The sequence below is a fragment of the Leptodactylus fuscus genome, chromosome 6 (genome assembly GCF_031893055.1).
Source record: "Leptodactylus fuscus isolate aLepFus1 chromosome 6, aLepFus1.hap2, whole genome shotgun sequence".
NCBI lineage: Eukaryota > Metazoa > Chordata > Amphibia > Anura > Leptodactylidae > Leptodactylus > Leptodactylus fuscus.
In genome coordinates, this window is record NC_134270.1 from 79,991,082 (window position 1) to 80,135,260 (window position 144,179).

At 42.8% G+C, this 144,179-nt stretch overlaps 1 protein-coding gene across 1 annotated transcript; it reads right to left on the reverse strand.

The window, feature by feature from the left end:
* Positions 1–17,088: 17,088 nt before the first annotated feature.
* On the reverse strand, positions 17,089–77,401 carry BCL3 (BCL3 transcription coactivator). Its single transcript, XM_075278599.1, has 8 exons — positions 76,605–77,401; positions 50,114–50,288; positions 42,103–42,211; positions 35,327–35,522; positions 34,196–34,284; positions 33,296–33,373; positions 30,296–30,463; positions 17,089–17,326 (listed from the first exon to the last, which is right to left on the reverse strand). The coding sequence occupies exons 1-8, from the start codon at positions 76,999–77,001 to the stop codon at positions 17,186–17,188; spliced, it is 1,353 nt and encodes a 450-aa protein (XP_075134700.1). The 5' UTR covers positions 77,002–77,401; the 3' UTR covers positions 17,089–17,185.
* Between the last annotated feature and the right edge of the window lie 66,778 nt (positions 77,402–144,179).

The window sequence follows — 144,179 nt, forward strand, 5'->3', positions numbered from 1 at the left end:
TTTAAGGGTACCCCATACAAAGGCACATCAGGCAGAACCCATGTAAGTATTATGGCCTGATTAGTCAATTCTCTATCAATAACTTGTTACAAGAACTAATCACCTAGAGTTGCTGAGAATGTGACAAAGAGACATTAAAATTTCCTTATTCAAGGATTATGTTGCCTCCATAGATCAAACAGTGACAATTCCTCCATCAACTCCAGAAAATATAGTAAGCAGGCTATCCCTGTTGGCAATCTCACACTCCAAGTGGTTCCAATATGGAGGACATACTTTTAAAAATTCACCCAAGTCTAACAGGGTGGTCTCTGACAACTATGCTGTTACACAGTGGTGGAACATATACCGCCACCAACAAAATCTAGAGAAATTGGTGTAATAAAAGGATACATATTTGTTCAAGCTTAATAGTGTCACCGTATTGTAAATTTAAAAAAAAAGAAGAACATAACACATATGCAGTCTCACATTGCACCACAAGGTGTCACACCCGGAAAACGAAATTCAGCATGAAAAAAGAGTAAAGTACATTCACATGTAGGAATTTGGTGTGGATTTGGGGGAATCAGTAGCAGATTCCACCCCGAATCTACCTCACTGTTTTCAATGGGAATCAGAGATCGCAACAGGAGACTGAAAAATCGTCCTGCTCAATCTTTCTGTGGTTTCCATGGATGATACTGCTGGTGATTCCTTGGCTCAAGGTTCCCTGCTGATTAAGCTCATTCATTCCCTGCATTGCTATTCCATTGTGGGCAATACTGCAGCTGAATATGGAGGGGGTAAATGAAAAGGCATTTCTCTTCATTTTCCACTATGTGAACATACCCTAAGGGTACATGCACATGATCAGGATTTACGTGTGAAAAATCCACACCACAATCCGCATGCATGTATGTGGAAAAGCCAACCGGCATGCTGCAGACTCTGACATGCTGCAGATGTTTTTTTCTGAACAGAAAAAACTCTACATCATGTGCATGAGAAATAGAATTTCTCATTGACTTTAATGCTTATGAATCCATATACATGTACCCTAACACTAGGGGTCCATTCACACGGAGTAAACGCGCGCTCATTTTGGCAAAATACACATGTAAATAATACATGTTTAAAAATAAGACTCTCATTGACTTCAATGACATTTTTGATACACGTGTAAAAAAAAAACACGTCAAAATACATGTCAAAATACACATGTAAAATGTCATTGAAGTCAATGGGAGTCTTATTTTTACACATGTATTTTGCCAAAATGAGCGCGCGTTTACTCCGTGTGAACTACCCCTTTCTGCTGCATTTTTTTTTTCTGCTGCCTTTTTAGCTATGAATTGGTATATGGGTCCTTAGCTTCATGTGGTAAAAAACTCAGCGGAAAAAAATGCAGCATTTCACAGTCCTTGCAAAGTGAATCCTGTCTATGGAAAAATATGCGCAGCGGAGATACTGCAATTTTCAAAACTGTGTCAATTTAGAAAATTTCAGCATGTCAGTTATACCTACGGAAATGTCAGGGGTGTCCCTATAGGTATAATAGAAGAGGAAAGTCTGCAAAGGAAACTTCTGCGGACTTTGTGTGAAAAGCGCCACGGATAAATCTGTGATGTGTTGCCACCGGTTTTTGCTGCGTCCTGCTGCATGGGGTCTTAGCCTCAAAGGGGTTGTTTATGGAATTGCAGTGCACCCCTTTCGTTCTAGGCATTGACATTGGCACCAATAGTGGAACCTTCAGAAATCAAACATCGATAGCCTATCTAGTGATACCTACAATACAGTATATATAGATTATGCATGGTTAAATACAACATAGAAAATTCCAGGTTTCAGTTGTTATTTGAAAAGGTCACATTCCCCCTTCTAAAACAGTGCATGCTTTAAGTAAGACACTTTTATGAACTTGAGCCTCTTCCACTGATGTTGTAAAAGGTCACCATTGTGGCGCACTGCTTAGGTAACCTGAAGAACTGGTTCAGTTGCAAGTCATACAATGGCTTTACATATTTATGTTTCAGAGGGCACAATTACCGACAATAAAAAATGTTATATTGAATCATCTGAATGTACTGCCTAATGTAAGACTAAATGGCAAAAATATGTTCCATTTGGCTACTAGGAGCACTGAAGAAATACACTAGACATATATTTCAGAAGATCAGTGTATTCACAAAGATAATACTTTTTCCATCAGGGTGGTGACTGAGTGCTGTGTATAGTGACGTAACTAAAGTCTTTCGGGCCCAGGTGTAAACTTTTGTCCAGGGACCACTCCCTAGAGTGAATTCTTGATAGTGGTGGTTACGGATGCTGCAGCGATAACTCTGATACTTGAAAGGGATAAAGCTTTAGTACCCAGAACAGCAATTATCAAGAATATGATGAGTGGGCAGCGAAGCATCCGGCATGTAAACAATACTGGGACAGTATTATGTGCTCCACAGCAGACCCCACACAGAATTATGCTTTTCACAGAGGCCCCCCACACAGAATTATGCGCTTCACAGTGGCCCACATGGCATTATGTACTCCACAGACACCTCCACACAGTATTATGTGCTCCACAGCGGCCACCACACAGTATTATGTACTCCGCAATGGTCCCCACAGAGTATTATATGCCCACAGTGGCCCCCACAGAGTATTATGAGCTCCAAAGAGCCTCTCCCTCCTAGAGCCAGTGTTATTATTATACTTTGGGGTCTCCTCAGCCTCAGAATATAATAAGTAGAGGCCCAGGGGAAGTGATTAAAAATAACAAACACTTATACTTACCTTACCTCATCTTTCCTGGGTATCCTTATTCCTCTTCTTCTGCAACAGAGGTCATACGCTCCAGACATCACTGCTTTGATTTGGCCTCAGCGGTCATGTGGGGTGTGATGACGTCATTATGCTGGCGCGTCCCATGTGACTGCACGGGCCCCAGCAGTGAGGTCTGGGGTGCGTGACCTCAGAGACTGGCCAAAAGAGCCCTGGAGTAGATGTGAGCTCAGGACAGGTGAGTATAAATATATATTTTTTTATTTTAGTCACTTACCCTGGGCTGACATTAACTGGAAAGGGTGTGCATTTTTTATTTACTCCTAGTATCCAAATAACATAATATTTTTGTGGCATTTTGTTCACTAGGATAACAATTGTAATAAGCTTTCTCTTTTTAATGAAAAGAAGAGGAATAGGTAGCTTCATGTCTGACACTTAAATTCCATAAAGAACCTCTGTAGAATGCAATATTTTCTTAAAGGGTTTTTTTTTTTTTAAGCTGGGGCTCTTTTTTGATGCTGCTCAGATCAGTTGGGACCATGGACTCTAATCACCTGTTCTAGGCAACCTCTGGCTCTACAGCCTAGGAATGAAGCAGGGAACAGAATTCACTAAGCATATATGTTCCATAATGAGTAGTGCCAATTTCACAAATGAAAACATAACGCAGTTTAGACAGCATACAATATACACAAACCTATTGTTTGGTCGATAGTGCAGGGAATGAATAGGGCTGGCTGGAAATGTGACATTACTAATGATTGTCTTTTACAGTAAGTATCCTATTGTAGCAAGTTTAATTAGATTCTATATTACAACAGCACAATGCAGCAGAATATGGCTCATAGTACAGAGTTGCAAGGACCCTAATGCCTACATCCAAGCTTTACGTTCACTATTTATCAGTGCCTTCCATACCCAAAAGAAGGAAATGTAGAACTTCTAAAGAAATTTCTAATCATGAAATTTCCTTGTGAGGAATGGGCTAGTAAAGAGATTGCATTACCTGTAATTCATCAGAAGAGGGAGCTCTGCCATAGTCGTTATAAGAAAAATGTAATAGACCATAATGTTAAATGGGAAGAATATGCAAATCTGTCTCCCATGATGTTAATATAGGGAGTCATGCAGCCATGCAGCCCACTAAGGGGAATTCCCTTTAACATCATGCCCGACCTTCCCAGAGGCCTTTGCTGCAATGATGTGGAATTTTATCAAGTCAGTCTCTCAGCTGAGGACAGCTGTTTCAATCTGATTGGATCTCTTCAGCCCGACACAGAGAAGACTAACTTGGCAGAGGTGAGATGCTTCAGACCAGGTTAAGGGGATATTGTCACTCCTTAGGGAGAGACAAGCATATAGGTGTGTGGAGACTTATTAAGCCATTTGCGCTCCACTGATGTTAATATAGGGAGACAATATTAACATCAAGGGAGACAGATTTGTATATTCTTCCCATGATCCCTCACAGTGGAGCGTAATAATGCACAGTGGAGCATATAGGTGTGTCTCCACACACCTATATGGTGGTCTCTCCCTAAGGAGTGACAATATTCCCTTAATCTGTTCTGAAGCCTCTCACCTCTGCCAAGTTAGTCTTCTCTGCACCGGGCTGAAGAGATCCAATCAGATCGAAACAGCTGTCCTCAGATGGGGGTTGTGCTCACTGCCCAACACTTTGCAGGACGCTTGGCATTTGCCACAGAACACCAGGATTGGCAACTTACCCACTGGCACCCTGTGCTCTTCACAGATGAAAGCAGGTTCACACTGAGCACATGTGACAGACGTGACAGAGTCTGTAGACGCCGTGGAGAGCGATCTGCTGCCTGCAACATCCTTCAGCATGACCAGTTTGGCAGTGGGTCAGTAATGGTGTGGAGTAGCATTTCTTTGGAGGGCCACACAGCCCTCCAGGTGCTCGCCAGAGGTAGCCTGACTGCCATTAGGTACCGAGATGAGATCCTCAGACCTCTTGTGAGACCATATGCTGGTGCGGTTGGCCCTGGGTTCCTTCTAATGAAGGACAATGCCAGACCTCATGTGGCTGGAGTATGTCAGCAGTTCCTGCAAGATGAAGGCATTGAAGCTATGGACTGGCCTGCTCATTCCCCAGACCTAAATCTGATTGAGCACATCTGGGACATCATGTCTCGCTCCATCCACCAACGTCACGTTGCACCACAGACCGTCCAGGAGTTGGCAGATGCTTTAGTCCAGGTCTGGGAGGAGATACCTCAGGAGACCATCCACAACCTCATCAGGAGCATGCCCAGGTGTTGTAGGGAGGTCATATATGCACATGGAGGCCACACACACACACACACACTACTGAGCCTCATTATGACATGTTTTAAGGACATTACATCAAAGTTGGATCAGCCTGTAGTGTGTTTTTCCACTTTAATTTTTTTTTTTTTTTTTGGGGGGGGACTCCAAATCCAGGCCTCCATTTGTTAATAAATTTGATTTCCATTGATGATTTTTGTGTGATTTTGTTGCCATCACATTCAACTTTGCACCTGAACAAAGTATTCAATGAGAATATTTAATTCATTCAGATCTAGGAGGAGTTATTTCAGTGTTCCCTTTATTTTTTTGAGCAGTTTATATCTGTGCCTCAGGAACTAGCAGACTTTCATTAAAGGATAAACTGGATAAACTTATTTGATCTCCTTTCTGTCTTCTGTCTGCAAAAAAATGAAGTTGTTCAGCATATATTCAAGCAGGGATTCTGTGGAGGAGGCTGTGGTGCACAATGGGGGCATGATTATTATGTGGGGGGTACTTACAGGGAATGGGAATGATGGGAAGTAGCTTGTGTGCAAATACATTTTATGTAAAAATCTTCACAACAGTCTGGGCCTATATCAGCATTAGGCTCTGCTGTAGCTCTCGACTACTCAGTGTTGCGGAATCATGGGGATCATCTGGGGAGTCCCCACTTTACAGGGGTTTCAGAAAATTTCACAATAACATCTCCTTAATGAGTCTGATTCACTCTTCTATATCATGATGAAGACATACTGCAGCTTACACTAGGTTCACAAAGATGTTTGGGTTTAATCCAATTGGCTTAAAAAAGTGGTTACCCACAGAAACCCGTATACCTCATAGACTAAAATGGGGTAGCTGGGCTTCCCCCAAAAAATTATTTTTCAAGTGGATTCAAGGATGGGATCTCCGAATGGAGTGTGAGCGCTGGTGTGAATCCAATCTTACAATGCACACATTACCCAAGGAGCCTCAAAAAGGTTTAGACAGTATGGAATATACTACACGAATAAAAGTTCATCAAGGGGCGTGGCCTGGCGATGCACGAGTAGAGACGTGCTTCACATCGGCTCCCGCCCGAGACTTACCCTGTGCCGCATATACACCGGACCGGCCTGCCGCGGACTTCTTCCATGGGGAGATCCAAGCGGGGCCCAGGGCGCTCCTCCTCCACGCCGCCTCCCTTAGCTCCGGGAGCGGTGCTTCACCGGCTTTTCGGCCCGTCTGCTGCTGCCGGCGGGTCTGCCAAGATGGCGCCCGCCACGTGTGCGGAGCCCCGGAACCTGCCATCCGGCTCTGCTTCAGCCCTGACACCTCCACAGGAGATTGCCAGCAGCTCTTCTCCGTCCTCCTTGGCGTCCAGCCCCCCGCCTCCAGCGCTAGAAGCCTCACTCCTCTGCACTCCTCCGGTTGCCTCCTCTTCCCCAGGTACGGTGCATGGACATATCTCTCCCTCCCCCCAGGGCCCTGTGCTGGCCTCTGATCTGGACTGGCCCTCTCTTCCTGCCTCCCCTATGCAGGCCCAACCACAGGCTACCCTGAGCTCCCCTGCTGTACCGGCCTCTCAATCTGAGCCCTCTGTGACCCAACCTGCACAGACTCCTCAGGCCTCCCTGCCCCCGTGGCATGCTGCTGGTCCTTCTATCCCACCTGTGAGCTTTGCAGGGACTTCTGTTGGCTTTCCTGATGGTTCATTCTCGGGTCCCTCCACAATCCGCCATCCTGCTGTATCTACGACTGCTGTACCTGGGGCCCCCTTAGGTGATGCCTTGAGTGAGTTACGTCCCCTCAGTGCTACTATCAGCTCCATCCCGACCAAAGCGGACATGGAATCTTATGTTACTAGACTGGAGCGGTCCTACAAGGCTGAGCTGGCTGCTGTTTCTTCCTCTGTTAAACGCCTGGAGCATAGAGTGGCTGCGGTTGAGGCTTCTTCATCTACTACTTCGGCCCTTGTGGACTCCCATGATGTGGTTCTACAGACACACTCCCACCAACTGCAGCGACTCTCTGACGCCTTGGATGATCTGGAGAACCGAAACAGGCGCAACAATATCCGAGTGCGGGGACTTCTGGAGTCGGTTGAACCTCGACACTTGGAAGGTACCCTCTGCTCCATTTTCAATTCCCTGCTGGGTGCCTTCCAGGATTCCCCTCTAGAATTGGATCGCGCACATAGGGCACTGGGCCCCTGCACTCCCTCCCAGGACAATCCGAGAGACGTCATCTGCCGAGTGCACCGTTATCAGCTTAAAGAGCAAATCCTTCGCAAAGCTAGAGACTCTGCTCCAGTCCTCTTCCAGGGTCAGCTGATACAGCTCCTACCTGACCTTTCCCGTATTACCCTGGCCAAGCGCAAAGCCCTGAAGCCCCTCCTAGATGTCCTAGTGCGCAACATCGCCTACTCTTGGGGCTTCCCTTTCCGTCTACAGGTCCGGAGAGATGGTCAACTTCTCACCCTTCATCATCCTGATGAGATCTCATTATTCATGTTGGCCCTTCACCTCCCTCCAGTGGACATTCCTAGCTGGCCTGCTCCTGGCGGAGCCCCTGCTCCTTATCTACGCCCGGTTCCCCCGAGGAGGGCACGGCCCCGCCAGCGCCCCCCGGACAGGGCTCCTGATGATGGCCCCACTGGGCAAGCTGCCCTACCGCCCTGAGATGGATTTATCCCCCTTGTTGGGTTGCTATTGCTATTGTTGTACTCTGTTTGATTGATTTGAATTTTTCCTTCCTTTTTTGCTGATTCTCCTCCCACTGAGTTCTAGGCCTGGCCGGTCTACTGTATGTTCTTTTGCCTGTTATCCTCTTCTTTACTGTGACGCGGGGTCTTCGGGGGGAGCCGGTCTGCTCTTGCTTGGCTTCTCCCCTCCCGGGGTCCTCGCGTTAGTTGTTAACGTGATTCTTGGTGCGTTGGTCACCTCTCCCCACTTTTTCTAGGGAGGACTTCTCCTCCCCCCACTTCGTGGTTTCTGTTGTGTTTTGTGTGTCGTCTTCCCTGTCCCTTGTCTTTGTTCTTTTCCTCCTCCCCCCTTGTCTTTCCCTCTTGTGTTGAGCCTTCTTTCTGTTTCTGGTCCCCTTTGTGAGTTCGCCTCGCTCCATCCTTCCTCCAGGGTTGTGGCACTATGGCCTCGGTTACATTATGCTCTCTGAATGCCAGGGGCCTCAATACCCCTCAGAAGCGGCACCAGGTGTTATATCAATCTCACAAATCTCATTCCCACATATTAATTTTGCAGGAAACTCAGTTCCGGAAAGACCATATTCCAGCTATTCCACAGCGCCAACCCCTCGGCGAAGTCGAAGGGTGTCTCTATTGCTCTTCACCGCTCTCTTCAACATGAGGTACTGGGCTCGGTTCTTGATCCAGAGGGCAGGTATGTTTTTCTGAAATTACGTATTGGCAGCTCTGTTGTCACTATTGCGGGGTGTTATCTTCCCAATCAGCGGCAGATGGCTTACTGTCGGTCCCTATTGAGTAAATTGGCAGACTTCAGCGAGGGGGTGGTGGTCCTAGGGGGCGACTTCAATTTTGTACTTGACCCCTCTGTTGACTCCTCCCCCCCATGCTTGCCCAACGCAGACTTAAAGCCCAGTTACACTCTCTCCGCCTTGTAGATGTCTGGAGGGTCCTCCACCCCCAGGGGCGTGATTACACGTACCACTCCCCTGCCCACGGCTCATACGGCCGTCTTGATTTTTTCTTAGTCAGTCACCATACACTATCCTGGTCCCCCATGGCCCGTATAGGGTCCATGCTTTGGTCGGACCATGCTCCTGTCTTTGTGTCCTTCTTGATCCCCGGACTTATCGCCCGTCCTTTCACCTGGCGCCTTAACGAATCCCTCCTCAAAGATGCTTCCTGCCGGACTGACATCTTCACAACCATTCAGGAGTTCGAGCTCGCCCATGCCCACGACCCTACTTCCCTTCCGACGAAATGGGAGGCCCTCAAATGTGTTCTTCGGGGAATCTTTATCAAACGCGGCTCCCGACTTAAGAAGGAGCGCTCAATCTGGATTTCCGACCGCTTGGCGAAGATACACGCCCTTGAACTCGTGCATAAGCGTACCCCCACGACCTCCTTATCCACTGAGCTTCTCAATGCCTGAGAGGAGTTGCGTTCTTACCTGGATGAAAGGTATATGGCGAATCGCGATAGACAGCGGAAGCATTTTTACGAATTCGCAAATAAATGTGGCCGACCACTCGCTAAAAAATTGCATCCCAGGGTGGCTAAGACGTATATTCCTTTCCTGAGAGATAGCTCGCCCCTTACACAACCCCACTGACATTGCGGAGTCTTTTTGCGCATATTACCAATCTCTCTACAACCTTGCGGACCCTAGCGACTCGGCTGGTCCTGATTCGACCCTCCTTAAAATTCGGGACTACATATGTAACACGGCCCTCCCCTCGATATCGAGCTCGGATAGGGAAGCGTTGGACTCCCCCTTTACTGAAGAGGAGCTGTCCCTAGCGATCCAGACGGCCCCATCAGGCAAATCCCCTGGTCCGGATGGTTTCACTCCCTGCTTTTATAAGATGTGTAAGGATCAGGTTTCTCCACTCCTACTCAGAGTCTTCAACAGTCTGGCTGCAGATACTCCTTTCACACATCAATCCCTCTCTGCCCTAGTTACGGTTCTCCCCAAACCGGGGAGGGACCCTACCTGTTGTTCTAATTTTCGCCCGATCTCCCTCCTTAATGTAGACATCAAGCTTTTTGCTAAAATGCTAGCTAATCGCCTTTCCCCTCTTATGCCCCGCATCATCCACACTGACTAGGTGGGCTTCATACCCGGGCGGGAAGCGCGCGATAATATAGGTAAAACCCTCCTAGTTTTGAACGCGGCTCGTACGCGCTGCCTCCCACTCTGCCTTCTCTCTGTCGACGCCGAAAAAGCGTTCGACCGGGTCCACTGGGGTTTCTTGAGGGTGTCCCTGGAACAGGTCGGTGTCGGGCAGGTATTCCTTCACAGGGTACTTTCGCTATATGGGGATTCCTCTGCCAGGGTACGTGCGAACGGTATCATCTCGGAGCCTTTTCTGGTCCGCAACGGCACTCGTCAGGGCTGCCCCCTCTCTCCCCTCCTCTACGCTCTTGTGATGGAGCATTTGGCCGTAGCTATACGCACTCGTTAAGACATTGCGGGCTTTTCGGTAGATGGTACCCAGGTTAAGGCTGCTCTGTACGCAGATGATCTATTGCTCTATGTTGCCCAACCCAACCGCTCTTTCCCTGCTATCCTTGATGAATTCCGTCGCTTCGGGGAGGTCTCCAACTTCAAAGTTAACCTTACCAAGAGTGAAGCCCTTAATGTCTCTCTCCCGCCTTCCGAAGTCGCCGGTCTGGCCGCCCAATTTCCTTTTCGTTGGCAATCCCGCTCCATTAAATACCTGGGGATCCGGGTCGCCTAGGGATCCGGGATCCCTAAGGATTTGGTAGATCTCAACTATTTTCCCCTCTTGGAGAGGACCACCTCCGATTTGAGCTCCTACGGCACCCTTGGTCTATCCTGGTTCGGCCGTATAAATGTTCTGAAAATGGATGTCGTTCCCCGTTTCCTCTACCTCTTTCAAGCTCTCCCGATCTCGGTTCCTGGGCGTTTTTTCTCCACGCTTAGATCCCTTTTCGGTCGTTTTGTCTGGGGTCCTTCCCGTAGTCGGATTCACTTTAGGACCCTCACTCGGCGCAAAACTGCCGGGGGCGCTGGCTTGCCGGATCCTCTTCTTTACTACCGCGCAGCGGTCCTCCTCCGCTTGATTGATTGGCGCTATAGGTCCCACGATAAACAATGGGTGTTCCTAGAGGCGAAGCTGACGTCTTCCCACCTTCCTTCTCTCCCCTGGTTACCCTCGCACTTCCGCCCTGCCTCGATCCGCTCTTCCCAGTTGGCCTCCCACTTCCTTTCAGTGTGGGACTCCTTGTGCAAATCTGCTGCTCTGGCTAGGGTACCCGGTCCCCTGACCCCGCTGTTTCGAAACCCTATGTTTCCACCGGGCGTAGCTGCCCGCCGCTTTTTGGTTTGGTCTGTGACTGCTGACACTAAAGTGGGCGATATCCCTGATTCTTCCCCCTCCCTACCCCCTTTTGCCCACTTCCAATCTTCCTGTCCAGACGTTGCGCTCTCCTGGTTGGAGTATCATCAATTATCCGCCTTTTGGCACAAATATTCTGTACAATCCTTTCTTTCCCCTCCCCTCACGGACGTAGAGACTTTGCTGAGGGGCGCTGAGTCCCCCCCACATGCCCTCTCCCTTTTGTACGATATTTTACTGAAAGCTGCCACCCCGGGCCCCCCCCTTCGTTGGATCTTGGGAGTCCGATCTGGGGTTTGGTCTATCTGCTGCTGATTGGGACCGTTGTTTCCTCCTTTCACACAAGCTGCCTTTACCTTGTAGTGCCCAGGAAAAGAACTTCAAATTGCTGACCCGATGGTATCGCTGCCCTACCCTCCTCCATAGCATTTATCCGTCGGTCTCTGACCGCTGTTGGCGCTGTGGTTCCGTGGAGGGTTCTCTCCTTCATGTATGGTGGGAATGTGAGGAGATCAAGCCGTTTTGGTCGGCTGTGTTCTCGCTTTATGAAAAGGTTACTGGCCGCTCCCTGACTCCTTCCCCGCAATTGGCCCTTCTCTCCCTTATCCCCGGCAAGCTCTCCAAGGTTAAGGGTGATCTTCTGCGTCACTTTCTCACGGCTGCCAGGACGGTCATTCCCCGCCATTGGCGCAGCCCTGTCCCTCCCTCCCTCCTGGAATGGCTGCAGGAGTTTCTCCTTATCCGCAGAATGGAGTTTCTTGTGGAGGAGGATATGCCCGATACTTCCAAATTTAATGCCCTCTGGCAGCCGTGGGTGGTGTTCCAGGAGTCCTCAGATTTCACCTCCCTTTTTGCCTGATTTCCTTTTCTCCTTTGTTGTTTGCCCTGCTCCGGGTTGTGCTCTCTGGTTGACTTTCCTCCCTCTCCCTCTGATTCTGTTACACCCTCTGTTCGTTCCACCCCCCTTCTGTGTCCTGTACATTCGCCCTGTCCTGTCCTCCCCCCTCTTGGTTTGAAGCCTTTTTTATTTTTCGGCCCTTGATTTTTCTGTTGGGGTTTTTCCCCAGTTCTGTGCCTTGTCCCTCGACCCTGCGTGGTCGCATTGTTTGTTCCTGAGACGTGTTTTCCCCTCCCTGTTGTTTTGTTATATTGGATGTTTGTTTTCTTTAACTGCAAAAACCTTAATAAAATCTGATTACACCTAAAAGTTCATCAAATGAACGTTATACAATGTTTCATGAACTTTATACATCTTTCTGTTATACTTTATATATGATTTTTTCATGGTTTCCAAGATCTCGGTCTGCTCTTACTCAATATGAAATGTTATGGTTAACTCCTAGCTGATAATAAGGTTTCTTAGTTATGTGATGGATAAATAGGTAGCATGTGTGGAACATAGTCCTAAAAAAATAAGAATAAAGAAGATTAAAAAGAGAAAACCTTTAAACAAGTTCCAGGTCTATATTGTCTGAAGAGGAACTGTAGTAAGTAGTGAAGAAGTCTGTATTTGCATAGTTACACCCTTTAGATATTTACCAAAGTAGACAACTCCCCTGATTAATACAGTATGCAATTCGATCATGCATGTTACTGCAAAAAAGCTGGATACTAGCAAATAGAACTATCTTACCATAAAAAGTTATATTTCTTCCCTTTATTACATTCCTGGACTGAGTAAGTACTATGTGTTAATATGACTGATCAATAATAATAAAATATTAAAGCTTCTCTACAAACAGAAAACTTTATAACACAAAGAAAAAAAATACCGTTTAGAACAGTGGTTCTCAACCTTTCTAATGCCGTGACCCCGCAATACAGTTCCTCATGTTGCGGTGACCCCATTCAGTTTGGAACATGCGTCCATAACGGCATGCGTTCCAGCTGAATAGCGCTGCTGCAGACAGTAGCGCGGCTTCTCAGTGGCTAAAGCCATCGGAAATATGTATTTTCTGATGGCTTTAGGCATACCTCCCAACTTTTGAGGATTAGAAAGAGGGGCAAAATATGCAGCGCGCCACGGCAAATTTAGCTCCTCCCACTTTTATGTTGATTCTGCCCATTCTCATTAATTTTTCATGTGCTCCCACACAGTATAATCCTCCTACAGTCACGCGGACATTATATGTCCCTTCGCCATCTCTCCCCCATTTTCATATAACCCCTTCATCTGCTCCCAGTTTCATGTCCCTCCATCTCTGCCCCCAGTTTCATGTCCCCCATCTCTTCCCCAGTTTCATGTCCCCCCATCTCTGCCCCCAGTGTTATGTTGTACCCCCCTTCATCTGCCCACAGTTTCATGTCCCCCCATCTCTGCCCCAGTGTCATGTTGTACTCCCCCTTCATCTGCCCACAGTTTCATGTCCCCCATCTCTTCCCCCAGTTTTATGTCCCCATCTGTTCCCCAGTTTCATGTTCCCCCACCTCTGCCCAGAGCTTCATGTCCCTCCATCTCTGCCCCCAGTGTCATGCCGTCCCCTCTTCATCTGCCCAGAGTTTCATGTCCCTCCATCTCTGTCCCCAGTGTCATGCCGTCCCCCCCTTCATCTGCCCCTTCATTATGTTCCACCTTAATGTTTAAAATGGAAAAAAACCTCTTATACTCTCCTTCCAATGCTCCCCCGCCACCCGCTCACTCATATAGTTGTAGCCGCGATGTGACATCATCACATCGCGGCTACACATACAGAAGCCACAGCACAGCGTTAAAGCAGGAGCTGGCTGTGACAGCTCCTGCTTTAATTGCTTGTGTGTTCAACTCATCGGCGTCCTCCGGGCGCTGATAAGTTGAAACCGGGACATACCTCCCACCGACCGGGACGGTTGGGAGGTATGCTTTAGGCGACCCCTGTGTTTTGGTCGTTCGACCCCCGCCGGGGTCGCAACCCACAGGTTGAGAACCGCTGGTTTAGAATGTTCTACCACTACATAGGGACCACTGCTGCCCTTGCTGTTTCTGCTCTTCATCTGTCTGGATGTGGTGACATGTCACCTGTTGTCACCTGACTGCAGCATTCAATTAGTTGGCCCAGTGGTGAAATGCCTTTCATGCAAATGTGAGTGTCCAGTCCGACAAAGATAGAAGTGGTGTATCACCAATCAAATGGGAAGCAATTGGTGATGAGCATTATCCTGTAGAAACATGCCAGTTGTAAGCCTTGCCATGAGAAGCAATACATGTAACTGCAGGACATCCTGCACGTATCGCTGAGCTGTTAGTGTCCCTCGTATCACTACTAGAGGTGACCTACTGTTGTATGTGATGGCTCCCTAGATCATCACACCAGCAGTTGGGGCAGTGTATTGCTCCACAGCAAAGGCAGGACTGAACTGCTCAACACCCAACCATACCTCATCTTTTATCCAGGCTAGAGGTGACCCAACAGGATGCAAGAGCGTTCTTTTAATTGTACAGTTTTTCCCAATAAACTTACCATATATATTTGAATATAAGCTGACCCGAATATAAGCCGAGGCCCCTAATTTTACCACAAAAAACTGGGAAAACTTATTGACTCGAGTATAAGCCTGGGGGGGGGGGAATGCAGCAGCTACTGGAAAATTTCAAAAATTAAAATGGTTGTAGTTTTTGGGTGCAGTAGATGCTGGGTGCCGGTAAAGGGGAGGGGGTGTTTTGGTTGTCTGTCTGCCCCTTCCCTGAGCTTGAGGATTGGGTTTTTTCTTCCCCCACTTGGAATTCAGTCTGGTTGACTATAGGGTATCTGCAGTGCTCCTATTAACCCCTTCCAAATGGAACAGGAGCACTGCAGATACCCTATATTCAGTAGACCGGGCACTTTCAGACACAGGGATACCTAATGTGTATATGTTTCACAGTCATGTTCTACTTTTGTATGTATTCTAGGGAAAGGAGGGATTTAGAACTTTTATTTTTTTAAATCTTTTTTTTTTTTGCTGACTCGAGTATAAGCCGAGGGGGGCTTTTTCAGCACAAAAACTGGGCTGAAAAATTTGGCTTATACTCGAGTATATACGGTAATATAGCTGTCAACATCTGCCATATGTCTGGCGTCAAACTCTCTCAACAACTCCATTTCTTGGTCTTAATGCCTTGCATCTCATTACTTCTGTCTACTCTGTCACTGTTTCTTGCATCTCAACAGTGCTCTCATATATTTTCCCTTAGTCAGAGGTGTAACTTGAAGCTCCTGGACCCTGATGCAAAATGCCTAATAGTATACCCACCTATTATGTAATCTGTAATACTGGTCTCTTGTGTTGTAGAGAGGCCTTGCTCTTAGTCCTGGTTCACATCTGCATTTGGTATTCCGTTCTGGGAATCCACTTGGGGACCCCCGAATGGAATACCGAACGCATTAAAAAGCGGTTAGCAAAGAAAGCACATAGAACCTATACACTATAATGAGGTCCGTGTGTTTTCCGTTCTGTGTCCGCACGAATCATGCAGAGAGAAAAGTGCTGCTTGAAGTACCCTTCTCTCTGCATGATTCGTGCGGACACCATGCGGAAAACGCAAGGACCTAATTATAGACTATTGGGGTCCTTCTGGTCTCATTGCACGCTGCTTTTTAATACATTCGTTATTCCATTTGGGGGAATAAAGTGACTCAATTTTTAGGGAGAAATTAGCATGTACAAACATGTACCCAGCTTTTTTATTATAGTCTATGGGTTTTCCCAGGTAACTGATTTTTAAGTGAACTAAGTGGCTAATTGAGCTATATTACGCTTGCATTGAATCAGAATGATGTAATCTCCGTGTGACATACTGGTTGTATATAAAAACATTTATAAAATACTGCTTTGTTTAATAAAAAAATATTTATTGTAAAAAAATATTAAATAACTTACAGGAACACACAGCCAACACCATAACCCATACCACATTTCACTCACCGTGCAACATAATACATAAACATAAATGGAGAGTAAGGCAGGAAATATGTCACATACATTTCCTTATAGATTGTACGTCATGGTAATTGCTGTGAAACGGAGAAGGGTTATGAACTGTACATATCAATGGGGTTGTCTCAGACACTCAGTGCATATCACTAGAGTATGCCATCAATATCCATGCTAGGAATGCACTGTGCTACTTTGTGTTGCTTCCACTTAGGTGTTTCCAGGAGCTGCATAGTTGGATGTTATAGTTCATTTCCATGATATGACAATCCCTTTAACTTGAAGTTCACTTGAAATTTTAGTCCCAAGCTGTAGAGCTGAACTATGTAATGCTCTGGTTATAAAAGGTCCATAATAATAATAATATAGATATATAAATCGTAACCACTAAGTTGAGCACTTGCATTGGTCATGCCCTCGAAGTATCTAGTTCACATTTTTTTCTGTTTGTTTTCCTAGAAAGTATATTTTATAAGAAGTTGGCAGGATTTTATGCTTTGTAGTAATTTACCAATAACAGAAACAGGGTACAGAATTGCTTTGCGACCAGACAAGTAGGTAGAGATGGGTACCAACACATGCCACCTCCATGATTCAGTATCTTTACACAATGCTTTGAAGAATCATTACTTTAACATCACACTTATTACTTGCTTGCCTTAACTTCTGACTTCTGCCCTGACTCCTCTCCTCAATGTGTGTGGTCAAAAAAGGTTGCAGGAGGAAAGGAGGCCTACCTAAAAAGTATACATTATGAAAAGATGTTATTGTTTGACCCTCTTCTAGTGGTAAACTTACTAAGGAAGCAGGATATCCCACGTCTATACAGATGTCAACTGGGAGGAGATGGGCACCAAATTATACCACTTCATATAGCCAATATCCAAGCATAGTGTTTGGATGAGAGACGATTTTCACTCCAGATCTCCTACCACTTGCTTCTTCTGGCCGGCGGACCATGTGATACTTGCAATGTTCCTGGATATGTGAGATGGCGGATAATCCAAGTTGTAGACCTACGACTGGAGGTCGTTTTGGCCTGGTTTTCCAAGTTCAGGAATAGAAGGGTAAGTGGTTTGACTGTTTAGAACTTGGAGCCTGTATTTGAATTGCATGCTGTATAGTGATTCCAGGTCAAATCCTTAAGGGACAGTGATTCAGATTTCTCTGAATGGAAGATGTTTTGAGGTAGGGAGTATAATGGATCCAACTCCCTTTACGGAGGAGGGCTTACAGACATATTACTGGATTGTACTCCTTGTGATGTTGGACTACAAGATTGTCCTTTAATTGGTCCCCTTAGTCTTTCATTTTGACTTCGTGGAGAAGAGGATTTGCCCCGCAGGATATCTACAATCTGAAACAAGACAACGATTAAGAATGATGAGTTAAGAAACAACATATACCATCAATTGACAAACAAATTTAAAGAGATTTTTCAGGCTAAAATGATTGATGACCTATCCTAAGGTGAACTACTGCTTCTTTTCTTGCTGTGGGTATGAAAATAACATGCCCGTACCTTGTGTTGAATAACACAGAGCCCCACCAAGAGTTCTACGCCAGGAGATTTGACAGCTCTTCTTAGAGTCTATGAAGTGAACCTTTATTTCAGGAGCCTTGTGGAGGTTTCAGGAGAGGTGGCAAGTATAGCGCTATGGGAACTAAGTAACGCTAGGTTCGCACCTGTATTCGGGTTTCCGTTTGAGGGTACTATAATGGGGTCCGCCAGGTTTCCGCCCAAAAAAGGCAGAAACATGCGAAGAGAAAAGTCCTGCTTGCACGGAAACCCGAAAGGATACCGGGCACAGGTGTGAACCTAGCCTTAAACAATTTAATAAAGTACACCACATAATAATCCTGCTCTGTGATTCCTAGAAAATTACCAGGACTTTATCAATATAGAATATGTCTTATGGAATTATACTTTTTTTCCATCAAAATAATACAAACCATGTACTGCACTCTTAGAGAACTCACTTCATATAAATCTTAACAGGGAAATTCCAATGCGAGGTTCCTCTCATAATTTATTTTTGCATATTCCTTTGATGTTAAGAAAAATGAAACTACTACTATCAGCCCACAATTATTCTTCACAAATGCCAAGCAAAAGCTGCAATTTCAACAAAGTTTACAATGGAATGAAACTAAATGTTGTGACAAATTGCATATAGGTTATACCATGCAGTTATCAATTTGGTATATTTATGTTTTTTGTTCCGTTCCTTGTCATCGCAGGATTTTGCTTTAGAGTGTCAGCAAGCCTGTGTAAAGTCTGAAGGTCCTGCGTATTAAAGCTAAAATTTAAAGATCGGCCTTGCCTTCAAACTTTCCAACAATTTCAAAGAGTAAATGTTGCTTAGGTTTGTTACCCTATTGTTGTGAGTGGTTTGAAGTTTATATCAGTGTCTCATCTATTTTAAAGTGACAGGTGGTGGCAGCTATTTGTGTGGATATAGGGTTTGCAGGTTCTTCATTCCTGTGTAGCCTAATGCGATGGGTGAGTGTGGAAGTGATTGTGGACGTAGAGTTCCCTTTTAAGGCTGCATCCATGGTCAAAGAGCCAGATGTATGGATACCCAAAAGAATTGGTCAGCATCAATTGAGATATATTTGTTATTAGACCAATTTGTGCTGCAATATCTCAGGTTTGATGTGGCTTCATTGCTTTTTATCACAATCACATTTGTAGCCACTCTATTTCCCTACACCTCTCATCCATCTATACAAAATAATTGTTCTTCGTGTTATCTCAATTCAAAGGTAGCACAAAAAAATGTAAAGGTAATAGAATTTTTTTTTTATGTATCCAACTACCACCACCATGGAATTTTCGTAATAAATTACTGGAAGTTATTCTATTAAACATGAGAGAAGAACTTTTGAGGCCATAATTCTAACTTAAAGTAATCTCCATGTCTAGTGTAGAAGCAGTAAATTAAACGTGGTTGCCTCCCTATGAACACTATTCTTTAAGTTCACAGAAAAATAAAGTATTTCCTGCTGCTCACATGACTCAGAAACAAACGTGTATTTCAGTAAAATCTGGAAGTAAAAGTACCTGAAATATTCAGAGTATTTATTAAGAAATCAGGAAACTTCACTTTTTATCTGCAGCTTTTGGTATACCAATTCTCTGTATTCTGCATGGCTTCTGTAAATGTATTACTTTCATGCAGATTTTCTGACTGTACAAACTCCTTTAGGTCTAGATGATATGGAATCTTTATGAGGAGGCCACCAATTGGAGTATGGAGTCATTTAAACCTGATAATATCTAGGAACAGAGTCGGATTAAGAGTACTATGGGCCCTGGCTTTTCAGAAAGCATGACACCATCCCCCACCAAAGATCCCTGTGACAGAATAATGTCCCATAGTGATCCCTCCATACAGAATAATGTCCCAGAGAAGCTTCTACACAAAGAAAATTAAAGAAATCACATACATAGGTATGACCAAACCAGTTGTGTCACGATGACAGGTGACTCACATGACCACTAAGATCTCAGCGGTCTCTGACATCATTCAGGAAACAGAAAAGGTTTGAAGACAATGGGGACCTATGCCAGAGCCCAGAGAAAGTGAATAAGTGTTTGTTATGTTTAGTTACCTCCCCTGGTCTCATACAGATAATACTCTGGGGTTTGAAGAGACTCCAGAGTATAATAATAGCAGATTCAGTTTAGATCAAAATCACTGGGCGAACCTTGCAAATCATAATCTCAGGATATTTGCCCAACAAATATTCACCTCTAGCAGACTCCTATGCCTCATAACACAAAAACAACTATATCATGGGATGCCAATTATCATGGGATAATGTAACATCAGACAAGGTTTGATTATAATAGGGGCAAAGGGGCAACTACTTGCCATTGGACCCCTTTTGCTGTCTTGGGCCCCAAGTAACAACACATATTGCCCTTATTATAATCCACCCTTATTATAAAAAGGCAAATTATCTGTGGTGATGGCTTGGCTGCCTCTTTTGAGCCACCTATTGAGTGTGTGATGTGTGCCCTTACTTTGTTGGATTCCTTCCCTTACATCCACCATAGCTGTGACAGCACTGTAGGTCAGTTAGTTATCTCTCTACTATTGGTAATCTTCCCTTCACAAACAATGTAGTTGCTGTGCAACACCTTAGGCTTGTGTTTAGCTTCCAGTTTCCCCAGGGAAGATCCCTGTAACCTTCTGAGTACACTGGCAGACTTTTCCAAGCATCATAGAACTTTAAACAGAAATGAACTCTTGGTGGCAAATTTATTAAATTGTCGAAGGATATTGCAATATATTGAGAAATGATATTCTATTGTCCAAGGAAATAACGGAGAATGACAAATAGAATTGAGTCAGTCATTTCCTGTTTCCATATAAAATAAAATATATATAGAATTAAGAAAATGTCCCTTCGTTGTATATTAAATTGATTATAAGGCACAAAAAAGAAAAGGATCTTAAAATTTGTAGAATTTTAATAGAATTTCATTTTGATTAGCTCACACTTTCTGAATTTCAAATGTTCTTCCTATCATGGGTGGATTTGTTTCATAACTAGGTTGTGAAATGGCTACAAGCATAATATATTAATTTGACCTCTTTACCCATTGAAGGCTCAGCCAAGTTTGGTTGGGACTGATTTCTAACGTTATTGTTATCATTTGGAATCTAAATTGTTACTTTAAAATTTTGGTGCCTATATGTTGCTTAGATGGTTGAATGGCTGGAATATTAGATCACAGCCATCCTAGTGTAGTGATGGTGCAGAAGTTATCATTCTTTGTTAACGGGTTAAAGAAAAACTCAATTGTCCCCATAGAATGTAGGTATCTGCATTTACCATTCTTGCCCATGACAGCAAAGATATGAATGGATTCTTCCTTTATATTACTTATCTCAACGTAAACATTAGGTGTAACATGTTCACAGTCATGCATAACCAAGCTCCGATCAGAAAATAGCTTGAAAATATAAGGAATTTGTTTGAAGCAAAGGTCAGAGATACCAAACATTTGCGCGAGAACTCTTAGCCTTATACACCTTATATTGGTAACAGCCACTGAGTACACTACCAAATCCAATTGCAATTTTTTTATGTCGACTCAGCAGAACACATGTAGCAGCAGAGGAGAATATAGGAAAACACAGGATGCCTCCCTTACAACGCCGTTTTAATAGATGTTACCCTAATTGAAAGGGGTCAAGTGACTGGGATATGAGCCGAGCCTCTATTTAAAAATGACTAACATTCATGAATTGAGCATCTAACAAGCAGAGGGTGATCCTCCGATCGAGGAGTATTTTCCTTTGCTGACAGTTATGCATTTCATCCGGGGACTCTCTTGTAATGACTACTGTTGTGGTGTGAGTGGGTGGGGACTGTTTGTTGACTTCTTCTGAAAGTCAGGCATAGGGTGAAAATAAGGTGTTTCTCGCCTTTTGTCAAAACTTCACTAAAAATGAAACTAGCTATATTACATATTATACTGGGTTTATATTGCAGGGCGCTATCATGCTTTACAGTGCAATTCAGGTGTCAATGAACTGGGTTGAAGACTATGTACAAGTTCAAACACATGGTCAAAGAAGATGTCTATCAGACCATTAGATGATAGAATACCTAACTTACCACACTGTATGTGAGAAGGTAAGAACCAATCCATTAGAGGAGAAAACACCCAACACAAGAGCTGAGAAGCAGCATCATCTGTTTCAAAGACACTTTTTTTGTGTGTTCTGATAGGCACGGAGTTGTGGAGATCTTCATGTAGTACATACAATCTTTTGTGCTCCATAAAACAAAACCTTACCCTGTTTTAGAAAATGATGGCGATTTCAGCCCATAGAATAACTCCATTAATTTAATATTTTAACATTTCAAGCTGTTTAAGCTTAAGAATAGTGTTTAGCAAACCTGTCGAAGTTTGGGTTCGACAAGCTTGACCGAACTTTGCCCAAAAGTTCAGATAGGATACCCCAATTGACCTAAACCCCTTTGAAATTAATGGGGACCTGAACATGGTGACCCAAAAATGGGTGTCAAGTAAGGAAAGTAGGGTAGAAGGCTGCAAAATAGGGATAATAACAGGGCAAGTGTCCTGCAAAAAATGGGGTAGGGAAAGAAATAAAATAATTTTGAAACAAGTGGTAGGAGGAGGAGGTGAATGTGCCACTGTAAGTGGAAGAGGCGGATGAAGAGGAAGAGGTAGCCAATAGAGATGAGCGAACAGCGTTCGATTGAATAGCTATTTGGTTGAATATCAGGCTGTTTGAGATATTTGATTCCAATCGAATACCACGCGGCAAACGCAATAAAAATCTGTTTCCTCTCCCACCTTCTCTTGGGCCTTTTTCATACCAATAACTGTGCAGGGGAGGTGGGATAGGAAGTAAAAAAACATAGGCATCGAAAAAAATCAGAAAAAGTAATCAGGTGACCTCCACTGTATACGAGTAGTGGATTTCAGATTCGGTTCATATAAAACTGTGAACTAGACAGGGATAGATGTATTGGCAGGGGTAGCTAGGAATGTAGGCTTTATTTAGGTAGGAATCTTACTCAAACAGCTCTTTGGGGCTATATATACACCTTCCTTGCCAGCTTGAGATACATGCAAGAGTACGGTCAATGCATTCCTATGGGAAAAAGTCAGCGCCCGCATAACACAAGCTGCCAGTGATTCCCGATTAGCATATGGTGTGCTGCCACAATGTGTTTGCATTGAACTTACTTTCGCATTTAGCTCGGGCTGGCAAGGTCATCACTTTCAAACTTCATCTGCAAGCACATCATGCTAGTCAGGATCCCTGGCAGCTTGCGTTATGTGGGATCTGACTTTTACTCATAGGAATGCATTGACCAGCGTTGATTGGCCAAAAGCTATACAGTGTACAGCATTGGCCAATCAATGCTAATTCTGCCGGAGGCTCGTCTGTGAGGAGGCGGAGTCTAAGATCGGTCCACAGCAGTCTCCATTGTGGTCCAATCTCAGGTGTAGCAGGGTTGAGCGCACAGCTCTGCTACATCTCATGCATGCAGAAGACGGAAACCTGATAACTGAGTTCAGGCGCTGGTGTTACTGTTCTCGGAGATGGTATAGATACACAAGCAGTTACTGTGCTAGAAGACAGCATGAGTACACATACATTTACTGTGCTAGGAGATGGTATGGGTACACATACACAGTTTACTGTCAATGCCCTGAAATGGGCAATTATTATTTCTAGGTTAACTGCCACTGTTCCTATTTAGCTGCACTGCCCTGATAAGGACAATTATTATATTTAGCTAAGGCACTAACTGTCCCTGTCTACAGCTGCAGCATCTCCCTACCTAGCCTAACTAGCTGGGATGGTGATGGGACCTGTGACCCCGACCCTTATACAGAGGGGTCACGTGTCCCGCCTGACCAATCACAGCCATGACCATACTGGGCGTGTCTATGGGCTTAAAGCTGGTTGATTGGCTGCTCAGCAGTCAACGAGCTACAGGGATGAGCCGAACCCGAATTTCAGCGTAGAGGTTCAAATTAGGGTTCGTGTGCCCACAATTTTTAGCATGCACCCGAACTGTGCGGTTCAGGTTCGCTCATTACTACTTAAGCGGAATGTCCCCCATAAACAAGCATGTAAAATACTGTCCAGCTCACCAACTAGATATCTATGTGTAAACTGTCCTGGGATGCACTGCAGTCTAACTGAAGAAGCAGCAATCTGACATCCACTGGTAGTATAGCAGGGAGCACTACTCAGGGTAAACACTGTCATTGCTTTAGACACGTAGATCTCTGTAGCATATTGCTCCAGTAAAGTATTTCTGTAGTAGCATATTAGATGCATGCAAATGTATATGTATCTACTCAATGTGTGGCACTGGTATTAATGTGGTGGTCAAATGGTCAAGAAGACTGTGTTGCCACCAATGTTTCATTAACCCTTTCATGTCATATTACATACTTAGTCTAATTTCTGGTCTTAGGCAGATTTGGGTGAAGTGGATGGTATAAACCACAGTACATATGGCCTCACCCTGAATCCTATGCAGTGGTCAATACTCTATAACTAGGAATACTTTTGCAGGCTTGGTTAGTTCAGGTCTGGCTGTGTTACATCTGATAACCTTTGTTAAAATGCAGACGATACCTAAGCAAGTAACTGCAACCTCTGATGTTGGCCTGTAAATAACTACACTCACTGGCCACTTTATTAGGTACACCTGTCCAACTGCTCGTTAACACTTAATTTCTAATCAGCCAATCACATGGCGGCAACTCAGTGCATTTAGGCATGCAGACATGGTCAAGACAATCTCCTGCAGTTCAACCCGAGCATCAGTATGGGGAAGAAAGGTGATTTGAGTGCCTTTGAACGTGGCATGGTTGTTGGTGCCAGAAGGGCTGGTCTGAGTATTTCAGAAACTGCTGATCTACTGGGATTTTCACGCACAACCATCTCTAGGGCTTACAGAGAATGGTCCGAAAAAGAAAAAACATCCAGTGAGTGGCAGTTCTGTGGGCGGAAATGCGTTGTTGATGCCAGAGGTCAGAGGAGAATGGCCAGACTGGTTCGAGCTGATAGAAAGGCAACAGTGACTCAAATAGCCACCCGTTACAACCAAGGTAGCCAGAAGAGCATCTCTGAACGCACAGTACGTCGAACTTTGAGGCAGATGGGCTACAGCAGCAGAAGACCACACCGGGTGCCACTCCTTTCAGCTAAGAACAGGAAACTGAGGCTACAATTTGCACAAGCTCATCGAAATTGGACAATTGAAGATTGGAAAAACGTTGCCTGGTCTGATGAGTCTCGATTTCTGCTGCGACATTCGGATGGTAGGGTCAGAATTTGGCGTCAACAACATGAAAGCATGGATCCATCCTGCCTTGTATCAACGGTTCAGGCTGGTGGTGGTGGTGTCATGGTGTGGGGAATATTTTCTTGGCACTCTTTGGGCCCCTTGGTACCAATTGAGCATCGTTGCAACGCCAAAGCCTACCTGAGTATTGTTGCTGACCATGTCCATCCCTTTATGACCACAATGTACCCAACATCTGATGGCTACTTTCAGCAGGATAATGCGCCATGTCATAAAGCTGGAATCATCTCAGACTGGTTTCTTGAACATGACAATGAGTTCACTGTACTCCAATGGCCTCCACAGTCACCAGATCTCAATCCAATAGAGCATCTTTGGGATGTGGTGGAACGGGAGATTCGCATCATGGATGTGCAGCCGACAAATCTGCGGCAACTGTGTGATGCCATCATGTCAATATGGACCAAAATCTCTGAGGAATGCTTCCAGCACCTTGTTGAATCTATGCCACGAAGAATTGAGGCAGTTCTGAAGGCAAAAGGGGGTCCAACCCGTTACTAGCATGGTGTACCTAATAAAGTGGCCGGTGAGTGTATAGTGCACTTTGCTAAACAATGAACTTTGCCAGAGGCACCATTTTTAAGTTTTATGGGAAGGGGCTATGCAGAAGCCTTTTTCAGTTATTTGTAACACATGTACATCCATATTTGCCATCCAGAAGAAATACTATTCTAGTGAAACTTTGTGCAAACGTGCTACAGTTTTTGTTACATTGCTGAATTGCAGTTTCCTGCAGAAAGTGACTGTGAATTATTTAGCTTACAAAATTTACCACTACTTCATAATCCATCCCAATGCCAAGGACATGTAGTAAGCAGGGACATATTCTAGAGGGAACAGTTAATAACTGCATAGATATGTCAGTTTCTCCAGAGCAAGAATTACTCTATATAGCAGTTCTTTGTTTAGCGGACAGTGAGAATAGTCAGATTAGTCCATTAGAGTACCAGCGGATTCTCCAGCTGGCCCAGACATTGACTCAGAGACAGTGGCGTAACTACTGGGTTAGCAGGGGTAGCGGCTGCCACAGAGCCCGGGACAATAGGGGCCCGGCGACAGCTGCAACCTCTGCGTTTTTTTTCCCTGTTACCGGCTGGAGTTACTCCAGCCTGTAACAGGCCCTATTTACTTACTGATCCTGGCAGGGGCCGGGATCAGTAAGTGACACCGCGGGCCCCACAAACATCATTATTATACCCCCCCCCCCCCCCATCCCAAGTATAATGATTGGAGGTCTAGGACAGGTAGGAGAACCAGAAAACCATGTTACTTACCCTTCCACGCTCCGAGCTGGTTCGAGCCTACTTCTGGACGCTCCCTGACGTCACATGACCCGGAACGCAGGTCCTGGTCATGTGACGTCCCGGGTCAGGCAACACCCCAGATATCATTGAAGAAGGCCGACACTGCCGAAGACTGCAGCGGAGCCGGAGATAGGTAAGTAACATTGTTTTTTATGTTTGTATTCCCTCTCGGTCTCCGATTATTATACTCTGGGGTCTGAAAAGGGACACCAGGGGCCCCCCGACCAACTGTTTGGTGAGAGCACAGAGATAATATAATATAGACTCTCATCACATTTGACTTCTTTGGGACAAGACTGTATTTACATTGCATGGCTATCAAGAAACAAACGGCAAGCAATGCAAACCGTGAAGGGATTGCACAAGCACCATAGACCCTTCTGACAGCTGATCAGTGGGGTCATCTCAACATTGGTCTATAACTGATTAAACAGTATCATAATTTGTGGGAGAGTGTACAGTACTAGAATGAGACATGTATTAGTATATTTATACATACAACAATATATCCTGTAAGGGGTTATCGAGTTTACTGGGGCTAGTTACACACAAAATCTGCATATTTTAGAGTCTTGGATAAAGCTAGACTGTAAGGAGTATTACTACATTGCATGAAAATAAAAAAACAAAAACAGACACAAATTTAATGTAGTTTTTGCTCCCAGTTGGATTTCAATCCAGCCCTTCAGTGCTGTTAAGTGTATGGCCAGCCATTCAGCTGCTTGAAGAGTCTTGTGTTGTAGTTTCTAAGGATGACATCCTACAGAAGTGCATTGTATATAGATGGGGATTTTTTAACTTTTTTTTTTTTACTACACTCATGTTTTATTTAATACAAGCTGAAAATTTTGTTCCTCTTAGAACTTTCAGATTTCAATAAATAAGTCTATTGTAAGAGCCAACAAGAGTCCATTTACTGTTTTCATGAATCATTGGAGAACTGAAGAGGGACTACCCTGAATGTGTGTTAGTTATGGCACTTGCATTACAGTAAATAACACTAACATTGTTATGAATGCCATTGTTCAGTTTTCCTACAGTGTCACAGTCTCTGTGATCTGCTGAAATGATAAACCATGGTCTTTTTCAGTTCAAGGATTCTATCCATTTCAGTTTTGAATCAAGTGTCACTAACATCGAAGAACAGGAGGCATCACACAATTATCCTCCAATACTTAATCCAAGTTTTGAGAATTCACATAGCTAAAAAAGTTTGCTTTGACTTTGTCTTTTATGCCCCACCACTCACCTTCCTCAGATTGGAGCTAGGTGCTTGAAAATGTTATTTGCAGATCTTACCAACACCTGATACAACGCGATATGCATAACCTTATGGCTTGTCCTTTTTGGTTTTGCAATTTCAATGTTGATGAGTGTAGCATAGTTCGAATATTAAGGGCAAAAACGAGAAACCATGAGAGGTGCCACTACTATCAGTTGCACATTAGCGGCATAGGGGAAAAAATAGGAGCAGTGGTCAATGTAATAACGTGCCTACCCGGGTCTTGCTCTACTCCCCTAAAAAATAGTCCACAAACAAAGATAAGTAGAGAAAGAAGTGGAGGGTACTCACCCTTGAGGCGCAAATTTCTTAAAACTTCTCAATTTATTTAATCTTCAGAAAAAAATAAACATAATAAGTTGAGAGGCATGCTCGATTTAAGAAAGTTTTAAGAAATTTACGCCTCAATGGTGAGTGCTCCCCAATTCTTTCTCTACTTATCTTTGATAGTTAGAAAATTACATTGGGATAAGTTAGCACAAAATGATGTTGCTTTTGAGAAGAGCTGCATAACTTGTGATACACGGGTTATGGGTTTTAGATTTTGCTAAGGATAAGTTGATCCAGGGTTTTATAGTAATTGCTAGATTGGAGTCAAAAAGGAATTTTTTTTTGCCCTGAAATGTGGCAACTGACATAGGCCTTGTGGGGTGTTTTTTTTTTTTTTTTTGCCTTCCTCTGTATAGGTTGTACTTGATGGACCTGTGTCTTTATTCAACCTAATCTACTATGTACACATCCTATGTACATATCCTCACTTGTCCGTCAAAGTGGACAGGTAAGGGGGAGCACATCTGTATGCGTGCAGTACATCGAAATGGGACACTAAAAAAATACAACTTGTTTCCAAACTCAAGCTACTACGCAAAAAAAAAAAAAGTTATCGTTCAAATGAAAACTAGAAATATAATCTAATATACATCTCTGGTATTATGTGTAAATGTAATGGTGCTAAAATAGTGCTATATAGTACAACAACCTATAAAAAAAAAATAAAAAAAAAGACTGGGGAAGTGCTGTTTTTTTTTTTTCTACCCCCTTCCCCTAAAGAAAATGAATAAAAGTTAAACATCATACAGCAACATCATGAAAACATACAGTCCTATGAAAAAGTTTGGGCACCCCTATTAATCTTAATCATTTTTAGTTCTAAATATTTTGGTATTTGCAACAGCCATTTCAGTTTGATATATCTAATAACTGATGGACACAGTAATATTTCAGGATTGAAATGAGGTTTATTGTACTAACAGAAAATGCGCAATATGCATTAAACCAAAATTTGACCGGTGCAAAAGTATGGGCACCTCAACAGAAAAGTGACATTAATATTTAGTAGATCCTCCTTTTGCAAAGATAACAGCCTCTAGTCGCTTCCTGTAGCTTTTAATCAGTTCCTGGATCCTGGATAAAGGTATTTTGGACAAACAATTCAAGTTCAGTTAAGTTAGATGGTCGCCGAGCATGGACAGCCCGCTTCAAATCATCCCACAGATGTTCAATGATATTCAGGTCTGGGGACTGGGATGGCCATTCCAGAACATTGTAATTGTTCCTCTGCATGAATGCCTGAGTCGATTTGGAGCGGTGTTTTGGATCATTGTCTTGCTGAAATATCCATCCCCGGCGTAACTTCAACTTCGTCACTGATTCTTGAACATTATTCTCAAGAATCTGCTGATACTGAGTGGAATCCATGCGACCCTCAACTTTAACAAGATTCCCGATGCCGGCATTGGCCACACAGCCCCAAAGCATGATGGAACCTCCACCAAATTTTACAGTGGGTAGCATGTGTTTTTCTTGGAATGCTGTTTCTTTTTGGACGCCATGCATAACACCTTTTTTTATAACCAAACAACTCAATTTTTGTTTCCAAAATGAAGCTGCCTTGTCAAAATGTGCTTTTTCATACCTCAGGCAACTCTATTTGTGGCGTACGTGCAGAAACGGCTTCTTTCTCATCACTCTCCCATACAGCTTCTATTTGTGCAAAGTGCGCTGTATAGTTGACCGATGCACAGTGACACCATCTGCAGCAAGATGATGCTGCAGCTCTTTGGAGGTGGTCTGTGGATTGTCCTTGACTGTTCTCACCATTCTTCTTCTCTGCCTTTCTGATATTTTTCTTGGCCTGCCACTTCTGGGCTTAACAAGAACTGTCCCTGTGGTCTTCCATTTCCTTACTATTTTCCTCACAGTGGAAACTGACAGGTTAAATCTCTGAGACAACGTTTTGTATCCTTCCCCTGAACAACTATGTTGAACAATCTTTGTTTTCAGATCATTTGAGAGTTGTTTTGAGTAGCCCATGATGCCGCTCTTCAGAGGAGATTCAAATAGTAGAACAACTTGCAATTGGCCACCTTAAATACCTTTTCTCATGATTGGATACACCTGGCTATGAAGTTCAAAGCTCACTGAGGTTACAAAACCAATTTTGTGCTTCAGTAAGTCAGTAAAAAGTAGTTAGGAGTATTCAAATCAATAAAATGATAAGGGTGCCCATACTTTTGCACCGGTCAAATTTTGGTTTAATGCATATTGCACATTTTCTGTTAGTACAATAAACCTCATTTCAATCCTGAAATATTACTGTGTCCATCAGTTATTAGATATATCAAACTGAAATGGCTGTTGCAAACACCAAAATATTTAGAACTAAAAATGATTAAGATTAATAGGGGTGCCCAAACTTTTTCATAGGACTGTATTAGAAACACTGGGCACAAGATAGTTATTGTGTCCTTACTGTTTCTGATGCTAATGTCGACCTCTGAGAATTGCAATCTTGTAACAGCTAGGGAGTCAAAGGTTGCAGACCACTTCAGAATATATGTATATATGTATCATGGCTCACCTTTCTGTCTTTTGCTACTGTCATGGCAGTGTCATTGTGACAGTTCTTTATGGTACCATCAGCTCCACTTTTCAGTAGTAAACGCGTAATCTCATGAAGACCTCGTCCACTCGCCACATGCAATGCTGTGTTCCCTGCATAAGTTGATCCATTGATTTCTGCTCCTCTCTGTAGATAACACGTAAATAAGTGTTAATAAGTAAATCCTCTAATCAAGTCTTTATTTATATAGTAAAGCATTTAACTATTCAATTATCACAAAAAATGTGAGTTTCTCCTGCAGGTTCATAACACAGATCTATAGACATACCATCTGCCTCCATAATACTTCATGCGTAGATCATTATATATAAAATGGAAGGTACCATATGTTGTAGGCCTACAACAGGCTATGGGTGCCATATTATAGATCCATACAACAAGGATATGACAGCGAGGGGTTTTACAGTCTTGAGTAAATAAAGGACAATCAGTCCAGAACGAACAGTTATCCAACTTTCAAATACACTTTTCATTTCAAATTCAAATCTCTGCTTGCTGTCAGTGAATGGAAGATGTCACTGCCTACCTTCAAATGCTGAGAACCCTCTTTGCACTCATCCTGTTCAAATAACTGTTGGGCTTTTTGAGTTGTATCTACCCTAAATGGGTTTTCCCATATCCACATGTAATAGGAGTCTGTCAGGAGGAAACTTTCCAAAGATGCCTTTCTTCTGCATTGCATCTCCATTTTCATCAAAAGCAGTGTTTTATTTTTTGCAAATTACCTGGAAGGGGATTTTGGGATGCTTAATCTCCTGCTGGGGCTTTACTCTCTGCTTTAGATAACTACCTCTAACTGGCACCCTGCTCTGTCCCTATTGCTTTAGTGACAGTTTCTACTTTGTTACACTTTGTCTGTAGTAAGAAGCGGGTACTCAGAGTGGAGACCAAAACCCTTACAGGAGAAGGAACACTCCTAAAGCCCCTTTTGAGCTTCAAACTGGAGCTGAAATACAGAATAAGAGAGGCATCTTTGGAAAGTGTAGCTGCAACTCTAGAAGTTACTGTCATTAGTTTGATACGGTCAAATGCCCTGTAGGGCTACTAAAGAGGCCATAACCACTTATTTCTATGTACAGGTACACCCAGATGATGTCAGAAGTGATGCTCCATTTGTGCTAGGTGAACTCTTTAATTTGTGAAGGGGTGACTGCAGGGGCTTGTAATGGGTTGCAGCAGTCATAGTAGTTGCAAACAGCCCAGGGACCTGAAAACTGAAGACTGGATTTGTTGCTGCTGGGATTAGAGGCCTGCTTTGTTTTTTTTTGTTTCTTTTTTGCTTTTTAATGTTTGCAGGCACACTACACAACACACAATATAAAATGAAAGAAAAATAAGTAAATACAAATTAGACAAATCATGTTAAATATTTTCAAATATAAATAATTCAAAGATCTACAAAATTTTTTGAAGCTTAGATTTTCTCATTTTACACATCTAAGACTAGGTTCACATTTTCGCTATTTAGTCCATGTGCTGATTCATTTTAATAAAATGACGGCTGGAGATGGTGTACATTTTGTCTGTATTCATCATCATTAACTTCAATGTTGAAAACAAGACTGAAGATTTTGTTGTTTGTTTAATTTTTAAATGGAAGAGAAAATTATTCGAACAGGACTTTATCTGGCATCCAACACAATAAGTGGAAGAAAGCACGTCTCTTGTGTTTAAACATTAAAGTCAATGGTGATGGTTGCAGGAAAAATGGGCACAGTCTGTATTCATCATTTTATTACTTTTTCAGTCCAGTCTGATCCTCAACTAAATATGGGAAATGTCAACCCTATTGAAAACAGTATTCTGTCTTGATAAGTTGCCAAAGGACACCATGAATGCACAAACCTTCTATGGTCTGACATTTGTCAGAAATCCAACCATGATTACCTCGTTGTTAGTAAATTATCAGGCAGGGGCACTAAATGCATGAGAAGATAACTCATAGGAAATTATGGATGCATTTTGTAGGGTTTAAGATGCCATGCATGCTCTACCAATTATTCTGGAAAAAGAAGATGCAAAAAGTTCTCTTTGAGAGATAAGGTTAAACTCATTCTAGCACCACCTTTTGGAAGGAACAAAACCTGGAGCCACTGATTGGGATTAAAGTCAAACTAGAACATCTATTCCAAAAATAAGTAAGACAACTGCTTCAGGATTAGTGCCCCTCATTAGTGTAAAGCAAGGCACTGGTATGGTGAGAAGTCCTAATCAGAAGGGGACTATGTTTTCTTAGATAGCCTGCATTTGTTTGTTTTCCCCATCAAGGAGACCTTATTTTCATATTCTTTGGAAAATCTTTAAAGGGCTCCTAGCAATAGAATCCTTTTTTTTCTAACTAACATGTAGGAATAGCCTTAAGAAATGGTATTCTCCTACCTTTAGATGTCTTTTGCGTGCCGCCGTTTGGTAGATATTCCGTTTTCCATCTTTATGCAAATGAGTTCTCTCGTAGTACTGGGGGCAGGCCCCAGTGCTCAAACAGCACTGGGGGTGTCCCCAGTGCTGCGAGAGAACTCTCCAGCACCTCTTCCATCTTCTTCAGGAACCGGACTCTACGCGTTGTCTTACGGCCTGGCTTTCAGTCTTCTACACATGCGCAATCGGCTCTGCCAGTGGACCTCAGGCAGAGCCGACAGCAAGAAGACGGAGGCAGCACTGGAGAGTTCTCTCGCATCATTGGGGACGCCCCCAGTGCTGTTTGAGTGCTGGGGCCCATCCCATCCCCAGTCCTGCGAGAGGACTCATTTGCATAAATTCGGAAAGCAGAATATCTACTGAATGGCGGCGCGGAGAAGACCTCTAAAGGTAGGAGAAGACTAGCCTTTCTTAAGGCTATTTCTTCATGTTAGTTAGAAAAAAAGGGATTCTAATGATAGGATCCCTTTAAAACTCGTTCATCGCACATTCATTGATACATAGTTATGGACCATGTAGAATACCATATATAACATTCACCTGAAGCAAAAGTGACACCAGCTCCTCAAAACCACTTTCCACAGCCTGGATCAAGGGGCTTTTTCCGCTCTTTAAATCCTGTAGAAAAGACTGAAATTAACCAAGATAGCAAAGCTAAATTAACCATGATAACACAGCTTTCTAGAATTAAACAACAAAGTTGTCAGATATTTTGCATACAAGCATCCTATATAGTACAAAGTACCATATGTGGTTTCTATGAAGCTAGTGTATGAACCTTCTACTGGTTGCAATAATCATAGACATGCCAACTATAAATACAAATGGTACTTATCTACCATCATCATCTATGTGTACTGAGGGTTGCAAAAGGGTTGTCCAGGAAAACGTCTAAATGAGCTAGGGGCAGTAAATTTTTTTAATTTTTTTTTAAATGCATACTCACCTGTCCCCATTGCTCTGGTGCCCTCCTGTGTGTCCCGGTTCTTCTGCTCCAGTGGCCAATCAGCGGCCTCAGCAGGCCTCAGGAAGAGGACCCGTGGTGTCGCAGGTGGTGACATTGCAGGTCCTTTGCTGATTGGTCCTTTGCTGATTGGCTCACATGACCTCTGAGGCCAATCAGTGGCTTCAGCAGAACTCCAGAAAATGCTGCTGGAGCAGAAGAATTGGGATGCGCGGGAGGACACTGGAACAATGGGACAGGTGAGTATGCTTCTTTTTTTTTCCACTGCCATCAGCTGACTTAAACATTAAAAGGGTTGTCTATTTATGTTGAACAACCCCTTTAAGTCAGAAAAACAACAAACAGAAATAGGAGCAGGTATCAAGCATGAAGCTCCTAGTAGTGTTGATTATAATATAGATTTAAATCTGTGTATTCAATGCGGATAATAAATAAAAGAATAAATTCAAAAAGGAAGATATTAAAGGGTTTTATACCATGGCATTCATGTCAGCTCCATGCTCCAGTAAACATGCAGTGATATCCCTACGTCCTGACCTGATGGCCACATGCAGTGCGGTCATACCTGAAGGAACAAAGAAAACGGGTACAATGAGTGACATGGAGCCAGTTATTTTACAATACAAATGTAGTGATACATGGAGCACCCATCCAGGTGAAACTGCACAACACCATACAGGTTGTGATGTAATTACAATTATTTTGTTAACTATGGAGATGTAGAGAAAATCCAGAAAGTACAAACTAATGAATTGGCAGCTGTATAGCCTGAGTATGAGAATGCACTTCCACTTGGTTTACCAGTGTACATGACCTTGCCAACTGCAACAGTGGATTAGGTGACAAAGTGATATAAAAGGTGTCAAATTTAGTGGAAGGAAGTGGATGCTTGAGAATGTGTGTGATTTGTTGTCATATACTGTAAATAGAAGGGGGTTTCCTTTATCACTAAAATGAAATAAAACGTAAATTGCTGTTACCTGGCACAGTGAGCTGGGGCAGAGTACTGAAAATGCATTAATAAAACAGAAGAATCTACAAGGATGTTAGAAGTCATTATAAATGTAATTCTTTATCATGTTTTTGCTATAGAGTTCTGAACATGATCAGGGCTGTGTAGAGTTGTAATACAGCACATAACGGTAAGTTCACAGGATGGAATTTTTGCGGTGAAATCTGTTGCTAAAAGTCCTCCTCCCATTAATTTCAAGGGATAATTTCTACAGTAAAATTTGTAGAGGGAATCCAGCTGCAAAGTCCACTATGTGAACGTGCCCTAAGTCATGCACAAGCCAGAGCCATGCGGCAGCACATAAAACCAGAGAATACATAAACCATCACTCAACTGATGAACTGGATACAGCAAAACCTTTGCAAGAAGAAATTCAGAGCTTTGTGTTTTCTACAACTAATACTCTAGCGCAGCAACCAAACATTTCTGGTAATTTTTTCCATAATAATTTGAACTCTAGGAGGCAGTGTGAGAGCCATTGGTGTCGAGGGAACATGTGTGTATTAATTATACTTGTAAATTGTATATTCACATGACAAAAGAATATTAAATTCACCAACTGGATATCATAGTCACTTATTACATAGTTTCACACCTTGATAATTAGTGGCTTCCAGATCTCTGATTCCAGCCCTCATCAAAGCCTCCAGACTCCTAACACTTCCATATTCACATGCCAAGTGAACGCATGTTTGTCCATTTCGGTCGGGAATTATAGGGGAGGCCCTATGTTGCAGAAGAAGAGCCACAAATTCTGGTTGATCGGTGATTACTGCAAGGTGAAGTGGCGTCTGGAAGAAAACAAAGGTGTAAATAAAAAGAGTCAATAAAGAAGGACAAAAGAGAAGACTGGACACAATAAATTACTCACTCTGTAAATAAGTTACTCTGCAAACTGATATCTTCCCATTACCCTTCCAGATTCCCATGCATTCTCTCATAGTGAATTGGTCATTGAAAACTTGCAATAATCCAGAGGGTGAGGTCTCATTATATGTAGTGGACTATCAGAAGTTTATCAGTTGGTCAGAAGGTTAAAACTGTTTTGCCGTTCAATTTAACTAGGTCCATGGACTGCTTCTTTGTCACTGTTTTGAGGTAGAACGCATAAAAAGATGTATCAGCTACCTTGTCCCTGGGAGATGTGAATGTAAAAAAGGAGCATACAACCCTATTTGTTGTAAGCCTATGAGGTAAGTTTTGAGCAAATCATATGCCACTAGGATCTTTATCTTCTGGAATGTTTTGCAAATGCTCCATTTAACCTTACTAATACTTGTGCAATAACAATAACAACCAATACTGGGGGGGGGGGAATGAAGGGGGCATGTTAGTTTGGGGGACATGACACTGTGGGGGCAATCTGGAGTGAGGACATGATATGGGGGTGGTCTGGGCATGACACTGTAGGGGCTACCTGGGGGTGGGGAGACATGAAGCTGTGAAGGCAACCGGGGGTGAGGACATGATACTGTGGGAGCACCTGAGGGGGGCAGGTCAGCGTAGGGGGTCATGAACTGTGAGGGCAAACAGGGGTGAGGACATGATACTGTGAGAGCACCTGAGGGAGGCATGTCAGTGTGGGGGGAGGGGTGGCATGATACTGTGGAAGCAACCTGGGGTGAGGACATGATACTGTGGGAGCAACCTAGGGTGAGGACATGATACTGTGGGAGCACCTGAGGGGGGAATGTCAGAATGTCAGTGTGGGAGGACATGCTACTGTGGGGGCATCCTGGGTTGAGAACATGACATGGTAACTGGGGTGTGTGTGACACTATGGGGGCAGCCAGAGGGTGGGAGGACATGAATCTGTGGGGGGCAACCTGTAGGGGGACATTATAAGGGGAATATTCTATGGGGCCACTAGGGTGCCATTACACTGTGTGAGAGGAAGTTATACTATATTGGGGCCTTTGAGGGAGCATTATAATTTGTGCAGGTCAGGTATATCTAGGTGGTGGTGATGGGGGTCCCACATATGAAATCTTTGCACAGTGTCTGCCATTTAATAATACATTGAACGGTTGACTAGAACAACCATCTGAAGCCTACTATTTCTTCATATGCGGTCATGTCACAGTTTACACAGTTATCTTTTTGTGTATTATTCCTGTACTGTGATATCACTTTTTAAGTTTTGAACTTCCTACTTAAGGTGGTCATGATTAGAGATGAGCGAACAGTGTTCTATCGAACACATGTTCGATCGGATATCAGGGTGTTCGCCATGTTCGAATCGAATCGAACACCACGTGGTAAAGTGCGCCAAAATTCGATTCCCCTCCCACCTTCCCTGGCGCCTTTTTTGCACCAATAACAGCGCAGGGGAGGTGGGACAGGAACTACGACACCGGGGGCATTGAAAAAAATTGGAAAAAGTCATTGGCTGCCGAAATCAGGTGACCTCCTTTTTAGACGAATAGTGGATTTCAAATCCGGGTCATATGAGAATGTGAACTTTGTGACTATGAGACAGGGATAGCTGTACAGGCAGGGATAGCTAGGGATAACCTTTATTTAGGGGGGAATGTTATTAAAAATAACTTTTTGGGGCTCTATCGGGTGTGTAATTGTGATTTTTGTGAGATAAACTTTTTCCCATAGGGATGCATTGGCCAGCGCTGATTGGCCGAATTCCGTACTCTGGCCAATCAGTGCTGGCCAATGCATTCTATTAGCTTGATGAAGCAGAGTGTGCACAAGGGTTCAAGCGCACCCTCGGCTCTGATGTAGCAGAGCCGAGGCTGCACAAGGGTTCAAGCGCACCCTCGGCTCTGATGTAGGAGAGCCGAGGGTGCACTTGAACCCTTGTGCACCCTCAGCTCTGCTACATCAGAGCCGAGGGTGCGCTTGAACCCTTGTGCACACTCTGCTTCATCAAGCTAATAGAATGCATTGGCCAGCGCTGATTGGCCAATGTATTCTATTAGCCTGATGAAGTAGAGCTGAATGTGTGTGCTAAGCACACACATTCAGCTCTACTTCATCGGGCTAATAGAATGCATTGGCCAGCGCTGATTGGCCAGAGTACGGAACTCGACCAATCAGCGCTGGCTCTGCTGGAGGAGGCGGAGTCTAAGATCGCTCCACACCAGTCTCCATTCAGGTCCGACCTTAGACTCCGCCTCCTCCGGCAGAGCCAGCGCTGATTGGCCGAAGGCTGGCCAATGCATTCCTATGCGAATGCAGACTTAGCAGTGCTGAGTCAGTTTTGCTCAACTACACATCTGATGCACACTCGGCACTGCTACATCAGATGTAGCAATCTGATGTAGCAGAGCCGAGGGTGCACTAGAACCCCTGTGCAAACTCAGTTCACGCTAATAGAATGCATTGGCCAGCGCTGATTGGCCAATGCATTCTATTAGCCCGATGAAGTAGAGCTGAATGTGTGTGATAAGCACACACATTCAGCACTGCTTCATCACGCCAATACAATGCATTAGCCAGTGCTGATTGGCCAGAGTACGGAATTCGGCCAATCAGCGCTGGCTCTGCTGGAGGAGGCGGAGTCTAAGGTCGGACCTGAATGGAGACTGGTGTGGAGCGATCTTAGACTCCGCCTCCTCCAGCAGAGCCAGCGCTGATTGGTCGAGTTCCGTACTCTGGCCAATCAGCGCTGGCCAATGCATTCTATTAGCCCAATGAAGTAGAGCTGAATGTGTGTGCTTAGCACACACATTCAGCTCTACTTCATCAGGCTAATAGAATACATTGGCCAATCAGCGCTGGCCAATGCATTCTATTAGCTTGATGAAGCAGAGTGTGCACAAGGGTTCAAGCGCACCCTCGGCTCTGATGTAGCAGAGCTGAGGGTGCACAAGGGTTCAAGTGCACCCTCGGCTCTCCTACATCAGAGCCGAGGGTGCGCTTGAACCCTTGTGCAGCCTCAGCTCTGCTACATCAGAGCCGAGGGTGCGCTTGAACCCTTGTGCACACTCTGCTTCATCAAGCTAATAGAATGCATTGGCCAGCGCTGATTGGCCAGAGTACGGAATTCGGCCAATCAGCGCTGGCTCTGCTGGAGGAGGCGGAGTCTAAGATCGCTCCACACCAGTCTCCATTCAGGTCCGACCTTAGACTCCGCCTCCTCCAGCAGAGCCAGCGCTGATTGGCCGAATTCCGTACTCTGGCCAATCAGCACTGGCTAATGCATTGTATTGGCGTGATGAAGCAGTGCTGAATGTGTGTGCTTAGCACACACATTCAGCTCTACTTCATCGGGCTAATAGAATGCATTGGCCAATCAGCGCTGGCCAATGCATTCTATTAGCGTGAACTGAGTTTGCACAGGGGTTCTAGTGCACCCTCGGCTCTGCTACATCAGATTGCTACATCTGATGTAGCAGTGCCGAGTGTGCATCAGATGTGTAGTTGAGCAAAACTGACTCAGCACTGCTAAGTCTGCATTCGCATAGGAATGCATTGGCCAGCCTTCGGCCAATCAGCGCTGGCTCTGCCGGAGGAGGCGGAGTCTAAGGTCGGACCTGAATGGAGACTGGTGTGGAGCTATCTTAGACTCCGCCTCCTCCAGCAGAGCCAGCGCTGATTGGTCGAGTTCCGTACTCTGGCCAATCAGCACTGGCCAATGCATTTCTATGGGGAAAAGTTAGCTTGCGAAAATCGCAAACTGACAGGGATTTCCATGAAATAAAGTGACTTTTATGCCCCCAGACATGCTTCCCCTGCTGTCCCAGTGTCATTCCAGGGTGTTGGTATCATTTCCTGGGGTGTCATAGTGGACTTGGTGACCCTCCAGACACGAATTTGGGTTTCCCCCTTAACGAGTTTATGTTCCCCATAGACTATAATGGGGTTCGAAACCCATTCGAACACTCGAACAGTGAGCGGCTGTTCGAATCGAATTTCGAACCTCGAACATTTTAGTGTTCGCTCATCTCTAGTCATGATATAATGGGACCCAATTTTAAGATTTGCTATAGTACCTCAATGTTACTTTTTATGCCCCTGGTTTATTTTATGATTGTTTTAAAAGAATGCATTCAGCATACCTGCAGTCCCATGTATAGCTATGTATGCAGGAGGACAAATTCAGCACTACTATATCTGTTTCTGCAAACGAGTTACACTTTACTGACTTTGTTTTATCACTCTTATGGTTTTTGTTGCGTTCTGTCGTGTCTGTTATGTGGTATCACTTGTTCTCACTCGTACTACTGCAGAAGGAGGAAATGTAGATAAACAGCAAAGGGGGATCCCCGGGGTCATGTGATTTCCAGCAATAGCGACAAATACTGAACTAATTATAAAGTGCACGTCTGCCGATTGTGATGCCTCATAGCAGAAACAACAATGATGGATTTTATTGTGCAGAATTAGACAGAACAGGGGTCAATTATGTTGTATAAAAGTTATTCATCAACATATGTTGTACTACTTTATATTCTTGTTTAGACGGGATGTTTATATGTGTTTTTATAGTGCCATCTTATTATATGGCGACTTTCTTTTTGTTTCAGTGGGTGACCTGCAGGTACTGCGGTACTGTAAGGGCTCAATCACACGGCAGGAGATTTTTCTGTTGTGTGTTTTTTTGGCGCGGCTAGCCCTGATGGGATGCCGATGCAGTACATTGGCATTCCATTGTGGCATCCCGCTCCTGATTAGGCCCAAAAATGAATGGACCTGAACAGGAGCGTGTTGCGAGCCGCAGACGCCATGGCTGAGTCAGCCATGGAATCTGCAGCAAGATAGGTCATGTAGTTTCTTTTTTCTGCTACTGAAGTCAATGGGAGCCATTTATGCAGGCGGATTTTGAGGTGGATTCCGCATCAAAATCCGCTTGCTAGAAACTCTGTGTGAACATACCCCAACAGTGATATCCAGGTCCTTGTTCCAAGGGGTCCTGATGTTTCATAAGAGAATAAACAGCAGTATAAAGAATCAACATTTACAGCTAAACATCTAGTTTTTCCCATTAGGTGTTGAAAAATATAGCCTGTAATGAAATGCCCCAAACTTCACAAACTTCTAACCTGCACCTCTGCATTGTCTTTATATTATAAAATCCTTTTACAATCATTGTCTAATATTTACAAGAAGAAATGAGTCTGTTTAAGACAGCCGCTTTAAAAGTGAGGTCTGTTTTAAGTTCAGAAAGGCCCCTTTATTTTTAAGTCACAGTCTCAGCTGATTGATCCCAATTGGAGCTATGATGTCTTTTTAATTTTCCCTGTGGAGATCTTTAGAAGCTCTGGATGTGCTGTAATAACATAACAGCTTACAGTTAGATATTTCTGTCAATAGGTCATTGATCCATTGGCAGGTTTGTCATCAGAAAACGTGTTCCCCTAACATTAGCATAATTGGCCTATAACACATTGGGTTTTGCCTTGCTCTGGATCAACAATGCAGAACATTAGAATGAGCTGGCTGGTCCTATGTTTGTTTTAACATTATAAACTATGTAACTGTGCTACAATCAATAAATTATTCTAGACATAATTTCATAGTTATTAATTAGCCACATGTACATAATAAAGTCTGACCTTTTATACCGACAATAATGGAAGATATGCAGCTGACAATGCAACTGCCTACAATTCAGTAACAACAAAAGTGGCTGGGGGTTTCCTGCTGTTACATTCATCTTTGGCCAGTGAGATCAACCAGACTTGATAAATCATTTTATTGAGTCAAAAAGAAAAAAAATAGGTTATGGAATCTTCCTCCAAACATCATCTTCATACAGCAAGCGTTATCGGCTAGCATAAAAATGGTTTAGGGCCTGTGCACATGATGTAACGTAGTACTAATTCTGACACCTAAACTCGTGTCAGAGTCAGCGCTTCAAAACAGAATCCCATTGACTTCAATGGGTTCCATCTTACGCGCGCTACACATTGAAATCAATGGGAGACTTTTTAACCCATTGATATCAATATGTTACGCACGTTAAACGGAACCCACTGAAGTCAATGGGATTCTATTTTGAAGCACTGACTCTGACATGAGTTTACGTGTCAGAATCAGCACCGCGTTACATCGTGTGCACGGACCCTTAGATTTAATAAAATCCTTTTTCAAATACCCTATCATAAAGGGTGTACACGTTCCCAGGGCATCTATTTACCAGAGTAGAGAGCATGCCATAGGGAAACCACTGGCATTTCCATAGGTATAATTGACATGGTGCGAATTCCAAAAATGTGAAGGTTTTGGAAATCACAGAATTTCTGCAAGATGGGTTTGGCACATTGCAGTGACTATAAAATACTATGGTTTTTGCCATGGAGTTTACGCCACATAGGCCGCAACATTTAAGTGAAAATTTCTCTTAAAATGCAATTGAGGAAATCTATCAAGCACTCACTCACATACCCAATAAAGAATGTTCCTCTCCCTTACCTGTCTAAGGTTGTTGGGTACATCTATATCTCTTCTACCATAGTTTAATAGAGAGATCACTCGCTGGGCTATTGATAGATTTCCGTGAGCAACAGCAATGTGCAATGCCCTGAGGATGAAATATAAAGAAAAAACATGAATAAATGAGGATCAGGCAAAAACAGAACTGAACAATCACCATTATTGAAAAACTGGAAAAAAAAAATATTCTGCATTGCTTTTCCAGTAGGGCACAGTGGCTAAGGCAACCATATGATTGAAGATATGCTTTGAGATTATCAAATAAACAGATATGGAATAGGTAAAGAAAAGGTAAAGTCCAGTACACAAATATAATCCTACTAATAAAAGTTTTTGTGTTTGGATGTTTGTTCCACTATCACAGCCAAATGGCTGAAGGGATTGGGCTCAAATTTTGCATACACCAACATAATTGTCACGAAGGAAAGATAGGCTACTTTGCAAACCTCCCACACCGCCGACAAGCCCACCGAGACCGGCAAAACCGAGCCCCTGCTCCGCGGCAGGAACCGAGATTACGTCATCCTGCCTCTGCCAGCGGAGCTCCCATTGGTGCGTGCCAGGCGAAGGGAGGGCCTGTGGAGCAGCAGTGCATTCAGATAAGCCCGCGCCAGTCGAAGGACGGGGCCATGTCAGTTTTGCAAGCCGACCAACATGGCAGATGCTCGGTACATCGGCACGCAGCAGCCAAGTCACCTGGCTCTGTGGGGCCCACCGACACCATCAGCGGGAGCAAGTGTTAGGCACAGCGCACGCAGCCACGTGGAAACGCAGCAAAAATCTGCAGGGTCGACAGTAGCAGTAAGTACCCCGGCATTCTCGACAGTCCTGGGACGGCGGCCCACAGCCGTGACCACAGGCCAGGGTGTACAGGGGCCAGGGCAGCACCATGGGACTCGCCTGTATCGGCCAGGTAAACACTGCACCAGACTGTAGGCTGCAGCGTCGGGCGAACGTGCGCAGGGGCCCTGGCCAGCGAGGAGTGACACTACAATTTAGCAGTGGGGGACCAACAAACAAGCCATTACAGGGCCAAGGGTGCCCATGAGAGGTTGGTGCGCGGCTCACACTTAAGGGGCTGCCAGGAGGGTGGCCAGCCACGCAGCACAAGGAAAACCAGGACAGTAGGCTGTCCAAAGGATTACTGGGGCATGCATGTATGGTGACGCGCGGGAGGGGGCCCCACAGTATGGTTAAGGGGGCCGCGGGATGGGGTTTCGCAGGAGGGAGGGAGAGTGCTCCGGGGCCCACGGTAGATGCAGGGAGAATTGGGGCAAAAACGTATGCAGGGTCAAGGGAGATCCGCCTTTGTGCATGGTGGATATTCGCCCCCACCAATACAGCAGATGTGCGCGGTTCACCGCCACCGACAACCCGCAGACGAAGTCTTGGGCTAGTAAGAAAGAATATAACTAATTGCTCCATTTGTAGAAAAAAAATAATCAAATATCAGTCTTGGGTGTCCACTCAGCAAAGATCCAACTATTAATAGCAAAGTTTTTCTAGTGTGGACAAATGTTGGAACTCCATATACTTTGGACTGTAGCAGAAAATGTATTTCAGCACTCATAGTCCACATTTGTTTCTACTACATCTGTAGATTGAAACTATATAAATCAATGGGTTAAATTGCAAAACCAGACAAATCCTGTTTTCAAGACTGGGTTTATTCTTGGAAGAAATATTGGACTTTTCTCAGGTAGCTGCTTTAATAACAAAAACATCGACGATTTAAAGAAAAACAAATGAGATACAATCGCCCCTTAGAAACAGACAAATAAATACATAGGATAGACTCTCAATATTAGACCTGGGACCCCTGCAGGTCACCTGTACCAAGACAGTGAAGCTCTGGGTAAAGTTTACATACTCACTACAGATTGTATGGCAAGTGTAGGTACTGCAGCGCTGATCCATAGACATTGCTGCAGTGCCTACAAGTGCCGCAACTGGTAACTATTTTTTTATATAGAAATCTATATTAAAGAATCACATACGGACCCTAAACCACTGGCTGGGACAAATTGATATACAGTCCTATGAAAAAGTTTGGGCACCCCTATTAATCTTAATCATTTTTAGTTCTAAATATTTTGGTATTTGCAACAGCCATTTCAGTTTGATATATCTAATAACTGATGGACACAGTAATATTTCAGGATTGAAATGAGGTTTATTGTACTAAACAGAAAATGCGCAATATGCATTAAACCAAAATTTGACCGGTGCAAAAGTATGGGCACCTCAACAGAAAAGTGACATTAATATTTAGTAGATCCTCCTTTTGCAAAGATAACAGCCTCTAGTCGCTTCCTGTAGCTTTTAATCAGTTCCTGGATCCTGGATAAAGGTATTTTGGACAAACAATTCAAGTTCAGTTAAGTTAGATGGTCGCCGAGCATGGACAGCCCGCTTCAAATCATCCCACAGATGTTCAATGATATTCAGGTCTGGGGACTGGGATGGCCATTCCAGAACATTGTAATTGTTCCTCTGCATGAATGCCTGAGGATTTGGAGCGGTGTTTTGGATCATTGTCTTGCTGAAATATCCATCCCTGGCGTAACTTCAACTTCGTCACTGATTCTTGAACATTATTCTCAAGAATCTGCTGATACTGAGTGGAATCCATGCGACCCTCAACTTTAACAAGATTCCCGATGCCGGCATTGGCCACACAGCCCCAAAGCATGATGGAACCTCCACCAAATTTTACAGTGGGTAGCATGTGTTTTTCTTGGAATGCTGTTTCTTTTTGGACGCCATGCATAACGCCTTTTTTTATAACCAAACAACTCAATTTTTGTTTCCAAAATGAAGCTGCCTTGTCCAGATGTGCTTTTTCATACCTCAGGCAACTCTATTTGTGGCGTACGTGCAGAAACGGCTTCTTTCTCATCACTCTCCCATACAGCTTCTATTTGTGCAAAGTGCGCTGTATAGTTGACCGATGCACAGTGACACCATCTGCAGCAAGATGATGCTGCAGCTCTTTGGAGGTGGTCTGTGGATTGTCCTTGACTGTTCTCACCATTCTTCTTCTCTGCCTTTCTGATATTTTTCTTGGCCTGCCACTTCTGGGCTTAACAAGAACTGTCCCTGTGGTCTTCCATTTCCTTACTATGTTCCTCACAGTGGAAACTGACAGGTTAAATCTCTGAGACAACGTTTTGTATCCTTCCCCTGAACAACTATGTTGAACAATCTTTGTTTTCAGATCATTTGAGAGTTGTTTTGAGTAGCCCATGATGCCACTCTTCAGAGGAGATTCAAATAGTAGAACAACTTGCAATTGGCCACCTTAAATACCTTTTCTCATGATTGGATACACCTGGCTATGAAGTTCAAAGCTCACTGAGGTTACAAAACCAATTTTGTGCTTCAGTAAGTCAGTAAAAAGTAGTTAGGAGTATTCAAATCAATAAAATGATAAGGGTGCCCATACTTTTGCACTGGTCAAATTTTGGTTTAATGCATATTGCGCATTTTCTGTTAGTACAATAAACCTCATTTCAATCCTGAAATATTACTGTGTCCATCAGTTATTAGATATATCAAACTGAAATGGCTGTTGCAAACACCAAAATATTTAGAACTAAAAATGATTAAGATTAATAGGGGTGCCCAAACTTTTTCATAGGACTGTATACAATATATTGTTAAGAACATGTTTTAGGGTCCATACAGTGTCTGCTGGAATACTGCAACTTGTCTTAGATTTCACAACTCCATTTTCTATGATCTGCTTGAACAGACAGTTCTAATGCTGAAGTTTCCCCTACTAATAAAAATTTTACAAATCTCCGGTGAACGAACTATTACAGGAGATCATTGCAAAGATTTGGTTGGACTTTCCCTTTATATTTATGTAAATCCTCTTATTGCTATAATTCCACCAATATAATGAATTCAGAACATTCCAAATATGACCATCTATTGTATATAAAAAGCCTATGAGGTCTCATGTAGCGTATATAGAACTATAATAAACTGCTGCCCATGCAAGTTTATAATTCTGTCACAGTAAAATATAGAAACCACAGAGCACTAGGAAGGGGGCACGCACAGGATGGGGGTAGACAAAGGGGGAAGGGAACAAAAATAGATGTGTGTCAGTTTTAGGAAGTGAAGGGATTTCACAGAAAAGGTTCTTACTATAAAGTGAAACTTAAGACTTAGGGAGGAGAAATTGAGCAATGACGTCAATAGAAGACATGCTGTAAACACAGTTAAAAGAAGAGTAAGCGAAGTACAAGTAGTTTTAATGCAACGTTATAAGTAGAAAATGGTAGCAAAACCACAGCTCACCTCCGTTCTCATATTGTTTGCTGCTGCTGCTCCAATGGTGTTGTATTTTCATGCATTGTAATGACAGGTCACCAATGCAGCCAGTTATAGGCCTTGGCAGTGACATAATATACACACATAGCGTGTCACTACTGAGGCCAGTCAGTGATGTGCTATGTTATTGTTGAGGTCTGTGATTTGCTGCATTGGTGTCCTGCCTAGGAGGACAATAGCACCACCAGAGAGGCAGCACATGGACAGAAGGGTAACAATTATTGAGTCCAACACATTGATGCATTTTAGATGAGACAGCCCCTCTACCCCTTATGATTTTCTTTTTCCAGTCCAATATTTGCAGGCCATCAGGTGCCTTAAGGGTGGTTTACACAGCTCAAGAGATGGGATGACCAGTGATGATTCGCAAAGCCAATGGTTTAGCTAACAATACTGATTCCAAAACCAGATAGAGGCAGTCAACCCAATTGTATTTGCAAATTTGATACTTCCCTTATGCCATGGGTTGACAAGCTCACTGACACACTACAAAGAACAAGATATATAACAGCAACCTTAGACATAACCACATAGTGGCAAAAACTGACTTTACATCTTATTGTCATTGTGTTGTTTGGCAGACATCAAGCAGCAGCAAGATATCAAAAGTAGTGGGCAGTAGGACATTTAAACAGTTCTGGCGCCTACTAGAAGAAGTATATGGAGCTATTACAACACCAGCAGCAGTGTGGAAAAAGTGGTTTGCAAGGGAGCAGGCAGTGGAAGAAACCCTGGGCCATTTTGCTATTAGAGTAACTGATAGCAACATTGCAGAAGAAAAATGGGCACAAGTAGCAAGATCCTGGCAGTCTATACAGTTACAAGGTGCCATTGTTATGCTTTACCTTTCTTGCTAAATTTATATGAAAAACCCACCATTTTTTGTATAAATCAATTGGTTTTGCATTCTTCTAAAAGCCATATTTTTTCCATCAATAGAGCTAGCTGAGAGCTTTGCTCCAGGACTAGCTGTACTTTTTATTAGTACTATTCTAGGATACATCAGACTTTTTAATAAATTTTATTATATTTTTGGAGACTAAGAAACAAAAAAAATTGTGGTGTTTTTCACTGCGCAGGAAAAATAATGCTTTATGGTTTGTTACAGACAAGAAAATATAAAAAATGTTTTGGAGTTTGTCAGAGAAAGCGAGGCTTTTATTTTAATATTTTTAAACATTTTATTCATTTATTTTACACATATTTTAACATTAATAGGTGGCTATGTAAACTTCTCATTGCTGATTTAATAATGCAGTGCAGTTAGAGATGAGTGAATATACTCAATCGAATACCTGCGCCACATAGCTCCCGGCGGAAAGGGAAGGTGGGAGGGGCAGTACAAATTTGAAGCCCCGGAAGTGTTCTTGCAACGGGAGCTATGCGGCGCAGGTATTCGATCGAGTATATTCGCTCATCTCTAATTGCAGTGTATTATTCCTGTTAGCCAGCTTACTAGGCTCTTTATCAGTACTGAAAGTATTCATAGATACTCGGTTGCACATTGTCTCCCGCTATAAATTTACAAAATAGTTTCAAAAGTGGCCAATTAGTGTATTAAAATAAAGGTTTTAATGTTAAATATACGGTATGATCACTATATTTAGTCATTATTGTACAGTTATATATTATTGGTCTACTTACACCACCATTGCTTCTCATATAAACTGTTTTAAAAAGAGGAATCCTTAACCAACAAGTGGAAAGCATTGTAACAAGCTGAGGAGGTAACACAGGGAAGTATTGGAGGGTTAAGGAAGTCTGTGGTCTCAAACGGTGGGGGTGAGGGGGATTTGTGGCTTTTTGAACAACTACATTAGGCGGTTTCTATGCTTTTTACCATTTGTAATCTTACAGTAATAAGGTGAATGGCTGGTTATTACAAGTCATTGGTCAAGATAAAGTAGATTTTTCTCTGTATAGATACAAAAAAAAATGACATTTTATCTTCATTAGAAGGCACTATTTGCTGTATCTAAACTTTACAAGAAAGCATATTGGAGTTAAAGTAGCCAAAATGTTGGCCCTTTAACTTTAAATCATTGTTAGAAAATTGATCCTCTAAAAATATTTTGCTTCTAGAATAGGCATAACATTTTCTCATTTGTAAATTGACTTTAGGTGTTAATTTGGAGGACGCAAATGAGTTAAACACAATGGTGAAGCAGGAGCCATCCTCAGACAGCTCCTGATTTACCGCTCTGTGTGAAGGCCCTTTTATGCGTGCTATGGCCTCAGGAGCTGTAGTCGCAATGTGATGACATCATTCAAATCATGTCAGCAGCTCCCTGAACAGTCCGGGACAAGAGACCTCAGAGCGGGAGGGAAGTGAGAGGAGGTGAGTATTAGTGTTTTATTATGTTAAACTGGAGGCAGGTAGAGGGGGACATTAAAGTTGGAGCAGATGAAGGGGGGGGGGGACATTAAAATGGAGACAGATGAAGGGGGCCATTAAACTGAGGGCAGATGAAGAGGGACATTAAATTGGGGGCAGATGGAGGGGGTATTAAACTGGGAGGAGATGAAGATGAACATTAAACTGGGGGCGCAGATTAAATTGGGAGGGTGACATTAAACTGGGGCAGTTGGATGGGGACATTAAAAGGGGCTCTATCATTGGGAAGTCATTTTTCAATAAGCACATCCTTCCATAGCCTTTAGAAAGGCTATTTCACACCTAGCTTTAGTATGTAAATTGCCTCAGTAGTGTTTGAATAAGTCCGTTTTTATTCACATGCTAATGAGCTCCGTGCATCTGAAGTGTCTGTGATCACTGTCTGCTCTATATGTATGCACAGCAGAGACAAGTCATCAGAACAGCAGCCTCTGCTATATGTACACATAGAACAGGCAGTGCACATAGACACTGCTGGAGTGCACTGAAAAGCTCATTACCATATGAATAAAAACGACTTATTCAAACACTACTGAGGCAATTTACATACTAAGGGTAGGTGTAAAATAGCCTTTTTAAAGACTATGCAAGGATGTGCTTATATAAAAATGACTTTTCCCAGTGTTAAAGCCCCTTTAAACTGTGAGCAACTGGAGAACATTAAACCGTGGACATAGCTGGAGGGGGACATGTTTGCCTGTAGATGCCCCCAGTTTAATGTCCCCATCCAATTACCCCCACCGTATAATGTCCCCCTCCATCGGCACCAGTTTAATATCTCCCTCTAGTTTCTTAATACTGTGTGGCAATTGGAGGTGAACTTTATGATGTGAGGGCATATAATGGCATATAGAAAAATGGCTGAGAATTGGAGGAGTCAACATAGAAATGGGTGGAGCTAAATTTGCATTGCACGCCGCACATTCTGTCCCTCTTTTTATCTTTTGAAAGTTAGGTATGTGTCTACTCCTGTGCCTGTGTAAACAGTGATGGGGAAACACCACCAGAATTCAACAGACCATTTGTGAGATTATTGCACAGACATCCTGTTCTGCTTAGAGTGCTGTTTTTCTACTGCGGCAACCACAGGGCAAGCACAATATTAATATTACTGTAACAATACTCAACTACTTAGAATTCACTGAGCTACATGAATTACAGTAGAGAAGTGTGTGGTGCCCATAAGAAAGAAGTGGTTTACAGTGCAGATAAGAAGCAGAGAGCAAGCTGGAATACTACAAATCCTCTCCTTACGTGTCTCCATCTTCATCTGGTTCAGTAGCAGCAATGAGGTCAGCCTGGAGGTCTATGTCTGTAGAAACAAGAGGTGCGCGATATGGTGTCACGCGTTCCAGGAGGGATAATTCCGAAACTGCAAGGCCAGGAGTTGTATACAAGGGCAATGTAGGAGGGAGGCATGCAGTATATCCTGACAAAAAAAAGCAGAGGAGTACATCAACGAAACAAAATGATGGCTAACAGCTCTATCTACTGCTATTGCTTTTACAAAAGAATACACGTTTTCAGAAGGATGGAATCCAATTTAGTTATCTATTTATCTTACTTATATGGCGCCATTATATTCTGCAGCGCTTTACAGACATTGTCAGTCACTCTCTCATACAGTGCTCACAATCTGTGTTCCCTATATTCTTTAGAGTGTGGGAAACCGGCGTACTCGTAGGAAACCCACGCAAATACGGCGAGAACATACAAACTACTTGCAGATGTTGTCCCTGGCAGCCAATTCAGTCATACACAAATTTCTCCACAAAGACCCCACAAGAAGACATTTTGACAGTATTAGCATTAGTTATTAATTACGGATTGATTAGGTTTATGAAGCATTAAGGGTAATCCAAAGGGCACATTAGCCTTGGTTATTTAATCTTACTAGTATGGGACTTGAAGATGGTGATTTGAGTATTTTACACTATTTAGATGTGGTGACATTCTTTCCCCAGTGTGCTTTGCATTAATCTAACAAAATATACAAAAAGAGAAAAACATGGCCCGCACATCCCAATCTTATACATTGATCTAGTAGTGCTTCTCAGCAAATTCTACAATACTGAACATGAGGTTCTTAGTATACATATTGATCAAGGTGTATAAGCCCACTAGCCACTTCACGGCGACCTCTTTATAGTGGGTCCCTACTCTACTGGGTGTGGTGCCGCACAGCGACCACCACAACCGTAACACGGCGCCCACAGGGCGAGCGACCCAGCGGTCCGGCAACACCCCTGCCACCAGACCAAGCCCCCAGGGCTCCGGGCCGCGCCGCCCCATGGGCACCGCACCACAGAAGCAGCAGACACCATGCAACACCACACCATGTGAACAGGTTGTGGCGGTCGCTGTGCGGCACCACACCCAGTAGAGTAGGGACCCACTATAAAGAGGTCGCCGTGAAATGGCTAGTGGGCTTATACACCTTGATCAATATGTATACTAAGAACCTCATGTTCAGTATTGTAGAATTTGCTGAGAAGCACTACTAGATCAATGTATAAGATTGGGATGTGCGGGCCATGTTTTTCTCTTTTTGTATATTAATCTAACAAAACCACAAGTAAATGTCAATGGAAGCGCTGTAAGATAAATCCGACTCCAGATCATCAAGAAAACATCTTCAAAAATTCCTGATACACTGACCATAACTATATAACCTTGGCAATGCAAAGGTAATCTGGAAAATATTGCCTGATCAAAAAGTAGTCTAGGCCAGGCCCTTACACTAGAATACCTCCAACAGGTCATATTTAAGGATTGTACAGGTACTGTAATATAATTATAGCCAGCACAAGAGGCATTACTACAGTTGTATATCCAAAAATCATGGCATTTTGATGATACTAAAGGACTGAAGATACACGTGGTGTTATCGACTTAGCAGATACACAAACAGTAGCAGCCTCCCATCAAACACTACTACCATAATTTCTCCAAATTTAATGATCATCTTATACGCCGGGCATACAGTATACACCGGCTGTTTTGGCGGGGGAGGGGGAGCACGATCGAAACATCGCCATGCTCCTGCCACCTCTGGCTTCCTATTACAGTGGATGCCGGGTATGTAAAAATAATGGCAGCGGCTCTGCTGCACAGAGTATGCACAGTACATGTGGCCGTAATCCAAAGTGGCCGAGTGTACTGCGCATGTGTTGGATTTCAAAAAAGGCGGACTTCAGAGCGGAAGAGGAAAAGTCACTTTATTCAAAATCTACATGCTCAATCTTGAAAATAAAGGTACTGCTGGAAAAGCCTTTATAATTGCTGCAGTACAGTAGGATTATTTAATAAAATGTATTTTGCGATGATAGATTCCCTAGGCAAGGCATGGCAGGATGATTCTTTGGCCATAGCAACTGCACCCTGTAGTGCATTCAGTGCAGAGGGTTGAGATGTAGAACAGCAGCTGAAAAGTCTTAAATAAGCAATTAAAGGGAGCAGCCTCTATTGGGCTATATCACTGAGATTCTGTCTTCCTAATTACATCAGGGAAGACAGGCTTGCACATTTCAGTGATCGCCCTCTATTGGTTTGTAACACTGAGGTACCTGACTTCCTAATTACATCATGGAAGACAGATTTGCATATTCTTCCCATAAGCCATAGTCATGAATAATAAGTAAAAAGTCATGAATATGTACGGAACTTGAATTTTTTTCCTATTACCTTCAAACAACTGAGTTTATGGACAGTATGTACACTAACATTTTTTATAACATTTAGGGGATTTTCCAGTGTATCCCCTTTGAAGTATTATTAACCATGTTAAGTCATTGAATGTTTACTGGCATTTCTTAAAGCCAGAGCTGGTTTTCCCCGTTGTTCCTGCATATAATATTTGCCTAATACAAGTACAGTATAACTGATAGCGTGAGATGAACTGTTGAGGTCTACATTGTTTTATTTCCCCATGTTCTTCATTTACAGTACCGGAATAATGATTTTCTAGAAAAGTTGATGACACATAGTTAATACCATTATTTTGGAGGTAGTTAGTAATGGGTACAATTTTATGGTATCTAAACATATAGAGTTAGTGTAAACAACAAAATCACAATCCAAGGCTGGTCAATTAATAAAAGTCCAATAGTTGTGGTTAAGATCAATACCATTGATATATGGCCAAGCTCAAAATCTGTAAGTGCTTTGTCTTATCATGTCCAAGTAAGACTTCTATCTTTAAAGCCCTAGCCCTACAGTCACCTGATGATACCTGTCAGGACCGTAAATGGTAACTAAGTGGCCCCTGTTTTGTACTGACTTATTGAATTTGTTGGTGTTGTTCATCTGAAGCTGTAATGCACAGATTTACCTCTACATTTACTGTGTACCCTTTTTCACTTTTTTACTATTGAGGAAGATGGCCATCCTACCACCCAATGATGTAAATAGGCAGCAGCCAATAACTATACAGGAGAACATGAATTCCATATTTCATTTGGGCTTACTAGTGTAGTGAATAAATTAACAGATTGACAAGTTTAGGAGACATTTTAGAAGCTCAAAGGGTATATAACTCTGAAGACATCTGGATATGCATAACATATATCCAAAGCATGAATGGGCTGCATGATCACATTTTAGTATGGAACTTACACAGTTACTGCAATCCTGTAATCTGCATTATCCTCATGCACCTAGGCAAAGTATTGCATGTAAGACTTGAAACATGAAATCACAGATAATTCTGGTTATGATAGTCCAAGGCTCTTTTCAGACTGCATTGGCATTCTCCACCCAGTGTTTCAGTAAACCATAAGCACTCCATGTTTAAAAAAAAAACACCACACACACTATACTGCACATTGTATTTTATATTACTGATTATAAAGCCTCTATTGTTAAAATGGATGCCTATGGTCCTATCTAAAGGTAGCGTACCTCCTCTCTGTAGATTTGGAAAACAACAACTTCAATTATTGTTATAAAAATTATGCAGTCGGTGCATTGGGGTCGGGCCTTCAGCTCCATGGAGCACTGATCTTGCCATTCAGACCCCTACCATGCACAGCTGCACCCTACACAGTAGGAGTTGGTTCACCCCATCATCCATCATACTTTAGCAGCAAGAGCAGACCTATCAGGACTTAAATCCTGCCCCACTGCACCAACTGCTTCATTTCCATAAGTCTTAAACCTTGTTTTTCCCCTAATCTACATAAGTAACAAGCATAACATAAGTACTTGCTGGTCACTGAAAGGTACATTGTAATGCAGTGGCAGCAGGAGAATATGTTTGTGTATTTGCAGGTAAAGCATACATTAATGTGCAATGCAGGAGCGGTCTGAAAAGACTTTTATGTTTTAGGAGTTAAACGCTTAAAGGGACTCGATCGCTGAGGTCAGTGAAATTTAGATAAAAAGGTTATTCTACTATTACTACCACCTTCTCTTTTTAGATTCTCCCTGTTCCGTAGAAATCTGGTTAATTAGTTTATGCAAATGACACTACAGAGCACCTTGGATGTTCCCCAGGGCCTCTGAGCACCCCTCTGCGTCATACCTTTCATTCCGCCCCCTCCATTGCTTGTGCGCCATCTGTCCTCCTCCCCGCATACTGTGCCCTCTTTTCTCCAATTTCGCTCTGGCAGTTCAAATCTCGGGCACACTGAGCAGTATGCTATTCTTCAGTGAACTACACCGCAGTAGCGCATGTCTGATGGCCATTTTGGTGTAGTTCGCAGGAGAACTAAGCATACTGCTCAGTATGCCCAAAATTTGAACTGCCAGAGCGAGACTGGAGAAAAGAAGAAAGTGGTGAGGTCAAAGGAAAATGCCAGTTGCAATAGTTTGAAGTTTTTATGTTAGAAATCTATTGTAGGTAAATAATAAATCTGCTGCAACGTTTATAGGTCCTCCCAAGTGTCCCCTGATATAAAATCTATGAGAAAACAAGGACGGAGCTGACGGTGAATATCAACATGCCTTATTCATTTGTCCCAGGGAGAAACCAGACCCTTCTGCTATTGGTTGTTTCTCTTTTGAGCATGTGTGCTTATAGGAAAGTTAGGGAGCATAGCTGCCAGCAAAGCAGATTTGGGTTAGAAGGGGTAATGTCTCTCATTAGGGACTCGTACAGGGACTTATAACACCACGCATTCCCTGCTAAGAATTCTAGGTAAGGAATATGCAAATAAGACCTCATTGGTGGAAAATAGGAATATGCTCTTAGTGCAAACCTTTTGGAAGGTAGCTCTATACAGATTAATGTATGGCTTTAACCAATTATGGCTTAAGTTTATTTGAAAACCAGGTAATAATTTATAGGGATCTACCGTGCCAAAGATGGTGCTAGGAGCAAATTTCTTCATCAATGACGTCAATGCATATTCCATACTGAGAATTCTTAGCCAGGTACACATGGTGGTATAAGTCCCTGTATGAGTCCCTAAGGAGAGACATTACCCCTCCTAACCCACATCTAGACCTCTCATACAGCCAGTACCCTATTCTGCACTAATAACAGGCAACGACCTCTAAACAGCTGTCTGAAGATGAGACTTTCTTCCTTTTGAAAGAGTCATTGTATCTTGGTAATTATTTTCATATTATGCCTTTCTTTGGAAACCATGCATTAATCTATAAGGAGCTACCTTCCAAAAGGTGGAGCTAGGACACTAAACAATTCCAGTATGAAAGCACCATTTATAGCACTGAATAGTATGAAGGCTATACTAGTATGCACTGCACCTAAATAATATACAGTACATATTATTTGTAACAGCGACATAAAGCAGTAACATGGACGCACTGTATCTAAAATACGGCATACGCTCTTACAATGTGTATCCCCAGTGTTTTATGGGAAGCTTATAAGAATATCGCCAGCTCTGGAAACCACCTGAATCTTCTGGGCTTCCCATATTTTCCCGGACTTTAATTAATGTGAATCAAGAGTTAACACCAATATTTGTTTGCACACGCAGTCTGACCAAGACAATACATATGGTTGGATTAATACAACAGTAGAGGAGACTGTAATGAGTATACTGAATGGACAGAACTGTCATTTTACCTTTTTGCTTTACAATGCCTTAATAAGTAATCTTTCCATACACAGTGGAGAGGGAGAGAAATTTATAACCTCACTAGCTTCTGCCCACAACTTCGTATGCGTGTTTTTGGCACCGATGATCTGCCTATATTCAGCAAATTGCTGCTGACGATGGTTCGCCTGCTCCAGCGTTTTAGCAGCTCTCAAGCTGGCCTGCCACTGAACTTGTTTCTTGGGCCATGCCTGTGATTGTTTCAGCATCTCAGCAGCTCGCTGGGACGCCATCTAAAGAGCGTGTTGTTGGCATCGATGAGCCGCCTGCTCTGGTGTTTCTCTAAAAGCCGTTGGACGCCTAGCTTTCTCAATCCTCCTCAGCTCCGCTTGTACAGAATGGACTCGGTGTCATCTGTGTGTTTACATAGAGAGATAACAGAGCAGCTTTATAAGCAAAGTGCAATTAGCTGAGATAGTCCTGCTGGCAAGAGCAGTTTAATATAGTATATGAACATAAATTCTTAAAGGTCATGAAGCCATGTTATTTACCAGGATTAAAAGTATCCTATGTGTTAATCAGGTTACAAACTATCTACAGTCCTATGAAAAAGTTTGGGCACCCCTATTAATCTTAATCATTTTTAGTTCTAAATATTTTGGTGTTTGCAACAGCCATTTCAGTTTGATATATCTAATAACTGATGGACACAGTAATATTTCAGGATTGAAATGAGGTTTATTGTACTAACAGAAAATGCGCAATATGCATTAAACCAAAATTTGACCGGTGCAAAAATATGGGCACCTCAACAGAAAAGTGACATTAATATTTAGTACATCCTCCTTTTGCAAAGATAACAGCCTCTAGTCGCTTCCTGTAGCTTTTAATCAGTTCCTGGATCCTGGATGAAGGTATTTTGGACCATTTCTTTCTACAAAACAATTCAAGTTCAGTTAAGTTTGATGGTCGCCGAACATGGACAGCCCGCTCTCAAATGATCTGAAAACAAAGATTGTTCAACATAGTTGTTCAGGGGAAGGATACAAAACGTTGTCTCAGAGATTTAACCTGTCAGTTTCCACTGTGAGGAACATAGTAAGGAAATGGAAGACCATAGGGACAGTTCTTGTTAAGCCCAGAAGTGGCAGGCCAAGAAAAATATCAGAAAGGCAGAGAAGAAGAATGGTGAGAACAGTCAAGGACAATCCACAGACCACCTCCAAAGAGCTGCAGCATCATCTTGCTGCAGATGGTGTCACTGTGCATCGGTCAACTATACAGCGCACTTTGCACAAATAGAAGCTGTATGGGAGAGTGATGAGAAAGAAGCCGTTTCTGCACGTACGCCACAAATAGAGTTGCCTGAGGTATGAAAAAGCACATTTGGACAAGGCAGCTTCATTTTGGAAACAAAAATTGAGTTGTTTGGTTATAAAAAAAGGCGTTATGCATGGTGTCCAAAAAGAAACAGCATTCCAAGAAAAACACATGCTACCCACTGTAAAATTTGGTGGAGGTTCCATCATGCTTTGGGGCTGTGTGGCCAATGCCGGCATCGGGAATCTTGTTAAAGTTGAGGGTCGCATGGATTCCACTCAGTATCAGCAGATTCTTGAGAATAATGTTCAAGAATCAGTGACGAAGTTGAAGTTACGCCGGGGATGGATATTTCAGCAAGACAATGATCCAAAACACCGCTCCAAATCCTCAGGCATTCATGCAGAGGAACAATTACAATGTTCTGGAATGGCCATCCCAGTCCCCAGACCTGAATATCATTGAACATCTGTGGGATGATTTGAAGCGGGCTGTCCATGCTCGGCGACCATCTAACTTAACTTAACTTGAATTGTTTGTCCAAAATACCTTTATCCAGGATCCAGGAACTGATTAAAAGCTACACGAAGCGACTAGAGGCTGTTAACTTTGCAAAAGGAGGATCTACTAAATATTAATGTCACTTTTCTGTTGAGGTGCCCATACTTTTGCACCGGTCAAATTTTGGTTTAATGCATATTGCGCATTTTCTGTTAGTACAATAAACCTCATTTCAATCCTGAAATATTACTGTGTCCATCAGTTATTAGATATATCAAACTGAAATGGCTGTTGCAAATACCAAAATATTTAGAACTAAAAATGATTAAGATTAATAGGAGTGCCCAAACTTTTTCATAGGTCTGTATGTGCCAAATTTCATCCAAATCTATTCAGCCATTTTTTTGTATATGAAACACAAACTTTCACACTTATAATATTAGTAGGATCTATACCAGAGCAGAACGGAATGCTCTCTGGTATGAATTTTATAGGAAGTCCTGCCTGTTCCTGCCTGGCACAGTTTTCCAAACTGATGCAAGGCTGTATGACTGTTTTTTTTTTTTATATACTGAGGTTCCTTGACAATTTAGGTGCACTTTGCGCAATTTGGTGCCTTTATTAAGACTGGCTTACAAAATGGCAGTCTTACTAAATCTGCATTGATTTAGTATATACAAGTATACAGCATATAAAAATCTGGCATAGGGCTTAAATTGTGAACCCCCATGTTGACAATGACTGCCATATAGTAGAAATTTTGGGTGTAAGATCAGGCTAATCTACTGCAGACCACCTGCTGCTTAGTGGACCACCAACACCTTTTATGACACAAACAAACATAATTTCATGCTGACCTATGTAACATATCTGTTGGAAAGACAAGGTTTTTTTTGTCATTTGTAGGTGCTGTAGTTGAAAGGTCATTCATGTCAAATGACAGGTCAGCTTCTTATTAATGGAAGAACAATTTCAAGTGAGTCTGTAATATCCTAAATGCTTCCTAGACCAATAATGAAGCAACAAGGAGAACGTCAACTTTTTATGGATATGCAAATATCGGTCAATGGAGTCTTTGGCAGATTACCTAGACACTAGAGATGAGCGAGTACTGTTCGGATCAGCCGATCCGAACAGCACGCACGCATTGAAATGAATGGAAGCACCTGGTACTTCCGCTTTGACGCCGGCCGGCCGCTTAACCCCTCGCGTGCCGGCTACGTCCATTCATTTCAATGCGTGCGTGCTGTTCGGATCGGCTGATCCGAACAGTACTCGCTCATCTCTACTAGACACCGCTGTGATACAAACACAAAGCAAAAATGCAAATCATAGTTAATGGGGAGGCATTGGTTACTGACTCCAGAGGAGAGGCAAGGCATTTTTAACTGGCTATAGGCAAATCTGGTAACTCAGGCCCCACAGGAGAAGCACTTACAGACTCATTTACATATCCATAAAAAAAATATTCTCTCTACATTGCCTCATAAGTTTGTGGCCACAAAGGTTATTAAAAGCCCCTACATTGAACAAGTATTGGTTTGGGACACATTTTGGACCTGACAAATTACTTTTGGACACTCCCAGTGGGAATATTTTTACAGTATGTTATTGGGAGGCAGGGGGGTTCTTGGCATCGTTGATAACTATGATGCTAGGAGTCCCACATCCGGTATGAAGGTCAGTGTTACGTTCGTGTCTATGCCCAGACCCAGAATCAGGACTGCAGACTGCACCGCTAAGGAAACAGGGGAAGGAGACTTTCCCTAACGCTACGGTGGCTAGCTAGGCCCTGCCTGCGGGTGGTGGTCAGCTGTTCCCAAGCTAGCCTTGGCCCCGACAACTCCTGGCTCTCTAACACGTAGGCCTAGCCGACAGATAGGGCGAGAGCTACAAGAGAGTTAGGGACTGGGGATACTATAGTGGTCACCCATACAGAAACCAAGGTGCAGGTGCAGACAAACAAACAGGATGGGATGTGCTGGACAACAGACACGCAGCACAACACAATACGAAACAAGAGAATGAGGAGAGGGATAGTGGAGAGGAGAGGAAAGGGTTAACACAGGACTGGGGCAAAACAAACTGGAACCCAAACCTCACAAACAACAAGATAGTGCCAGGCAAACAGAACTGAAGGACAGGGTAGAGTAGAAGTGTGGAGGGACAAACCATACTCACACACAAAGAAACACTCACACCGCTTTCTAGTCAGTTGAAATACTAGCAAAACAATACTCCTCCCAGAGCCACGAATTCTAGGTGGTAACCACGAAAACCGGCAACTGGGGAAGCCAGACCTCCTCCTAATAAAGGCCCCAGGATAGTCCCATAGGATAATGATAATGACCAACACCTGAGGCTCGATCCATAGAACCTCAGGTATACTCAAAAGGCTGATAACAAATGCCCAAGAAGATGGCCTAATGGCAACGAAACTACTATAAGACCACCGGATCAAAACCCCGACCAAACCCAATAGAAAAACACCAAATTTTTTTAAACAAAACAAGGTCTTGATGGTCAAGCTGGTAAATCTGGTGAACACACTGACCAAGTTTCACAGGTTATGTGAATTTAGCCTTTGCTTGTAGAGGACGTTGACATGTAATGCTGGAATTGTAGCTGCATAGGTCCTGGAAAGCTTGTGTTAGATGAGTATCCTAAAGAAAATGTATATTGGATATGGTATAAAGAGCAAGTTCAGTGGGATTGTTATTATTATTGTTTATTTATATAGCACCATTAATTCCATGGTGCTTTACATTTGCGGGTTACATACAATACACAGAATATACAGGTAGATATAATACTAACAATAACTGACTGGCACAGTGGGGTAGAGGGCCCTGCCCGCGAGGGCTTACAATCTATGGGGAAAGGGGGGAGAGACAGAAGGTGAGGGGAGAGACTGTTCAGATGGCGATGTGGTGATAGTGTTAATGGAGGTTGTAGGCCTTCCTGAATAGGTGAGTCTTCAGGGCCTTCTTGAAGCCTGTGATTGTGGGGGTCAGTCTTATGTGTCTTGGTAAGGAGTTCCAGAGTATGGGGGATGCACGGGAGAAATCTTGGAGACGGTTGTGTGAGGAGCAGATATGAGTAGAGTGGAGTAGGAGGTCATTGGAGGATCTGAGGTTATGTGTGGGCAGGTAGCGGGGGGTTAGTTCAGAGATATATGTAGGGGACAGGTCGTGGATCGCTTTGTATGTTAACGTTAGTAGCTTGAACTCAATTCGCTGGGCTTTGGGTAGCCAGTGTAGGGACTGTTGCAGCAGGAGTTGCATATACAAATGGCAGTGGCACTATAGGTGCATCTTTACTGATGGATTTGGCAGCATAACAATTTGGCTGGTAAAAAGTCACCATACAGTTCACACATTATCATGACACATTGAACGAGTCTTCATAATATGCATCAGCAACAATCAGCAACATTTTCAACATGACCTGAGGGGTTCCTCCACACCTTACAAGGAAATGTTAGGAATTGAAGTTGCACAGCCCTTAGCAAGCATGTGTTGTGTAGAGCATGAGGGAAGCTGATACTGCACAAACAACTAAAAAGCTTAACGTAGCAGGTCAGGGCATGCTGGGAGTTGCTGTTCTACAGCTCCTGAAGAGTTTGTTCTGACCATGGCATGCAAAGAGTTGCAGTTGAAGTTGTAGATGCACAGAACATATGATGGTTGGTAGGGTTGCCACCCACTCAGTAATTCAAGTATGTGTTTTTCCAAGGAGACTGCTGCTGGTAAAAGTTTAGAATAATTGTTGTTAAAATAGCATAGAGAGATATGTGAATAGCTCAGGAAAAAACCCACCAGACTCCATAAATTGGTACTTGAGTGTCATCAATATAATATCAAAAGGTTTTATTGAATGTCACAGATAACGCATTTCGTGGTTTATATGCACATAATAGGGCACCCTATACTATTTGATTTTTCCTTGTATCCAGTAGAGGGCAGGTAAGCAGAGTGTGGAGCCTGGTGTTTTTTCCCCTGAGCTATTCACATAGCTCTCTATGCCATTTTGTTCTACACTGTCTTGGAGGATCCAGTTGCTGTCCACCAGTGAATGCTGCCCTCTATGTGAGGATCGATGCTTTCTAGTAGGTGTGAATTAACAAATCTTTCATGGCTGTATTTAGTTACTGTCTGGTGTCAGCAGGGATCAGCAAGCATGTGTGAAGGTACCAGGGATTATTACTGATCCATGCTGCTTCTAGTGCTGGTAGACAGGGGTCCAGACAGTGGCGGAAGTCTGGATTCAGATTGCGGTCTGCTTGTTATGTACTCCTAGTAAAGGGGATAACTTGAAGATCAGTGGGGTTTGACCGCTAAGACCCTCACAATGCAAAAGAATAGGTTTATTTTTCTTCCTGTTCTGAATGGAGTGGTAGTCAGTCAGCTTGAATGCAACTGGATTAATTTCAATGGAAGTACTGGAGATTACTACAGATAACTTAGCTGAAGTACAGCTGACAGCTCTCATTGACTTGAATGGAGTGAAGCGACAGAAATCCTCTGTTCTTTTGATCGCTCTACACGCTATCCCTTATTCCTACAGGATAGAGGATAACTTGCCCAGACAGAAAATCCCTTAAAGAGGACCTTTCACCACTTTTGGGCACAGGCAGTTCTATTTACTGCCGGAAAGCTGACAGTGCGCTGAATTCAGCGCACTGTAGGCTTTCCCGATCTGTGCCCGGTGTAAAGAGCTTACGGTGCCGGTACCGTAGTGCTCTATGGTCAGAAGGGCGTTTCTGACCATTAGCCAGAGACGTCCTTCTGCCTCGCGGCGCCAATCGCGCTGTGCTGTGGAGCGGGGAGGAACTCCCCCCTCCCGCTCCTGATAATGCTCGTCTATGGATGAGCTGTGTGAGCAGAGGGAGGGGGCGTTCCTCCCCGCTCCACAGCACAGCGCGAAAGGCGCCGCGAGGCAGAAGGATGTCTCTGGCTAATGGTCAGAAACGCCCTTCTGACCATAGAGCACTACGGTACCGGCACCGTAAGCTCTTTACACCGGGCACAGATCGGGAAAGCCGACAGTGCGCTGAACTCAGCGCACTGTCAGCTTTCCAGCAGTATATAACACTGCATGTGCCCAAAAGTGGTGAAAGGTCCTCTTTAAATAAGTGCACAGATGAAAAATGGGTTACTCAAAGGGTAACAAATAGATATACTATCCAGGTACTGCGTAGTATGGGGAGAAAGAGATTTAACTGAAAATATAACCTTATTTAGCATACAAATAGAAATAGAAATAAATGTAATAAAAGAAAGCAGAGAATCCAAACAGAGTATAAATTGTGTTATGGGCTACAAAGTAAATAATAAAAACAACAAGAAAGCACATTGCTGAGTAGAATAAAACTAATGTATTTCTCATTTTTCACACTTGCTTTAAACTTTTGCACAGTTGTGTATAACAGTAAAAAAAAAAAAAAAACTTCTACTGAAAATCTTGGTCCCATAAATGATAAAAAGGTAATGTGGTCACAGGTGACATTAAGAAAGCTGAGGTATTCATTGCTCACAAAGGAGTAGCCTGCCAAGGGCATATTGAGTAACATTGTTGTTGACACGTCCCTTAAGAATCACAGTCTAAGGCTCTACTCACATGAATGAATGGGAGTGTGATGGCATTCACTCAATGACCTTCACACAGCTGCAATACTATCAATTTATTTCATGGAACCATCACAGTCATCTGAATAGAGCCCAACTCCAAGCCAGGGATATCAATCAGTCCAGTAAGAAAGCATAAGAAATTTGGAATAAATTGCACCTGCTTTGGTGAAAGTGAAAATTACAAAAGGTGCACTGAAGATGGAATAGCAAGACAACCCCAAAAACGGAATGGTTTTGCTAGTATTGACCATAGGCCATTATTCTCGCCTTATTCTTCCTGACTGATTCTTATCTTGATGTTCACAGACCAGCACCATGCAACTCGATTGGCATTCCCCAGAATTGTCAAGTCCCACCATTGGTTCCCCGTTCTTTTCACAGAGGAGAGCAAGTTAACACTAAGCACATGTGACAGACATTAAAAAGACTGGAGGCACTATGGTGAAATTTTTTTTTAATGTAGATTGTGAGCCCCACATGGAGCTCACAATGTACTTTTTTTTTTTTCCTATCAGTATGTCTTTTTGGAATATGGGATGGTGATCCATGCAAACACGGGGAGAACATACAAACTCCTTGCAGATGGCTTTTTGCCTTTGGCAGGATTTGAACACCAGGACTCCAGCGCTGCAGGGCTGCAGTGCTAACCACTGAGCCACCGTGTGGCCCCCACTGTGGTGAAATTTTTACTGCCTGTGACAACATCAAGAATGAGAGGGGGCCACACGGTGGCTCAGTGGTTAGCACTGCAACCTTGCAGCACTGGTTCCTGGTGCTCAAATCCTGCCAAGGGCAAAAAACCATTTGCAAGGAGTTTGTATAGTCGCCCCGTGTTTGCATGGATTTCCATCCCATATTCCAAAAGGACATACTGATAGGGAAAAAATGTACATTGTGAGCTCTATGTAGGGCTCACAATCTACATTTTAAAAAAAGAAAAAAACAACAACAAAAAAACCCATCCAGAATGAGAAATGGTGATGGTATAGGAGCTCATATTCTGGGAGGATTATACAAACCTTTACATTATAGTCATTGGTAATGTGACCACTGCTAGGTACTAGGTACAGGGATGAAATCATTAGCGCTTGCTCTTGTGCTAACCTGACACTTGTGCAGTAGACTCTGGATACCTTCTGATGCAGAACAATGACCAGCCTCATGCAGCCAAAGTTTTCACTACACCTATCAGGAATAGTCTTCAATCAAAAAATGTTTTTATAACACATTAATTTTAATATCAAAAATTTTATTAGAATACACAAAACTAAAGCTAAATATCCACACAGTCCCTGCTAACACAATGCTGAAAAGGGGAAACATTATAAATAAACATAGTTATCAACTAATACAGAGAAAATGCACCAGTATCTTAGATATAGTGACTCCGTGACCTCCACCAGCAGCTCCAAATGTAGCCAAAGTGTTTACAGACTACTGGGGCACATTATAAAGTGCTGTGATGAAATTCATACAAACTACATTCTACTGTGATTTCAATTTTTTACATTGCTTTTTGGGTAATTTGGAATCCAGCCCTCAGTTTGGCAATGATTTTGGTGTAAAATGGATCATTGATATCACTAGGTTCACAATAGTGTTTGGCTTTCCATTCGTCGGGTCCGCTTGGGGACTTGACAATCAGAAAGCTAACCTGCTTAAAAAGTGGTTACCCAAGGAAACCCGAGGTCCCCATAGACTATACTGGAGTTCGCTGGGTTTCTGCCAGAAAATGCATAGAGAAAAGTCCTCCATTATTTAAATGGGTTCAGGGACGAAAACTCCAAACGTAGATCAGGCGCAGGTGTGAACATAGCCTAGGTCATCTCAGTAAAATAAACAATATCAGTAAAGATTCTCAACTTGAATCTTTCGTTCATTGAGATCCAATGTGTAATTTTAATGATATCCCTTAAAGAGAGGTTGTTCAAGATAATATATATATATATATATATATATATATATATGTGTGTGTGAATAATAAAAAAAAAAAAAAACCTTAGGGTGGGTTCACACCTGCACCTGGTCTCCACTTTCAGGTTTCTGTCTTCTGCTTGAGAAACTGGATAGGAGACGGAAACTGGCAGTCACTTTTCCAACCCGTTCATTTGAATGGGTTTGCAAAGTGTCCGCCCGTGAGCGTCTTCTGCTCTCCACGGCAAAACAGTTTTTTTTAAACGGACACAAAGTCAGACATGCAGGACTTTGTGTCTGGTTAAAAAAAACGGTTTCGTTGCGGAGACCAGAAGATGCTCACGGGCGGACACTGAATGCCGGCAGAAGATGGAAACCGACAAAGCAGAGACCGGGCGCAGATGTGAATCCGCCTTTACCTGTCTCTGCTGTCCTGTTTTGCCAATAGTCCCTGCTACATTTTGCAGTCTTGTGTCCCTTTCCTTAGGCTGCAGATTGCCTCAGTGGTCACGTACAGCGGGGACTTTTGCTGAAACACTGGAGCAGCAGGACCACAAAATGAGACACCAGAGCACCAGGGACAGAAGAGTATAGCCTAATATAAAATAAATACATATATCCTAGACAACCTCTTTAATGTTTTTGAGCCGTGTATTTAGAGGCTGTGTAGAGTACAGCAGACTGCTAGGTAGAGGATGCAGCTGCTTTTCTATCTGAACACTAGCATCCACCCTCTGCTATAAGAACAGGAGGAAGTGAAGTATGTCTCAGTTCAGCCAAAGCTTTACAAAATTTTTTTCACAACCCTTGAGAAAATCCTGGGTATTCCCCTGATTTGATACGTGAGCAAACATGCACTAACAAAATGGCTCTAGCTATATACTGTATTTACTGTATATTCTCTTCTCTGCAGCGCACACTCCTCTACCTGGTTTATAAAAACAATGAGGAAACTGCACAAAACGGATTCTCAAGTTGCACAGTAAGGGTGAATCAAAACTTATGTGCATTGCAATGAGCAATGTAGGTTACATATCAGAGGGCAAATATAGACAATGTCCTACATGATAGGCTTTGATAGGATAGGATTAGATACAGCCAGGGCCGATTTTAGACAAACTGTTGGCCTGGGCAAAATTAAATGTGGGGCCCTAAATGCCGATATACCAACAACGCCATCATATTTCCAGTTGAGGCCCCTTTAATAACTTCCCCTTTTTGCCTCCAAAACAGTAACAACCATTGCCGTCTTATGCCCACACACAATTCAAATAACCACCTTTGCACTGCCTAAAAGATTTTCTTGTCAATTATTATAGCACCTCCTTATAATTAATACACCCCATATTAGTAATAGTTCCCCCTTATCAGTAATAGCCCCCCTCAAATAATAGTTCACCTTATAAAATAGTTTACATTAATACATAATAGCCCTCTTAACAATAATACCCACTTCTAATACTAGCCCCTTATATTTAATAGTTCCTCCAATATAAATATTAGCCCCCACACTATAAATAATAGTTTGCCCCCTTAGGGTGCATTCACACTGAGTAAACGCTAGCTTATTCTGAACGTAAAACATGTTCAGAATAAGCGGCGTCTAAAGCAGCTCCATTCATTTCTATGGGAGCGGGGATACGAGCGCTCCCCATAGAAATGAATGGGCTGCTTCTTTCACTCCGTGCAGTCCCATTGAAGTGAATGGGGAGTGCCGGCGTATACGGCAAGCTCTGCTCATGCCGGAGCGTACATGCCGGCACTCCCCATTCACTTCAATGGGACTGCACGGAGTGAAAGAAGCAGCCCATTCATTTCTATGGGGAGCGCTCGTATCCCCGCTCCCATAGAAATGAATGGAGCTGCTTTAGACGCCGCTTATTCTGAACGTGTTTTACGTTCAGAATAAGCTAGCGTTTACTCAGTGTGAATGCACCCTTAGCCGTTAATCCCTTTCCCTTACCAGAAAACAATAAATCTTGTACTCACCTGACCATGCTGCCACGATGAGCGGAGCAGCCAAAGACTCTCCCTGTAGCAGTGGCACAGGTGGTGTGATGCAGTGATGTCATTACGCCACCTGTGTCGCGATGTCTTCTGCGTTACCAGCGGTCTTCTATGGCAGAGCAGGGACCTTTCAGCTCAGCACATTGATACAGCTGTGGAGCTCCTGGGACCGGAGCTTTTAGCCTGATGATCCGGTTTCCAAGGGCTCTTTTGGGGATGGGGGCTCTGGGAAATTGACCTCCCTTCCCCAACGCTGGCCTTGGATACAGCCTCTTAGAAGGTAGTGCCATACTTGATAGATATACTTGTTCAGCAGACATGATCATATTTTGCTTACATACATCAGCTGAATACACACCATCACAAAATTGGGGTTCATGTAATCACATGAAATTTGAGTTGCCATCTGGACCAGACAGTTTTCACATTGAGAATGGTCTCAAGGTTTTAGAGGAGGAAAATAGGGAAAAAAAATTTTGAAGCAAAAACTGGTAAAATATTTAATATATGGGAGTTGTAGTTTTGCAACAGCTGCAAGGCCACATTGACAGGTGACCCTGCAGCTGTACGGGGACGCATAGAGTGTTTTTTTTAGGCTCCCGGCTGTCACTCGAACAGGTCGGCTCCTGCGATATCGCCGCGCAGGAGCCGGCCTGCATCTTTACAGGTACGGGGGAGACACAGGTTCGGGGGAGAAGGGGCCACCGATACTGACCCGGCATCCGCTGTACTAGAGAGGCGGATGCCGGTGAGGGATAGATGCCGGGGCCTGAGACATCGCTGCCCTGCCCTGCATGAAGCCAGCGGCGGGGGGACGGAGGAGCGGAATAGCATCACTCCTCCCGCTGCTGGCTTCATGCAGGGCAGAGGAGCGCAGCGATGTCGCAGGCCCCGGCACCTGTAATGGCGTCTATCACTTGCCGGCTTCCGCCTCTCTATTACAGCGGATGCCAGGCGCCACATTCGGCCTATAAGACGCACCCTTCTTTTCCCCCAAAATTTGGGGGAAAAAAAGTGCGTCTTATAGTCCGAAAAATACAGTATTGATACTGGTGTACAGTTCTATACACATTTTTTTCCATGACCTTAACCCGACTGCAATTTTTTTGGTGTTTTATTTTTTTAATTATTTTTTTTTCTGGCATGCTGAGAATCCCCACTGCATATATTCTGGGTTGTCAGTGTTGGTCAGGGCATGCTGGCAAATGTAGTCACATGGATCCAAAATCCTGGATAGTTTACAGTGGATGGAGTATGCTATGAATTATAGCTGTGCATCTCCTTTAGATCCACATGTCATAGACTACTGACAATTCCTACAAAACTGAAAATGAATATTTCTTGTTACAGCTAAGTGTAGAAAATTCCTAATTTGAATCCATATCCTGTTGAGAAATATATTCTCAAGGCATTGCAGAAGCACAAATCTTGATGAAATATTATAAGAAATTCCTAATATTAGACATCACTTCCTGTTGTTATGGATAACTAAGGAACATTCGATGTAAATTGCAAAATCAGATGTAAATCACAAGTCAAATCCCATTTACTGGAATGTGTTAGGGGAAAAAAAACAATAGGACGTAAACTGTCCTGTGAGGACTGGCTTTACTATGATAATAATCTATTCTGGCAGCCCTTATAGTACAAATATCAGTGAACATGGTAGAGGACAAAGAGACAGATCCATTTGGCTCCCGGAGCTGTTTCTGAGCACATGACTCAGGATTAGAACCAGCCTAGAAAACAAAAAAACAAAAAAAAAAAAAACCAGCCTGGAAACCTGAGGACTGACCCAAAATGAACCCAAGAGAAATAAATTTTGAGAAAGTCTTTGGATAAACCCTTTTAAGGCTAAGGGGGCATTCACACGGAGTAACACGGCGCTGATTCTGGCACGATAATTTGCGTAAGTATCAGCGCTGCAAAATAGAATCCCATTGAGCTCGCACGTAACACATTGAAAACAATGGGTTAAAAAGCCTCCCATAGATTTCAATGTGTTACGCGCGTTAAACGGAACCCATTGAACTCAATGGGATTCTGTTTTGCAGAGCTGATTCTTACACGAGTTATCGTGCCAGAATCAGCGCCGCATTACTCCGTGTGAATGCCCCTTAAGGCTCCATATAGTGAGCCAAAGGGAAATAGCGCTGCAGGAAAAACAGTGGCGAAAACAAATTTCTTTTTGACAGAAAGTCCCCAGAGTTTTCCTCTAGACTTTCTGTTTCAATTATACATACGTTTTTTGAATCGGATATTTTTCTGCAATGTGTGGATGGGATTAGCCAGAATCCCATCCACTTTGCAGGTACTGTAAAACACAGCGTTTACGCTACATGGAGCTCCAGCCTAAAAGATACATGAAAGTCAGGTTGTTTCTCAGGTAGGAAAGGGATCAGGTAATTTTCACCTTCCCTCAGTACATATAATTACATATGTAATTTGCGCAGTTCCCTAGTACGTATAATTTCAATGCTTACAGTATGTGGATTTCTTTAGCAATGAACAAAAGAAAGAATATCTATTTCAATGAGGAAATCACTAGTTAATGTTCTTTTAGACTTTTCAGTAAATATTGACTGACCGTGACTATTCACAAATAAGCAGTATTATATTTCAAACATAATCCAAACATAAGAACAAGGGAACAAGTGGTATATTCGTCCACAGCTTCACCACATTTACAATCCAGTAAATAGGGAGTTAAATGTATACAGTATACTGGCCACTATAACCTTCAGCCTAATGATTACATTTACAGTACGTGTGGCAACAGCTCAAAGCAAGCAGATAAAAATAATCAATATGGATTCTGATCGTGCACACCAAATATACAGGAAAGAAGTAAAACTGCTGGAGACAGGTCATTATTGGGAAAGCTCCAAACTGTTACAGGTATAGATGTCCGATAGTAGAGAAAAAAATTGCCATTTAGGATATGTTCACTTTGGTTTTACAGACTCCATCAAAAATTATGGATAAAATAATGTAGCAGGCTACATTATTTTATTGTGAAAATTGCAAACATTATAAAGGAAACCTGGACCCCAATACAGTCAACAAGGTCCATCGGGTGCCACTGGTATTCATTATATGACCAATCCATTAATGCCATTGTTATTTATAATTATTATTTTCTGTTTCTATAAAGGAACAGTAAAGCCGCATTCACACGGGGCAACAGGGGGTGGATTTTGGTGCGGAATCCACATCATAATCCGCCCCCTCATAATGGTGGTCTATGTAGACCACTAGCGGAAAAAAGAAACAAGCTGCCCTTTCTTCAGGCGGATTCCGTGGCTGAATCACCCGCGGTGTCCGCCTCGTGAAAGTACCCTCCGGACTAGGTCTATTCATTTGCAGCAACTAGGATCTGAGCATAGAATATGGTCACAGCTATCAAGTCATCCTTCTAAGGGCCCGTGCACATGATGTAACGCGGCGTTGATTCTGACATGTAAACTCGTGTCAGAATCAGCGCTTCAAAAAAGAATCCCATTGACTTCAATGGGTTCCGTCTTACGCGCACTACACAGTGAAATAAATGGGAAGCTTTTTAACCCATTGATTTCAATGTGTTATGCTCCTTAAATGGAACCCATTGAAGTCAATGGGATTCTGTTATGAAGCGCTGATTCTGACACGTCAGAATCAACGCTGTGTTACATCATGTGCACGGGCCCTTAAAAGTAGAAGGTCCTAAGGTAAGAAATACTATGAAAGTCTCCCAATCTCAACTTACTGATTTATATACTGGCTCAGCATATTTCAGTAGTGCTGAGTCAGTTTGTCTTATTAGGGCAGCTTTATGAAGATTCTTTCAACACCAGACTTCATATCCTCTGGAAGAGCGGAGGATGGCATAAATGATAAATTTAGCTGACCACACCACACCGCCATCAATAAAACTGGTATTAGTAGTGCAAAACTGTTAAATATTATATATTTACAATATTCTCTAGCAGACATGGGGTTAACACTCTACTGACATCATATCTGTTGTATTTTGGGTACATGGGTGCGGTTAGAGTACACCATAGTAGAAATCTCCTTACATAGCTACAAGATGGAAGGTAACACCCACTCTCATGAACATAAATGAGTGACAAACACACGTGGGGGGGTTGTTGTCGTCATCCATGAGGGGGATCCATGGGGAATCTATGGCAGGTCTGTCTGCCATCGCTCTCTGTCATCCTGGACAAGATGTTGTGAATATCCCAGATGACCAGACCAGATGACAAGCATGAACCAAGCTGTAACTACAAGATATCCAGATGATTTAACTTATCTGAAGATGTAAGCTATTGACAATTGACTGATATTTGTGTTATTTGGACATTTTCCTTGTTCCTGTGTTTTCCTTCAAGATGTTTAATTAAACTCTACATTTTTATAACAAGCTGACTTCTTCCTATCGTGGATAAGGCCTACAACACGTGACACAAGTCTATCCCACAATTTCAAGGATATTTAGCAGTGGACACAAGTCTCATCGGCAAATACAAGATATTTAAGTCACAAATTTTTAGTGCAAAACATAAATAGAGGATAGAGGCCACAGAAGAGATTTACAAGATTTTAGCAGTTTGGAAGGCCTCTCTTTCTTCCATACATTTCAGGAGAATTGGCAGGTATGACTATAACTGCATTTACAATACTACAAGCTTCAAGGGTCAAATCTCTGGGAATTCTTTGTGGCCATAATGTCTGCACACAACTTGAGCCACTGATTTGAGTTCTTGGAAGTGTTATCCTTGCACCAAGCTCACTCAGTATCCCTAAGTAGGAAACAGAAAAAAAATGTTCCAAAATGTCTATGTAGATTGTATCTATGTATCTATATATCTTGTGTTAGAAGGTAGACGCCTGGGATTGGCTCATGTAGCAAAATCTGCAACTCATGCTGGGGTCTCATGTGGCGTAAATGCTGGGGTTTGGCCACAGCGTTTTACAGTCTCGGCAAAGTGGATGGGATTTTGGCGAATTCCATCCACACACAGGACATCTTTGTGAAAAGTGCTGTGGAAAAAAACACTATGGCAAAAGCTGCTTTAACCGCAGCCCGCTATGTGAAATGTCGAGGAAACACAGCATTCTTTGTTGCAGACCTTGCTGCGTTTTTTTGAGCCAAAGCCAAGAATGGCTACAAGTGGTAATAATTAGGAAGTACTTATACTTCTCTCTTCTGCTCAATCGACTTCTGGCTTTGGCTCAAAAAACACACAAAAAAAATCTGCAACAAAAAAAGCTGTGTTTCAGCAAAGAGGGGCCTTGGCCTAAGGATTTATGTTGCGGAAATGCAGCATTTTTGTCTGCTGCAGAAACACACCAGAAAAAAAAATGTGTTTAACAGTAACAGTGAAGTGAATCCCATCCAAATAGTACTGAAAAAAGAAGCTGTGGAAAAGTTGTGTTTTCAAAAATGCATGCATATTTGAAAAACACAGAATATCAATTATACCTGTGGAAATGCAAGTATTTTACCTACAGATTCAATAAGGGAAGGAAATCAACACAGCAAAATCGAAGAGAAAAAATACTACGGGAGAAAATTGCAATGCGTTTTTGCTGCATTTTTTCCTGCAACATTTTTTTGCTGTGTTTCATCACATTAGGGGCCTTAGTGTAACTGATAAGGTTTTTCACAGCACCACCGGGTAAGAGCCTCAATATCACAGTATATCCGACTCATCTTGCCATTACACCACAATACACTATGTGGTTCTTGGTGCTGTTTTTCTTTACCTTGAGACATGGGTCTGGCTGACCCCAGTATTCTGTCTTAAGAAAAAAGGAACGCAGATGACTTGCACGTTGACATGTTACAAAAGCAAAAGATTTTTTTAAAATTGTGTCTAGCAAACTGTAAATTACCATAAATGTAATGGAGATATACAGTATTACATGTTCAATTGTACATTTACGTTTTACCGCAGAGCCATTTAGCAATATGCCTTTACATCAATATGAAGCTACAGTATAAAACAGTATTGAAGCAGTCGGCACACCCAAATAATTTGGTAATGCTTAGCCAGAACTCGCTTGGTCATGCTAATGAAGATAAATGACACATAGATGGTAATTCAGAGTTACCAAACATGCCAATTGCTTTGTCAGCTAAACTGGGTCAAATCCTATTATTTTATAACCACTCAGTTCTTTCGTGATCTTTTGTGAAGATGCCAGATGGTACTACTCAGTATTATAGTGTTGCTAAGGTTTACAATTTTAATAGAATAAACATTGCATGTTGCAATGTTGAGATCTGGCACTGGTAGACTTATTACTGAGGCACATAAAGTATCTAACAAATCCTGTACGTACTACCATAGAAACAATGCACAGAGGCACATGGGAGTACAATATGAGCCCAAAGTCATCATTGTGACTATTGGGATTCAGTGGAGGCCTAGTTATAAGGAATGGTGAGATAGCAGTTGCACCCAAGCATCTAAGAAAGCCAAAAAGCACCTCTGTGACTTAAGGGGGCATTAACACGGAGTAATGCGGCAAAGATTCTGGCACGATAACTCGCATAAGAATCAGCGCTGCAAAACAGAACCCCATTGACTTCAATGGGTTCCATTTAATGCGTGTAACATATTGAAATCAATGTGTTAAAAAGTCTCCCATTGATTTCAATGTGTTACGCGCATTAAACGGAACCCATTGAAGTCAATGGGATTCTGTTTTGCAGCACTGATTCTTTTCGCAAGTTATCGTGCCAGAATCAGCGCTGTGTTACTCCGTGTGAATGCCCCCTAAGAAGGCACCAGTATTATAATAGGCAGTGATAGCTTGGGTATCTTATTACAGATTTTGCAGGAGCTTTAATTTATGGCTTTGGGATCCTCCCACAAGAATTTGTAATACAGTCATGTACAACATGAAACACACGTACACAGCCTCTTTAATAGACATATCACTTATGCTAGTCACTTGCATTTAAAATAATGCACATATGAAATATAAATCCCTACAAATGGCATTATATTATATTGAAATTATTTGTTTTATTAGAAGTAAGGGCACGTTCTAACCTTAAGAACTAGAGCTGTTCTGTACATATATGGCAATGCCATGTTTGTGAATGAGCATACCTGATATTTCTGTATTATGATGAATGTTCTGCTACTGTGGCCATCAGCAAATTGCATTGCCTTGCTTTCTGTAATACGGCAGTGGGTTCTATATGATATAGTTATGTGTTTAACAATTCAAAAGTCTCCAATATTAAAACTAGTATAAAATTGCTTCACAAAGAAGACCTAACTTTGTCATGTCTTGCAGATTAGACTCCACCATGATATCATAGTAACTTATCTGTGGTACTTTGCATAACTGCTGTAAGGCTGGGTTCACATCAGTGCTTGAACACCATTCAGGGTTTCTGTCCCCGAATCCATTTAAAAAATGCAGAGAGAAAAGCACTGCGTACATTTTTCGTCCTTTTCAGGCAGAAACTGGGCAGAAATCCAGCGGACCCCATTGTAGTGTATGGGGTCTGAGGGTTTCTGTAGGTAACCACTTTTTTAAGTGGATTAGGTTTCCATTTGGGCTGTCCCCAAGCGGACCCCCCGAACGGAAACCAAAACGTAAGTGTAAACCTAGTGTAACACTACCATATTATTTTACACTGATTACAAATATGGAAAACACGCAAGGTTGCCAAACTTCTTACAGAATCTTATTCCCCCTTTTATGACAATGGAAGTACAGTGAAATCATAAAAAGGTTACTGACTAGTCTAGTAGCAATGGCAAGTGATCAGTATGTAAATCACCCTCTTGGGCTATATAGAAACATATGTACTACACCTTTCATATAGCTGTTAACAAATTTTGATACTGAAGACACCAGGTCATCAGTGTCAGATTGATTTAAGTCTGACACGCGAACCCTGCACTGATCAGCTCCATCCAATGTATAATGGCAGCATCAGTGTACTGCAGATCTAAGCTTATTCACTTGAAAAGAGGAGAGCTGCCACACTCCGACACCTCCACAACACAGTGGATGGAACCTTCTGCTACCTTTGCCATGCCTGTGTAAATTCTACCACTGATTGGTGCAGAGTCCAGGTGTCTAAATACCATAATAATGATGACCCCTCTTAATCATTGGCCCCATATAGGGCTCACAATCTACATTTTTCCCTATCAGTATGTCTTTACAGTATGGGAGGAAATCCATGCAAACAGAGGGAGAGCACACAAACTCCTCGCAGATGTTGTCCTTGGCAGGATTCAAACCCAGGACTCCAGTGTTGCAAAGCTGCAATGCTAGCCACTGAGCTGTGTTACCCCTTGCTGTGGTTTTGTGAACCATAGCCAGGAATTCATTGAGCAGAAGTTAGTAGTACAAGTTCTTGCTATATAGTTCCAATTCCTTTTATTGCCATTCTTGACTTTGGCTGAAAAATGCAGCAAAATCTGCAACGAAAAAAAGCTGTGTTTTCGCAACGTGGGGCCTCAGCCTAAGGGGGCATTCACATGGAGTATCGTGGTGCTGATTCTGTCATGATAACTCGCATAAGAATCAGCGCTGATAAAAAAGACTCCCATTGACTTCAATGGGTTCCATTTAACATGCGTAACACATTGAAATGAATGGGTTAAAAAGCCTCCCATTGATTTCAATGAGTTACGCGCCTTAAACGGATCCCATTGAAGTCAATGGGAGTCTTTTTTATCAGCGCTGATTTTGCCGCGAGTTATTGTGGCAGAATCAGCGCCGCATTACTTCGTGTGAATGCCTCCTAAGATGGCTTTTTAAGCAAAAGGGCATTTTCAATACAATGCAATGTCTCTCCCTCTCCCTCATAAGGTCTTTGGGGCTATACAGTAGGAAACTAATTTGGTAGGAATCATATGTAAATCTGCCCTGATGTAAAGAGGTTTACTAGTGAGATGCAGTCACCATTCAGTGTAGTTATATAAGAGTTACAACCAGCCAATTTGTTGCAGACGTTTCTGACACTGTCTGAATGTCTGACTTTTAGTTTCAAAAATTTCTGCAGAAAACCTGCTGTAGCCATGCAACGCAGAAATGCAAATATTTCATTATCATCAACTTCTACTATTGGAAAAACACCTGACCCATTATTTAGAGTCAAACAATGTACTGTATGTGATCAGCGGAGCAAAATGACCTCAGAAAGATAACTATGGCCAAATGGATTACGCACTTTCCATAGTTACCGTACTTAGGTATTCACACAGTATGTCATGAACATCTCTTGTGCAGTGTGATAATAGCGTAATAGGTTTACCAGCAGTCCTATGTAAATGTGTTATGGCCAATTCAACTCTACAACATCTCTATATTACATTGCTTAATTCCTTTTAAGCAAAAGGTACCCACCTGGATAGAACGGTGAATATTGGGATAAAGCAACTGGCACACACGGGGAACTGTAGAATTTTCTGTCCCACTCTGAATAGTCATTGGCATGTTTTGCAATGGTTGTCTCTTCTTTGGCTGATGGAAGGAATTTTCTCTTTCTCAGGGGCAAACTGGTTTGGTCTTTGTATATTCCAGGTTCCTCACAGAATCCGTTCTTGCAGCCACTTGGTTGCTTTGTATTCTCCAGCTTCACCTCTTTCAATGGCTCGAACCCCCTTAATGGTCCTCTTGCCTCAAAACCTAGTGGACTCTTTGGGATGGCATCCAACATCCCCATGTTCTTTCTAATGCTGAGGTCCAGAGGTGATACTGAGGTGTCCATGCCTCCGGTAGAGTAGCTTGGATAGTTGTCCATGGGATGTCACTCCATAGAGAGCTGCCACTTTCAGGTGCCCAGACTGCTGAGCTCTGACACAATGCAATACTTTCTTCTCTCTCAAGTGTTCTCCTCCCTGTTCTCCACCTTCTCTTATCTCTATTCTCCCTCCCCTTTTATATTTATTTGGGGCAATTTCCACCTTGTCCTTTCATTGTATCCATACAGTTTGCCTGTCGCATTCACTGTCCTGTCACTTTGAACTTCTGCCCTCTTGCTTCACTTTAGGTGGTTCCTCCCTGCTTTTTCCCATCCTTCCTTAATACACTGGCAGTATTTGGAAGATCTTAAACTTTGTCTCCTTCTTTCTATGGTAAGTTTCCTCTGCCATACATGTTCTGTAACTGCGCTGACCCGGGGTCACCCTATTTGTTTTGGTTCCTTCTCGCTCAGGTGGCTGACCCCCCTTCTTTCCCTCCTCTTCCCCAGACTTTAACCTCACACCCTCCCCTGTGTCCTCAGTAAAAATCTGAAGCCTGTCAGTCTATGTAGGAAACAGCAGTGAGGTAGGGACTTCCCCGCACTCTTGTAACACACCCAGGTGCTTTCTCATCCTGTTCCCTGAAGGACTCCTCCCCTCATGAAAAAGAAACAAGGAAGGCGAGGGGGGTTGGGGCATCCTTATAAAAAGCAAGAAAAAAAACCTCTTATTCACTTATGTTAGTTCGCCCTGACTCCTTGCAGGACATAACAACTTTATTAACTCTTCGAGTTACTCTGTAGAACAGCTATACCCTCCCCCATATGTCATGTAATTACATACATTTCTCCATTCAGTGGTTTTTACTTCCCCATACCTCTCTAGTTTCTCAAGAAATTTTCATGGAATTACAGCTACTGCATTCTTGCATACAATTCCCATAGAGATTCATACTCACATATACATTGAGCTCTGCAGCATCCGTAAATCTCATTATACAACGTTATAAATCACCCATAAATAACTATGCATTAACACCTATGTCTCAGTGACTGCCCTGGAACCATTATCCATTGCAAGGCTTTATAGCTGAATAAGAGGACTGTACTTAGAAGAGAGATACTAATAGACATTGTCAGTGAGGTACAATTGGGGGGGGGGGGGGGTGGCATATCAGGTAACATGCATTATATGGTATAATTCTAGACCTAGAGAGAAGTCTGGGAGAAAAGCGCAAGAAAAAAATACCATACCTAGGGCATGCTGTGTTTTGAAAAAATGTCTGAAACTCCAAAAAAAGCCAGCAGAGGGACACAAGAAAAACATCTGACACTCCGCGTGCCCATTCAAAAAAATAAATAAATAAAAGTGCTGAAAAATGCTGTGAATCTCATAGAGCATATAGAAACAGGGTTGTCCTAGTGCAGGGGTGTCAAACTCATTTTCACAGGGGGCCACTTCAGCCTCACGGGGTACCTTGAAGGGCCAAGATTATTTTAGACGTGTATAAAAGTAACTTCTTAACAGTTAAGAACTATTAAGGAGTAGTTACATTTGTACATTACTACTGTTAGAATCAGCTCTATAAGGGCAACCAGGAAGAAGATATTGTTAAAACCTAAGACACTGGCATGTTATATACTGGTATTACTCTAGCATGTCTCCACCTTGGCAAAAATGTATCCACGTTATTGTATCAGTATCTGTGAAAAATACTATGGGAAAAACTGATGTGTTGCTGCCGCGTTTTTTTTCACTGTGGGATGCTACATGGGACCTTAGCCTTAGGCTAAGGCCCCACAAGACGACCCGCAGCTATAAAGCACTGCAGGAAAAATGCAAAAGCAAATCCCGACATGTAGGTTTATTCTGTCCGCTTGAAAAGTCAGACATCTTTAGGAACAGACACTTAAGGACAGGCAGCAGTGGCGTAACTACCACCATAGCAGCGGTAGCAGCTGCCACAGGGCCCGGGACATTAGGGGCCCGGTGACAGCTGCTACCGCTGCTATCATTATTCTCGGAGGTCTTTTCGGACCCCCGAGTATAATGATCAGGGCCCCCTGTGGTGGAATACTTTCCACCAACAGGGGGCCCCGAAGCTGCAGCAACGGCTGAGACACAGGAGCTGCAGCTCTGGCTCCTGTCAGCGCTTCAGGACGCTCCCCCTCTCTCCCCCCTCCCTTTCTCTGCTGTCCTCTGCCCACCAATGAGAGGAGGAGGCGGGGCTTATCCCTGCCGAGCTCCTGCCGTCCTGCACTGGAGGAAGAAAGGAAGAAGGAAAGTGAAACTAAAGCTACACAGGTACGTACTGGGGTTACTTATTAATGTCTGGCATATGGGGTGATTGTGTTTTAGTAACTCCATGTGCCTCATATTAATAGCAGTTAACCCCATCATCTCCCTCACATTAACCCCTGTGTGCCTCACCATAAGAGTTACTGATATGTGAGACATATGGGGGTAATAGTAATGAAGATACTTTATTATTACCTCCATGTCTCTCACATATCAGTAACTCTTATGGTGAGGCACACAGGGGTTAATGTGAGGGAGATGATGGGGTTAACTGCTATTAATATGAGGCACATGGAGTTACTAAATTGTAATGCACATGACCAGATTTTTTATCCACAATTTGTCCTGGTATAGCGGTCAGTGGGTGACGTGACAGTATTTAGTCCTGTAGGGGCCACTATTGGGTATAATACTGTGTGCAGGGGCCACTATGGAACATAATAGAGCGCGCAGGAATGCGTAGGAGGGACTCGGTCGAGATCTTCGGTGTCGGGGGGGGGCCCATGTCAAAAGTTCGCCACGGGGCCCCGCCATTCCTAGTTACGCCACTGACAGGCAGGGAGTGCAAAACAACACACCCGATGTCCATTTAAATGAATGAAAAATGTCACAGACACAGCTAGTGTCCGCTGCTAATGTCTGTGCAAGATTTTGAACGGACATTAGCAGTGGACACTACCTGTCAGACACTGACGGTAGTGTGAATGCCCCCATTAGGCTCCATGTACTGCATAACAGCAAAAAAAACTGTGAAAAAATACTGTAAAAACACAGCACATAACACAATCCCCAAAACACTTTTCAGCTGTGTTTGTCATTTTTGCCTCCGCTCAGTATATGTCTATTGGAGAACACAGAATTTTCACAAGCTCTCAGAAACATATTACGTATTTTAAAAATACACTTGGTTTTAAAAATGTTGCATTTTCCACAGTGTTTTTTCTGCAGTGTGGGTATGAGATGAAGTAAAATCTCATTCACTTTGCTGGACTGTAAAACACTTTGGGGCAGATTCATTAAGAACAACATATTGTATCCCGGCCTCGATGCTGCCTACGAAGGCAGAGGAGTCATGAATCAATGCAGTTTTTCCTCTAAGCTGTGCACATCAACAGAAATCTGTGCCAGCTCATAGCGGTGTACATATTTCGTTCATCATTAATATCACCAAAATGATAATGATTTAGGCGTAGGTGACATACCCTCCCACTCTGCCCTCTATTGGAAAAAATTTCTAAAACACCACGTGTGGCTATCATAGCTATGAGTGACATTAAAAAATTGCAATCCACAAATTTGCAATCTTTTTTTCTCTAAAATGATGCAGATTCTAAGTATGTCCTAGTATTTTTCACCGCTGCGTTTTCACAATGGCCAAAAACACTGCACTTCTGTAATCTGCGGTCTCAACTTAATCTGAAGACACAAATGGTTATTACCCAATATTATGTTGCACCTTTAGAACCAGGAGTGTCTTCCAAACTGCAGATGTGACATCAAAACCCTATCACAACAATGGGAATTAGATATCACCAGCAGTTAAGAAGAGTCGTTCTGGCTCACCACTACTGGTGAAAGCCTCTACATTATATTTGGGAATTGTCATTTATGCAATTACCTACCATGAGGTTTAACCTTCCAGTCTTCTAATATGTTCCAGTTTATAAAGTTGCTATTTGTAGAAGTGCCTAGCATGATACTTAGGCTCCTACTTGTAACACATTACGTTATGGAATTGTTATTAATGCGTTACATACATGCCGCAGCATTGCTGCTTTTAAAAGCTTTAGCCCACATAGTGTTTGGTTGTCTAGCTAATATTTACGCATCAATACCTGTTAAACATTTAAGGTTTCGTTCACATCTGCACCCGTACTTCGTTCTGCAAGTTTCCGTTTCCTGCACAAAACAGAGGAAGGAGACGGAAACCTGCCGGCATGTTTCAATCCCATTCATTTGAATGGGCTTGAAAAGTGTCTGGCCATGTGCGCCGGTGAGCGTTTTATGCTCTCCGCGACGAAAGACGGAAACCTGAAAACAGAGATCGAATACTGATGTGAACCCTGCATCAGATAGTAATATTATATTATGTAAATGTTGTTCATGTATTTTCCTGGAATGTTGCCATTTATGCAATCTTCTTACATGATATTTAATGCACCTTGATAGGTTCTTCCTGGAAGTCGTATCTTATGCTGGGGACATTTGCCAATATCTACCACATACTGTTTGCATCAGATTACACAGACCACCCAACATGTCCCCACAAGCAGTCTAAATTGCGCATACAGCATTGGCTAAGCAGGTAGCACTTGACTGATACATGCCAATGGTGACGTAATGCCATACAAATATGCAGTATATACACATAGAAAGCTTAATCATGTCTATGATATTTAGGTGACAACTCTTCCTGTACAGGCTGAATCAGGATGGAGTTCCAGGAAGCAAAGAGTTTCTTTGGAATTTAACATTACATGAGAGGGAGGGAAGTGTTGTAATGTGGAAAGAGGTGACTGGCTGTAGAGAAGGGGATAGGAGCAGTGACTAACACACAATGAGGGAAGTTTCATCTATATGCAGCTCTTATATTGACCAGCACTTTACACCATAATCTTCATGTTGAGTCAATTATAATTTTCAATCACTCAGAGAGATTCTACAAGAAGGCAAGAAGTCAAGGGACTTTCTGTGACGGCAGCGAAGGGTTATTACCGCATAAAAGAGAAGAAGCAGAAAACAGAGGAGGAGGATATGAAGTGTAAAAAAAAAAAGAAAGACGATCAAAAACAAGGGAACCAGTGGCAACCAATAAGATGCCCTTCCTTAAATAAAATAAAAATAGTGTAAGAAAGTATCTGCCCCTGGGAAAGTTGGGTGGCAACTAAAGGTGGTTAACATAGCAATTACTAAGGGGGATTTTACCTAACTTTCATGACATCTGAATAGAAAGTCTTCCAAGAGTGCATCCAAATCACTCAATGGACAAATAAATAAGTGACTCCCCCTTATTTTTATTTATTGATATAGATTTTTGATTTGGTATACAGATTGTCACACTAATACTCCCCTCAATTCCATGATGTTCATACAGTATGGTCTGATAGGGCAGGGGTTGTCTTCATGAGACAATCTCCTATGTTCTAGGGCAGTGATGACGAATCTTTTAGAGACTTAGTGCCCAAACTGCAAACCAAAACCCACTAAATTATCACAAAGTGCCAACACGGCAATTTAACCTTGTACTGAAATTTTGAACAATTAATGTTCACTATTTACATCGCACAGGATCTGTTTTATAGTGAACATGCAAGGTTATTACAGCCTGTACTAAAATCACGTCTCTATAAAACAAATACTGTGTGATATAAATAGTGAAGGAGCCCCCACACAATGCATTCTGCCCTGCAATAGCCCCACACAGTACAATCTGCTCCACAGTAGCCCCCCCACAGTATTATGCACTCCACAGTAGGCCCCCACATAGTATTATACACTCCTCAGTAACCCCCCTGCACAGTATTATATGTTCCACAGTACACCCCTCCACACAGTATTATATGCTCCACAGTATGCCCCAAGAGTATTATATGCTCCACAATACCCACCACACACAATATTATATGCTCCACAGTACACCCCCACACAGTATTATATGCTCCACAGTACACCCCTCCACGCAGTATTATATCCTTCACAGTAGCCCCCCTCCCCCCCCCACACACACACAGTATTATACTTACCTTAAGTTCCAGGAAGAGCTGAGCGTCCTCCTTCTTCTGACTTACATCATCACGTCTGCATCGGGGCAGAAGTCACACTCTGCAGTTAGTGTAGCCCACAGTGTAGGCACAAACAGCTGAAAGCAGCTATTGCTTACTAACGGAGAATCCTGTACCGGATTCCCCATTACTGATTGATGCAGGTGACAGTGTGCATGATACGGGTGACATTGTGCCCTCTCTGACACGTGTGCCATAGGTTCACCATCACGGTTTTAGGGTGATCAGAGTACCTAGACCTAAAACCAAGGCAAGGAAAAAATACTGCAATTCAGTTTAAGGCCTTATTCACACGACAGTGAAATACTGCTAACTTATGACCATCTTTGCAACATCTGTCACATGTCACAGTTTTGAGAATACATTGATTTCAATGTGTCTATTCACATGTCTGTTTTCGTAACGGACCGTTTTTAACCGAACTGTCTGGACATACAGAATCAATCGAAATCAAGAGATCCATTTTTAAGGCTTGGTTCACATCTCCGCACGGGTCTCCGTTTGGGGGGGCGACTTGGGGTAATGGAATGCCCGTCCGGAGACCGAGCGCAAATGTGAACAAATTTTATGTTCTTTGGATCAGTGAGTTGGTTCAAAAAATTAAGACCAATAAGACTCATCTGTTTTTTTCATTGACAGGTCTTAGGGAGCCTGACAATTTGCCCAGATGGGGCTTGGATATCTTCAAGGTGGCAGTGCTCAATTGGAGAAATTTGTGGTTGTCTGGCATTCTGGATAGAGACATCCTACTGGGATTCTGATCAGCATGTTTGCCAGGCACTCTGGGTTTACATATACTGCTGGCATTAAAAGGGATAACTTTTGACATCTGTGTAATTGTGTGTATCGGGGGTGTCTTCACTACTTCTATTTTTACATTTTGAGGAGTACATTTTTACTAATAAAATACTGTCCAAAAGGACTGATATACAGAGCTTGTGTACAATATGCATAAGATTGTACTGAAATTGTGAACAGTTGTTACATTTTTGCAAATTAAAAAAAACGGTTGTCACAGCCTGACTTTGTATAAATGAGCCCTGTCGTCTTCTAGGAAGCAGTTATGTTTTTGTTAACTGGGGAAAACCCCTTGAAAGGGGAACTCAACAAGTTACAGTCTTCCAGGCAAATCTGTTTATCTTCATTGTGGTGCAGGAGGGCGGATGCTGCCCAGATGGTCTTATAAAGGTATAACTAATACTGTATTCTGTACATTAGCCATAGAGAATAGAGATTCATCTTCAGTGAAAAATAAAGGATTCTTCTTTGTTGATCTATTCTAATAGAATTCTCAGCCTAGATTCATACAAAGAGCCAGAGGAGCTAAAAGTTCATAGAACCTGGTGCAAAAGTTCACCTCGGGCTCCTCTTCATCCTTACTGCACCCAAATCCCCAACTTCTTCCAATCCCTACCCTTCTCTCCCAAATCAGTCAGTGTTGGATTCATGTAGTATAAGGCCAGGCCATGAACACAGAAGATAATTTGGCAAAGCTGTTTACTACATCTACTTCACTAATGTCCTAGCTGATTAAAGTTTTTATGAGAGTGCTACTTTAGGGCAAGGCCAAATATAAGGGTGCATTCACACTGAGTAAACGCTAGCTTATTCTGAACGTAAAACACGTTCAGAATAAGCGGCGTCTAAAGCAGCTCCATTCATTTCTATGGGGAGCGCTCGTATCCCCGCTCCCATAGAAATGAATGGAGCTGCTTTAGACGCCGCTTATTCTGAACATGTTTTACGTTCAGAATAAGCTAGCGTTTACTCAGTGTGAATTCACCCTAACAGTGATGGGGCCAGGAGATAACCAAAAACCATATGGCCATATCAGCTGATGTTGATATCAATTAAATCATAAAAAAAGATTATTTAATGATTGGTTATTGTTAATGGCTGCACTTTTTTGGATATTGATTATTATCTATGCTGGTGTGGCAGGGATTTTTTCTATTTATTGCACAGTGTGAGACATACATGGGGCATGGTTTGGCCATTTTAATCAGGCGGTACAGTAAGTGATTGTTTTTATAACCTGGGGCACAATTTTTAGAATCAATGGGCATATTGTTGCCATTTTTTTAAACAGCAAGCACATAATGGGCATTTAGTCATATTTAGGTACACAATGCTAGCATATTCATATCATGGGCACACTAAAGCATTTTTAAATGGGGCACATTTTTTTTTAATATCGTTTTGCTGATTTTTCCTTTGCTACCATGTTTATTTGCTTAGCTTAGTTCTCGTACTGTATTGATTTACTGTTCCAGGTTCTGGTGCTGAATATATGTACTGAGCTTAGTTATGGTACTGGATTTTTGTTATAAGCTTACTTCTTGCACTGTGCTTTTTTTTGTTTGTTTGTTTTCTCTGATCTTAAGTTTGTCACAAGCAAACTACGCAGGTTGATCATAAGTGCATAAATAGTGCATCTTGTTTTTCTTAAGACAGGTGAGGGGAAACAAAAGCAGATTTAGCACCATAAAAATTTCTTCCTGTTACAGGAATGAATGTGGTTAGCCCGGATGTAACAAACTCAAATTTTCCCAAAAGTTCCATATCTGCACAGTTTATAGAACAGACCGCCAGATGCCCAAATACAGTAACTAGGTAATCTTGGATTTCTGTTCCCCCAGTGGTCCTGCATATGCGCCGAACCACAGTCTCCACATTATTCTTGTAAGAGAAAATAACAATCAATACATCACATTACAAAATAAAGCTGCTTTCAAAACATTGGTACAATGACCAAACTTTGGTCAAGAAAAAAAGCCTAACGCCAAATATATATAATTAAAGAGGGGTTGCTAACCTGTCTTGGGTAGGGACACAGCTTATGGCCATCAACAGTCACCCATCTAAAATTGCTAACTGGAGAAATTGGCCTTCACCCCTCTACATACTCAGTGTGGACAGTAAAGCCCCTTTCCGACAACTGTGGTGTAGGGTTTTTCCCAGATAGCACACTGACCCATTCACAGTCCCATGTGTGGGCCAACAGTCCAGACTGCAAAACTCAGGACAGGTCCTATTGGGTGCGTACCCAACCAGTCAGAGACAGAGGCAAAAGATCTGGTGCAAACAAGTTTTTTTTGAAAAAATGGCAAAATAAAATAAACCTTCATTTCAGGTACAAAAACGCCAAACAAAAACCTGCTCTTCCAAGAGCTAACTTAACAAGACGAAACTAACTATATGTGTAGCCTACTACCAGCCACACCAACAGATAACACAGTTAGCTCTCACCAGTGGCGTAACTAGGAAAGGCGGGGGCTGTGGCAAACTTTTGACCTGCCCCCCCCCCCCCCAAGAGGAGTACATGGGCTTGCAGGCTGTATGTGAACAAGAGGGTGACATTGAGTGCAGGGTGTGTATAAGCAAGAGGGGAAATGGGGGTACAAGCAAGAGGGGGGAATGGGGGTGCAAGCTGTGTGCGAGCAAGAGGATGATGTGGAGGGGGAACCCCCCATTCCACCACACTCTTGCTCACCTACAGCCTGCACCCCTATTCCCCCTTCTTGCTCACACACAGCCTGCATGCCCATGTACCCCTTTTGCTCACATAGGGTGCAATGGGGGTTGCAAACTGTGAGCAAGAGGGGTACATGGGTGTGTGTTAGGAGTATTTAGGTTCATTACTTTCTATTTTTCTTACCTGGGGAGTTTTTGGCTGCGCAGTGTCTGGGGTGGCATCCTGGCGCTGCGGGGTTGTCCTGTCGTGGGTATTGGTGCACACCTTCTGACTTGCACGCGCGCACTGCTGGTAGGCAGCTTTATTTCCTGGTTTATTAGTCTGTCCTCCCATATGCACCTGGGAGGAGTGGTCTCTACTCTGTATTTAAACCCATGCCTCCCATGGTTCTGGGCTGAGTGTCGCTTTTACAGAGCTAGGCCTTAGCAGGAGGAGTAGGTGGTTATCTTGGATAGAGGAAGTTCCGTGGTTGGTTTTTGGGAGGTTTGGGTGAACAAGTTGGTGTGTGTGTTTTCCCTTCTGTGTTCACCAATCCTCCCTCTGTGTATAATTGACTGTGTGAGTGAATTGCCTTATCCTTTGATTTCTACTCAGTTTCCCTGTGTTTGATTCCTAGTGTAAGGTTCCTTCCCATATTGGTTTGGGGGAATCCTTTCCCACATTTTTCCTGTGTGCTGCTTGTGTTGTTAGTCAGCGCACACCCTTGTCAGTCCCTGTCAGTAGCAGCTTCACTTGTTCGTTAGGGGTGACCCCCTTTAGTCTCCAGTCCCTAGAGATCTTATAGGGCATTCCTTCTCCCACTTCCCTCTAGGCCTACGGTATCAGTGAGAGAGGAGCTGTCGGGGTCAGGCGTAGCCTGAGAACAGCCGACCCACACCCGTGAGGCAAGAACCGGGACAGCTAGTGGGAGTAGTGCAGGGCGAGATTCCCTACTGCTATTCCTTAGCCCCATTGCAGCTACCTGGACTGACATAACAGTACACTCAGCCGGTAAAAAAAAAAAAAAAAGGTTCGTTTGCATTATGACGGACCTGAAACAGTTGTACCAGGCGGTGCAGCAGATTTCCACTGAGATGGAGGGGATCAAGCTACGAATGGATGCCATCCAAGCTTCTGGTGTATCTCAGTTACAGCAGTTGGCTCAACACACAGCCTCTCAGGTGGAGGGCATACAGAGGCAGGTGAGTAGCGCCCCTGTGGGTCGGCCTCTGGAGCCAAAAGTCAGCTTACCTGAACCCTTCCGAGGTAAGAGGTCAGATTTTTTCTGATTTCAAAAGGACTGTCTTTTGTATTTCCGGCTACGGCCGTTTTCCTCCGGTTCTGAGGTACAGAGAGTTGGGATTATTATTACTTTATTGAGAGATGATCCCCTCATCTGGGCACATTAGTTACCAGCCGACTCAGCTTGCTTACTAACTGTAGAGGCGTTTTTCTCCACAATGGGGTTACTGTATGACGACCCAGACAGGGTACGCACGGCTGAGTATAACCTACGACGTGTGGTGCAAGGGGATCACGCTATAGAGAAATATTGCACAGAGTTTCGTAGGTGGGCAGCAGAAGTACACTGGAATGACCCCGCTCTACTTAGTCAGTTTGAGACAGGGCTCTCGGACCAGGTTAAAGACCATCTAGTTTCTCACCCTGTTCCGGGAGATCTAGATGAGGCCATGCAGCTGGCAATTAGAGTTGGACGGCGCCTCCGGGAGCGTGGAGACAAGAGTCCTGGGGGGCTTAGCCCTCCTCAATTCTCTGTTTTTAGAGAGGACCCGGGGGACCAACCCATGCAGATTGGGGCCACTGTGCGAAGTGCTAGACCCAAGAGTGAAGGGTCCCGCACAGTACGCTGTTTTGTGTGTGGAGGGATGGGACATGTAGCAAGGGTATGCCCCTCCAGAGAATGGTTCGCCAAGGAGAGTAATAACCCCAGGTCTATTGAGGGTAAAGGGAGAAAACCTACTAAGGAGGGAGGTGTGCATATTTCCTGTACTCAGACTGCCGGGTTGACCCTTGAAGGATGGGTAAATGGGCAGAAGTGCCGGATTTTGGTTGATTGTGGTTCGGCAGTCAACCTTATTGACTCAGAGTTTTGTGAGCAATTAAGGGTGAGTCCTTTGGTCTTGAAGTCTCAGATTCCGGTGTGGGCTATTGATAAGACCCCTCTACAGCAAGCTGTCATCTCCAAACAGGTGGAGGGTCTGGAGTTTATTGTGGTGGCCACAGGGAAGAGATTGACTTGTTCTTATTGTCTAAGTTACCAGCACAAGTAGTGTTGGGGTGGCCCTGGCTGAAGCAGTATAACCCTATTATCAACTGGGAGACCGAGTCAGTAGTTTCTTGGGGGCAGGGGTGTAATGGTCGATGTCTGCCCATATCCGTTATGTCTTTGTCTATAGACAATTTGCCTCAAGAAATAAGTAAGTTCAGGGAGGTCTTTGAGGAAAGGGCAGCCAAGACATTACCACCACATCGCACCTATGATTGCTCGATTAAATTTATACCAAATGCAGTGCTACCCAAGACACGGTTGTACAATCTCACTATTCCGGAGAGGGAGGCGCTCAAAGAGTATATTGAGGGGAGTCTAGAGGTGGGGCATATTCGCCCATCTAAGTCCCCAGTAGCAGTGGGGTTTTTCTTTGTAAAGAAGAAAGATGGAGGGTTGCGCCCTTGTTTGGATTTTAGGGAGATTAACAAAATCACGGTGCGGAATCCCTATCCCATTCCGTTGATCTCGGATCTATTCAGCCAGATTACGGGAGCCCGCTGGTTTAGTAAAATAGATTTACGTGGGGCGTATAACTTGCTGAGAATCAAGAAGGGGGATGAGTGGAAAACAGCGTTTAACACACCCCTAGGACACTTTGAGAATCTTGTGATGCCTTTCGGTCTAACCAATGCGCCTGCGTTTTTTCAGAATTTTATTAATGATGTACTAAGTGCCGTCATAGGGAGGGGGGTTGTGGTCTATCTGGACGATATACTCATTTACACCCCGGATTTGGAGACTCATTGGGAGAGAGTGAGAGAGGTTTTAGATCTCCTGAGGGTTAACCAATTAAGTGCTAAGCTGGAGAAATGTGTGTTCGCGGTCAATAAATTATGTTTCCTGGGCTATATCCTATCGGAAAAGGGATTCGAGATGGACCCTGAGAAGGTCAGGGCAGTCTTGGAGTGGCCGCGACCCGAGAACCTAAAGGCGGTCCAACGGTTCTTGGGGTTCTCCAACTATTATCGCCAGTTTATCAAGGGATTTTCTGAGGTTGTGAAACCTATCTCAGACTTGACTAAGAAGGGGGCTGACTGTGCTAAGTGGTCGCCAGAGGCGCTAGCTGCGTTTGAAGAACTGAAGAAGCGATTCTCGTCCGCTCCCATTTTGAGACAGCCGGATGAGAGGTTGGCCTTCCGAGTGGAGGTGGATGCCTCCTCGGTGGGGGTGGGAGCAGTACTTTCTCAGGAGTTCGAGGAGGGTACGCATCCCTGTGCCTTCTTTTCTAAGAAGTTCTCTGCCTCTGAACGGAATTATGACATCAGAGATAGGGAACTACTAGCAATAAAACTAGCGTTCGAACATTGGCGTCATTTCCTGGAGGGGGCCAGAAGGCCAGTCCAGGTATTTACTGACCACAAGAATTTGGTTTATCTAGGGTCGGCGAAGAGATTAAATGCACGGCAGGCCAGATGGGCTCTATTTTTTGCGCGGTTCCATTTTACCGTGACTTATGTGCCGGGTTCAAAGAATGTTAAGGCTGATGCTTTATCCCGGTATATGTTGACTGAGGAGGAACGAGAGGCGCCTGCCACTATTCTTGGGGATGGAGTGGTGGTAGCAGTATTGGGCGCGAAATTGGAGAAGGCCTTGATCGAAGCGCAACACGCTGCACCTTCCAAGATACCTAGAAACAAGCTTTTTGTCCCAACTACTCTCCGACAAAGTCTCCTGAGGGAGTGTCACGAGTCGGTTCTTGCTGGTCACCCGGGGGTTTCAGAGACCATGAGATTGGTGTCTAGGAATTTTTGGTGGCCAGGGTGGAGTAAGGATGTGTTACACTATGTGTGGATGCTCTGTGGACACCTATGGCTGATAGGGGAAATGCACAACAGACAATAGTTACAGCAAAGAAGAGACGAACTTACAGTCAGTTGCAGCACGGCTGGGTAGCGTTCGGCCGGTAGTAAAAGGCAGGTTGTGTAGCACTAGAGGTTTTCCTGATGAGAGACTGAATCAATCAGGGGGAGCTCATGTGCAGCTGAGGGGATAAGCTGAAGGGCAACAGCCGGGAGGAAGACAGGTATCTAGATGCAGGTATGGTAGGAAATGGCAGAACTCTGGAACAAGAGAACCACAGGACTCTTCACAATAGAGGCGGAGAGCTAGAGGCAGACGAGACAAAGATCTGACTGATACTCAAGCAGGGAGGAACACAGGTGCATTCATTAATATAGCCTCAAGAGCAGGCAAGATGGCCACCGAAGCTATAGCGGCCATCTTACAACGAGGCAGACTTGCCCACAGACAGGTGAAACGTAAAAACAGAACTGGATCCTTACACTACCCCCACCTTAGGAGTGGCCTCCGGACACCCTATGGGCAGGCTTACCGGGATGTCTTCGGTGGAACCTGGACACCAGACGGGGAGCATTTATATTATCAACAGGTTCCCAAGAATTTTCTTCAGGCGGGTACCCTTCCCACTTGACCAGATACTGTAATTGGTTCCTATGGATTCTAGAATCCAGAATCTCTTCCACCAAAAATTGTTCCTCACCATCAATCAATACTGAATCGGGTGGTTGGGCAGCGCGTCCCGGGAACGGATTAGGGATAGCAGCCTTCAATAGGGAAACATGGAATACTGGATGGATTTTCATGGTGTTGGGGAGCTTTAATCTAACGGCCACTGCACTGATGATGGCACTTATCTTAAATGGTCCTACAAATCTTTGCCCCAGCTTCGGGGAGGGTACTCTCAGTTTTAAATTTTTTGTAGAAAGCCAGACTAAGTCTCCAACTTTGAATATGGGTTCTGGTCTGCGGGACTGATCCGCTGATCTCTTATATCTCTCCTGAGCTGCAGTCAAGGTTTCCTTCAACACTTCCAAGTTTTGCTGAATGATTGCCACACGTTCCGTAACTGCCGGTATGGTGACATCACTTGGCAGCCTGGGAAAAACTTTGGGGTGGAACCCCAGATTGGCATAGAAGGGTGACACCTTTGTAGAAGCACTCTGGGAATTGTTATAGGAGAATTCTGCCAGAGGAAGGAGATCCAGCCAATCATCCTGCAAATGACTGATGAAACAACGCAGGTACTGTTCCAAAGTCTGATTGGTCCTCTCGGTCTGGCCGTTTGACTGCGGATGGTAGGCAGAGGACAAGCGGACTTTAATGTCTAATGCTGAACAAAATCCTTGCCAGAATCTCGCCATGAATTGCGCTCCTCGATCTGAAATGACTTCGTCGGGGACCCCGTGCAGCCGAAAGACATTTTGAATAATTAATTCCACAGTGTCTTTAGCAGTTGGTAGTCTGGGGTAAGGTATAAAGTGGGCAGCCTTCGTTAATCGATCAACCACAACTAGAATGGTATTCATACCCTTAGAGATAGGTAATTCGACAATAAAGTCCATAGATATGGATCCCCATGGACGAGAAGGCACTGGCAGAGGTTGTAGCAATCCAGTCGGAGCAGACCGAGGTGTCTTACATCTGGCACAGATGACACAAGAACGGACATAGTCTTTAACATCCCTCTGATACCCCGGCCACCAGAAGAATCGTGAGAGGAACTCTTGAGTCTTCTGCACCCCTTTATGACCTGCCACCTTGGAGTCATGCATCAGTCTTAGTACTCTTAGTTTGGCAGACTTAGGCACGTAGAGGCATTGGCCTTGGAACCATACTCCATTTTTAAAGGTCAGATGAACGTCATTAGCCGGCTGGGACAAGAGAGGATCAGTGACATAGGCTTCCTTAAAGGCGTTAATTAAGTCTTCATTCTGTATCACTCCCACCACATTGGCGTCGGGTACTATAGTCTCAAATGAGGGAGCCGAATCCGATTCGGTAGAGAACATCCGGGAAAGGGCGTCAGCCTTGCCATTACGGGAGCCCGGTCGATAGGAGATGATAAAATTAAATTGGTTTAGAAATAGGCTCCAGCGAACCTGTCGGGGAGAAAGACATCTTGCGGATCGGACAAACTCCAAATTACGGTGATCGGTGAGTACGACAATCTGCTGAGAAGCCCCCTGCAAATGATGCCTCCATTCTTTGAACGCGGAGATGATCGCCAACAGTTCCTTGTTTCCGACATCGTAATTCCTCTCAGCAGAAGATAACTTTCGGGAGAAGTATGCACAAGGGTGCAAGAGACCCTTCTCTCCTGTTCTCTGAGATAAGACAGCTCCCACGGCACTGTCTGAAGCGTCCACCTCTATTATAAATGCCAACTCCGGATCAGGATGTATTAATACTGGGGCGGATGTGAACCTTGACTTAAGGCGAGTAAATGCCTCCTGGGCTTGGGGTGTCCAACGGAACACTGTCCCCTTCTTGGTAAGTTGGGTAATGGGACTGACAATCTCTGAGAAGTGCTTAATAAAGCGCCGGTAAAAGTTGGCAAAGCCTATGAAACGTTGTACCTCTCGGGTATTCTTCGGGACCGGCCAATCCATGATTGCTTGGATCTTACTGATATCCATATACAATCCTTGTTGTGAGATTACATAGCCCAAAAACTGGATCTCAGTCCTGTGGAACTCGCATTTTTCGAGTTTAATGTAAAGTTGGTTTACTCGTAGGCGGTCCAGAACAATCTTCACATGTTCCTCATGTTCTTGTAGAGAGCTGGAAAAAATAAGGATATCGTCCAAATACACCACCATGAACTGATCCAAGAGATCCCGGAAGATGTCATTAACCAAATGTTGGAAAGCAGCTGGGGCATTGCATAGACCAAACGGCATGACCAGATATTCAAAGTGTCCGTACCGACACAGAAAGGCAGTTTTCCACTCGTCTCCTTTTCTAATCCGCAGTAAGTTGTATGCTCCTCGAAGATCTAATTTGGAAAAAATCTTGGCATGGCGAACTCGTTCCAGAAGTTCGGGGATTAGAGGAAGTGGATAACGGTTTTTAACAGTGATTTTGTTGAGTTCCCGATAATCTATGCAGGGTCTGAGGGACCCGTCCTTCTTTTTCACAAAAAAGATTGGAGCACCTGCTGGAGATGAGGAAGGACGAATAAACCCCTTTGCCAGGTTTTCATCAACGTAGTCCTTGAGGGCCTTTAACTCCGGCCCGGCTAGAGGATAGATGTGGCCAAACGGAATTGCTGCACCGGGCAAAAGCTCAATTGGACAGTCATATGGCCGGTGTGGTGGAAGTTTATCTGCATTCTTCTTGTCACTCACGCCCAAGAAGTCAGAATAGACTGATGAAAAAAGGTTAGAAGGATTGTCAGGAGCAGATGTGACCGGGCAAATGGCTGACTTCTTCTTTGCAGGGAAGCGTAACTCTCTAGTTTCCCAGTTGATAGCTGGGTTCTGCTTTTTCAACCATGGGAGGCCTAGGATTACTGGAAAATGAGGAGAGGAGATCAGCATGAAGGATAGTTCTTCCTGATGATCAGGCGGCATGGATACCCTTAGGGGTCTGGTTTCCTGATCTATTGGCCCCGATACCAGGGGGGAACCATCCACAGTCTCCATAAGCACGGGTGAGGCCCTATGTTGGGTTGCGATACCATGTTCTTTAGCAAAGGCCAGATCCATGAAGTTGCCACTAGCTCCGGAATCCACCATTGCTGAGGTGGAAATCCATCGAGTGTTGGTCCAAATCTGAATTGGCAGGAGGCAATGGGTCTCCTTCTTCCTCTTCTCCAGGTGTGAAGCCACCGACGACAGGGTCTGAATAACTGCATTCAAAGGCTGTGACGCTTCTGAGGCTTCTGATTCACAGTCAGACAAATCTCCTTCGGCCACGGCTGCGACAGTCCTGCGAGGTCGATTCGGGCAATTTATGAGAAAATGACCGGACTCCCCACAATAGAGACATAGACCGTCACGCAGCCGGCGTTCCCTACGAGCATTACTCTCAGACCTCTGTACAACATCTAGTTGCATTGGCTCAGTCTCCTGTGGGGGCCTATTAGAAGGTTCCTTGGGAAATGCAGGAGAAAATGCTGGTGGGCTGTCCCTGCGATTCATCGCTGCCCATCTCTCTTGTCTTCGTTCGGATAAGCGGATATCAATCCGTATGCAATGGTGTACATACTCTTCAAACTTGGAGGGAGCCTCAGAACGGGCCAGTTCGTCCTTAATGGCGCTGGATAATCCTCTCCTGAACAACGGTAGTTGCGCCTCAGATTTCCAAGTCGTGTCCACTGCCCATCTCTTAAATTCCATGGCATACTCTGTGACCGTACGTCGGCCCTGTCGAAGCGCCAGTAAGTTGGTCTCTGCAGTGGCGCGACGATTAGGATCATCAAACATCAGGGCCATGCCATCAAGGAACTGAGTCAGACTATCTAGACAAGGATCAGCGGTCTCAATTAGCGGGTTTGCCCATGCTAGAGCCTTGTGTGTCAGAAGCATGATGATGCAGAGTACCTTGGCGCGATCATTTGGAAATTGACCGATATGTGCATCAAAATAGAGTTTACACTGGTTTACAAAGCCACGGTACTTGTCGCGGTCTCCACCAAACCTAAATGGTGGCAATTTTGGGGGGCTCAGTACTACGGGGGGAGCTGACTTCAAAGCCTCAACCGCGGTTGTCCGTGTATGCAAGTCCTGCATCGCTTTGCCAAGATCCTGCACATTTTTGTTAGCTTGTAACTCTAGAGAATTTATCTTGGACTTTAGCGACTGCAACTCTGTATACAAAGAAGTTGTGTATTGCTGTATTCTCTTAATACGGGTCTCCAAGTCCCCAGACTCAGCGGCCTCCATCTTGTGGGCTTGAGTATCCTGTTACACTATGTGTGGATGCTCTGTGGACACCTATGGCTGATAGGGGAAATGCACAACAGACAATAGTTACAGCAAAGAAGAGACGAACTTACAGTCAGTTGCAGCACGGCTGGGTAGCGTTCGGCCGGTAGTAAAAGGCAGGTTGTGTAGCACTAGAGGTTTTCCTGATGAGAGACTGAATCAATCAGGGGGAGCTCATGTGCAGCTGAGGGGATAAGCTGAAGGGCAACAGCCGGGAGGAAGACAGGTATCTAGATGCAGGTATGGTAGGAAATGGCAGAACTCTGGAACAAGAGAACCACAGGACTCTTCACAATAGAGGCGGAGAGCTAGAGGCAGACGAGACAAAGATCTGACTGATACTCAAGCAGGGAGGAACACAGGTGCATTCATTAATATAGCCTCAAGAGCAGGCAAGATGGCCACCGAAGCTATAGCGGCCATCTTACAACGAGGCAGACTTGCCCACAGACAGGTGAAACGTAAAAACAGAACTGGATCCTTACAGGATGTCTTGCAGTTTGTTCAAAATTGTTCGGTCTGTGCAAGAGCCAAGGCGTCGCATACCCGTCCCCACGGTCATCTACATCCATTGGAACCTCCTAAGGCACCTTGGACTCATCTGTCTATGGATTTCATCACGGGCCTTCCCGTCATTTGTCATTTGGGTAGTCGTTGACCGCTTCACGAAAATGTGCCATTTGATCCCGTTTTCCAGGCTGCCATGTGCCAAGACACTATCAGAGGCGTTTATTAAAGAAATTGTAAGGTTGCATGGTCTTCCTGAGGAGATCGTTTCGGACAGGGGACCGCAATTTGTGGCTAAATTCTGGCAGGCTTTTTGCAGCAGGTTGGGAGTTACACTGTCGTTTTCCTCCGGGTTTCACCCAGAGTCTAACGGACAAACAGAGAGGAAGAATCAGGATGTGGAACAGTTTTTGAGGTGTTTTGTTCGAGAGAACCAGAATAATTGGGCTGCCTTTCTCCCCCTGGCAGAATTTTCCCTAAACAACCATGATTCCAATGCCACAGGTACCACACCTTTTTTTTGCTCCGGTGGTAGACATCCTGTTTTCGGAGTATTTTCTTCCATTTCTTCCCCAGTTCCGGAGGAGGAGCTATTTTCTAAAAAGCTGCAAGGGGTATGGTCCCGTATCCGAGAGAATCTGGTGCGGGCGTCGCACCAGGCTAAGGTCCAGGCGGATCGGAAGAGAGGAGAGTTGCAGTTCTTCCCTGATGAGATGGTTTGGTTGTCCACCAAGAATATCAGGTTGAAGGTTCCTAGCAAGAAGCTGGGTCCCAGGTTTGTGGGTCCTTTTAAGATCATCAAGATGGTAAATGAAGTGGCGGCGCAGCTGCAACTACCTAAAAGGTGGAAGATAAACCGGGTGTTCCATGTCTCCTTGTTAAAGAAGGCCAAGAAGGTAACGTCTCCAGTTAAGGTTCCACCAGTTTCTGAGTCCGGGGAGTATGAGATATCCCGAGTTCTGGATAGCAAATATGTCCGGGGGAAGCTACGGTATCTGGTGGCGTGGAAGGGATACGGTCCTGAGGATAATTCTTGGGTCCTGGAGTCGGATATGTCAGCCCCCAGACTCGTGGAGAAATTCCACAAGGAGTTCCCGAAGAAGGATGCTCCTAGAGAATCCGGAGTCTTCTCCTTGAGGGGAGGATCCTGTTAGGAGTATTTAGGTTCATTACTTTCTATTTTTCTTACCTGGGGAGTTTTTGGCTGCGCAGTGTCTGGGGTGGCATCCTGGCGCTGCAGGGTTGTCCTGTCGTGGGTATTGGTGCACACCTTCTGACTTGCACGCGCGCACTGCTGGTAGGCAGCTTTATTTCCTGGTTTATTAGTCTGTCCTCCCATTTGCACCTGGGAGGAGTGGTCTCTACTCTGTATTTAAACCCATGCCTCCCATGGTTCTGGGCTGAGTGTCGCTTTTACAGAGCTAGGCCTTAGCAGGAGGAGTAGGTGGTTATCTTGGATAGAGGAAGTTCCGTGGTTGGTTTTTGGGAGGTTTGGGTGAACAAGTTGGTGTGTGTGTTTTCCCTTCTGTGTTCACCAATCCTCCCTCTGTGTATAATTGACTGTGTGAGTGAATTGCCTTATCCTTTGATTTCTACTCAGTTTCCCTGTGTTTGTTTCCTAGTGTAAGGTTCCTTCCCATATTGGTTTGGGGGAATCCTTTCCCACATTTTTCCTGTGTGCTGCTTGTGTTGTTAGTCAGCGCACACCCTTGTCAGTCCCTGTCAGTAGCAGCTTCACTTGTTCGTTAGGGGTGACCCCCTTTAGTCTCCAGTCCCTAGAGATCTTATAGGGCATTCCTTCTCCCACTTCCCTCTAGGCCTACGGTATCAGTGAGAGAGGAGCTGTCGGGGTCAGGCGTAGCCTGAGAACAGCTGACCCACACCCGTGAGGCAGGGACCGGGATAGCTAGTGGGAGTAGTGCAGGGCGAGATTCCCTACTGCTATTCCTTAGCCCCGTTGCAGCTACCTGGACTGACATAACAGGTGTGCAGGCTGTGTGTGAGAAAGGAAGGAATGGGGGTGCAGACTTTCTTATACACAGCCTGCACTCCCATGTACCCTTCTTGCTGACAGTCTGCAACGCCCCATTCCCTCCTCTTGCTCATAGTCTGCACACCCATGTACCCCTCTTCCTCACAGCTAGAATACAACCCATTCCCCTTCATTGTACACTGACCTGTACAATCCGGATAGCTACACCCACAAAAGCCACTGAGTCTATCTTAGTTGGTTAAAGGACCTTTGATGAGGGCTTTGGGACTGTGGACAGGAGATAAAAGTTTCTCCTGCCTGCTGTCACCATACAAGTGCCGGGAGGCAGGGGCCCAGACAGAAGACGGCCCGTGCTTGTGTACAGTAGGGAAACCAGCAGTTGCTGGCTTCACTACTGTTACTCCAGCAGGTAACAGCCTATTTTTTTTAAAAAAAATCTAATGGCCCTGTGGCAGCTGCTACCCCGGTAGTTATGCCCCTGGGTCTCACTATTCTCTTAGTATTGCGGGACAGACCCAGGCGCCTCCTCTCACTCCCAGGATCTGCCTAGGACCCATACTTGTGCTGAGGCCTACTCAAGACCTGCACTGGACCACACATATGTTAGAAACCTGGGGGGGGGGGGTATACCATGATTCCAGGACTTTGCTTGTCACCTTCTCAAAATATATATATTGACTGTTGGAAGACCATTTCAGGTGACTACCTCTTGAAGCTCATCAAGAGAATGCCAAGAGTGTGCAAAGCAGTAATAAAAGTAAAAGGTGGCTACTTTGAAGAACCTAGAATATAAGACATATTTTCAGTTGTTTCTCACATACACATTCTTGTTAAGTATATAATTCCACATGTGTTAATTCATAGTTTTGATGCCATCAGTGTGAATCTACAATTTTCATAGTCATGGAAATACAGAAAACTCTTTGAATGAGAACGTGTGTCCAAACTTTTGGTCTGTACTGTATAATATATATATATATATATATATATATATATATATATATATATATCTTTATGATTATGAGAAATGTATATCTCTCTCTTTTTCATATATACCTATAATGCTGGGCTGTCAGCAGAAATTTTGAACCCACCCCACAGTATACCGTATATACACGAGTATAAGCCAACCCGAATATAAGCCGAGGCCCCTAATGTTACCACAAAAAACTGGGAAAACTTATTGACTCAAGTATAAGCCGAGGAGGGGAAATGCAGCAGCTACTGGAAAATTTAAAAAATTAAATTGGTCGGAGTTTTTGGGTTCAGTAGTTGCTGGGTGATGGGGAGGGTGTGTTTTGGTTGTCTGTCTGCCCCTTCCCTGAGCTTGAGGACTGGGTTTTTTCCCCCACTTGGAATTTAGCCTGGCTATATATAGGGTATCTGCAGTGCTCCTATTAACCCCTTCCGGACGGAACAGGAGCTCTGCAGATACCCTATATTCAGTAGACCTGGCACTTTCAGACACAGGGATACTTAATGTGTATGTGTTTCACAATAATGTTCTACTTTTATATGTATTCTAGGGAAAGGAGGGATTTTGAAATTTTATTTACTTTATTTTTTTATTATATTTTTTTAAAGCTTCTATTTTTTCACTATTTTATGGGAGACTCTATACATTACTATTGCGGCTGCACATAGACCCCCCCTCCCCCCAAAAATAAAAAAATATATTTTTTTTTTTTTTTTTGCTTGACTCAAGTATAAGCCGAGGGGGGCTTTTTCAGCACAAAAACTGTGCTGAAAAATTCGGCTTATACTCGAGTATATACGGTAATACTCCACATAGTGTATAATGCTCCACAGTTGCCCCGCACAGTACAATATGCTCCTCAGTGGCCCCACACAGTATAATATGGTCCACAGTTATCCCTTCACAGTATAATATGCTACTCAATGGCTCCTGCACAGTATAATATTCCACAGTGAATCCCGCATAGTATAACATGATGCACAGTAGCCCCTGCACAGTATAATATGCTCCACAGCAGCCCTTGAACAGTATAATATGTTTCACAGTAGCCCCTGCACAGCATAATACTCTATAGTGGCCCTTGCACATTATAATATGCTTCACAGTGGCCCAACACAGTGTAATATGGATTGCGCATACTCACCAACCCCTATTTTTGCCCAAACCTGCCTATGCTGCAACTCCATAAAGCACTGGATATTATGTCCTGACTTTGAACAACATCTGGAAATAATATTCTGATGTTGCTTGTGTCTGAACTTATTATGCAGTCTAAGATTAGAAACAAAGCAAAATTGGGCATGGACAGGAGAGTGATAGGTAAGTAAAATATTGGTCATTACCTAGTAGGAAGCAATCTAATGTATCACTTTGTAGGGGTCAATAAAGGGGACAGTATACTGTTTGGGGGCCATTAAAAGAGGCAATATAATGTGTGGGGGCCATTATAGGGGCAGTATATTGTGTAGGGCTCAACAATGGGGTAAATGTACTGTGAGAGGGCAATTAAAGGGGCAATATGCTCTGTAGGGGCCAATAACAGGGGCAGTATACTGTGTGAAGGCCAATAAAGAGTAATTGTCACGGTTGTGTCAATGCCCGAGAAACCTTATACTGAATGCTGCTTGCACCTCTATGGAAAAGGGGTAGGAAAACTCTTCCTGGCGCTACGACTGCCTAAGAGTGTTGGTCATCTGTACCCAAGCTAAGCTTGGCCCCGACAACTTCTGGCTCTCTAAATGCGAAGACCTAACAGACAGTTGGGGTGAGAGCTGAAAGAGGCTAAGGGCTGGAATACTAGAGGCGGTCACCCATAATGAAAGAATAGGTGCAGCTGCAAACAGTAACAACCAGGATGGGACGTGCTGGAGAACTAACAGGCGCAGCACAACTATAAACACACAACAGGAGTTTGAGGAGTAGTGGAGTAGTGAGGAAAGGGTAACACAGGACAGGGGCAAAATAAACCAGAAGCCCTAAACAAAAACTCACTAATACCAAAACAGTGTCAGGCAACCAGAAATGCAGGACAGAGGTTGAGTAGAAATGTTGAGGGTTAAACAGACTCTCACACAAGACAAAACTCACACCACTTCCAAATCAACTCCTGAGACCGTACAGCTTCCACAAACCACTCCTAAACTGGGCCAAGAATCCTAGTTGGTAACAACGAAAACCGGCGAGGACTAAAGCCAGCAGTCAGTCTTTTACAGACCCCGGAAGGACTTGATAGGTTGATGACAATGTCAAACACCTAAAGCTCGCATCTACTGAGACAACAAGCCAGCTCAAGTATACATTGAGGCAGATACCCAACCACTGATTCCACAGCACAGCAGCAAAGAGAATGACAAGAGAGTCACAGGACACCGGCTCAAATCACCAGAAAACACAGAAATTTTATAAAACAACTCAGGTCCTGATAGTAATATACTGTAGGAAGTCCACTGAAGGGGACAATATACTGTGTCCAGACCAATAAAGGGGCAATATATTATATTGGGCCAAATAAAGGGGATAATATACAATGGAGATAAATAAAAAAAAAGAAGCAGTATACGAGGGGGTACCCAAAAGTTTCTAGAAAAGTTGTTTTTGAAGCGTGTATTTATTTTTTTGTACAAAATTCCTTCAATCTCCTTCAAAGTACTCTCCGTTAGCGGCAATACACTTGTCAAATATCATCTGCCATTGTTCAAAACATTTTTTAAATTCATCTACTTTGATGTGTGCAAGTACTCCCGTCGTTTTCCTCTTCACCTCCTCCACATCGGCGAAACACTTCCCCTTGAGGTTCCTCTTCATTTGTGGGAATAAAAAAAAGTCACTGGGAGCCATATTGGGTGAATAGGGTGGGTGGGGCAAGGCAGCCATGCCGTTTCTTGCCATGAAAGTGGGTACCGAGATGGCGGTGTGGGCTGGGGCATTGTCGTGGTGGAAAAACCAATCACCAGACTGCCACATTTTGGGCCTTTTTCGCCGCACACTGTTGCGCAAACTCTTGAGAACCCCCAAGTACAAAACCTGGTTGACGCTCTGACCTGTTGGAACGAATTTTGAGTGCACAATCCCTTTTGCATCGAAAATACAAATGACCATTGTCTTCACATTGGACTTCGCTTGACGAGCCTTTTTGGCGCGGGGCGAGGATGGCGTCTTCCAGTGGCTTGATTGTTGTTTGGTTTCCGGGTCGTAAGCATAGCATCAAGACTCATCTCCCGTAATAATTTTAGAAAAAAATTCTGGGTCGGTTTTGGCATGTTCTTTCATGGCACGGCATGTTTCGATGCGACACTCTTTCTGTTGATCAGTCAAGAGCCGCGGCCCAAACCTTGCAGTGACCCGTGACATATCTGAATCCTCTGATAAAATGCGCTGAATCGATCGTTCGTCGGATGTTCGTCCGTTCAGGAAGTTGACAGATGTCCAGAATGCGGTTTATCATTAATTGACATTTCACCATTTTTAAAGCGGGTGAACCACAAGTAAACTTGAGCTTGACACATAGCGTCATCCTTGTAAGCGGTCTTCAACATTTGAACGGTTTCCGATGCTTTTTTCCCGAGCAGAAAGCAAAACTTCCCAGTCGCGCGGTGCTCATAAAACTTCTCCAAGAAGAAAATGACGGCTGGACAAAACAGCTCTTGCAAGAAAATTCACTGCGGGTAGACGAAACCTTCCGCATCAACGCCGCTTGGCACACTGACTGAGAAGGTGTGGTTGAACAAATAACTAGCTGCAGAATCGCGTACTATGAAAACTGCGCTGTGCAGCATCCTCATTCTGGAAACTTTTGGGTCCCCCCTCATACTCTTTAGGCTAGAAACGGAGCAACATAGTGTATGTAGGCCAATAAATGGGGCAATATACTGTGCGGCCACCAGGAAAGGGGGCATTATACTGTATGAGGGCCAGTAAAAGTGGCATAATTCTGTGTGGGAGCCAGTAAAGGAGGAATTATATGGTGTCGGGGCCAGTAATATACTGTGTGGAGACATCATGTGTAAAAGATAGAGGGATGCCATATAGGAACCCTAGCATTTTATTGGAGAAGACAAGATACAAATGGGAGTGGCTCCTGAAAAGAGTCTATAGTCTAAATATTTTGATTGGGGGACCCAAGACATAAATTTCTAGGGGCCCCTGAAAAGCCAAATTCACCCCTAGGTCCAGGGTATATATGCTGTATATACTGCAGTTATATGTAACAGACATTTACCTTCCATCATTCTTACTTGTGACTGGGCTTCTGAGGAATAACAAAGGTGGTGTGATGATGTCTTCACATTTTCTGCATCACAGAGAAGGGTTCTGTTCGGTTGTACAAGGTGCCAAGTAAGGTTTCCTTGCTGCTAGAAGAGCCAGGGCTGCTAATATATTTATTTGTATGAGTTTTACGGATGCTGATACAGATTAAATGAAGGAAAAACAACTGTAAGTGTATACTTGGCCGTGGCCCCTCCCTCCATACAACCTGACTGCTAACACCCTGTGCAGAGACATAGCTAAGGCTGGTCACGGATGTATCAGGACAGTACCTGCATTATTTTAATGAGATGTCTTATTATGAAAAGCACTATTTACAAAAAAAATGTCACACTATTTGTGCAGGTACTGCAGGAGCATTGCAACGTTACCTGAAAAACCCTAAGGTTGCATAACATTTCTTTCATAGTAAATCAGCACAACTACTCGATTGTTTGCTGCAAATAAACATTTGTGGACCAAGATGACTTTTAGAATAAGAGATGCCCCGAGGAGGATCAATTTTATTATGCAATGATACTTCAAAAACTGCATAAAAGGGACTTCTAAAGGAATGCAGTTAATTTTAAAACACTATTTTTAGGGTTTAATAAGGTTATATACATAGTGATCAATACAATAACTGTATACGGTAAATCAAGTGACCTAGCGTTACGGCTTCATAACTATCACTGCATAAAGTGGAATGCAATACAGCATACCGTAATAACATTTACATGCTGCATTTTACAGAGGCTAGCAACAAAAATAGACATTTTATTTAGAGTCTTGGCAAATATTCCAGGTTCTAAGAAATTGTAGAAAACTATTGAGACTAGGGACAATGATTTTCTTAGGAACACAGTATTTACTAAGCTAATAATTTCAGCTAAAAGGAGGAACCAAGGTCTTCCAAAAAATTTTTTTTCAAATTTATAGTCAAAGGGTTGTTTGATTTAGGCAAATAATTGTGTTTATTGGAGTTCCTGGCATTTGCTTGTAAAGTGTTCAATTTTAATTAAATTCAGCCCACTATATGAAAGGCAATCTCTTCACAGTCTTATTCGTTCAGACTTCTGTATATCATATATGTATGGCATCTGCTTTTTTTCATGGATGGATGAATTAAATGTACCCATTCATTTCAATCGTTTTTTTCAGAAAAGAATAAGAAAGGAACGTTTTTGGGTCTTTTTTCACTGATTCTGATGCAGCGTGGATGCATAACACCAATGAAAATCGATGGGTCAGGAAAAGAAAATCATGGCATCTGTGTGTCATCTATTTTTCATGGCCACAGAGTTAGGGTCCATTCACATGGAGGAAAATGGTGAGGAATTTGGTGTGGAATTTCAGCGCTGAAAAAAAGCCTCCCATTGACTTTTTTCAGCGCTGAAATTCCACACCAATTCCTCACCACTTTCCTCCGTGTGAATGGACCCATAATGTTTTGCAGAGAGGTATTGGCAAGGTTTATAAATGAACGTTTGGGATTTTTTTTTTCTGAAAAAAGCCTTGTAAGGGTTGGATCAGTCCTTTTTTTCTAAACCTAGACAACATTTAGGCTGAAGTTAGGCATTGCAAAACAGCTGCATTTTTGTTGAGCTAAAGCTAGGAGAGGATTTAGTAGAAAGGAGAAGTGCTTGCTTCATTTTTTCCATCTCCTTTTGATGTCACTCTTAGCTTTGGCTCAAAAGGCTGCAAGATCTGCAACAAAAAAATACAGATTTTACGCAATATGTGTCCTCTGCGTAAAAGAGCTGCTTCATAAAGACAATCGATTTTCTAAAAATTAAAAAAATTGCTGTGGAGGAACACGCGGAGGAAACACATCTTGTTTCACACTTGTCAGAAAGTCTGCAGACTTTTCCTCTGCTGACTTTTTACCCCTATTTTACGGATACGGAAAATGCTAGATTTTCCGTTAAGTTTTCTCTGCAATGTGTGGATGGGATTAGCCAGAATCCCATCCACCTTTAAGATAATGTACTGTAGAACGCAACATTTTTTTGCCGCAGCGTTTACACCGTTTTCGCAACATAGGGCCCTGGCCTTAATCAGTTTTTATTACTATGAATTGTTTTGGTGGCAACTACAGGATGAGTGTACTATTACAGAGGATGAATTAAACAAAGGCTTGTTAGAGCAGAATAATGCTTAGAGATTGTCTGATCTGGATTATGGGGTAGGGGGGTTAAGCAGGAGAATCCCTTTTTTAGATCCATATGCCCTATTAATAACCTCTTTATGTTAGTATGTTATGTATTGTGAGAAGGTGACAGGCAGAGTGCTGGACTCCAGATATATCAGCTCCAGGTTGCTGACATATGTGTGGTCCAGGGCAGACCTGGAGTAATCATCAGCCCAAGTGTAGACCCTTGACTCATTACTGGGCCAGAAAAGGCTTCAGCACTTGCACTGCAGTGCAGTTCCATGAGGTGAAAGGAGGTGTATGGTTCTGTCTTGTAACCCTGAGTCCAGTAAGCCTATATTGCACCCCTGGTGTTCGTGTGGCTGGAAGTAAGCCACACGTATAGTTAGGTTAATCTACTGTCTAGTTAGTCACTCGGATGAGCAGGTTTTTATTTTGGGGGTTTTTTTGGCCTGAAGTTAAAGGGGTTGTCCCATCACAAGGATCCTATCTATACTGTTTGTTAATGTGAATGTAAGACTTTTCCTAAATACATTGCTTCAGCAAAACTGCTTTGTTTGTCCACTATATCACTTTATTCATTATTTTGGGACACATCCCTTGACTTATCTGGTCATAAGTCAAGTGATGTATCAGCCTGCTCTGAGGGGGGAGGGAGGAGGGGCTAAGTGCACGGGAGCGAGCCTGGTGGGAGGGGGGGGTAGTTTACCCTTTGGGGGGAAGGGGCCGCCAATACAGACCCGGCATCCGCTGTAATAGAGAGGTGGATGCCGGGGACGGTTAGACGCCAGCACAGATGCCAGCAACATCGCTATGCTTCTGCCCTGCATGAAGCCAGCAGCGGCAGGAGCGGAATAACAACATCGCTTCTGCCGCTGGTGGCTTCATGCAGGGCAGAAGCATAGCGATGTTGCTGGCATCTGTGCCGGCGTCTGCGCATCTGTGCCGGTGTCTACACTCCCCAGCATCCGCCTCTCTATTACAGTGGATGCCGGGTCACATATTCACATATGCATAAGACAAGCGGCGAGATGCCGCTGGCCCTGCGTGCACGCTCATACACCAGTCTAGCCTTCACAATGCGAATACAGACCGGCACCCGCTGTAATAGAGAGGTCGGGTCTGTATGCATTGTGAAGGCTAGACTGGTTTATGAGCGTGCACGCAGGGCCAGCGGCATCTCGCTGCTTGGCTTTGCATATGTGACCCCGCCCACTAATGACGCAACAAAGCCGGAAGACAGAAGATTTTGCAACAACGAAGACTGGTGAGTATGCGACGTGGGACAACCCCTTTAAGGCTGTATTTTGTGTTCCTCATTTTATACCTGAAGTCAATGTTTATTTATTTTCCTGTTTTTTTTCTAAATAAACCAGTTTGTTGCACATTTTGTGTCCTTGTCTTGACTGTTTGCGTCTGGACCACTGCTTCTACCGAACTAACTTCCCCACAGTATATACCATTGGCATTTAGCTGCAATATGCTGTACAATGTTACCAATACAAATCTGATATAATTTTCTGTGATGTAAACTCAGATGTGACTACAAAGTTACAAACCTTTTATTTTGCTCAATTTACCTTCAAAGTTAAGGAACTAAAGAGCTTTACACTTCTCCTTTCTCCTTCGCAGAAATAAATACAGTAGCTTACTGTTTACTACGTGATTACAGAAAACATACTGTAAGCAGAACAATGAACAAAATGAGTATTTCCCCTTTAAATCATAATATCCTATTGGGACAAACACAAAAAATTCCCTTTGATTCCAAATGGTGAGAAATGAGAAGAACAATTAACTAAATATGAACTTGTTACTTGACGTGTCCTTACAGTTTATATAAAAAAAGGGGATGGTCAAGTAATCTGCCTAAAGATGGAGCAATTTCAGAGATATGCATCTAGTACAAAAAATAGTTTCTTTGCTAAATATAGTGAAAACCGTAGTGAAAATCTTTACCATAGATGGTAGATGAATATAGGCTAAGGGCCCAGCAATCTAAGGCTGGGTTCAAATTAGCATTCAAACTCCGTTTTGGATTTCCGTCCCGTAATCCACTTGACATATGCGTTCTGCAATCAGGACTTTTCTCTCCGCAATTTTAAGCATTTTTCGGAAGGACCCCATTATATACATGGAGTCCATAGGTTTCTGCAGGTAACTGCTTTTTAAGCTGATTATGTTTCCATTTTTTGGGATCCCAAGCGGACCCAAAGAATGGAAAGCCGAACGCATGTGTGAACCTAGTGTTAGATATATGGAGATCTTTGTTGGGTTCACATACTGTAGAGTAGTTGCAGAGTTAAATATTTTTTTCTATTAAGTTGCCAAGTTGCATAAGTGAATAGCACAGTTTTTGTATATGAGTTTCATTATTTTTTACTTGTATTCAACATTTTTCGTAGTTTGCCTTCTCTTGATCAGTTGTCTCAGAGATGGTGGGTAAAGACTAGCTGCTGTGATATTGTCTATATACTGCACACAAAAAGTATGTGTTCATGTAACACTCTCAATAATCAGAAGGAGCAGCAGGTTCATATAAGACAATGTAGACACCAATCCAAGGAATGGAAGCAACACTCCAGGAATTAATACAGACAGGAACTTTTATTCACCCAGTGTTCAATGCTGTATTTTGTTTTCCTCATTTTATACCTGAAGTCAATGTAAAAGAAGAATGGTCTAAAATTCCAGCAGAGCATTGTAAAAAACTCATTGATGGTTACCGGAAGCGGTTGTTCGCAGTTATTTTGTCTAAAGGTTGTGCTACCAAGTATTAGGCTGAGAGTGCCAATACTTTTTTCCGGTCCATTTTTGGAGTTTTGTGTAAAATGATCAATGATTTGACTTTTTTTTTCATTGTCTTTTGTGTTTTTTCATTGCAAGCAAAATAAATGAAGATATTAATTCCAAAGAGTTTGTGCTTGCAATCATTTTCTGGAAGATAAGTATTATCTGACAGGGGTGCCAATACTTTTGGCCAACACAGTACAAGTCTATAGGATATATTATACATTACTCTGGGGAATTGGACTACCATCTAGTAGGAATACTTATGGTTCTGCCTACCAATGCATGTGACTAAAACTAACCCTTTTCCAGGATCAGTGGTGATCCTAGCTTCCAGACATATAAGCCCTCTTTTCCCGAATACTAATTAATGTAATTAATGTCCTATTAACTTGTCTTCCATACTTAATCTTTTCATTCTCTCCAAACTCTTTCATTCTTGGATGTCTGCGATTACTATTATTCTATGCCAGTTTGTAGATTTTTGCTCGTCATATTGTTTACATAATGTCAGTATCTTATAATGTGCGTGTCCTTACTTTACCTCTGCCCAACCCTCTACCTGTGGGATAACAGAAGATGGCAATCATTGAATTGTAAATAGAATGGGCAGTTCCTAACACTGCTGCCATGTACAGCTCCATACTGTGAGATCCTTGTAGCTGGCATGTGTCTCCAAATAGAATCTATTTAATGTTCCCCTCTAGTTGCCCTCAGTTTAATGTCTGCCTCCAGTTTTCCCTATTTTATTGTCCTACCTTCCCATTTTTCTGTATACTGTTCCCATTTTAATTTCCCTCTTCATATGCTCCCCCAGTTTAATGTCCCTCTCACATGTCTCCCCAGCTTATTGTTCCCCCTCTATCTGCCCCCACAGTTTAATGTCCCTCTACATCTGCCAAAGTTTAACATAAAAAACACTAATATTCACCTCTCCTCGCTCCCTTGCTGCACATTCTGCTGTCTCTTGTCCTGGAATGTTCAGGGAGCTGCAGACACTCCGGACGCAGATGGGTTGAATCCGGGATATACCTCCCGCCGACAGGGACCACGAGACAGGTCCTGGAATCCGGGACAGTTGGGATGTATGTGGGTATATAGTTAGACATGCTGAGTTCTGAGCTCCATATATGCGTCAAATGAAGTTTGTAGTTTCAGTAGTTAGTGACAGAAGTTTCCCTGAGGAGAGTCTGTATGGTATAGTCCATCTCTTTTTTTCCCCACATAATTCTATGTACATTTGGTTAGGTCTGAGTCAGATCACAAGACTTAGCACAAGAAAAGAATTCAAACAGGTAATACTGGCTGAAGTGTGTGTGTGTGTGTGTATATATATATATGCGAGGTGTATATATAGGAGAGGTGCACAGGGTAATAGGCAGAGTCAGTTAGATGTGACGCCAGTTGGAGTATTGGGACACCCGCTGGTCCCTGGGCTGGAGATGGTGATGTGGGTACCAGTGCTCTACTCCAACAAAGAGCATTTTCCCAGGGCTTAGCTGCAAGGAAGGCAATGTCCTGGCCAGGATCAGTTGAAGTACTCACTGCTTTATTGTAACAGGCATCTGCTGGTTTACTTGTCCTGTACTAGTGAGCTGTGGCACAGTGGCTTGTAGCTGGCTGACACCTTCCCATGTATTAGCAGAGAGTCTAAGATGTCTGCAGATCCAGATTCTGGTTTACTGCAGGGGTTCATTTACCTTGTAGAGGTAGGTGCAGGCTGCCAGGGTTATAGCTCTGCTTAGCCTGATATAATCCTGTCCTCTTACTGATAGTGATGCAGGGCGCTGTCACACAGCTTCTCTGCCCTGCTGCTGCTGTGGCAATCCTCACAGCACACAGTGTCTGAAACACAAGATGGCCACTGCCACACTTCTCCTTCCTTCTCCTTTCCTGGCTGCTTATAGAATCCTACTTCCTCTCCCTGCTATGACTATTTCCTGTTCCAGCTACAGATCCACCCACTATAGTGTGTGTTGCTATGGAGACCACAGCTCACTAGGACAAGTGAAACCAGAGAACAATAGCTTAACAACATTATACAAATGAATACAGAATGAACATGGCAACATATACAAACTATCATAACATGTAAGGCACTTATATGGCCAAATAACCATTAGTAACTCCTGTGAGGGGGTTACACACATATATATATATATATATATATATATATATATATATATATATATATATATATAGTGAGAGAGTGAAGGGTGTGGTCTGGGACGACAGGAATGTCCCAGCCAGGCAGCTAAAGGGTGTTTGGTATAGATTCACACCAGGGAGGTCAGCTGACTAATCAGGACCTAATAACAGTCTGAGTGTGAAGACTAGCAGGGTGGCACCACACTGACAGAGTTGAACTGTCCAGACCGGACCCCCAAAGCAGGTACTGTGCCACCCGTTGTTGTTGCCAAGGTGGGAGACTGGTAGCCAGTCCCCTGTATAGTCAGGGAAAAGTTTCCTTACGTTTAAGTTAGTTTCTCAGTCAAGAAAGGTTTTGTTCTGTTTATCCTGTGGCTTTGCAAAAGCAGTGTATGCGTTACATGTGAATAAAGCCTGAACCTGTGTGCAATCCATTGTTTGTGTCCCTTTGTCCTGCACTGCTACAAGCATCTACCTGAGTGATTCTCCACAATATATATATATATATATATATATATATATATATATATATGTATATGGAAGGTAGCTCGTAGCAGCAACGGTGCAGACCCAGACAATCACAGACTGAGACCCAAAATCTGAAACAAACATATTTATTTAGAAAAAACAACAAAATAAATAAATCTTCATTTTCAGATACAAAATGAGCAAAAATAGAATACAGCCTTAACTTTAGGCAAAAGAATGTTGAATAAAACCCTTCTCCTCTGAGCACTAATTAAACAAAAAAGTACTAACTGTATGTGTGGCTTACTACCAACCAAACAAATAAACAGTGTGTCAGGACAGACCCAGCCACCTCCTCTTGCCCCCAGGATGTGCCCTGAAGTGCAGGCTCTATGGCCTTTTATGACCCAGTAATTAGCCCAGGACCCACACTACTCAAGACCCACAATGGACCACATATAGATCTGAAACCTAGCGCTGATATATCGAGACTCCATTACTCTGCCTGTCACCTTCTCACATTATCTCCCACTTTGTTCAGACCTGTAGGGGCAGACACTTTTGGCCATCATACAGTGGGTCCTAGATAGGGCATCAGCATTCCCCTGCATTTTGCTTGCCCTGTGTTCCACAGTAAATTTAAAACGTTAGTGTCAGAAACCATCTGGTGACTCTGGCATTTCTGTCCTTGGCACAGTACATCCATGTCAGAGGGGAGTTATCACTGATCAGTTTAAGGTGTCAGCTCAGTAAATAATACCTAAGGGACTTTAGGGCCCACTTAATGCCTAAGCATTCCCTCTCCACAATGCTGTCATTTTTTTTTCTGGTGGTGTAAACTTCTTACTCAAGTAGGTCACTGGATGTTCTTCACAACCCACCATTTAAGACAGAACTGCACCTAACCCGATATCAGAGGCATTAGTCTGAACCAAAAATTCTTTTGTGGAGTCAGGTGTGACCAAAGCTGGGTGTTTGCAGAGAATCGACTTCAACTCCTGGAATGACCCCTCAGCTTCTTCACTCCACTTTACCATTACAGGACTCATTCCCTTAGTTAGGTTTATCAGTGGGGCTGCAATAGTTGCAAAGTTTGGAATCAACCTGCAATAGTAACTGACAACTCCCAGGGAAGCTCTTACTTGCTTTTTATTGAACGGTCAAAGGGCCAATTTTGAATGTCTTCCATTTTGTTAACCTGGGATTTTATCACTCATCTTCATATTACGTACCCACAGTATATGGTCTCTTCAAGACCCAAAGCACACTTTTTTGGGTTGGCTGTTAAATCGGCTGCCTGGAGGGAATTTAGTACGGCTTGAACTTTTGGCAAGTGACTTTCTCACTGTACTAAAGATGACAATGTCATCTAGATAAGCTGAAGCATACCTTTGATGGGTCTTCAGGACTCTGTCAATCAACCTCTGGAAAGTGGCTGGAGCCCCATGTAAACCAAATGGCATAGTCACATATTGGAATAGACCATCTGGGGTGACAAATGCAGTTTTTTCTCTGGCCATCATAGTAAACGGCACCTGCTAGCACTCTTTGGGTAAGTTGAGGGTGGAGAAATACATAGCATGTCCCAACCTCTCGATTAACTCAAGTCTGCCTGCAAAAAAATAGTCCCACATAATTTTGATGACAAAAAAAATAATTTTTTTATTTTTATCTTGGAGGGTAGTAAAACTTAATTGACCCGTAGGATAAAATTACAATGCTTGGACTTCAAGGCCTAAAACAGGCCATTCACTGAGGTATATTCCAAAGAAAAGTAATGATATATGTGATGCGTGTCCCTTTAAAATTATAAATGTAAAAAACATTGTTTTATTCAGATTTGTTAAAATATAGGGGCCTATAACCACTGTAAACAATCTAAATTCAGGCCTTCCCCTTATTCTTATTGCAGTGGAAGGTTGCAATCTCTGTAGCCCATATACTTCGGCTACTATAGATGCTGGTTGCGTTGGTTTTATGCACTGCTCTCACACCACGAGGTAACTGAATGATACCAAAATATCAGTACTGTCATCCAAATTGGCTATTTGGCATATGCAATGGCCTTGTGGAATAGCTGTGTATTAGGCTGAGTTCACATGAAGTATTTTTGACCGGAATTTGACCCGGAGGCCACCTCAGGTTCCGGTCCAAAATACAGGGTAGCCGCAACTGGATGCAGTGTACCGGCATCCAGTCGCGGCACTGTGATCCGGATTTGTCCCAAATGAATGGGCCTAGTCGGAAGTGTCTTCAGGCAGATTCACGAGTTGCAATCTGCCTGAAGAATGAGCACGTCCATTCTTTTTTCCGGGAGCCGGAACAAATGGCTACTGGGAAAAAGAAACGACCGGCTCCCATTGAAATCAACGAGAGCCGTCTCTTTGCTCAGGATTTTGAGGCGAATTCGGCTTGAAAATCCTGACCAAAAAACTTTGTGTGAACTCAGCTTTATAGGCTCAGTATGTGAAAGGGTGTAACCTCCATATAGCCAGTAATTAATAAAACACAATTCTTGTGTAAGGGACCCATGTAGTGTCCCACAACAAATAAGCTTTTTCTCAGAACGTTCACGAAGGTTTCCTGTGTGGACATTCTGCATCCATTATACCTCTAGGGAAACCGCTGGCCTTTCTGTAAGTATAATTGAGGTATAATTGACATGCTGTGATTTCCAAAATTTCAGTGGCTTTGGAATTCACAGCGTAGTTCTATCCACTTTGCTGTGACTGTAAAACGCCACATGGGACCCTGGCTTTACTGGATAATATTGGATATTTTTAACCAGAGTAAAGAGCTACAATATGTACTTGCCATCCAGTAATATTGATGTTCTTCCTGGGTCTTCTCAAGTCATTCAGAATGTTCACAGCAATTTAGAGTTCCTTTATTTCAAAACTTTAGTGTTGAACATCCCACTGAAAACACAACATGCAGAAACATGCAGCCCAGAAGATAATCCCTTGTTTCCGTGGAGAAGGAGTTGGCATAAAATGCACAATTTTACACCTCTTCTGCCAATGTAATTGACACATTCTTATTTTTTCTGTATAATTAATCATTTCACGGATGTCTGAGGACAATTTGTGACTGTAATATATTTTAAGTTTTTAAAGACTGCAGATTAAAATCTTTTAGTTGTAGATGGAGAACATGTCAATATACAGACTTGCAGACTAGTATAACCTATTGTGTTAGGCTAGGTTCACATCTGCGCCTGATCTCCGCTCCGGAATTCCGTTCCTCATTCCTCTTCTGTTCCCCAAGTGGACCCCACGAACAGAAACCCAAACGCAGGTGTGAACCTGGCATTACATGTAACAGAGCAGTGCTTGTTTTGGAATATAGAACTAGTTCTGACATATTCAGATTTCCCATAATTCTTGGACTCCCCAAACAGAATACTATATGCATTAAAAAGTGGTTACCTAAGGGACCCCATAGACTATAATGGGGTGTGTGGTTTCCGTACAAAAGAGAGAAAAGTGCTCCTGCCACCTGAAAGCTGTCCTTAAAGCTCCTTCCTCTGTGTTAGCTTTGGTGCCTGCGGATGCTAAAACAGCTGATTAGTGTGGGTGCCAATTGCTGGACCCCTACTAGTCTGATATTATTCACCTATCCTAAGAAGGACCCCTTTAGCTAACAGCCCACATTGCGGAAACTCAGGGGGAAAAAACACAGCATTTTACAATACTAGCAAGATGAATAAGAGTTGGGTTAATTCAGTGGTGTTTCTAGAGGGAAGGGGAGCTTGGGGGAAGGCAGGTGGGTGGCTTCCCTGGGCATTAACACATGCTTTACTGTTAACTAAATTGGCATCTACAGAACACCAATCTATTTAAGATGCATCCTCCACTTCAGACCTGCAGTTTGCAAGACACCAAGAACACAGACAGAAGACGTCTGCTTCTCGGGACTGATGGCCGCGATGGTGTCATAACATCACGCCTCCTGTGCTGAGACACAGACATCCTATATGTTGACACAGCACATAGCACGGGTCAAGAAGAGGAGGCGGCAGCACTGTCCATCTAGGGATTGCAGGTAGGTGGGTAGAAAAAAAAAGTGGCTATCCTGGCCTACTCTTTTAAAGTGGCTATAGTAAGGGGGCTTTCCAGCTCATTTTTATTGATCATCAATAAGAAATAAATGAATCCCTACTGATCAATTGTATGAAGGGTCCATAGCTCCTATTTACATTGCACTCTGTCTTTTTATAGTGACCGTGTGATGTAATTACAGTCTTGTTACATAGACGTTACATTGGCTGCTATGTAATGAATGATATATTGTGAACAGAGAAGGGGTCATGGTGGTTACACAAGTACCACGGTTCATTCAAACAGCTGATCAGTGGGGGTCCAGGTTTTTGGAACCCCACTGTTTTTTTTATTGATGACCTAAAATACGGAGCACTATTTAAAGGGGTAAACAGAGACATTATTAATTTAAAGATACACTTGGGAGTATTATTCATTGTAGGGGGGTTATATTATATATTTTATAATTGGGAGTGGCAGCACGATGGAGACTTTATGTAGGTGGGGACAACGTGGGTCGGGTGCCTGGAAAAGTGAGGAGTCAAAGATGTCTGTGTTACGAATTTTACAGAGACAAATCACAGCTGGAGGAGGAACTGGTCATGGTCCACAGGGAAGAGACAGGAAGGCTGGGGCCCCACGTTGCGGAAACGCAGCTTTTTTTGTTGCAGATTTTGTTACGGTTTTTTTCAGCCAAAGTCAGGAGTGGCTACAAAAGGAATGGGAGATATACAGGATGTTCTTATACTTATCACTTCTGCTCAATCCACTCCTGGCTTTGGCTCAAAAAACCACAACAAAATCTGCAACAAGAAAAGCTGCATTTCCGCAATGTGGGGCTTCAGCCTAAATGTGAACGATTAGTCAGAGACGTCACATATAAGTCAAAAAATGTTACTGCACTGAATCTCCCTAAATGGTCTGTAGAGCTCTGTGTAGAACGGATATCTGCCACTATATGGTCACCGTATATAATGTTGGTATACCCAAGTTGGGGGCCCACTTGGACGTGTTTGCTCCCCTGTGCTGAGCCCCTTGCTACGTTTCTGTCTTAATATTATCCACACATTGTAGAAAAAAAAGAGCTGCAGAAAAGCTGTTTTTTGAAAAACGCAGCATGTTAATTTTGGTTGAGGAATAAAGAACATTTTCCCTATAGCTTTAAGGGGGGGAACAAAAACTCAGTAAAAACTCATTAAGGCTAAGGCCCCACGGGACAACCTGCAGCTATAAAGCGGAGTAGGAAAAACCGTGGCAGCAATGCATCGCAGTTCTTCCCGCAGCTTTGTAAACAGAAAGTTTGCTGAGTTTTCCTTTGCGGACTTTCTGTTTTAATTATATCTACAGGGAAACCGCCGGCATTTCTGTGTATATAATTAACATGCGGCGATTTCCAAAACCGTGCCGATTTTGGAAATCACAGTGCGCTGTGGTTTTTATCGCAAAGTGGGCATTGGATTCGCATGAATCCCATCCACTTTGCAGTTACTGTAAAATGCTGTGATTTTTCCTGCGACGTTTGCACCGCGGGCAAATCATGGCATATCCGACCCGTGGGGCCTCGGCCTAAAAATCCACAGCACATACATAGGATTAAAGGAATTGTGCAAGTTATTACTAATTTGGCCAGTGGAAGGAATTGATATAAAACAATTCCCTGCCAGAATTAGTTTACATTGGTGCTGCAGTGACATGTCCATATTCAGTACATGCGGTCAATCACTTGTATAGCCTCTCAGTGGAACAGTGGGTTAACACCTAACATGCTTGCACTTGTCTGGTTTTTCTTTGTGTGAATTTGCACTTTGAATTCTGCCCATGCTATTACTGCTGTTTGTGAACTATTGTAACTTTTACTGGACTGAATAATTTAGGCTAAAACGGGGAGCTGGTTGTATCTATAGCAGGAGCTCCCCTAGAGAAGGCGGGGAAGGTTTATTACTGTCCCTGCCCTCCCGATCACTACACAGAACTCAATCAGCGCTGTATACACATCTATGGGAGCCGCCTCTGTGGGATCAGAATCTGTCAGGGCAGCTGGGTCCTACAGGACCCAGATCAGCTCTTTAGTCATGTGCAGGAGACTGTATTCCTTTTATAACTGGGACTAAATTTCCCAGCCTCAGTTACAGTGGACATCAGCCTCCCCCACCAAAAAAAATAGTGGTCAGATGTGACCAAAGGTCTATCATGACCTTATGGGGACACATTGTAAAATAAATAAATAAATAAATACCAAAACAATGAAATTAATAGAAAATTTAAAAAAATAATAAAATAATTAAAATAAATAAAATAATATGTCATTAACTCGCCCTTACTACAGGTTCTAGCCTGGTAACTTCTGTAGTCTGTGACTACCTAGAGATGTAGTTTATATGTGTTCGAATCACACAGGAAGTAGAAAATAGAGGGGGGTGAGTGGAGCGGAGTAGCACAGATATTTATTTTCTTCTGCCCTGCTGATAAGTATTTATTATAATTTGTTTCCCTGGAAAACCCCTTGAATCCCAGTGCAGGAAGATATCATGATAGCTGCTTTATTCTTTGTAATGACAAGTCTATCAAGAAGACTGTGACCTCAAATAATGATGCAGCCTACATTCAGTAACCAAGTAATCGCCTACAAAATATGTATCTTCTAAATTATAGAGCTGATGGTTTCTAAAGCTCGTGCTACTTTAAATATTACATGTTAGTGTCAAAATGTTTTATACCATTGCATATCCTGCTGTATTACTCACAGCAGATCTAATTTTTATAAACATCTTCTACAAACATCCTTATGAGTGTTAATGCTTTTGGTCATCTACCCTGAAATCACTGAACAAATAAAGCAGCCTGTGCATATTATATGAACGTTCACAAGACCCCAATGTAATATTTGTGGGGGTAGCCAAACATTTCCCAGATAACAGATTCTGAATGAATGTAGTATTGTGCATGTTTGACTTTAACGTGTCCAATCCTTTACTTGAAAACCACTTCTTGAGGTCACACAATAGAATGGGGAATCTCAACAGGCTGTGGAGTATAAGCAATCCCATGATGTTCATTCTTAGGGAGCCTTCACACAGAGTATACGCTCTGCTCATACCAGCTTATCACATTGAAAGCAATAGGGAAAAAAGCCTCGCATTGATTTCAATGGTTAGCACTCGTATGCCGACACCCATTCAAGTCAATGGGAGCTGGTTTTTACGCGCTCGTTCTGAACGACTTTTACATTCAGAATGAGCGGAGCCTATACTCCATGGGAAGGCTCCCTTTTAGGGTTAGTTCACACGTAAATATCGTATGGCTTATTTTGGCACCGGAAAAAAAAGCTTCCTAATTAGGAAGCTTTTTTTGGACCTTGCCAAGCTTTTTTTGGAACTTTTTTTTTGTAAAAACAGCTTTAAAAAAAAAGGCAGGCTGTTTTCCCCTCCTGTTTTCCCCACCGCGTCACGGTTTATTGCAAAAAAAAAAAGGTGTCGCTTATTCTTGCAAAAAAAACGTGCAGCTTTCGCCCTCCATTCACTTCTATTGCTTTCTTCAGGCATTTTCCGCCTGAAGAAAGGTCATGTAGCTTCTTTTTCTGCTAGCAGAAAAAAAAGCTGGCAGAAAAAAAGCTAGCAGAAAAAAAAAAAAGCTAAGGGTCAGTTCACACGTGAACCGTCCGCGCAGGTTTTGACACGTCTCTCTGGTCAAAACCCGCCTGCCGTTACCATCGCGGTCGCGGCTTTCCCCTCCTATATCGGCTCAAATGAACGAGCCGACATAGGAGGGTGCTGCCGCTAGGCGGAAGCTGCGGTCCAGCGCGCCGCGGCTTCCGCCGCTAGTGGAAAAAAGAAGCCCGGCGGTCTGCATAGACCACCATTGTAAAGGGGCAGATTTTGAAGCGAAATCCGCTGTCAAAATCCGCCCCTTTGCCCTACGTGTGAACTAGCCCTAACTGTTCACATAGGGCTCCGTTGTATGGAGGAGGATTATGACATGGATTCCACTGTCAAAATCCTCCTCTATGTCCCTGTGTGAACTAGCCCTAACACTCACAAGGAGGTGTGCTTTTTGCTGAAGGGAAATTCTCAGACCACAATCCCTAAGTTTGTTATCAGGAAGGTAAACATAAAGCAACAAGCTTCATGAGATAGGAGTGAAGTCAGTGCAAGTTAGAATTAAGAGCAGTACTATAAATACCAGGTGTACTATCCAAAATGTAGGCAGGGGTAAAGTCAGGATGTATTCAGGAGTTAGGACCAGGAACAGTGCTAAAGCACCAAGCATAGTATCCAACAAAGCAGGACAAAATCAATAACAAGATGGAGGACAAAGTTGGGGTAGTAGTCAATAACAATAGCAAGGCTACTACACAAGAACAGAGCCAAAAAAAGATATAACTTAATGGGTTTTTATGGCAAAAAACCCCTTTTTTAAAAAATGCATTTTAGTGCTATTAATGTATTAATAATTGCACAAAAATACCTTTAGCAGTATTTTGAGCGATTTCTAGCTTTCTTTGGGAACTCCTGGCATCCTCTGCATTTGTTTACTTCTGCATCTTCCTGTTCTGCGCACTTCCTACAACCCCCATGATTCCTGGGTCAGCACTCAGAGATGACTCATTCCCCCACCCATTCTCACTCCCCTTCAAACTCACTCCCCCTCCTTGTTTTTTGTTTATCTAGCCTGCGAACTACTAGCCCTATCCATAACTCCAAACCGTCCCGGATTATTAGGGACAGTCCTGGGTTGTGGGTCATGTCCCGCGGTCCCTGTCGGCCGAAAGTATGACCCAAATTCAACTCATCTGAGTATGAAGAGGATGCAGATGAGATGAATACAATGGTGATGCAGGAGCAGACAGTATTATGCCTCACAGTTGCCCACCCAACTGTTAAGCCCCACAGTTGCACACCCATGAACTATTATTAATTATTATACTCGGGTAGAATATAATAATCAGAGACCCAGGGGAGGTGAAGGAACATAATAAACAGTGTTACTCACCTCTCTGGGATCCGATGTTAATCCTAGCAGGCTTCGCGCCAGTATGGTAATGTCCCAGACATCACGTGGTCTAGGATATTACCATACAGGCCCAAAGACTGTGCTAGCAGTACTATACAGGCCCGAAGCTTGTGCTAGCAGTAACAGCCTGTTGCCATACAGGCCCAAAGCCTGTGCTAGCAGTTACTTAATACTGAGCATCTAGACTTAACCTTTAATGTTTGGAAATCACCTATCTCTGTGAACACTGAAGTGGGAATCTGGCTGCCCTGTCCTTGTACTTTGCAATGTAGTTGGAGTTACATGATCTGACAACATCTGCACAAAGCCTGACACCATCTTCATGGGTTTGCACAGGGTACATTTATTTTCACCCATTTTTTTAAACATTTCTGAAGGTTATCCTAGTGTTTTATTATTCATTGTGTTCTCGAAATAGCAGATTAGATGGAGAATACCACTGGGGACATGACCTGATACAAGAGGTTCTGGTCTTTGTACAACCTGACAGTAAATATGTAAGGGACAGCTATAAAATCACTAGTTCTTAGAATCTTATTTACAGATTTTTTATACTTATGTTTGTTCTCCAGAATACGTACAATAGTGTGATGAGCAGATCTGAGACAGGAAGAGTGCAGGTTGATTTACAGATAGACTCTAATGGGGTCATTTACTGTAAACGAGAACTGGTGCAAAGGTAATGGTGATTCAGTTCTTAGGAAAGAGAAGTTTGCTTTCATTTTCTAACCTTAAGAAGACAGACATGATCATCACTAAGTACAAAACATTTTTAGGTCCTTTTATTTATAATGGACCTCTAACCTCTTCCTTGTAATTGACTATTTGTGTCAGTTTATGAGTAGCAGTTAGCTTATCCTTTTAGGATGCTATTACCAGCAGCTTTTTACTCGCATTAACACATGGGCTGTGTTTTGTACACCAATGAAGATAACTAACACTGCTGTTTATGCAAAACACTTGTGTGGTTCAAACAAATGCAGACATTAATATAGTATTAACCCCTTAGAGACACAGCCCAAAAGTGACTTAAGGACCAGGCCTCTTTTTTCAAAATTGACATGTGTCACTTTAAATGGCAATAACTTTGAGACGCTTTAACTTACACAAGCGATTCTGAGATTGTTTTTTCGTAACACATTGTACTTCATGTCAGTAGTAAATTTTCGTCGATATGTTTTGTCTTTAATTATGAAAAAATAGGAAATTTGGCGAAAAGTTGGAAAAAAATGCAGTTTTCAAAATTTGAAATTGCCAGCCTTTAAAATGGAAATCCATACTGCCCAAATTTTTTCATAAATATAATTAACCATGTCTCTGATTTATGTAGCAATCAAATTTTAACCATCCTTTTATTTTTTTCAGATACTATAAGGCTTACAAGTCAAGCAGTAATTTTCCAAATTTTCTAGAAAATTTCCAAAACACATTTTTCAAGGGACCAGTTCAGTTCTGAAGGAAACTTGAAAGGCCTCCCTAAAAAAAACCCCATAAGTCACCCCATTCTAAAAACTGCACTCCTGAAAGAATCCAAAACAGCAGTTAGAATGTTTCTTAACCCTTTCAGCTTTTGACAGCAATTAAAACAAAATGGATGTCAAATTTACATTTTTCAATTTCTGTCACTAATAAATTCATTTAGCCTTAGAATTTACACATTTACTAAGGGTTAAAGGAGAAACTGCACCCCACATTTTGTTACACAATTTCTTCCAAACACGACAATACCCCATATGTGCTGGTACCCTAATGTACACACGATCGCTCTCAGAACGAATGGAGCACTAATTGGATTTTGTAGATCAGATTTTGCTACAATACTTTTCAGGCGCCATGTCCCCCTAGGTGCCAAAACAGTGGAAAACCCCAAAATGTCACCCCATTTTGGAAACTAGACCCCTCAAGGAATTTATCAAGGGGTATAGTGAGCCCTTTGACCCTACAGGTGTTTCACAGATTTTTTTACCATTGAGATGTGAAAATTAAAAATTACTTTTTTTTATAATAAAATGTCACTATAGCCCCAAATTTTTCATCTTCACAAGGGGTTAAAGGAAAAACTGCACCCAACATTTTGTTACACAATTTCTCCCGAACCCGACAATACCCCATATGTGCTGGTACCCTAATGTACGGGCACACGGTCGCTCTCAGAACGGATGGAGTGCTAATTGGATTTTGTAGGACAGATTTTGCTACAATACTTTTCAGGCGCCATGTCCCGTTTGCAAAGCACCCAAGGTGCCAAAACAGTGGAAACCCCCAAAATGTCACCCCATTTTGAAAACTAGACCCCTCAAGGAATTCACCAAAGGGTATAGTGACCCCTTTGACCCTACAGGAGTGTAACAGAATTGGCCCAACAAAAGGAAAAGTGACATTTTTTGCTATAAAATGTTGCTTTAAGCCCAAATTTTGCATTTCCACAAGGGGTTAAAAGAGAAAATGCACCCCAAAAATTGTCAAGCATTTTCTCCCAACTACAGAAATGCCCCATATGTGGATGTAAAGTGATGTATGGGCACACTGTAAGGTCCAGAGCTGAAGGATCGCTATTGGGATTTTGGAGGGCAAATTTAGCTGAAATCTGTTTCAGGCACCATATTGCATTTGGAGAGCCCCTGAAGTGCTAGAACAGTGAAACCCCCCCCCCCCCAAGGAATTTATCAAGGGGTTTAGTGAGCACTTGGACCCTACAGGTGTTTCACAGATTTTTTTTACCATTGAGATGTGAAAATGAAAAATTTAATTTTTTTCCAATAAATCGTCCATTTAGCGCCATATTTTTAATTTTTGCAAGTAGTTAGAGAATTAAAAGCCCCCCCAGTTTGTCACACAATTTCTCCTGAACATGGCAATACCCCATATGTGGCCATAATCTGCTGTATGGGTACATGGCGGGGCTCAGAATGGAAAGAGGGCTATTTGGCTTTTGAGGGCAGTTTTCAGGTGCCATGTCGCATTTGCACAGCCCCTAAAGTACCAATACAATGGAAACCCCTCAAAAGTGACCCCATTTTAGAAACTACACCCGTCAAGGAATGAATCAAGGGGTATTATCATTTTGAGCCTAAAAATGCTTCCCAAAAATTAATGTACAAAATGAAAATTTAAATTTTTAAAGAAATATGCCATTTCTGTGCCCAATACGTTGCACCCACTTTGTGTTGTCAGAGACCTGCACTCCTAAAACTATTAAGTGGGCCATCCCAAGGGTCAAAAAATTATATATGTGGGTATAAACTGCTTTTGGGGTACAGATTTAGAGGGACTTTCTGGGCGCCATGTTGTTTTTGCAGAGCTCTGGAGGTGCCAGTGAACTGGAATTCCCCAAGAAGTGACCCCATTTTGTAAGGGCAATTTTAGGGTCTCTGCAAAAATGTCATGGCATCCAAAAAAAACCCCAAACCGTCTAAGTCTGTGCTCCAAAAAACAAATAACCTTTCTTCTCTTCTGTGTCTGGCTGTGCCCTAATATCAGTTTATACCCACATATGACATTATGTGCATTATCCGGGGTACACCAGTGTCATGCATGTGCCCTAATATCAGTTTATACCACATATGACATTACGTACGTTATCCTGGGTACACCCGTGTCATACATGTGGCATAAACTGCAATTTGGGTACACGGCAGGGCACAGAAGGGAAGGAGCGCGATACGGTTTTTGGAGTGTAGATTTGGATGTTTGGTATCTGGATGTCATTTCATGTTTGTAGAGCCTGTAGGGTACCAGAAAAGTGGATTCCCCAAAGGAATGACCTCATTTTGAAAACTGCACCCCTCAAAGAATTTATCAGGGGGTATAGTGAGTATTAGTATCCCAGACGTGACTGCACAGCGGATGGTGAAGAGGGAATATATAAGTTGTGCGGGGGACATTGCAAACGTCACATTCCCTACTATATTCCAGAAGCTCCTATGATTGGGGGAGTCACTCTGGGGGTCACTTTGGGAGTCACTTCGGGTGTCACTTCTGGTGTCTGTTCCCTCATAAGCTGTAAATCTGGGGTGTCCCCTGATATCCGCTCGCACAGCTTATACAGTCCTATGAAAAAGTTTGGGCACCCCTATTAATCTTAATCATTTTTAGTTCTAAATATTTTGGTGTTTACAGCAGCCATTTCAGTTTTATATATCTAATAACTGATGGACACAGTAATATTTCAGGATTGAAATGAGGTTTATTGTACTAACAGAAAATGTGCAATATGCATTAAACCAAAATTTGACCAGTGCAAAAGTATGGGCACCTCAACAGAAAAGTGACATTAATATTTAGTAGATCCTCCTTTTGCAAAGATAACAGCCTCTAGTCGCTTCCTGTAGCTTTTAATCAGTTCCTGGATCCTGGATGAAGGTATTTTGGACCATTCCTCTTTACAAAACAATTCAAGTTCAGTTAAATTTGATGGTCGCCGAGCATGGACAGCCCGCTTCAAATCATCCCACAGATGTTCAATGATATTCAGGTCTGGGGACTGGGATGGCCATTCCAGAACATTGTACTTGTTCCTCTGCATGAATGCCTGAGTCGATTTGGAGCAGTGTTTTGGATCATTGTCTTGCTGAAATATCTATCCCCGGCGTAACTTCAACTTCGTCACTGATTCTTGAACATTATTCTCAAGAATCTGCTGATACTGAGTGGAATCCATGCGGCCCTCAACTTTAACAAGATTCCCGGTGCCGGCATTGGCCACACAGCCCCAAAGCATGATGGAACTTCCACCAAATTTTACAGTGGGTAGCAAGTGTTTTCTTGGAATGCTGTTTTTTTTTTGGACGCCATGCATAACGCCTTTTTTTTATAACCAAACAACTCAATCTTTGTTTCCAAAATGAAGTTGGCTTCTCCAAATGTGCTTTTGCATACCTCAGGCAACTCTATTTGTGGCGTACGTGCAGAAACGGCTTCTTTCTCATCACTCTCCCATACAGCTTCTCCTTGTGCAAAGTGCACTGTATTGCTGACTGATGCACAGTGACACCATCTGCAGCAAGATGATGCTGCAGCTCTTTGGAGGTGGTCTGTGGATTGTCCTTGACTGTTCTCACCATTCTTCTTCTCTGCCTTTCTGATATTTTTCTTGGCCTGCCACTTCTGGGCTTAACAAGAACTGTCCCTGTGGTCTTCCATTTCCTTACTATGTTCCTCACAGTGGAAATTGACAGGTTAAATCTCTGAGACAACGTTTTGTATCCTTCCCCTGAACAACTATGTTGAACAATCTTTGTTTTCAGATCATTTGAGAGCGGGCTGTCCATGTTCGGCGACCATCAAACTTAACTGAACTTGAATTGTTTTGTAGAAAGAAATGGTCCAAAATACCTTCATCCAGGATCCAGGAACTGATTAAAAGCTACAGGAAGCAACTAGAGGCTGTTATCTTTGCAAAAGGAGGATCTACTAAATATTAATGTTACTTTTCTGTTGAGGTGCCCATACTTTTGCACCGGTCAAATTTGGGTTTAATGCATATTGCACATTTTCTGTTAGTACAATAAACCTCATTTCAATCCTGAAATATTACTGTGTCCATCAGTTATTAGATATATCAAACTGAAATGGCTGCTGCAAACACCAAAATATTTAGAACTAAAAATGATTAAGATTAATAGGGGTGCCCAAACTTTTTCATAGGACTGTATCTATCTATCAACTCTGCAAAGTGCATTTACCTGCTGAGCCCTGATAAGGACTAGATTAATACCTTTATCAGTGACTCTATTTGCCATATATGCAAATCCAAAGATAACAGTGTGAAGTTTAGAACAAACTGGGTCACTGCTGGCCCAAACCATGCATCAACTTTTCAATGAAACAAGGAAGTAGAGGGGAGAAAAGACAGGATAGCAGGTAAAACCACAGGAAAACGCCTCATGCTTCATCTCAGGCAGACACGCCATAATATTCTGAGCGATGGGGTAGGGTCCAGCCATTGGGATCCTTGCAATCCACAAAATAGCAAGGTCTTGGTCACAGTAATCAATGCTCAAGTGAAAAACTGAAGAAAAGTGCAGCATTCCAAAGTACATGCAAAAATCTTCAGTAAATGTATTCACCTATTATATGAATAATGCAACGTTTTGGCTCTTCATTTGAGTAATTTTTGGGTTAATGAAGCTGAAATGTTACCTTGTTTACCTAAGGAATAAATAAATTCCCTGAAGTTTTTGCATCTGCTTCCAAATGCCGCTTTTTTTTCCAATTTGTCTTCTGGAGTAACCTTGAGTTGGGTTGGTACAATACAACGCACGAGTGATGTTGCATACGTTGTCCACTAAGACAGCAAGAGACTTAAAAAATTAGACTTAAATAGACTTAAAATATATAATACTGCTTTTATGTGCACAAAAAGGGCAATTAGACATAAAATGTGTTTTCTGGGCTTATCAATAGATGGCCTAGTATAGCTCATCAACTGAGGTCCAACACTTTGGAACCTCCAACCTACACTTTGATCCTCTGTTTGAAGTGCTAGTTTTCCTTCCAAATTCTACTTTCTGTTCAAACAACGGATCTACAGGGCCTGGGTGTTGGACCCCTGCCAATCTTCAATTGAGGATAGGTCAGTAATTGATAAGCCCAAAAAAACCCTTTAATAGAGGGAGGATCCTTCATCTCTTACCCCTCATTCACATCTGTGTTGGTATTCCGTCCAGGGGAGTCCACATGGGGACCCCCCGAATGGAATACCAAAAGCAATTGCATAGATTATAATGCGGTCCGTGTGCTTGCTGCCAGATCTCCGCACAAAACTTCACAATCTATTTTCCTGTCTGCATGATTCGTGTGGGCAGCGGGTGGCAAGAACACGGACCCCATTATAGTCTATGGGGTCCATGTGCTTTTACTGCATAGTGCTTGCAATTGCATTTGGTATTCCGTTCGGGAGGTCCCCATGCATACTCCCCTGGACGGAATATCAACACAGATGGGAACCAACACTTACCCCTTGTTCACAACTGCGTTTGTATTCCTTTCGGGGGAGTCCGCTTGGGGAGCCTCCCCCCCCCCCCCCCCGAACGGAATATCAAGTGCAGTAAAAGAACACGGATCCTCATAGACTATAATGGGGTAGTGTGTTCGGGTTGGTCCCATGTGGGGATAGATGTTGTACAAAGAGCTTTGCAGGACCTAACATATCCATAGACTGCACAGTGATGATGATGATGAATCGGACATGCAGTACTCTGTGTCCGGTTTTGAAAAAAATGGTTTCGACGTGGAGTGCATAAAACGCTCACCGGCGCTCACGGCTGGACTCGGCATGACAGGTTTCCATCTTCTGCATGCAGAAGACGGAAACCTGAAAACGGAGATCGAACGCTGGTGTGAACCCAACGTCATTCTGGCCGTGAGCGCCGATTAGCGTTTACGCGCTCCGCGGCGAAACCGTTTTTTTTTGCAATTTTTCTGTTATACAAATTGGACCAATCTGTACAGAATTTTGGCCACAAGAGCAAAAACATGACTACAGTTTTAGTTCACACGTAAATAACGTGTGGCTTATTTTGGCACTGGAAAAAAAAGCTTCCTAATTAGGAAGCCTTTTTTGGACCTTACCAAACTTTTTTTGGAGCTTTTTTGTTAGTAAAAACAGCTTTAAAAAAGCCAGGCTGTTTTCCCCTCCTGTAAAGTGAATGGGCTCAAAAAACGGCGTTTCATTTTTTCCCGCGCGTTTTCTTGCAAAAAAAAAAGTGTCGCTTATTTTTGCAAAAAAACGCGTAGAAAACAACGTGCGGTTTTTGCCTCCCATTCACTTCTATTGCTTTCTTCAGGCAGAAAAAAAAGCTAGCAGTCTAACATTGTATGGAGGAGCATTATGACGTGGATTCCGCTGTCAAAATCCTCCTCCGTGTCCCCGTGTGAACTAGTTATTTACATTTCTTAATGTGTTGCTGGAAGGAGAGAAGTGAAAACAAATGTAATAAATGTATAAAGCGATGCCAGTTGGTACAGAAATGGAAATGTATGACGTTCTGGTAATAGCTTTTACTGGGCTAGTTTAATGATAAGCTTGGATATATAGTTTTAGTTTTTCATTAGTATGGTGCAGTGTGAAAAATAGGCTAATACAAAGTTTTTTATTAAATTGAAACCATCATTAATCATTTGTAGCTAATATAATAAAAATACACATTCCCTTTTACAAGTGTCTTATAACAACCAGCAGAAGTATTATTATTATTAATATTGTTTATTTATATTCAGAAATAAATATACATTAATTCCATGGTGCTTGACATTTGGGGGTTTACATACAGTACAAAAAATATACAAAACAAATATAATGCTAACAATGACCAACTGGCACAGCGGGATAGAGGGCCCTGCTCACAAGGCCTTACAGTCCTTGAGGGACTGTCCTATGAGGGAAGAGGGATAGAGAAAGGTGTATCTAGGCTATATGATGTCATCTCACTTCATTAGTAACAATCTGCATATAGTAAATAAAAAGGTGAAAGGCCAAGGACAATGGATGCTACAATATTTGCTTCCAGTAGAAATCTTATTCTGACATTTACCTGGTTTGCAGGCTCAATTGGTATTGAATGGCAGCGGCGTAACTAGCAAAGACTGTGCCCCGAATCAAACTTTTGACCATGGCATAGCACCCATTTTCCTGGCAGTGGTGGATTGAACCATTGATTTGAAGCAGAACACATAGGACATACTAACAACAATAAATACATAATTTAGATAGGGGTAGATAGAACTACAAGTACAAAATTGCCAACATAATTGGTAAGTAAACGGAGGGTAAGTATAAAAGACAAGTAATGGGGATGGAACCACACTATTCCCCAGCAACTATATAAATGAATCCAGCCACCGTACATACCAACAAGATGGAACGCCCGACGCGCGTTTCGCCCGCTCTCTTTCGGGTTAGTAATGCTTAAATTATTATATGGTGTTGTTTTCTTCACCCAAATTTAGTGTGTTATATTTACATTTATATACCTGAGACCACCATCCCCATTACTTGTCTTTTATACTTACCCTCCGTTTACTTACCAATTATGTTGGTAATTTTGTAATTGTAGTTCTATCTACCCCTATCTAAATTATGTATTTATTGTTGTTAGTATGTCCTATGTGTTCTACTTTTTAGTAGTTACTAATAAAGATTGATTATGTTTTATTAATACTTGTTTGGTAGTTGTCATGCATGTTTATGGTTCTATACCCACACATATGTCACTATATAGACCTCTTTGTGGTTTGTCATTGATTTGAAGGCAAGCTTAAGTTGCTGTCTTGAAGTGGCACTTACGAAATTGGCTGCCATGTGTATGATATCCATGGAGGCCAAGATGTCATCTCTCGACACCCCCACATCAATATCACGCTCTAACTGAGCTAAGCAGGCCCGTAGATTGTCGGAGACTTCAGCTGACGCTATAGCGACAGATGCCTGAGCTGACAAATACACTTTCCTCAAAGTGGAATGCACCCTCCGATCCAGGAGATCTTACAAGTTTATTCTGTCCTCTATAGGAACCACTGTCCAGCGGGACAACCTGGCTACAGCGAGGTCCACCTTTGGGGGAGGTTCCCACCGATCCAGTTGAGATGGGTCAATTGGATACATGGACTTAAAGACTTTTGAGTCAACATGAGCGCTCTTGGGTTGCTTCCATTCTTGCTCCATAAGTTTGGCCAGATCTGTGTCCACATGGAAGGCCCTTTGCCCCCCAGTGGTGGATGTGGAGGCTGCCCCGTCAACATCTTGGTCCCTTGACCGGATGGACTTCAGCAGCATAGGTATTTTGTGAAAGTGGAATATAGGTCTGTTGGAAAAAGTGGAAAAGGGTCCCCCTTTATTGTCACATCCAGGGTCAGACTTGCTTGTGTATTGAGTAGGGTGCACAGAATCCTTTTACTGAGAGGCCTTGGCTTATCAGCACTTTTCAATACTGTGTGTCCTGGTCTTTGGGAGAACAATATTGAACTGGACAGGAAGAGGTGCACGGAAGAGAACAGACAGACCGCCTGGTTGGAAGTATGATTAAAGAGGCATTTACATGACATTGGGCTACAAGCCAGATATTCTGCTAGAAGGGTTTCACTTATCTTAGGCCTCTGCTCTCAAAGTCAGCAAGACATCAGTGGAGGCTGGAATGGAAATCTATCCTCTTCAACAACGAGTCCTACTACTTTTTTTTTTAATGTAGATTGTGAGCCCCACATAGAGCTCACAATGTACATTTGTTTCCTATCAGTATGTCTTTGGATTATGAGGTGGAAATCCATGCAAACACGAGGAGAACATACAAACTACTTACAGATGTTTTTTTGTCCTTTGCGGGATTTGAACACCAGGACTCAAGCACTGCAAAGCCGCAGTGCTAACCACTGAGCCACCATGTGGCCCCCGAGTCCTGCTATTCTTTCAATTGCTTGGTCAGCAGTTATAAAGGGAGCTGCCTGCAGCATATAATTGTCTAGTTTTACATGTGGAGTTTATACTCAGTACTGAATAAATGAAGCTGTTTTGATTATTTTGTTTACCACTTTTTAATATTTGTATATAATTAACATGTATATTGATTTACATGATTCCAATACTTTTCTTTGTTTTTGGTGTTGCAATTTCAATGTTGTTATTGCCTATTCGATAGATTGGTGGCGAATGCTTGTGGCTAGAATATTTCTTTAATTTGTAGCCTATACATATGAAGGAACATAAAAAGATATGGATGTGAGAGTAAGAGTAATTGTCATAAACCTTAGATATAAATTATTTTAATAATTGGATAAGACTGATACAAAACAACAATGGCAAACTGATGACAACCATATTAAAAGAAAGGTTCATGAGCAACTGCTTATGTAAATTGTGACAACTCTGCCACCTGCTGGCTGGATCATAGATTGAGAGATTCTTGAAATAATGTTAGTTGTTTGTGTCCTTTGCTATAATGCAGACTATATAAAAGGCAAAACATAAATAATTCTGATATTTTTAGTCCAGAAATTACCAGAATTTTATAGTAAATTAATAATTTACTTTTTGAGCTTTTTGGGAAAAATCGGGGTGATTTACAGTAAGGGCAAAGTGGATGGGATTCTATCAAAACTCATGCCCACTTTGCGGTAAAAAACATTGTGCGGACATCCCGCAATATCCAAAACCGAAGCATGTCAATTTCCAAATCGTAGCTTGTCAATTATACCTACAGAAACATCGGGGTTTCCCCATAGGTATAATTGTAACAGAAAGTCCGCAGAGGAAAACTCTGCAAGCTTTCTGTTAAAGTGCTGAGGGAAGAACCGTGTTGCGTTACTGCCGCAGTTTTTCCGGTAGCGCTTTTTTGCTGCGGGATGTCCCATGGGGCTTTAGCCTAAAATAGTTGTCTGGATTTAAAGTATTTTGTTCAAAGCAGGGAATGTCATCAAATAAAACATTTGTTACTCTAAAGGGAGCCTTCACACAGAGTAAACGCGAGTGTATTTTTGCAAAATACACGTGTAAAAATAAGACTTCCATTGACTTCAATGACATTTTACAGGCGTATTTTTACACGTGTAAAAAATATCATTGACACACGCCGGGTGCGGGCCTGAGCTTACGTGGCCACATCACCCGGCGTGTGATGGAGCGGTGGGGGGGCGGGGTGTCCGCTATCCTGGCCTGCTACCAGAAAATTACTGTAATGACCCGAATATAAGCCGAGGAGCACTTTTTCAGCACAAAAACTGTGCTGAAAAACTCGGCTTATACTCGAGTATATACGGTATATGGAAAGTTTTGCAAAAATTGGAGCACCTTAATTAATAGCCCTTATTACTTGTCATAATACTTTTAAATCGTGTAAGCTCAGATAGATAAAATAAGACTTTGGACTCTATCTATATTTTCTGATTATGTGTTATTGCATTTTCTGTACTTTTTTTTTGTTATCCTTCTGTAAAACTGAGAAATAACATGGCAACACAACCATAGACATTGCAGAACTGATGTATCTGCCTTTAATTGTCATTAAAGCTGATGTACATTATATGGTGATGTGCTTAGTAAGCAGTAAAGAGGACCCAGACTGGTTGACAGACCCCTACCAATCTGATATCGATGACCTATTCTAAGGACAAGTCGTTATATAAGACTCTTTAAGGCTAAGACCCCACTGTAAAACGTTGTGTTTTTTTGCCACAACATTTCTGCCACAGCCAAACCGCGGCTTTTACGCCTAAAGCCTTGTCCTCACGTGGCAAAAATCGATGGCTTTTACAGTATCTGCAAAGTGGATGGGATTCTAGAAAAATTCCTACAGTGGAAATGTTGCAATTTCCAAAACAGTTGTTTTTTTGGGGGGAAATTGCAGTATGTCAATTGTACATATGGAAACGCTGGCAGTTTCCCAACAGATATAACATAGAAATCTCTGCGGATTTTCTATGAAAAGCATTTGGGAAAAAAACTGCGATGCGTTTCCGCCGCATTTTTTCCCTCAATGCTTTTTCACTGCAGCTTGATACATGGGGCCTTAGCCTAAATTTGAAGTGAGAATAAATCTAGATAAATTCTTGATTTTCTTTGATCAAGTCAATGGAGTAGTGCTCATGGACTTCCATGCAAATTGCCAAGTCACATTTACGGTCACTCAGTAGTGAATGTGGGGTAATATGACTCTTACAAATATTCAAGACCAGTCATTTTCATTTAAAAAACAAACAAACAAAAAAAACTAAAGAAATTCAGGAGGATTCTATTATAAGTTATTAAAACAACCCAGACACAGTGAAAAATATATTTACTACATTATTATTCCAAAACGATTTGTGTTATTTGTACAGAACACATAAGAATCAACTTTGATGTTTTTAGAAAGTTTTCTTTCATTTGACGTTATTGAATATTGGTATTTGGGGGTATTTCTAGCTTATATCTTCAAGTCCATTGACAATGAATATTCTTAAGGGTTTGGTAGTCTATGTTATGCCAAATGAGAGGTTACTACAAAGAAGATTGAATGGACTGCATTTCATTGGTGTTCTTATGTCTGTAGTTCGTTGTATGTCCCTTCTGAACTAAACTGAAGACACTGTAATAGATAGAAGGGGAAAAATATGTTATTTTTATTAATGTACATTCTGGGACAATGTACGGCCAGCTAATATTTTCCTAAGCAATACCAACTGTTTCCAGAGATTTATGAAGCTTTTTTTTCCAGAGATTTAGGAGCTTTCACTACTCCTCTGTTCTTTGCGTGGCTCAGCCTTTAAAGTAATCTTTACCTAAGCACATCCTTGCACAGCCTTTAGAAAGGCTATTTCACATCTACCTTTTGTATGCAAATAGCCTCAGTGGTTTCTGAATAAGTCAGTTTTTATTCATATGCTAATGAGCTTCCAGCCAGCACAGGAACTTACCAGCAGCACTCGTCTCTACTATTCTCCCTATCTGTGCGTGCAAACAGGAAGCAGAAAGTCATCAGAAGCAGCAGCCTGAGCTGTATACACTCATAGGAAAGAATAGCAGAGAGGGTGCACGATGAGACTTTCAGGTTGCACCAAGAGGCTAATTAGCATATGAATAAAAACAGGCTTATTCAACAACTACTGGGGCGATTTACATACAAAATGTAAGTGTGGAAAAGCCTTTCTAAAGGTTATGCAAATATGTGCTTAGTTAAAACTTATACACACCTTGCCTTACCTCCCTTGGGAATCCTCATTGCATCCTCTTTCAGAATCCCTGACCTGTGGCCAAGTAACGCTCTCTGCTGCCTGAGATGTATAGCAGAGATAGAGGTCCCGGAATCAGGCTATCCCCGATCTCTACAAGCACAAAACAAGAGTCCACAGCTCAATGCATCTTATTTCATTGTACTCAGTTGCGGTTCTGTGTGCCCGAAAAAAACTTCCTCCGGTTAAGGTCACGATACAGAATCACAATAAAAAACTTTTTCAGCACAACAGAACCGATGTCTTATTTCCTTATTTTCTTTAAAAAAAACTTTTATTTTCAAATATTAAAACATCCAAAATGCCTTTGGTATAGCACCAGACACAAAACAAAAATAAGTGGTAAACACAGACACAGAAAAAAACTTACGGCATATGCGTGTACGGCATTGGGAGCTAGCCTACGCGTTTCAGGACGCCTGTCCCTTACTCATGGCGATATGAGAATGCTCCTGGACCCCAGATACTTATAGCCGTCATTACAGATGGTAGCAATTAACACATTATGCAAATTTAAAAACAGAAAAAAAAAAAAATTAAAATAAAAAACTCCAAAATGCAGTTTCGCACATAGATGTATAATCACAATATATAGTGCCAACAGGACATTTTTTGTTGATATATAAAGAAAACTCATCATAAGTTCAGTAAAACAGACACCAAGATACAAACAAAACCTGGTTAGATCCTCCCCCTGGTGTGTAACCTGTCATTGAGCATAAGAAAGTGCATCCAATTCTTGCAAGAGATTCAGAATATGGATCTTACTCACCATAGATGTATAGGGAGGAAAAGAAAAAAATCCAATCGACATATATACAAAGTCCAAAGTAAAGCCAACAGGGAATTCCTTAGACATTATGCCTGTTTGCCTTAGAAACATGAAGATCACATGATCTTGAGAGGTCATGTGATTACAGCACATGATCACAGAAAAAGATAGAACCTGAGTTGTTTCCTATGCTCACCATGGAGACCCAAACGTCATGTGACCATGGTTTGTGCAGTCATATGACTAAAACGAGGGTGCAACATAATTTGCAAAACCTAAGTTGTTTCCTGCACTCACCATGGAGACCCAGACGTCACATGATTATAATTTATACAGTCATGTGATCACAAAGGGTGTACAACATAGTTTGCAGAGTGTTCACAGATATATATAGAGGCCAATTATAAGGAAAATGTTATATAAACACTCTGAAGGGCCCAGAATCAGTATAGTCATTAAAAATACATATAACCATAATATACCCATAAAAAATATAAATAATGATATGATAAAAATAAATAAAAGCTCATAAGCTTATTATAATTAAACATATCTATGAAAATATTCAAACAAGGATTTTTAAGATGACACACACACTCTTATGATATAAAAGGAATCCCATCCTATGTTCTAATAAAAATAAGTGAGGTCCGTCTTGAAGTTGAGACCCCCTGGGAACCGAGTATCCAACTCGAAAATCCAGAAGGCCTCTCGCTTCAATAATTTCCTCCTCCAATCACCATCCCTCGCAGGTTTATCTACGTGCTCAATGCCACAAAAGCGAAAAAAAGAGGTGTCGCCATTATGGTGCATAACAAAATGCTTTGAAGCACCAGAGATGTTACTAGTTAGGGTTTTATTGCAATCGGAAAGATGTTCTGAAATCCGTATTTTCAATGGTCGGATCGTGCAACCCACGTAGAAGAGATTGCATTGATTGCACCAAATTAGATAGACTACATGACTAGTTTTGCAATTTAAGAATTGTTTGATATGGTATATCCTATTAGTATGTGTATTCTCAAAGACGGAGGTTTTCACCCCGAAATTGCACGCCCGACATCGGGGTGCCCCACATCTAAAAAAGCCCTGGACATTGAGCCAAGTAGTCTTTTTGTTTTTTCGAAGGTCAAGGTATAGACTGGGAGATAGTATACTGCCTAAGGATTTCCCTTTTCGGGAAATGAATCTGCATCCCTTTCTCAGAATTTCAGCTGTCAGGTCATCCTGTTCTAGTATAGGTAAGTATTTTCTGACAATGTTGGTGACTTTATTAAAATTTCTACTATAACTGGTGCAAAAATAAACACCTTCTGTGTTGTGTTTAGTCCTGTCTCTATGACTTTGGTTTGTCAAAAGGGAAAGTCTAGGTCTCCTGCCTACAATGGAAGAGGCCCTCTTAAGTTGCCAAAGAGGATATCCTCTATGTTTAAGTCTGGTATGTATATCATGCTCCTGTACACAAAAATCTCCATCGGAAGAACAAGCTCGTTTAGCTCTAATAAGCTCACCTACGGGGATGGACTGAATGGTATGGCGGGGATGGCAGCTTGCTGCATGTAAGATTGTATTGCCTGATAATTTCTTCCGGTATAAATTGGAAGAAACACTGCCATCCTCGCCATTTCCCGTTAAAGAAATGTCCAAAAAGTTTACCGAATTAGGCCACACCTCATATGTGAATTTTAAGTTCATACTGTTGTTGTTAAAATAATCCAGAAGTGCCGGCACGGCCGCTACCTCCCCCGACCAGACCATTAACAGGTCATCTATGTAGCGGCCGTACCAACACAGATGTTCACTATACGGATTATCTCTGGTATAAACAAATTTCCTTTCCCACCATGGCATATAAATATTGGCGAGGGTGGGAGAGAAACGGGACCCCATAGGGGCCCCGCAGACCTGTAAATAGAACTTCCCATCAAAGGAAAAAAAATTATGTTTTAAACTTAGGTTTTGCAAATTATGTTGCACCCTCGTTTTAGTCATATGACTGCACAAACCATGGTCACATGACGTTTGGGTCTCCATGGTGAGCATAGGAAACAACTCAGGTTCTATCTTTTTCTGTGATCATGTGCTGTAATCACATGACCTCTCAAGATCATGTGATCTTCATGTTTCTAAGGCAAACAGGCATAATGTCTAAGGAATTCCCTGTTGGCTTTACTTTGGACTTTGTATATATGTCGATTGGATTTTTTTCTTTTCCTCCCTATACATCTATGGTGAGTAAGATCCATATTCTGAATCTCTTGCAAGAATTGGATGCACTTTCTTATGCTCAATGACAGGTTACACACCAGGGGGAGGATCTAACCAGGTTTTGTTTGTATCTTGGTGTCTGTTTTACTGAACTTATGATGATTTTTCTTTATATATCAACAAAAAATGTCCTGTTGGCACTATATATTGTAATTATACATCTATGTGCGAAACTGCATTTTGGAGTTTTTTATTTTAATTTTTTTTTTTTTTCTGTTTTTAAATTTGCATAATGTGTTAATTGCTACCATCTGTAATGACGGCTATAAGTATCTGGGGTCCAGGAGCATTCTCATATCGCCATGAGTAAGGGACAGGCGTCCCGAAACGCGTAGGCTAGCTCCCAATGCCGTACACGCATATGCCGTAAGTTTTTTTCTGTGTCTGTGTTTACCACTTATTTTTGTTTTGTGTCTGGTGCTATACCAAAGGCATTTTGGATGTTTTAATATTTGAAAATAAAAGTTATTTTTTAAAGAAAATAAGGAAATAAGACATCGGTTCTGTTGTGCTGAAAAAGTTTTTTATTGTGATTCTGTATCCCCGATCTCTATCACTCCCCCTGCAATCACTGTGAACTCATCTTGTTCAACAGTGATAACTAAGCATGAAAGTTCCCTAATAACAGGGAGTGAACAGCATATTAGCTACAAGGGAAATACCCAGTGGCAAGAACTTTAGAGAGGTTTTACAGGTATAATATGGCAACATTTTGAAATAAAGTGCATGAGATTGAGATAAAGGTATCTGAGGACTTTTCAGGATTTCATAATAAAGTTATAAAGAGGACTTTTCATATCCCCATGCATATGTGGTTTTATATACCAATAGAAAGCAGACAGTGCACTGAATTCAGAGCACTGTCGGCTTTCCCTTTATGTGCCCTGGGGCTGGAGATATTGGTGTCGTTAATCTCGGCACTGATTTTTTTCCTCCTGTCAGAAGAGCATTCCTGGCAATCTAATAGGGGCGTAACTACTGGGGTAGCAGCGGTAGCAGCTGCCACAGGGCCCAGGACATTAGAGGGCCCGGTGACAGCCGCTACCACTTTTTAATTTTTTTTTAAATAGGCCGTTACCGGCTGGAGTAACTCCAGCTGCTAATGGACCCTATTTACTTACCTCTCCTGGCTCCGGGTAGTGTTCAGGCCTACTTGTGTGATGTCCCTGACGTCACATGACCGGGGCCTGCATCCTTATGCGTTGCGACTCAGGCCCTGGATCAGGTGATGTCCTGTACTTCATTGAAGATGGCCGACATCAGCTGGGAGTGCAGTGGAGCCAAAGAGAGGTAAGTAACAGTGTTTTTTATGTTTGTATCCCCACACCCCCGGGGTCTCCGATTATTATACTCTGGGGTCTGAAAAGACCCCAGAGTACAGTATAATAAATGTTCATGGGTGTCCACAATGGGACATAATACGGTTTGCAAAGGCCACTGGGTAATATAATACTGTGTGCAAGGGCAACTATGGGGCATAATGCTGTGTGTGCAAGGGCCACTATGGGGAATCATACTGTGTGCAGGGGCCACTATAGGGCATCATACTGTGTGTGCAGGGACCACTAGGGGGCATCATATTGTGTGTGCAGGGGCCACTAAGGGGCAACTTACTGTGTGTGCAGGGGCCACTATGGGGCATTTTACTGCGTGCAGGGGTCACTTCGGGGCATCATACTGAATACATGCGGTCACTATGGGGCATACTGGTGTGTGCAGGAATGCGGAGGGATCAGTCAAAATGTCAAAAGTTTGCCACGGGGCCCCCGCCATTCATAGTTACACCACTTTAGTCTAGGGTCATCTTTGAGCTGTGAGTAACGCTCCTTTCCCCCTTCCTTACAGAACTGTAAAACAGCCTTGTACTGTCAGAGGAAATGCCCAGTGATGAGGCTGTGCTCTGAGAAACGCAAGACACAGGTTTTAAGTTGTATCTGACTGAACTTGCCATTTCCATTTAGGGCAGGTTCACACCTGCGCCCGCTGTCTGCTTTAGCCAATCCACTGGGTTTCCGACTTCTGCCCCGAGAAACGAGTGAAACCGTTGTATTTTTAACTGAACACAAAGTTCTGCATGTCTGACTTCGTGTCCGGCTAAAAAAAAACATTTTCACCACGGAGAGGCAGAAGACGCACATGGGCGGTCACTTTGCAAACCCATTCCCTGTCCAGTTTCTCGGGGCAGAAGACAGAAACCTGCCGGATTGGCTAAAGTGGAGACCAGGCACAGGTATGAACTCTTACTGAAGGGTTTTATTGCACAGGCTAGTCTTGTATTGCTCCAGGCCAAAGTTCTTCTCAGATGCTGGCTGCCATGGTGCAACAAACCCTTTAAGTGGTGGTGTTCCACGCTAAACAAGTCCCAACTTAGATAGACTTAACTTACCACCTTCTCTGTGCTGCCCCTCACTAAGATTTCTTCTTCAGGAAAGTAAAGTTATAACAATTTCAATGATGATAAGGCTTTATGCAAATAAGCCTTAAGTAGTTATATGGGACAGGGATCTAATTCTCTTAGTCATGTTGTAACTGATCTCAGTAACTACCTGCCCCTCACTGACCTCAGGCTCTTTCTTCCCTAAGCAGCATCCAAATCTCATGACATGCAGGGCCCTTGCACTTGCTTCTTTCTGCCCCATCACTACAGTCATTTATATAATTTTGTAACTTTTATGACTTTACTGTCCCGTAGAAGAATGTTTAGAGAAGGGCTTCATTGGGAAGACGCTACCTATGATGGGTTGTATTTAGGGTTGAAAAATCACCTGACAGATCTTTTACATGGGTGCATAAGAAATTTATTGCTGGCTTATGCAAAATGTATAAAAAAAAATTATTGTTAAATAAATCTTACCATATACAAGGGTTCATCTTTCGGCTCCAAACTCTGAAAAATGAAACAAAGTTACAAAATGATTCATTCCACAGTATTACATCCAGAAGATCACAGAATAGAAGCCTTCATCACTTCAGCTGTTGTGAAGCTACAGTTCCCAGCAGTTCTCCAAACTCCCACAGAATTGACTGGAATGTGCAGGAAGTTATAGTTTAATTTAAGTGGATTGCTCAAGATTAGAAAAAGAAAGTCAGCTGCAAGAGATTATTTTTTTTTTATAAATAAAATTCACCACCCTCATTCCTTAGTAGAGATGAATAAATATTCCAGAATATTCCAAATTGTTTGGTTTTTAACAAAACGGAACATATTCCGCTTTATCTCAGACGCACTAAAATAGCCATCGCCTCATGTATTGTGGTAGCTGATTGGTTAAGGTTGCTGTCAGTCATGATGCAATCCTGAACACTCCTACTCTTTATGATTGGTCGACTGGTGATGCAGGATGCGACACCACAATCAATGTTCTATAGGTCCTTGATTCTGGTGTGCAGTGCCAGTGCCCCACTAATCCCGATGACACCAACTATGCTATTAAATTTTATTTTTGTATTAGCCACTGCAATCTTCAGCTCTAGACGCGTCAGGGCTATCTGGACTAACTCCTCTCTCATGCATCAGTCTCATTGGTGTCTATTTAGTAACTCCATTAATTATCTGGAGAACAATCTGCATTGAAAGGTAATATAGCTTCCATATATTACAATCTATTTTACAGGAGATCTGCCCAATAAATTCATCAATTATAAATATTAGCTGAAACAGCTGAATTATATGTTATCAGTCTAAACGCTACAGTTATGCCTTCAGTCTGTGCCAGTCACTACATTGGCTGCCTATTCATTACAGAATCCAACTAATATTATAAATGTGAAAGTTTGTGTGTTTGGATGTTTGTTCCTTAATCACAGCCAACACAGACATTTTAGGTCACAAACTCCACCGGAATCCCGACGGCAACTGGCAAAAGTTGTCTCCGGCTCTGCTGCAGGACTTGAGATGACGTCATCGCAGGTCTTTCAGTGGAGCTCCTATTGGTTGGTTGTAGTCTGGGGGCGGGCCGCAGGAGAAGCCGAGCAGAGCAATACGTTGGTGGAATAGCATGGGCGGCAGCAGTGCCCAAGTCCACGCCGGGAAAATGGTGGCTGCTCACATTTCCGGAGCGACACCGCCATGCCGGCCAGCAGCACGGTGTCGGTATAGGTTGCAGCCGCACAACACCACATTTGTCAGACGGCCGCACCTGCCCGTGAACTTGCCGTCTGGAGGTACACACGCTTCAGAAAGGACCTATTATGCCACCTGATGTTCCGCCCACTCCACACACCGCTCAGCCTCACCTCTTCGGTAAGTACAGCAGGCCGGGTGCTGTTCGCCCCGGGCCTGCCCTGCAAATGAGGCACGGCCTATGCTTCCATGTCACAAGGCTGAGATGCCCTGTAGCGAGCTCCGGGTACTGCTTGTCGGCTGCGGGGTTGGGGGCTTTGACGGTGCGTACAGTTGGGGGGAAGGGAAAGGAGGGGGATCAGAGGAGAAGGGGGGTTGGAGGTTAAGGTGGGGAGAGGAAGGGGGTTGGGGGTTCGAAGGGGGGGCTTGGATAAGGGGTTCAGGGGTGGGCCCGCAAGGACACTGTTGTAGGGGAGCACTGGTGGGGGCGTTTCTGTGTCTTGAACCGGCGGGGGACGTTGTCGTGCGCCGCAGAGGGGGGCTGTTGAGGCACGCGAGCAGGAGTGGCGGCGGAGGCGGGTGAGCTATGGTGGGGGGAGGACATGGGCGCGGGAGCGCCTGCAGGGGGCCAGATACGTTGAGGAGGGTGGGCCTGCGGGTGTGCTGGAGGTGGATCGCGCAGGGAGTGAGGGGGCCATGGACAAAGTCATGGGTATTGCTAGTACAATATAAAATTATCACCCTCATCCACAAGGCTCTCCATAATGCTTCACCTACATTTCCTCCCTCATCTCTGTCTATCACCCAACCCGTGCTCTCTGTTCGGCCAATGACCTAAGACTAACATTCTCAGAACCTCCATTTCCAAAACTTCTCCCAACTTTTACCACTTCTTTTACAGACAAAATTTTTACAGCTTCAAGCGCATCCTAAAGATACGTCTTTTCAGGCAGGTCTATCACAATTCTTATAAAAATCCCTCGTAGTTAGGCACCCTAAAATTAACCCTCCTCTGTTCAGACCCTACTCCCCATTAGCTCACATCACATGACATGATACCTTATCGGACTGTATATAAATAAGCGCTATATAAATAAAGTGTATTATAATTATTGTGTGGCCTCGACCTGGATTAACCAAATGCCTCTTCTACGTACAGAATAAAAGTATTTTCTCTGTATTATGGGGTACAGATAAGGGATTTTCAATCTGTTACTAAAACCTGCTACAACAGCATACAAATAGATTAGAAGAGATTTTGGTAATGGTAGATCTTCCTTCATTGAATACTTTATCAGCCATAAACACAGTTACATACAGTATTACTTACTGTTGATGGGTCCAGTATACTGTCGTATGTGGCGTATGAGTCTGGTCTGTCAGTTGGTGGTCCTAAATTATTTTGAAAACACAAAAGCGAAAAACTTGTAAAGTGACCCTCATTTACTGTTCTAATGAGGAAGTCATTTTGGGGGGTCCAACATTTATACTTATTAATAGGTAGTCATAGCTATCACAATGTTCTCACTATACAATAAAGAGACAATTGTCTGAGCTCTATAGAATTTCTCACTCCTAACCCTTATAGATAAAATCAAAAGAGTCAAATCTGGAATAAAAACCAAATAAGTTTCCCATTGTGATCCTAGAGGTTTACAACACTGCTTAGCCTTTGCTCTATATGTGTGTTGTCTTAAAATAATTTACAATTCTTTTGTATCTTACCAGTCATCTGCTTTCGTCCACAAAGACCATATCTCTTATACAAAAGAAAACTAGCAAGAATAATCAGAATGCTTCCCAGGATGGTTCCAGATACAATTCCTGCTGTCGCTGCTGAACTTGTATATAGGGCAGATTCATGAAAATCTAAAAAAAAAACAAAGAAAACCCCACAAAATATAAAATGTGAAAAAAGAAATTTGATTGAATAAATCCAAAGGTTCCTGTGTGTGGAAACGTTTGTAAATCTCAATGAATAAAGCTGAGTATATTCCTAAATATCAAAGGACAAACCATTGTTAAATATTTTGCAGAGTTTTAAAGATTTTCTATAAATATCTTTTGGTCACAGTCTTGTGGTATTGATCGATTGCCAATGGATACAACCATGAATGCAAGATCTTTCTAAAGACTGAACATCAGCCATGGTTTCCTTATCGTGGCTGAGATATCTTCTGATACATGTAGTGTCCCTGTCTGATAAAACAGCTACAATAAGGAAATCATGGCTGGGATTCTGACAAGTCCCAGCCCATAGAAAGTTTCTGCATTAGTGGTCATAACCATTGACAACCGATCAAGACAACAGACTGTTACCACTAAGATGGATAGAGAAAATCTGTAAAGCTCTTCAGAATTTTTAACTACTTATATTTGCAAAAATGTTTAACTTTTAATTATCTACAGATTTAGATATGATTATGTACATGGGAATACCCCTTTAAACTTGTATTCCAGTTACAACAGGCTTCCCTCTAACCACAGGACAAGAGCAAGACCCTGATAGACTGATGCAAAAAAAGTGAGGTTTGCATCTCACACCATATTGCTTAAAATTTAGTTTGCTTTACTTTACTTTTAGTTTAGTTTAGTCATATAGTGGTCAGAAATAGTCATCAAAATCGCCATATTCTGACACCCATAACTTTTTTATATTTCTATGTACGTACATAGATAATTTTTAGGGGTTTTTTTTAGGGGCCAGATGTAGTTTTTAGTTATACCAAGTCTGTTGCTTTCATCCCTTCTTATATTTGAATTTTAATCAGAGGCCAAACAGTGAAAAAATGCTTTAGATTTTTTTTCCCCAAATAATGTTTTCCCCAAATAGTTGCCTGGCACAAGTGTGAACCTAGCCTTACCAATTCAAAACTGGGTGTCATCTTGCATAATACGTAACAGTAATAATTTGCAAATTTAGTTGCATTTACAGCTATACATGTAAAAAAATAAATAGAATACAGCAGGACATATACAATAGACCTTTTATCAAGGAAAGCAGAAACCCCCAAAAGAATCGCATCCCTAAAAGAAAGTAGGCATCCCTAAAAGAATTGGACATTGACTTTAAGGGAGCTATCTGTACAAGATGGCACTAGTGAGATAGTCAACCCTTATTTTTGTGGAGAACTAATGGTAGTGCTGATCTTACACACAGATCGATTAGTCGTGGCATCACTCTACTCCTGGGCCTGAGCCTTGTGGCTGCTTCCAATCACCAAGGGGATCCAACAATGGCTACACTTGCCTGCAGTGGAACTCTGCTGCAACAGCAAGGTACCTAACAGTGACGGGCCGTTAACAGGAGTGACGCAGATCTGTGTGTAAGAGTCCAACTTTAATTGTTTTGGGTCTGGTGAATTGATTGTTGCTCATGTAAAAAAATAAGACATCCCCTGAAAATACACCCTAACCCAGGGGTACCCAATACGTCGATCGCGATCTACCGGTCGATCGCAAAGGACGTATGGGTCGATCGCGGGATGCAGCCAGGGATCCCCAGTGTCTGACTGTTCACAATGCAGGCTGAGAGTCGACTCTCAGCCTGCG

Coding starts and splice junctions, on each gene's coding strand:
- BCL3 (XM_075278599.1), bottom strand. CDS start 77,001: ATGGACAACTATCCAAGCTACTCTACCGGAGGCATGGACACCTCAGTA. Junction 50,289..76,604: donor ATATTCACCGTTCTATCCAG/GTGGGTACCTTT, acceptor TTTTTTTGTCAG/GATATACTGCATGCCTCCCT. Junction 34,285..35,326: donor GGAAGCCACTAATTATCAAG/GTGTGAAACTAT, acceptor TTGTTCCTTCAG/GTATGACCGCACTGCATGTG.